At 45.5% G+C, this 143,306-nt stretch overlaps 2 protein-coding genes and 1 long non-coding RNA gene across 7 annotated transcripts in view; 2 read left to right on the top strand and 1 right to left on the bottom strand.

Moving 5' to 3' along the window:
- Positions 1-30,459: 30,459 nt before the first annotated feature.
- On the top strand, positions 30,460-127,996 carry Abcc5 (ATP binding cassette subfamily C member 5). Of its 5 annotated transcripts, none has more exons than XM_059277828.1 (30): positions 30,460-30,577; positions 33,280-33,460; positions 57,235-57,392; positions 57,578-57,733; positions 58,353-58,500; positions 62,949-63,182; positions 63,327-63,500; positions 64,448-64,595; positions 66,365-66,513; positions 67,305-67,412; positions 70,774-71,130; positions 74,491-74,562; positions 84,715-84,839; positions 84,963-85,035; positions 90,524-90,727; positions 91,689-91,832; positions 94,268-94,370; positions 96,594-96,778; positions 97,250-97,396; positions 97,926-98,055; positions 99,598-99,751; positions 99,833-99,961; positions 102,020-102,206; positions 103,852-103,941; positions 106,916-107,105; positions 114,851-115,010; positions 121,171-121,249; positions 122,623-122,736; positions 123,432-123,596; positions 127,496-127,996. In XM_059277828.1, exons 2-30 carry the CDS (start codon positions 33,332-33,334, stop codon positions 127,595-127,597), a joined length of 4,314 nt encoding a protein of 1,437 aa, XP_059133811.1. In that variant the 5' UTR covers positions 30,460-30,577; positions 33,280-33,331; the 3' UTR covers positions 127,598-127,996. The 5 variants fall into 5 exon arrangements, with proteins under 5 accessions (XP_059133811.1, XP_059133815.1, XP_059133814.1 ...); XM_059277829.1 differs by lacking the exon at positions 30,460-30,577 and adding an exon at positions 30,861-30,981; XM_059277832.1 differs by lacking the exons at positions 62,949-63,182; positions 63,327-63,500; positions 64,448-64,595; ... (20 more) ...; positions 123,432-123,596; positions 127,496-127,996 and adding exons at positions 60,665-60,739; positions 61,955-62,942.
- A 5,913-nt stretch (positions 127,997-133,909) lies between these two features.
- LOC131922397 (uncharacterized) lies at positions 133,910-138,878 on the bottom strand. The gene is made up of 4 exons (XR_009382266.1): positions 138,822-138,878; positions 138,091-138,243; positions 137,493-137,662; positions 133,910-135,577 (listed from the first exon to the last, which is right to left on the bottom strand). It is a non-coding gene; the product is annotated as an uncharacterized LOC131922397 (long non-coding RNA).
- A 1,064-nt stretch (positions 138,879-139,942) lies between these two features.
- Positions 139,943-143,306, top strand: part of LOC131922486 (cytochrome P450 2J5-like) — a 15,191-nt gene continuing 11,827 nt past the window's right edge. The window contains exon 1 of the mRNA XM_059277292.1: positions 139,943-140,675. Coding sequence (XP_059133275.1) covers positions 140,394-140,675 — 282 coding nt within the window. The 5' untranslated portion in view covers positions 139,943-140,393. The remainder of the gene's footprint in view (positions 140,676-143,306) is intronic.

The following is a 143,306-nucleotide window of genomic DNA, read 5'->3' as shown; positions in this document are numbered from 1 at the left end:
GGCTGCGTCCATCGATAGCCTGTTCATTGATCTGGGCCTGTGTCCATCGATATGCCTGTTTACTGATCTAGGCTGTGTCCATCTATATGCCTGCTCATTGACCTGGACCCAGCTCTGCCTTTGGTTCCCTGATGCTGCACCCCTGCTCCTACCGTGCAGTGTGACTGTGTGCAGCACAGCGTCTCCAGCTCAGTCAGGTCTGTTATCAATGGAGAGACTCGTGTACTCCTCTGTTTCCCAACTTTGGCTTCTCAGGCCGCCTTGACTCCTGCCTCCTTAATGAATGAGTCATATTTGTAGTTGTTCTCTCTCTCTCTCTCTCTCTCTCTCTCTCTCTCTCTCTCTCTCTCTCTCTCCCTCTCTCTCTCCCGTGTTTATGTGTGTGTGTGTGTGTGTGTGTGTGTGTGTGTGTGTGTGTGGTGTGCAACAGATGATGTGCAATACATGATCTGAGCTAGTATTAGTAATAATTAAGATTGGAATTAAAAAAAAAATCTGGCCGGGTAGTGGTGGTAGCTCATGCCTTTAATCCCAGTACTCGGGAGGCAGAGGCAGGAGGATCTCTGTGAGTTTGAGGACAGCCTGGGCTACAGAGTGAGTTCTAGGAAAGGTGCCAAAGTTACACAGAGAAACCCTGTCTCAAAAAACCTGTGTTTGGCTGGACCCAAGGTGTGAGAGCAGGAGAACTGGCCCTTTTCCTGTTGTCTGCTGCATTGGGTGAGTTAGACAGTGCTGGAGAGCTCGCCTGGGTGGTGAGGATGAGAGAAAAAGCTGGCAGGCTACCAACCCAGCTACCACCCAGGCCCAGAACCAGGACTACAAGGTAGCTCACCCCAACATCCACCTCATCTATGAACTTCTAGAGTGTGTGAAGGGGACAAACTTACAAATCCAGAGCTGCAGGATCTCCATGACCCAGGGCAACAACAGGATATCCAAGGGGAGCCCCAGGGAGGGCCCAGCACAGAGAGGGTAGCAGAAGCCAGAGGCCTGGAACCATCCAATGACTCTGCAATGAACACTTACAAGTAAAGATGGATGGACTAAAGGGTATCAGTGTGACTCACTGGGCCACACTACAGCTTCCAAGCTGAGATTTCGTTTTGTTTGTTTTGGTTTTTGGTTTATTTTTAAATTTTGTTTTGCGGGGAGGTTGCAAGGGCAGAGGGCAGAGGCAGATGGAACGGAGAGATGAATGGGATTGGAATGCATGAAATAAAAACCTACAAAGAATCAATAAAAAATTAAGAAAAAATCTGTGTTTGAGTTGGTTAGGACTATCAAGGAGTGAAACTCTGGCAAATTGCTGCCACTGAAACCACTGTACCTGATGAATTTGCTCTTTAATACATTTTGACGTGGAAAACCACAAACATATTTATCCATCTTTCTGACACAGCACACTCATGACCCTAGGCTGGCTTTAAAGTATAGCTTAAGTCCTATTGCTCTGCCTCCCCAGCATTAGGCTTTACAGGTGGGTGACATCAAAAGTTTGTTTGCTTGTGTGTGTTTGGCTGAGACAGGGTCTCTTTGTGTAGCCCTGGTGATCCTGGAACTCACTCTGTAGACCAGGCTGGCCTTGAACTCACAGAGATCCACTTGCTTCTGCTTCCTAAGTGCAGTGACTAAAGGTGTGTGCCACTATGTCCAGCTATTTGGTTTTTGTTTTTTAAAGACAGAATCTCTTGTAGTATGGACTAGCCTTGAACTCACTAAGAAGCCAAGAACGACCCTGAACTCCTGACCCTCTTGCTTCCACCTCCTAGGTGCTGGGATTAGACACAAGCTCAACCACCACTCCTGGACTTCCAGTCTCCTCCTCCTCCTCCTCCTCCTCCTCCTTCTCCTCTTCTCCTTCTTCTTTTTAAAAAAGATTTATCTTATATGAGTCATCTACCTGCATGTACGACTTTATGCCAGAAGAGGACATCAGATTCCACTATAGATGGTTGTGAACCACCATGTGGTTGCTGGAAATTGAACTCAGGACCTCTGGAAAGCAGTCAGTGCTCTTAACAGCTGAGCCATCTCTCCAGCCCTATTCTACTCTTCTTGACCAAGAATAAAATCTGCTTCACTTCACTGTTCAGTTGGTGCTCAGTCTTGTTCTTAGTACCACAGTTTCAAGGTGGGATGAAGGACTCAGTCTGGAAGCCAAAGCTAGTAACATCATTATGTTCTTTCTAGTGGCCCAGCTTGTAAAAATCTGTGAGTTGAGGAACTGCCAAGATAATAATAGGTGCAGTAATTTATTTAATTAAATTATTAGAACTACCCATCTGAGCCCCATGCTGTGTATACAGTCAATTTTCAACATGTTCTGGATGTGCCTGGAAAACTGGGGGTGGTGAGAGGGTACTTAACAAAGTTCTGAGACTGAAGAACCAAAGATAAAAGAGGAGGAGAGAAGAGAGCTAGCAGAGAAAAATGATTCCAAAAGCAGGATGAAGGGACAGAAATTTAGTCTGCAGACCTGGGGCCAGAGGGAGATGGGTGATTTGGAATCCTGCAGGAATTTGTGACCAGCATTCCAGATCTCTACTGACTGCTGAGCTCCAGCAGGATGTTGCAAGGAAAGAGCAGGTTCCAGCGTGTCCTGTTGACTCAGCATCCAGAAGTGTCTGCAGCCTCGGGATCCTGCCCTGCAGTCAGTGGCTTTGACTCTGGGCAGATCTCTTGCAGCAAATGTGGTAGATTCTGGTGACCTTTTGGGCATCGACAGTCCCCTGACAAGACTAGAGAAGTTTGAGGAAGGGCATGAAAAGGAAAAATTAGAAAATATTGTTTAGGGAACAATTCTGTGACTCTCATTTCTATCTCAGATATTATGACCTGGATTCTTTCTTATATTTCCTTTTATTGTTTTGGTTTTTTCGAGACAGGGTTTCTCTGTGTAGCCCTGGCTGTCCTGGAACTTGAACTATAGACCAGGCTGGCCTCGAACTCAGAGATCTGCCTGCCTCTGCCTCCTGAGTGCTGGGATGAAAGGCGTGCGCCATCACCGCCTGGCTGAGCCATAGCTTTGAGACCACTAGAAGCAAAACAAAACAAAACAGAAAATAGAAGGATAAATGAAAGGAATACAAGATAATGCTTGAGTTGTAGGTGAGCTGCATTTCTAAATGTGGAGTGTCAACAAATCAGCGATCAGTGAAGCCTCCACTAGCCCCAGGCAGCTCATGAGAGATGAGCCTGTAGACAAAGATTTTCAGTGTAATAAGGCCAGTGCCAGGAGTGGAGATCCCGCTTCACACAGAGCATTTGTGTTTCTCCCTTGTCAAGCAGATGCTGTTTCAAATGTGCTTCCTTCCGTTTTGTGCCCTTTTCTTAGCGTGAACAGGAAGGGCAGATCAGCCCAAGTGGTAACACAGACACCATTAGTGATAACATAGGCTTGTGCTAATGCTGTAAGTGCTTGATGACAGATGAGTCATGTTCCAGGCTGTGACAAAGGGCACAAAGAGGCCTTGTGCTGGCACATTATTAATTTCTGAATCTTAAATTAGGGAAGCTGGATTTTGGACGCTAATCTGTATTATAATTCTTTCTAATAGGTTTTGGCCCCTTCTCTCCAGCCCCTCCCCCACCCCTCCCCCACCTCACATGCCTGATAAATTAGGTAATGAGGAGATGTTGTGCAAGAGGACTCTCAAGTTCAATTTTTTTTTTTTTTGTAGTTGCTGTGATCTTTATTGATGGTATTCAAGACAGTAGGGCTTCCTAAGCATCCCCACTTCTTCTGGGGGTCTGGGATAGAAACTGAGGGGATGCTCAGTGTTGGGGGCTGAGTTGGGACAGGAACTCCCCAGCAGCTGAGGACCTGTTTTCCTCTCACGCTTTGCAAGTGTGGTTGGTCATTAGTGTCAACAAATATCCACTTTGTCGTTGAAGGCCGTTGAAGACATCTGTGGTGAACGGTCATCCAGTACAGACAAACCTGTTCACTCCAACAGGAGATGTAGCTGTCTCTGGTATGGAGAGGAGCAGAGACCTCCACACTTTTTAACTGTGGGAAGTTAAAAAGTTTAACCAGGAATTTGTGCAAAGGGGTTTGCTAGGATGAGTCCATCAAGAAAGCATTTTGGGAACAGAATTCTGGGGAGTCAAGGAATCAGGACTCATGGGACAAAGCAAAGAGGTACTCTCATACAGAAGAAAGTACCTTACTTAGAGGTATAGAAACTATTCTTGTTGGGTCTGAAACTGCATAGAAGGCCTGGATTTAAAATGAGGTTGCTTCCAGGCCTTCGAGGTTCAAATTTGGATGGGCATGAGTACTGAGTGGTTTCTGCAAGCATGAGAATAGCCTTATTGGGGTTCTCAGGTGGGCATCTGCCTAGGTGCTTCAGGGGACTACAATGACAGAGACGGTCAGGAATCTCAGGTACAGGTGGAAGAGCAGGAGTGGAGATGGTACCTGTGGTGGTTTGAAAGAAAATGGCCCCCAAAGGGAGCGGCACTATTAGGAGATGTGGTTTTGTTGGAGGAAGTGTGTCACTGTGGAGATGGGCTTTGAGGTCTCATATGTGCTCAAGCCACACCCATTAAGACAGACCACTTTCTCTTGCCTGCAAGTCAAGATTAGGGCACTCGGCTCCTTCTCCAGCACCATGTCTGCCTGCATGCCACCATGTTGCACCATGATGATAATGGACTAAATCTCTGAGAATGTAAACCACCACAATGAAATGTTTTCCTTTATGAGAGTTGCGGTGGTCATGGTGTCTCTTCACAGCAATAGAAACCGTAACTAAGACAGCACTGGACTAAGCTGCCTAGTGAGTCAACTGTGTGGCCCTCCCACTGCTGCCTTCCCATACCAGACCACAGGATTTGACTCACCCATGCTGCCTACGAAGGAAACACTTGTCATCCCTCCCTGCCCAGGTCCCTTCACTTTCTCCATTGAAGCTTTGCTCCCATTCTGCCCTCAGCAAGGCTGGGAGCACGTCCCTAGGAACCACACACAGTTCATCCTTTGCTTCTGCTTGCTTATCCCTTGGAGGTCTAATCTCTAGTGCCTTTGCAAGTAGACAGTCAAGATGCTGGGGAGGGAAAGTAGGCAGTGACACATGTGTTCAATTTTTGGGGATTTGAAAGCAACATGGACCAATCTTGTCAATGATCTATTGCTGTGAAGAGACACCATGGCCACAGCAACTCTTATAAAGGAAAGCATTTAATTGGTGCTCGCTTACAGTTCAGAGGTTTAGACCACTGTCAGCATGGTGGGAAGCATGGCGGCGTACAGGAAGACGTGGTGCCAGAGAAGGTGCTGGGAGTTCTGCAGTCAGATGAGCAGGCAACATGAAGAGAGAGAGACACTGGGCCTGGCTTGGGCTTCTGAAACTTCAGAGCCCACCCCCAGTGACACACTTCCTCCAATAAGGCCACACCTACTTCAACAAGGCCATACCTCCTAATAGTGCTCCCTGGTAACCAAGCATTTAAAATCTATGAGCCTATGGGGGCCATTCTTATCCAAACCACCACAGTACCTAAGGCTTTTTTTTTTAAAAATAACTTTTACAACTTTATTAAAAAAAACAAAACATAAAAATTCCTGCTCTTTAAAAGTCCCAGTAGCTGCCAGGTGGTGGTGGAGCACACCTTTAATCCCAGCACTTGGGAGGCAGAGCCAGGCGGGTCTCTGTGAGTTTGAGGCCAGCCTGGTCTACAAAGTGAGATAGATCCAGGACAAGCACCAAAACTACACAGAGAAACCATGTCTTGAAAAACAAAACAAAACAAAAAAAAGTCCCAGTAGCACTTGAGGAATGATGGGCTTTGGAGATCTTTTTTCCCCTCCAGAGAAGATTTATCTGATGGGTATTTACTGAGTACTAGGTATTGTTCTAGAATTGGAGGTTTATCAGTAAAAGATGTAACTGCTTTCCCCTGGAGCTTGCAATCCAGTCAAGGTTGCCAGCTTTGAGTCTTCAGAGCAGATCGTAGCCATGGCTTCTGAGTGCACTGGAGGTGATTTTCTTCTTCTGGTTGGTGACCAGTTCTGTTCATAGCTGTCTGGAGGGGCCCTGGAAACACCCATTCTCTCTTGTTCCAACGAGCTCGTATTTGAAAGATCACAAAACATTTCTTTTATGCCCAGTTCCATGTTCTCTGCTGCAAAGGAGATGCCAACAACTCGGCCTTCCCAGGCGCTCCTGGGGTCCTTGCTGCCTGCTTGGATACTTCAGCATCCGATTCTGCGTCCTTTTCAGAGATTCACTGTTCCCGACATCCTGGCTTCTCACACAAAACTGTCTCCCAATTCTATTTTAAGGAGCATCCTGAGTAGGTGAAAGTGCCAGGGAAGTGCGCACTTCTGTTCATCAAGGGGAAATGACAAGATCTCCAGGTGGCAGATGCCACCAGAACCAGCTGTCTATACCTCAGACAGCTTTGGCTGCCGACAGCCAGGAGATCTACTCATTCCCTGTCAGATCTGGCCTTTCTCAGGTCATCCCATTTTTGGTTTTTGGTTTCTGTCTCTCTCATCCGATTTCTCTCTTCTACATCTCACCAATATCTGAAGCACTGTAAACTGATCAATATAGACTCTGCTCTTGTAAAAACATTTCCATTAGATTCATTTCTTTATTACGTGTGTGCATGTGCACACGCCCAAGTGCCACAGTGCTCATGTAGAGACCAGAGAACAACTTGCAAAAGTCAGTTCTCTCCTTCCAGCAAGTAGGTCCTGGTGATTAAACTCAAGTTGATCTTCAGGCTTGGTAGCAAGTGCTTTTACCCTCTGTATTAGCTACTTTTCTACTGCTGTGATAAAACACTGTGACCAGGGAAGCTTATAGAAGAAAGTATTTGCTTTGGGACTTAAGGGTTTAGCGGCTTAGAGCTCACAATGGCAGAACAAAGGTATGCCAGCAGGGACAGCTGAGTGCTCACATCTGGTCTGCAAGCAGGAGGCAGAGAAGGGCAGGGGAAATGTGGAAGTCTTTTGAAACCTAAAAGCCCACCCCGAGTGACAAATCTTCTCCAACAAGGCCACACCTCCTAATCTTTCCCAAACAGTTCCACCAACCAGGGAGCAAGTATTCAAACAGAGGAGTCTATGGGACCCTTACTCATCCACACCATCATATCCTTAAGCCATCTCATTAGCCTCTAAACTGATCTTTTCTGAATCAAATCTTTGGTTAGACCCTAATGACTACCCAGTGCTCTTCCTTACAGATTCAGTCTTCTTCTTGACTCTTTTCAGTCTTGATACAGCTCCTGATGAGGAGCTCCTGGAGCCACAGCTTCTTGTAGGTCATATTGATGTAGCCACATTAATCTGTGTTCCACCTTGTAATGGATTGTACAAAATCTAGAGAAACCATGGCAGGAGAGAAACAGGAGGTGGGGTTTCCTTTTAACTTCATCTTCATCTTTATACCCCATCTTAGTTAAGGTTTCTATTGCTGCGACAATCACCATGACCAAAAGCAAGTTGGGGAGGAAAGGGTCATTTCGCTTACACTTCCAAATTGCTGTTCATCACTGAAGGAAGTCAAGGACAGGGACTCAAACAGGGCAGGAACCTGGAGGCAGAGGCTGATGCAGAGGCCACAGAGGAGAGCTGCTTACTGGATTGCTCCCCAGGGTTTGCTCAGCTGCTTTCTTATAAAACCCACTGGCCATCAGCCCAGGCATGGCACCACCCACAATGAGCTGGGCCTTCCCCCATTGATCACTAAATAGAAAAATGTTCTACAGGCTGGCCCACAGCCTGATCTTATGGAGGCAGTTTTTCAGTTGAGGTTCCCTCCTCTCAGATGACTACAGTTTGTGTCAAGTTGACATAAATAGAGACAGCACACCCTGCTTCACTCAGGTCAGCCCTTCTGGTCCCCTCTGGTAACATTACTGAAATGTCACTAACCAAGTCTTGGCTCTGCTCCTCCCTCGGTGTTATCCGGGGAGACCTTGAACTTGTGTTTGAGCTCTGCTGCTATGACAAATACTACAACCTGGTTTTATTTGGCTTACACTTCCAGGTCACACCCCACCATAGGGAGACCTCAGGGCAGGAACCACCAGGCAGGAATCTGGGAGGAACACTGCTTGCTGGCTCTCTCATTAACTTCTTCATACAGCTCAGGACCACTCTCCCAGGGATGGTGCCACCCACACTGGGCTGGACTTTGCTAAATCAATCAATAATCAGAACAGTCCCTCACAGACATGCCCTGACAGACAAACCTGAAAAAGACAATTACTCAATTAAGACTTTCCCCCCAGGTGATTCTAGACCATGTCAAATGGACAGTTACACCCACCTGAGAGACAGAAACGCAAGTATCAGTGTCCACGACCTCGATTTATCCCACCTCCTCCTTGTGTTCCAGCTTTTTCATGCTCAACAGGTAGAATTATCAGAAAGCTTCTCTTTGGAAGGTTAGACAGGCTGAACTTGTCTAACTTAGGAATGTGTCCTAGTTAGCTTTAGCTGTCAACTTAGCACAGCCTAGAGTCATCTGGGAAAAGAAGCCTCAGCTGAAGAGTTCCCTACATCAGCTTGGCCTATGGGCATGTTTGTGGGGTATTGTTTTGATTGTTCATGATGTAGGAGGGCCTGGCCCACTGTGGGCAGTGCCAGCCCTAGGCAGAGCTGTATAAGAAAATTAGAGAAGCCTGAGCTTGCAAATGAGCACCAAGCGGCTCCCCTCCATAACTTCTGCTGTGCTTCCTTGGCTGTGAGTTTCTTAGCTGGAGGGAATTCTGCATCCAAGAGCAGATTGTCTTACCTTCAGGCTCCTGCCTTGACTTCCCTCAGTGACAGACTGGAAGTATAATCCAGATAAAGCTTTCCTCCCCTACGTGTCTTTTGGGCATGGTGTTTGTCATGGCCACAGAAAAGAAACTAGAAAAATGGTGCCACAGCTTTATCCATTGTAAGTGGGAGTCAGAGCCAGTGGAAGCAGAAAAAGAAGTGGGTGCATCCCATCACAATACATTCATCCTAAGATATCTCATGCGGGGTCATTAAGTCCAAGAAGACAGGTCCAGTGCTATCTGGTTATTCTGTTTTGTGAGTTGGTCAAAGAAAAGAGGGTCACTCTAAGATGAATTTTAGGCTCTCTGGCAGCAAGGAGAAACAGTTTCTGTGAACTGAACCTTGAATAGTCATGCAAAGACTTATTTAATAATTGTTACACAAAAGTTGTTTTTGGGTAAAACAAGTTCCCCATACCAATGACCCCGATCTAATCTACCTGTTTTCTGAAGGAAAACATCACACCATTGCAACTTTAATCCTTATTGAGTGCTGTTTACAGAACCTAATAATCCAAGATACCCGGGTGTGCCAGGACACTCTGGTGACCGAAGCCATGAAATGGCTGTAAAGCTCCTTCAGCAAAACTAAAGATAACAGAAAACTGTGGTGATATTTTGTTTGTGCTCTAACAAATAAAATTTGCCTGAAGATCAGAGGACAGAGCCAGCCACCAGATTAAACATAGAGGTCAGGCAGTGTGTGGAGACCTACAGAGGTTTCCTAGTGAGACCTGAGCTTGCTTCACCCAGCAGGGCTGCATAGGGGAAGAATTGATTCCCAGCAAGGGAAAGCTGTTGGTACATGGGAAAGTTGCTTTGGGTGTGGAAATAGCTTAAGGGCAAATAAGGAACCTGGGTTGTGCCTGGGATGCAAGTGAGGGAAACATTGGGCTAATAAACGTCTGTCAAGGGCAAGGCTCCACTGAGAGAGCTCATGGCAGTTTTAACATGCAGCTTCAAAGAATTAAGAAGGGCAGTTGTACCCTCAGTCACCAAATGAAGCTTGATGGCTGCCTGAGCGTTTGGTGAGCGGAACAGAGGAATGTCAGCTCTGATGACATCACAGCTGCTGATGAACCAATGCTCCTGACACCGATGTTCCGTCCTGCAGTCTGGGGAAAGCAGGAAACTAAGGGAATCCCCTAGACTGCTGAAAAGGAGTTTGGGACAAAGGTTTTCGTCATTATTTGGTAAAAGCTGGAATGAAACAGAGCCCAGAGCCACCTGGAATCTGATTGCTATCAGCAAATCGATGGCCCCTTTAAGAGGCGGTTCGTGAGTCTTACTAGCTGAGCAGAAAGGCAGCTTAGTATAGTAATTCCACCTTCACCCGAGGGAAAGCTAATTGAAAGTGCTGCTGTCACTGGGAGTGGAGTTTCAGCAATGTTTGAATTGTTACATTCAGGGAAACAGCAATGAATTTGAGTAAAGGGACCACCCCCTGTCCAGTGACCATCCGCCTCTGGGGACATTTCTGCCAGTTCCGGAGTGTCTGGCAGGGCCTGGTGGGGAAGGTGGCTCAAGGGGAGCAGCCTCGTCCCGAGGTTTCCAGCCCTCTAGCAGCAGCACTTACGGAATCCTGGGGTCAAGGGAGCTGGATACAAAGACTCTAGAGCTGCTGACGAATTAGGCTCTGGTTTCAAACTTTCAGGAGAACTTTAAGACTATTATTAGAACTAATTTTTCTGAGTTTTTGCAAACTTCAGAAGTGAAACAGTTCTGAGTTCACCTACAATGTGAAATATGGTGACTCATGATTCATGTACTGTCTGTCTTGTTGGAAGAAAATGTAAATGTTAGTTATTTAGTGGCGCTCTTACCCTGCAAGGAAATGTCACGAAACACGACAGAATCCACTAACGAGAGTTTTATTAGGATAAGAGAAAAGGACAGACAAGTGCTCAGGCCTGCGGAAGAGACACATGTGTGGAGAAGAAGAAGAAGGAGAGAGGGAAGCTGGGATATGGCACCGGCTTATAAAGGCTGGGTGGTGCACGCGTACACAGGTCGACGTAGCTACTCCACGCATGCGCAGATCACATGGTTGCATTGCGCACTCTTATGCAACCATGCAAAGCCATAGGGTCCTTTGACCCAGAAATGGCTATTTTGACCTGGAACTGGCCAGGTGGAAGTGTCTAGGTCCGCTAGGCATGCGCAAACATGCCCAACCCCAACCGTGGGGGCGTGTTGTGAATCCATCAGTAAATAGTTCTGTTAAGAGATCTCTTTTAGATATTTGCTAAAATTTGTAAAGTAGTCTATAGAGAGTTTGCTTTTGAATGTAAGAATTGCAAATATGTGTAGTAATATTCATACTAGTTGTAAATATGTATAGTAATATTCATAGTAGAATTATGTTAATCTGTTGATATTAATGAACCATGGTTTGTTGAAGCTAAGGGATTCTTTAAGTTTAATGCAGTTACATCAGGAGTTTATTGATTTATTTGATGCATTTGCATCAAGAGTTCATTGATTTGAAAAAGATCTTGGCACAACTAAGGCTGTTATAGACATCTTAGACCCATTCAAAAAGGACATTCCATCTTTATCATCCTCTACTCCTTTACTGGTGGGTGTGGCAGCCCTAGGGATTGCTGTGGTTGTTCCAACTATTGCAAGCTCTTAGTAGGGACCTGAGTCAGAGTTGAGTTAAGCTCTGTACTTCTACCTGCCAGAGGCTGGTAGTCAGGGATGGGCAATGTTCTTGCTAGCTTCCAACCTAATACAGAGTACACTTGGCAGAAAATGTATCTCAAATATGGGTAGGGCTTGTCCAGCCGAACTGAATCAATCTGATATAGTCCAGGGTGGCCTTGAACTCACAGAGATCTCTGCCTCCTGAGTGCTAGGATTAAAGGTGTGTGCCACCACTGCCTGGCCTCTATGTTTAGACTAGTGGCTGGCTCTGTCCTCTGATCCTCAGGCAAATTTTATTTGTTAGAGTACAAAACAACAACAACAACAACAAAACAAAACAAAACACATTTCTCTTTAAGTTTCTGTCGCAGCCTCTCTGCAGCAAACTGCACAGGCTTTCGGGCTCCAAAAGCCACAGGAGTTGGCTGTTTTCACACGTGTGCCACCCCCAGACAACTGGCTCTTTAGTTTCTTCCCTCTCCCGGTGGGTTGTGGCTTTCTCTGGACCCCCCTCCTAGGGCTGCTGCCACACTAGGTAGCTGCCCCATCATCATCTGAATCATCATTGTCAGCAGATTTGGTGAGTCAATTGAGATTTCTTAAAGGGAGGAATTAGTGGAAAAAAAAGACAGAAAGATAGTTTTTTTCCAACATTAAAAAATGGGAAACATTTTTACAATGGAGGGAATTAAGGCTCTGTTTGATAATACACTAGATGGCTTGAAAATGGAACAATTAATGAGAGGATAATTAATGTAGATGGGATTTATGTAATGTCAATTATAAATATATTTGTTTGATTATTTCTGTTTTATCATTAAAAAAGTTGGTCAATATGAGTGCCAAGATAAAAATTTTAGAAAAATTTGTTAAAACAGATCATAGAGATATTCAGACCCAGACAGAGGAATTTATTATAATGCATTATAAGGTTTCAGAAAAACAGCTTAAGGCTTTCAAACAGCCAACGTTAATTTATCCAGTAACCTTACAGGAGCTGTCAAATGATACATATCCCCCCAGACTGTGTATGACCTGAATGGACTCTTGTGCAAATGTTAAATTTGGGTAGATTCAAGAAAGAAAGTGATATTCTCATATGGCATGCACTCACCTTTTGTGAAGCAGATGTTAAACTCGTGGTCAATTTGGAATTATCCCTCAAAACTGGAGGGACTTTGTTACAGCAGTCTTGGAGGCTGATCTCCAATTACAGTGGAGGACCTGGTGGAAGGATGGGGCTAAGACCATTGAACAATAAAGTAGGGTTAGAGGTATTGAAATTTGCCAAGATCAACTACTTGAAGAAGGCGATTATGCTAATGTACAAAGACAATCTTGATATGATGACCAGACCCTGGCTTTATGCTGCACAGAAGCCTTGAATGCTTGGGACAGAATTGAAGAAGTAGGAAAGAAAATTGAGTCATTTACAAAAGTCATACAGGGCCCCAAAGAAACCTTCACTGATTTCTTACAAATATTGACTTCAAGCCGGGTGGTGGTGGTGCACGTCTTTAACCCCAGCACTCGGGAGGCAGAGGCAGGCAGATCTTTGTGAGTTCGAGGCCAGCCTGGTCTACAGAGTGAAATCCAGGAAAGGTGCAAAGCTACACAGAGAAACCCTGTCTTGGGGGAAAAAAAGATTGACTTCAGAAGTAAATAGAATGATACCAAATTCAGTAGCTAGACAAATAATAATTGAATCTCTGGTTTTTAAAATGCTAGTGTACAATGCAAAAGGGTAATTAGGCTGTTAAAGGCAAGATCAGCACCCTTGGAGGAATGGATTCAGGATATAATCGATATTGAATCTCATGACCATGATGATGCTTAGATAGGAGAGGTAATTTCCAGAGGCTTGAAAAATCAAAATGTCAAACATTTCAATTTCAGTAAATAAGGTCACCTAAAAGGGATTGTAGACAGGGCTTTTCTAGAAACAATGATTTTTTTCTAAGAATAATCCCAAATAGGATGCCCCTCCTATGGATTATGCAGAAGGTGTAGCAAAGGTAGACATTAGACAAATGAATGTAGATCAACAAGGGACAGACAAGGTAATCCTTTGCCTTTGCCATCAGGAAATTCCCTGAGGGGTCTCTTGCAGGCCTCCATGACAAATTCGGTTCAGTCCTTTCCTGTCATCATGGAGGAAACTCCTTCCTAGTGCAATTAAAGAACCTAATGCCTATTGTAAGAAACCATACTGCTCTGGATGATAGAATAGCTATAGAAAATAAAACAAAAATTCAGGAGAAACTGTAAGTCAAAATTGATAAAGATTACATTTGGAACCTCCTCAAAGTTAGGGTAAGGGAAGGGTTTTGTTTTGCCTTTTCAGGATAATAAAAACAACCATCTTGAGGAATTTAAAGACCTTTGGACAAATAAAAATCCAAAGAAGAAGGGAGAACTATCTAGAAAAAATGACCAAGAAAAGAAATAATCTGACTTAATGGGATCTCTGAAGTCTCCAAAAAGATGATGGGATCCCAAAATGATGATTCCACATGGACTATGATAAGACAAACACCACCCAAAGATCGGCTTTGGACTACAAACTGCTCAGGACAATTTCAAGGTGGCTAGCTAAGATGATTCCAGTCTTATAGACTACTCTAGCCAGGACTTGAGACAAGCCCTGCACTTTCCCATTATGCAGAAACTAGACAACAAATGATACAGCCAACTCTCCCAGGACTTGACAATTAACCCAAAAGTTTCTTTTCAGGATCCCCTAAAGATGCCTTCACCCCCAGACAGCACACCTTTAATCCCAGCACTCAGGCAGCAGAGGCAGAGGCAGGCGGATCTCTGTGAGTCCAAGGCCAGCCTGGTCTACAAAGCCAGTTCCAGGAAAGGTGCATAGCTACACAGAGAAACTCTGTCGCAAAAAAAGAACACATTCCCAAGAGGTGGGGTTGGTGGTTTTTGGTCGTTCAATAGGTATTGGTGAAATTATTAAGGCCACTCCATGTAGTTAAAAGGGAGGTTTATTTTGTGGGGTAACTTACAAGTGAAGGGATAGTTTACAGGGTCTGGGAAAGGTGTAGCGTAGTCCAGCGGTGTTCTCTGGAGAACTCTGCTCGGTCTACCTCCAGCGTCCAGAGTCCAGGAACCAAGAGAGCTGGCACATCTGGATCTCAAGTCTTCAGGGTCATCTCTTGGCCCCGCCTTGTAGGCATGACAGTTACTGAAGCCTCAATGGGGGTTGGAACTTCCAGATCAAAGCTAGAATGGGTACCCACTACAAATAGATTATGGATATTTGTCATTGTTTAGGGTAGTTGGTTAAAAGTTGTTATTGGCATATAATCAGGAAAAAAGCTAAACAAAGGAGATTAGATTCAGGATTCTTGTCTGAAAAAAAAAGAAGAGATACAGATATGACAGGGGAAAGTGGTAGATTATTGCATCTACTCTGGGAAAAAAAGATGTTGAGGGCTGGAGAGCTGGCTCAGTGGTTAAGAACACTGGCTGCTCTTCCAGAGGACCTGAGTTCAATTCCCAACACCTACATGGAGGCTCAACCCTGTCTGTAATTCTAGTTCCAGGAGTTCCTAGGCTTCTGGCTTCCTAGGGTACTGCGATCATGCATGAGTGTACTCCCACATACATATGCTCATGTATACATACTCCCACATAGATAACATACACATACACAAATTTAAAAAAAAATCTTTAAAAAAATATATTGAAATGATAGGATAAAAAGGTAGATTATTGAATCTACTTTTAAAAAGCAACTACTAGTTTTAAATATTTTACATTGGATTGGACTTTTGTATATTGTTTACAAAATTTTATATATTGATACAAAGTTGAGATTATTTTTGTTAGAACATATTGTACATATATTTCTAATCTTGTTCAAGGTATTATACCTATACAACTCATTTAACAATGTAATGCAAATTGCTAGTCCTTGAAAGTTATTATTAGAAACTATTTAGGATAAGAAAATGCAGATTAGTAATTAGTCACCTATTACAATCAAACCTGTAGTCATATTAGGTATGTTTTCAAGATCAAACAGAAATATATTTTAGATAGACAGGTCATCTTTAAACACTTCAGAGATCTACAGAATATGGCATTTAAGATGTTTTAATAACATAGGTTCTTTTTTTTTTTTATATAACAATGAAACATGTCTGCTCCTGGCAGCACCAATGTACTTCAGAGAAGATGGTGGGCATTGCAGAAACTTCATATGGAGTTTACTTTCTTAGTTGCAAAAGTTAGCCACTATGAAGAAAGTGCCCTTGTATTGACTGCTGACAGTATGCTGTCCAAATGGGACAAGCAGGACACAAAAGAAAGGACTGCTGAACTTTGCCAAGACAAATTAGGACAGCCCTTCAGAAAATCCTGTTTCATAGAAAGTCTGTCAGGGATACTAGGCCTATAGGCTGAAGATGGATTCCCCAACATTACAGAGGAATCTTGGGTGACTGTCCAGGCAGCCAGCTGTTTCTGTCATTTCTCACATTTTTTGGAAGTTGCTTGTTTGCACTTCCTGTTTACTCAGTTAATATTATTTCCCTCTTGGGTCTCTGATGGAGTTGAAGACTAGATAGTTATAGTTATAGTTTTCCTTGTTAACAAATTCTGAAAAGAAACTATAAAGAGGTGTAAAGTATATAAGGTTGAGAGACATTAAAGGATAATTCTGGTGCCAGGCAGTGGTGGCTCACACCTTTAATCCCAGCACTGGGAGGCAGAGGCAGGTGGATCTCTGTCAGTTGGAGGCCAGCCTGGTCTACAAAGTGAGTTCCAGGATAGCCAGGACTGTTACACAGAGAAACCCAGTCTCAAAAAACCAAAAAAAGGATAGTTTTGATAATGCAAATTAAGAAAGAAGGTGAATTAGGTACAACATTTTGGACTCACCAAAATAGAATAGATAACAGAGTATTTTCTCTGAATTTATCAAATGCAAATAGACTAGACATCATTAATGTAATTCTTGACTATATATATTGTATATAGTTTTTCTTACATTAGTTATAACCTTTTATTATTTTAGACAAAAAAGAGAAAATGAGCTGATATTTTGTTTGTATTATAACAAATAAAATTTGCCTGAAGATCAGAGGACAGAGCCAGCCACTAGATTAAATATAGAGGCCAGGCAGTGGTAGCACATATCTTTAATCCTAGCACTCAGGAAGCAGAGATCTGTCTGGATCTCTGTGAGTCCAAAGCCACTCTGGACTAGATGAGATTAATCCAGTTTAAAAGAGAATCAGAGCCAGGCAGTGGTGGCACACACCTTTAATCACAGCACTTGAGATCTCATGGCTTTGCTCCCAGTATTTGGGAAGCACACACGCCATTAATCCCAGCACTAGGAGTTTGAGACAGGAAGTGATATAACTGGGCAGAGAAAGGCATATAAGTGGGGAGGAGACAGGAACTCAGCCCCCTTTCCAGCTGAGGACTCAGAGTTATTCAGTCTGAGGATTCATGGAGACAGGATCTTCCCTTTCGGCTGAGGAACTGGTGAGGTGAGAAGTGACTGTGGCTTGTTTCCTCTGATCTTTCAGCATTTATCCCAATATCTGGCTCTGGGTTTTTATTATAAGACCAATTAGGAATCATACAACAGAAAACAATCACTGTTTTCCACAATTATTTCTTCAAGGTCTAAGTATTTCTAAAAAACAACTATTTCATTCTAATGTTTACCCTAGAAAGAGTGACTCTACTAATTTTTCCTCTACACAATGCCACAATTTCCCCAAACTCACACTCAAGAATATTCCACTAAGCAGTTACTTTTGGAATCATAAGCCACTGGAAAATGCAGATAAGATAATGTAGATGAATTAGAAACAGGTGAAAACCCGGTTGGAAGGCCCATTGGGAAAGTTCCTCATGTAATGTCTCAAAAGGAATGGGCTTGACCTTCTCTGATTTCATTGCACTGTTTAGTCATGTCTCCTCACCCTGGAAAATTAAGCTCCAACTTAAACAAAACTTGAAAAATAAATTTTCTAATATAAAACTTGATATTCTTACCATTTTTAGCCTACAGTTCAGTAGCATTAAGAACACTCATCTTGCCGGGTGGTGATGGCACATGCCTATAATCCCAGCACTTGGGAGTCAGAGGTAGGTGGATCTCTGTGAGTTCAAGGCTAGCCTGGTCTATGGATCGAGTTCCAGGACAGCCAGGGCTACATAGAGAAACACTGTCTGGGGAAACAAAAAACTAAAAACTAAAAAACTCGCTCATTTATTGTTAACTACCACCACCACGCATTGCTAGAACACTATACTTGCCAAATTGAAACTCTAACCTGTTCAACAATAATTCCCTATTCTTCCTCCTGAGTCCTGGACAACCACCTCTGTGATTTTTGACTATTCTAAGTATCTCATATGAGGGAATCATACACTTTCCATCTTTTGTGCTGCCTTATTTCACTCTGCATAATGTCCTTAAGGCTGTTTATGGTGGAACATGTATCCCAATTATCTTCCTTTTAAAGGCTGAATAATGGTCCACTGCATGCATACATATGTGTGCATAGATAGTGTATGGAGAGGTAGATATACACCCACAATTTGTCTATCTAGTTACCTGTCTGTTACCCGCTGAGTTGTTCGCATTTTCCCCCAAGAGATGCATATTATTTAGCCCAGGCTAGCTCCAAATTCAAGTGCTAGGATTACAGATATTTGCTTCCATGCCCACTTGCTGCCATGTTTAACTCTTTTGAGTAATTCTGCTATCAACATCAATGTTCAGCGTCTCTTTGATGACCTTTTTGAGACAGGGTCTCTATGTAGTCTTGGTCATACTGGTTTTTGCTATGTAGACCAGGCTGGCTTCAAACTCACAGAGATTGTCCTGCCTCGGCCTCCCGAGTGCTGAGATTAAAGGTGTGCACTGGCCTGCACAGCCTAAATTATTAATTTATTCATTTTATATGTAGGGGCATTTTGACTGTGTGTAGGTATGGCCTGCTTGTAGGTCTGTGCACCACATGTATGCAGTGTCCCAGAGGTTAGAAGAAGATGTCTGATCCTGAGACTGAGCCTCCATGTGGGTGCTGGGAATTGAACTCAGATTCTCTCGAAGAACAGTCTTAACTCTTAACTGCTGAACCATTTCTCCAGCCCCTCAGTTCTTTTGGGTATATAACTAGTGTTAATGTTGTGAAATGTTGTGAAAAGCTTTGGCAGGTTTGAACCAAGGTGCCCTGGGGTGTGGCGCTGTGGAAAGTCACTCATACAGCAGACATGACATCCACATGGAAAGTTTTATTATTAAAGGGAGAGGAGAGGAGAGGAGAGGAGAGGAGAGGAGAGAGAGAGAGAGAGAGAGAGAGAGAGAGAGAGAGAGAGAGAGAGAGAGAGAGAGAGGTGGCAGGCTACCTTTGGTGATGGGGGGGAGTTTTTTCTTTTTCTTTTTTTTTCCAGACAGGATTTCTCTGTGTAGTTTTGGTACCTGTCCTGGATCTCGCTCTGTAAATCAGAATGGCCTCAAACTCACAGAGATCCGCCTGGCTTTGCCTCCCGAGAGCTGGGATTATAGGTGTGCGCCACCACTGCTGCCTAGCAGAAGAGTTTTTTTCTTAAAGGAGACTTTACATAAGATGACATCCAGGGGGCTGGAAAGATGGCTCAGAGGTTAAGAGCACTGGCTTTTCTTCCAGAGGTGCTGAGTTCAATTCCCAGCAACCACAGGGTGGCTTACAACCATCTGTAATGAGATCTGGTGCCCTCTTCTAGCGTGCAAGCATACAGACAGAACACTGTATACATAATAAATAAAATATTGAAAAAAAAAGATGACGTCTGGATACTGGGTGGGTCCCCAAGGGGTGATTCAGAATACTAAAACTAGAAATGAAATTACTGAGATAGATGGCAGTCTTATTTTTAACTTTTTTTGAGACTTTGTCTTGCTATGTAGACCAGGCTGGCCTTGAATATGCAGCAATCTTCTTTCCCCCATTTCCTGAATGCTGGGATTTTAGGTAGAAGCCACCACACCCAGCTTGTTTTTGGCTTTCTGAAGAACTGCCAAATTCTTTTATACAATATCTGCAGCCTTTACCTTTCTACCAACAGCACACTTGAGTACCAACTTCTCCTCCTCCTCACCAATACTTGTTGTTTGTGGGCCCTTCTTTTCTCTTTTTGAAGCATGGCCCAGGTTGCTGTCAAGCACACAATCTTCCTGCTTTTGCTGGGGTTGTAGGTGTGCACTGTCACCCCAGCTTTTGTGTCTTGACATAGTTGCCATCTTTGAAAGGATGATAAATGGAGCTGTTTACGGCACTGGTTACTGCGTGGAGAGGTCATGGTCATGACAGAGCCCAGTGTTAGTTTTCAGAGCTTTATTAGGAGGGAAAGGCAGGGGTGGGGTGGGTGGGGGACCCAGGCCTGGAGAGAGAGAAAGAATGTGGGGGGAAGAGTAGAGCAGAGCAGAGAGCAGAGAGAGAAGATGGGGTCTGCGCCCGGCTTTTTAAGACACATACACAGTCGCCAGCACACACTGATGTCGCAAGACTCAAGACCCCAAACTGCGTATGTGCAGGAGTGAGGGCAGGATTCTAACATTCCAGACTTTTTGCTTATTATAAAACAGTGAGTGAATAGGAATAAAGGCGTCGTTTCTCCCGGAAAAACTGCTTCCAGCTGACTTGGTGGGCCTCGGTTGGCTCCTTGGGGTGTACTGAAGGGGGCCTTCCAAGGTACATAGGTGTCCTGGGATGGCGGGCTGTTCTGCTGCCCTGGAGCTGTCCATTCCTCCTGGCTTGGCACTCTGGCTGCTTTTGTGTCTGACAGAATGCTGGTGAGACAGAAAAAGCCTGAAGTAGATCCGACCTGCCCAGATGGATTTAAGCTGGTTTCTGGAGCTTGGGAAAAATTTTGAACATGTTAAGAAGCAGCCATGAGAAAACTAGTGACCATGGTAGCATTTAGTACTCTGCTTGTATTGGTTAGTGTTAATGAGAGAGACAGAGAGATTGGAACATGTTTTTAAGCTTTATCGGAGATAGATTGTTTAAGGCACCTGTTTCCTTTACTAGTTTAGCATCCAGGAGACACAGTTGATCAATTGTTGAGAGCATTTAACAGTAACAGATGGTTATATTAAAGACTGTTTTTGTAGAACCCAGACACTTTTGGATCTGGGGGTGTAAATACCTTTTAGCTGTTACAGTTTCTTACTTGATGATCCCTGGACTCCAGTTCTCTGGTGGACCAAAGCAGCCATTAGCTGAGCAGTTAATTAGAAGAGGGAACTGGGAAGAGAAAAGCTTGTGGTGCATGAGAACTTATTTCTGTGGAATTAGGGACATGTCTGTGTACATGAGGAGGAGAAGCACTTCTGACAGGTCTGGAGTGAGGCACATGGAGGGAGCAATGGAATGAAAGCTCCTACCTTAGCTGGAAAATCTTTTCCCATTAAGTAACCCTGAAAGTGCAATTAAATCTGGGGTGGGGGTAAGACTGTCCTCCCTACCCCAACAATGGGGAAATGAGGAGAGGTGAGACCCCAAAACTCCCAGGACTGGGTTAGTGGCTCTGGTGTCCAGAAAGAAAGAAATGGGTCATTCCATGCTGCATTCTGGGTTCCCTACGAGCAAGCCTGTGGCTAAGCCTAGAGGTCTGCTGGAGGTCTTTGTCCCCCTGCCCCTTGGTGCCTGGGTGTAGTCAGCTGACTGGTTGTCTTTCTAGGTGGCACTTTGAATAAGGCTCAACTGATGGCCTAGCAGGGCACACACTAGCCCACGTGGCCTCCCCTCCACCCCCCACCCCCGCACTTAAAACAGGGACCCAGCGGCTTTCGGGAGTCAGTGTGTGGCAGCACTTGGCAATTCTGTTCTCGGGCTTTTTTCATCTCTCCCCTGGTACACCGTAAATGCCACAGCTGAAACTTCTGTCTGTGGGGTCAGGAGCCTTGCTCTCCAGATGCTTATGTTTTAGGCCTATGTCGGGGAGGTCTGGGGAATAAGAGATGGATTTTACTCCGTGTCTTGAATTTTTTTTTTTTTTTTTTTTTATGTCTGCTGGCTTGGGGACAGCTTTAGGAAGACCCACCAGGAGGCAGGCTGTAAACTGATCTCTGGCTAAAGAGCCATCCTGATTACTGTAAACTTATTTGCACGGATCCTAGCCTGCTTTTAGACCCATCTGTGCCTCTCAGGGCAGCTTGAGAATGAGTGGGAGGAGTTAAGCTGAGAGCCCAATACTGGAGAGCGGAAAGTGGAGCACAGAGTGGAGAACAGAAAAGATAAGGTTCTTTGGAGTCAGAGATTCCTTAGGTTTAGGAATGCATGTGGTCAGGAGAAAGAGAGTCAGAAAGGGAGGGGCTTTAGCACTTTAGAGCTTGGGTAAAAGCGTGGGGATAAGGTAACTCTTTTCATTTGCCCATTTGCTGGCAGAAGTTAGATAATTCCCGTGAAATGTCAGGGTTGAAACAACCAAATTTACTGGTATCCGCCCCTATGTCCCATGGCTGCAGCGCTGAGAGAGAAAAATAAAAAATTAAAATAATAAACGGGATCCCCAGGCTCCTATTTCAAGCGTCCTTGAGAATAGGCAGTCTGTGGACCAGCATTAACTGCACAAATTACCCAAACCATCATCATGATAAGGGTAAGGGCTGGGGCATACATACTGGAGGACCCCCTGGGGGGGCCCAGATAGCATCCAATACTTTGTCAAGATTGAATGTGTCGTGGTACACAGCCAAGGACCCCCTGGGGGTCTGGCACAAGGAATACAGCCCAGGCTGCAGACACAGGAAACAGCAGGAGTTGGAAAGGGGGGAAACTCACCAATTTGGTTGGCAGGTGTGGTGTGCGGGTCAGCGGCTGGGCAAACGAAAAAGCGGATCGGGCAGTCGCAGGTCCTTGGTGTAGGTTTCCAGCAACGCTCAGCCTCAGACGCTGAGTGAGTGGAATTTCCTATCCGAGTTACGGCACCAATGAAAAGATGATAAATGGCGCTGGTTGCGGCACTGGTTACTGCTTGGAAAGGTCACGGTCACGACAGAACCCAGTGTTAGTTTTCAGAGCTTTATTAGGAGGGAAAAAGGGGGGAGAGAGGGGAGCCAGGCCTGGAGAGAGAGAAAGATGGTGGCGGGGGAGGGAGCAGAGCAGAGCAGAGAGAGAGAGGATGGGGTCTGTGTCCGGCTTTTTAAGGCGTGTACATAGTCACCAGTGCACACTGATGACACCAGACTCAAGACCCAGAACTGCATATGTGCGGGAGTGAGCGCAGGGTCCTAGCAGTCTTGATGGGTGTTGTGGTTTTGATCTGCATTTCCTTGCTGAGCGGTGTACCTCACCACTACAGTGCTGGTTCAGGACTCCCCACTTCCAGGGTACAGGTGGAATGAGGGAGATGTTGGTGTGAACGGGGATGGCGTAGTTGCTACTTGTGTGGAAGGTGTTTCTCTAAACTCTGCATGGCTGTTCTGTCAAGCATACTGGTAACCACTCCATGGGGGCCTCAGCCTGAAAACTAGTGGTGAAAGTGGCACCCTCCCTGTACAGAGCAGGGACCTTACAAAGGGGTGCCAGACCTGGGACCCCGGGGGTGTTACTGCACAGAGAGAGAGCCAGGGAGGGGATGTAGTGGGAAAGGTACGGCAGTTTTACATTCCTGGGTCAAGGATAAGGGACCTGGGCTGAGGGTGGGGGTGGGGCTGAGGCAGATAGAAAATGGTAGATGACATGAGCTGAGTCAGGGATTTGCCTCCAATTCTTAGTCCGTCCCAGGCCAAACTTTCCCAAGTGTGTCTGCGAACCCAGCCCTGCCTGCTCTGCTCCAGTGTCCTGAAACATTTTCAGCCGTACCACAGACCTCTACGCCTGCACCAAATGTCCCCGAACTATCTTGGTGATGTCATATTTCTTCTCTTCACAGTATTACTAAGGTGCAGGCAGTTACAAATTATTGATAGGGGAAGTAACCAGGTAGGAATATATGGGACCTTAGGGAAGCAACTCGAGTCTTCAAATTAAAGGCGTGCTTGCTATATGCACATCTGTTCTGCCGTTCTCTTCCCACACTGGTGCTTGCATCAGGAATCACGGGGCACTTGTGCTGGCAGAGTGTCCTTCTGTTAGCTTGCAGTGTCCTCTGTTGCCTTTTCTATGGTGTAAAAGAAAAATGCTCTGGACTGCCTGGGAAGGTTCCCTCTTCTGTGACAGGAGCTCCCCCACCCCCACCCCTGCCCTGGCTCTTCTCCCCTAGCATCTTATGTGGTACATTTTGAGAGCACACAATGAAGAATTTCCTTTTTCTTAATGTCAGTCTATGCTCAGAATAACAGGGGTGGATTATTTTCTGGAAAGCAAAGAACACAGGGAAGGAGAGGAAGTCGCCACATCGTGGGGATTAGAGAAGTAGCTAGAAGGACCCCTAAGTAGTTGTTAGGGTTCTAGGAAGAGGGTCCCCTCTTGAAGCAGTGGGTGCAGGATGAAGTAGAGAGCAGAGCGAGCCTCCACGGAGCCAGCCTTTTTCCATGTCCTCCCTTTAGCTCCCCTCCTCTGGGGACTCTTGAGGATGTTTAGCACAGCTTCACTTCTGTTGTGTGATAAACACAAACACCCTTCCCGGAAGCAGCTTAGGAGACGAAAGGGTTTATGTGGCTCACAATTCCAGGACAGTCCATTATTTCTGGCAAACTGAGGCAGGAGGCGGGAACCTAAAGTACCAGGTCCACAGTCAGGAGCAGAGGGAGACACTGCCACTGTCTGCCTTCTCAATTAGCTTCCTTTATCACACTCGGCTCAGGGCTCAGCCCAGGAAATGGTTCTGTCCACATTCATGATGGGTCTTTCTATATCAATTACCAGTGAAGACAGTTCTCTACAGATCCGCCCTTAGGCCAACACAATCCTGATCTAGACAATTCCCCAAGTGATGCTTTCTTCCCAGGTGACTCTAAATTGTGCCAGGTTGACAGAACTAACCAACACATCAGCCTTAGAAGGCTGTACAAAACACACTGAGCGATACAGATGACAGGTGGCATTAGCTAACTGCCAGCAAGCATGTAGCTAACATCCCAGTAGCTGGAGACTGTCCCAGCGGAATGATCCCAGCGGAATGATCTGATCTTACTGGATGGCGATGTCACCTCCAAAAGTAATGGACAAATCAATCTGGAGAGCAGGCAGAACTGGTAGGTGTCTAAAAGGCATGGAGCGTCTGCCATGCTCTCAAGTGGCAGCTACTTTAACCCCTTTCCACTTTTGAAAATAAAGTGGGGGGATATATTCTCTCATTTATTTACTTACTTATTTATTAGTGTGTATGTGATGGGTGGGGGTGTGTACCACAGCGTATGTGGGAAGAACAGAGGACAACTCGGAGGAGTTGGTCCCTTCCTACAGTATAGGTGCTGGGGATCAAACTCAGGTTGTCAGGTTTGATAGCAAGTGCCTTTATCCCCTGAGCTGTCTTGTAGGCCCATGGGGGATTGTTGTTGTTGCTTTTTGAGACAGGGTTTCTCTGTGAAACAGCCCTGGCTGTCCTGGATCTCACTCTGTAGACCAGGCTGGCCTCGAACTCACAGAGATCCACCTGCCTCTGCCTCCCCAGTGCTGGGATTAAAGGCGTGCGCCACCACTGCCCAGCTGTAGTCACTATTCTTGACCTGTGTGTGTGTTTCTGAGTGTGTATACTCAACCATGTGTATGTGGAGGCCAGAAGTGAAAGACTTCCACAGTGAAAATTTCAAAACACTAAAGGAGGAATTAAAGAAGACACTAGAAGATGAAAAGCTTCCCATGCTCATGAATCAGAAGGATTAATTTTGTGAAAAGGGCTATCTTACTAAAAGCAACCTGTAGCTTCCATACAATCTTCATAAAAATTCCAATGCCATTCATCATAGGAAAAAAAAAAAAGCCAGGCATGGTGATACTTGCATTGGGGAATCAGAGATAAGCAGATCTCTGAGTTCAAGGCCAGCCCGGTCTACAGAGCAAGAGTTCCAGGACAGCCAGAGCTACACAGAGAAACCCTGTCTCAAAAAAAAAAAAAAAACCACAAAAAAACAAAGAAAACAACAACAACAACAACAACAAACAAACAAACAAAAGAAATAGGAAAAAAACCCTAAAAATTCATGTGGAAGCACAAAAGACCTAAACTAGCCAAAACAATTCTGAGCAAAAGGAATCATTGCTGGAGGTATCACCACACCTGATTTCAACTTATATAACAGGGCCCTAGTAACAGAAATGCAATATATAGGCACAAAAACACAAGACCAATCAAACAGAATAGAGGACCCACATATAATCAAGCAACTATAGCCACCTGATTTTTGACAGAGGCCAAAAATACAGATTGGTGAAAACAGCCTCTTCAAATGGTGTAGGAAAAACCAGATGCACCAGGGTGAAACTGATCCCGGTATCTCATACTATACTGTTTCCACTAACAGGTAAATGATGGCCATAATCAACTGAGTCTTAAAAAAGGGGTTTTGTTTGTTCATCTTGTTTGGCTTTTTGAGACACAGTCTTATTGTGTAGCCCTGGCTGGCCAGGAACTTACTTAGTAGATGAACTGGCCTCAAACCTGAGTGATCCTCTTGCCTCTGCTCCAACTACAGGAGTCTATCTATACCAGCTAAAAATCCCCAGCTCAAAATCAACCTCGTTCCACGAAGAGGCCTTTCGTTACAAGATTTAGCGGCATAACTTTAGTTCTTGTAGCTGGCAGGAGCATTCAACAGGAGCGCAGAGCAGAGGATGGGTGACGGCAGATGAGGAATTCCAGGGCTCCGCAGGAGAGGCGCCTGTCAACAAGCAGGTCATTGTCACGACGCTCCACATCCACGAATTAGGGTCATACCACCAGCCTCCTCTTTCTAACCCATCAGCAAGTTCCGATGGTTTGAGCTCCAGTCATCTGTCACCTTTTCCCGGATCCCGGTCCTCGCAGCTGGATTCTTCTCTTTTATTCGAGCTACTCCCTCCAGTCTTCCAGACACAGAGAAGTTTTCTAAACTTTAATTTTTCAGTCCCAAATACTAGTCAAGCTTTATTTTTTATAACTTTAAGAAAGTTTTCAAGAGTTTTATTTTTATGTGTACGAGTGTTTTGCCTGCATACTTGTATGCCATGTGGATGCAGTGCCCTTGGTGGCCAGAAGAGGGTGTCAGATCCCCAGAACTGGAGTTACAGACAGCTGTGAGGGGCCCTGTTGGTTCTGGGAATCAAATTTGGTTCCTCTTGAAGAGAAGGCAGAGCTCTTAACTGAGGAAGCCATATCCCCGCCCATACTTTATTATCATTTTACGTATACCCGTGTATGGGTGTGCACAGGCCATACCAGACCAGCGGAAGTCAACCTTACGGAGTTGGTGCTCGCCTTTCCATAGACTGGAGATAGTTAATTCCAGCCCTCGGGCTTATATGGCAAGTGCCTTTATCTGTTGAGCCATCTTGCCTGCCCCACCGGCCACCTTTGAAATGGTTGTCTTTGGTCACTGCACAGAGTTGTAGTGTGGTCTAATACACCACTCGGGCTTTGTTAGTGCTCTGCCTGTCTCCAAAGTCCCTGCCTTCCTAGCTCTCATTGTGTCTTGGAGGGAGCACATACCTTTGTTCCTTTGTTTTGGTTTTTTTTTTAAATTATTTATTTTTATGTTACGTGTTTGGATGTTTTGCTTGCATGTATGTCTGTGCACCATACATGCATGCAGTGCTCAAGAGTGCCAGAAGAGGGCATCAGATCCCCTGGAAAATGGAGATGCCACGTGAGTCCTTCTTCCTCTGGAAGAGCAGTCAGTGCTCTTAATGGCTGAGCCATCTCTCCAGCTCAAACAGACCCAGATTTTTATGTAGGTACTAAGGACCTGAGCTCAGGTTTTCAAGCATTTTTTTACGGACTGAACAATCTCCATAGTCCCCATGGTTTTTTAATTTTTGTTTGATTTTATTTTTTAGAAAGGGTTTCACTAGGTAGCCTCGGATAGCCGGGAACTTGCTCATCTCTAGGTAGACGAGACTGGCCTTGAACTCACAGAGATCATCTACCTCTGCCTTCCAAGTGCTCAGCACTAAAGGCGTGCACCACCATGTCTGTCCTCATCCACAATTTGTAAGAGAAAGGGATAGCCGATATATTTGAAGTATTTCAGGGAAATTTTAGGAGCTTTGCATTTCCTATGAAGGTATGGGATTTGCAGCTTTTGAGGTCTGCAGTATTTAAGGCATTTGTGGAGCTACTAGCATGCTTTAGTGAGATAGGCTCTCACTGCTAATTTAACCTTTGTTTGATTAGTGAGACTGGGTGTCTTTTCAAATTTGAGTGACTATTGTCTTTGCTGTGAACTAGTTACGTTATTTTCCTTTTCTTATCTGGTCATAGAAATTTGCATTAAAAATTTCACTCACAAGAACATAGATGGTAGAGTGCTTGCCTATTACGCACTAAGCCCTGGGCTCAGTCCCAGCACTGTGTAAAATGAGTCATAATGGTACAGTCATAAACCACGGGATGTGGCCATCATCTGTAATTCCAGCAAGAGGCAGATAGAGACAGGAGGACCAAAAGGTCCTTGTTACCTTACCTACATAGCAAGTTCAGCCTCTGAGATCCCCGAGACCCTGCCTCAATAAAACAAAAACCAAACAAAAACCAGTTATAATTGTGGCTTATCTTTTCACTTAATGACATCGTGTATATATTTTAATTTTAACATAGTAAAAAATGACCAGCTTTCTGTTATTGTGACAAATACCTGAGAAAACGTCAACTTAAAGGAGGAAATATTTATTTTGGCTCAGGTTTTAGTCCACGGTGGGCTGGTTTCATTACTGTGGGCTGGCACAAGGCTGATCATCTTGGAGGGATCATTTGAGACAGGAAGTGGACAGGGATAACATACATCCCTCAAAGGCATGCCTACAGAGATCTGTTCCCTCTAACAAGGCTCCAAGTCCTAACATTTCACCAGTTCCCAACAATGCCATGGAACTGTGGATCCATCAATAAAGTCAGAGTCCTCATGATCCCACTTCCTCAAAGCCTCACCTCTGAAAACTACCTAGCATCATGAGCCTTTGGGGGGTACTTTCTATCCATACACAATGCCCATCTCTATCTCTCCCTTTTGTTTATTTTGAGGGGTTCTCCCCTCTTTACAAGTTCATAAAGGTATTTCATGTTTTCTCCAAAAGTTTTAAAATTTAAAACTAATTTAAGGTTTTCTTCACATTTAAGTATTTGATCTGCCTGAAACCTGGTATTGAGCAGAATTTTTCTTCACTATGGATAATCAGTCGCCCCAGTATCCACCTCCTCAGTGCTGGGATAGCAGAAATTTGCCACTACTGTGGGATGGTCTGTATGTCAAATTGCTCTGATTGGTCAATAAATAAAACACTGATTGGCCAGTGGCTAGGCAAGAAGTATAGGCGGGACTAACAGAGAGGAGAAAAGAAAAAACAGGAAGGCTGAGAAAGACACTACCAGCCTCTGCCATGACAAACAGCATATGAAGATGCCGGTAAGCCACGAGCCACGTGGCAAGGTATAGATTTATAGAAATGGATTAATTTAAGATGTAAGAACAGTTAGCAGAAGCCTGCCACAGCCATACAGTTTGTAAGCAATATAAATCTCTGTGTTTACTTGGTTGGGTCTGAGCTGCTGTGGGACTGGCAGGTGAGAGAGATTTGTCCTGACTGTGGGCCAGGCAGGAAAACTCTAGCTACATGCCACTATACCATGATCTTTCTACGTTACAATTTTATTTGTGTATATATGTGTATATTTGTGTGTGTGGTGTATATGTGCAAATGTGAGTGCCCATTCACACCCGGAAGTTAGAGGACAGCTTTGGGTGTCCTGTTGGTTCACTCTCTGTCCTGTTCTCTTAAGCCAGGCTCTCTCACTGAATGTGTCACTGGCCTGGTAGCTAGCAAGTCCAAGCAGTCCTCCTGTCTCTGCTCCACACAGTCCTTGGGTTACAGCGACTGCCCAGTCACACTTGGCTTTTTCCATGGGTGAGGAGGATTTGAACTGACATCTGCAAGCACTCTTAACACTGAGCCATCTCCCCAGCTCCTAGTCTATTAATTCTCTAGAACTGGTCTATTATTCCTTCTGTGTGTCAAGTATACACTGGCAATTACTCCAGCTTTATGACATCATTAGCCTTTTTTTTTTTTTCTTTTTTGTTTTTTCAAGACAGGGTTTCTCTGTTTAACAGTCTTGACTGTCCTGGAATTTGCTTTGCTGGCCTCGAACTCACTGAGATCCGCTTGCCTTTGCCTCCCACGTGCTGGGATTAAAGGCATGCGCCACCACTAACCGGCTAAGTTTCTTAAATAGATAACCATAAACAAGCCCCAGGTACTTTAAAGGCAGGGAGGGACTCAACAGAGCAGTCCTTACATTAGGATACTGAAATAGATAAAGAAGAAAAATAAAATGACAAATGCCTTGGGGACCTCAATTTCATTTATAAGAACAAATCGATTAGTTAGCATATCATTTTTACATCCCTTGTCACTTTGGAAATTGTGATCCTGGCATTTTATTACTTAGAAGCCAGGCAGCTGTGATGGACGGGTGAGAGAAAAGATCGAAAGATACCATCCATGTAGAATGCGGTGGACTCATGCACCAGCAAATGTGACATGATGAGTGACACCATCGCTAATAGTTGGGGCTGGACACAAGCAGGCGACAGTGACCTTCACAATGTTTTCTGGCACGTGGAACGGCCGCGGATATTTGGAAGTGCCTTACTTTGAATTTCCGGCTACCCGGGAGTACATCGCCACCAGCCTTCCTGAACTGCCCGCCCAGCCCCCGGTACTCAGGACTTCGGAGAAGATTCCAGACCGGGTATCAGAAGCCGGGGAGGGATGGGGGCAGCACGGGATGCGCACGGGGACGGTGCTAGCCTGCACCCCATCCCCGGCACCAGCGGTGCTTCTGGGAAACGTAGTCCTTTGCGGTACGCGGCGCCGGGGGCTGTCGGATAAGGGACTACGATTCCCTTCGGTCTTGCGCAAGCTTTGTGCAGCGCGCTTGCGCGGTGTGGGGGACGATGCTGCTATAGAGGCTTGTTTTGCTCTGGGTCCGATGTTGGCGTGCGTGCCCGGGCGGTCTGCTCTCCCTTGGGGAGGCTGGGGTGCAGGTAGGTGACGGCTCTCGCCTTCCCCATGCAGTGTCCGCGCTGTCACGGCCTCACTCCCTTGGGTTTCCCCGGGCGTGGTGGGCGGTGGGAAGCCACGGGCCGGAGAAGCGGGGCCTGCGTCGCCCCGGTGTCGCGCGGTCCCCGGCTTGGGTGGCGACCTCGCGGGCTGTGCCGGGGCCCCGGTGTTAGGAGGCGGGAGGGGAGGTCTGAGGGGCGGTCGCGGCCGGTCTGCTCTCGGCGCGGCCACCAGGGGGAGCTGCGTTCGCTCTGGGTGGGTCGTGGCGCCTGTGCTCGCCAGGCCCGGGCTGGCGTGGGAACGCCCTAGGGCCGGGGTGGTGGAGCTGGCCAGAGAGGAGCCCCAACATCCCCCGGGACTGGAGGCCCGACTGCCAGCCACCTTCGATGTAAGTCATTATCTTCGTTTCTTTCCTTTTTTTTTTTTTTTTTGCGAACTGGTATGTGGATGTTCGTGACATCAGCACGCACCGCGGATCCGCGGCAGAGCCGGGATGGGAGCCCGGGGCTCCTGTCATCGGTGCCCTTTCCGCTGCTGGCCCGCAGAGCCGTTAGTGGGCTTGTGTTGGTCACATCTGGGTCATGTGTTTTCGCACAGACGTGGAAGTCTCGATGCAGAGGGGCGCAGGGAGGATCGGGGAAGTTTTGAGTTCCGAGGGGAGACATGGGTAGGTTTTACTGAGGTCTCTGGAGTGAGTGAAAGGTGAGGGAGCTGGGAGGCACAGGTGGGTTCTGGGGGGCGTGGTGAGTGTAGCACAGGGCCTGAAGGAGCTTCCTGGGGCCCTGGAAACCTACTGATGGATGTGGTGATAACACCGCTTGGGAACACCAGCCTGGCTGGTTCCAGTTCTCTAGTCCTACGCAACGCCCCTCCCCCCTGCAGAACCGTCGCGTCCCTATGCAGGGCAAATGGCTACACTTTTATCACTGGGAAGAGAATTTTTAAAAGGCTGGTCAGGTGACCCCAACCTGTCAGTTTTGAGTTGGGGCACTGATGTGCGAGTCCCCACTTCATTTATTCTCTTTTATCCCTTTATAAAGCGCTGGCTTAGACTGAAACATACCGGTCGGTTTTCCCAGTCCTCTGATACTTGGGGCCGTAGCTTTGGGTTTGACTTTGCTGGAAACTGTACAGAACCTCTGGCTTATATGCTTTATCACTGAGCTCAAGTTAGCATTAATTTAAAAAAAAAAAGACTTCCGGTCAACTGCAAGGGAAAAGTCAGAAAACGAGGAAGTGAAAAGTGTGTTAGGCTGGACAGGGAGCCTGGTGTAGACATCCTTCCTTAGTTGCTTGCTTCATATCCAGGCCTTGTTTCTTTCCCAGACCTGTCAATCACCTTCCTACTGCTCCGCTGGCTCCTGTGCCTTGTGCTTATCAGATCCCAGACACACGGAAGATGGTGTCCTCCTTGTGTTCATTGTGAAGAAACAGTAACTTTATGGCTACTCAGGTGTTTGCATACTCTCAGAGCGGTGCTTCTTTTTTTTTTTTTTAAGGCAATGGGAGTGTTCAAGATAATGGGGCACTGTTCCCCATACCCTTCGTTATAGAAACTGACTTTGTCTGGAAGGATAGGGGAGTCAGGATAGGTCACTACAGTCCCTATTTTATCTCACCAACCACTCGGAAAACAGTCATTTTTTGTCAGAACAGGGTCATTGCTACCACAGTCTTTGTATACACTCTACAGGTTCTGCTTCATAATCTATGGCAGAGAAATCTGCCTCATATAGGTTCTTAGATGTGGGAGACACTTTGCCTGCTCTTCTTGGTGTGTTTGGTGTTGTGAATGGGTTCCCGTGGCCTCCTCCCTCTCCACCTCCCCTAACCCCCTCTTGCCTATTTTTAAAGTGTCACTAATCTTCCTCTTCCAGATGCCAGGTCTGTTTATAGCTTAGCCTTCGTGAGGCCTCTGGAACACCGCCACTGTTTTTGCTTAGTAAACTGGTTTTGTTTATAGTGTATGTCGTCATTGACTAGGTGCTGTCCCCCTCCATCCCCAGACAGGGTTTCTCTGTATAGCCCTGGCTGTCTTGAACTCGAGCTATCGACTGGGCTGGCCTCGAACTCACAGAGATCCACCTGCCTCTGCCTCTCGAGTGTTGGGATTAAAGGCGTGCGCCACTATGCCTGGCTAGGTAATTTTTCTTGATGCTAGAATACTATCCTTTTTCCTTTAAAAAGCGAAGTGATATTTTGCTGTGGATATCGCTCTGTATAAATAAAACACTGATTGGCCAGTAGCCAGGCAGGAAGTATAGGTGGGACTAACAGAGAGGAGAATAGAGAGAACAGGAAGGCAGAGAGGAGGAGACGCCAGCCTGCCTTCCAGGGAGCATCGTGTAAAGGCAGCAGGTAAAGCCAAGGAACACATGGCGACATATAGATTAACTGAAATGGGCTGAGTATAAGAGTAAGAGCTAGACAATGATAGGCCTGAGCTAATGGCTGAGCAGTTTAAATAATATAAGAGTCGATGTGTTTATTTTATAAGTGGGCTCCGGGACTGGCGGGGCTTCGTGGGAGCTGGAGAGAAATTCTCCAGCTACAATATTTAGAGTCATTTATGGCTGTAGTGATAAGAAAGTGTCAATACTTTGTCCCTTCTTCCTGTTGTAAAGGACTTTGGCATATGCTTAAGCATTAGGAAATCATGTCTGCTTTTGTAAATTTTTAATTTCAGAAATTCTGAAGTGAACGGAAGAGGCTGAGCTCTGGTACCCCATTTGGTGAAGATGAAGGATATTGACATGGGAAAGGAGTACATCATCCCCAGTCCTGGGTACAGAAGTGTCAGGGAGAGAAGCAGTGGGTCTGGGCCGCTCAGAGACGGCGAGGAATCCAGGTTCCAGAGATCAAGACCGGTTAGTGCCTCCCTCCCTCCCCACAGTCCGTTTCTCACCTGCTTGTTGGACTACACCATGTCTCCTTTTTCCCTATGATACATATTTTATAATTTTATTTTTCTGTATTAGCTTGAGGCCAATGTTCAGAATTTATGATTCCTTAGACCCGGAGTGTAGCTCAGTGGTAGAGGGTGTGCTTAGCATGCCTGAGGCCCTGGGTTCGGTCCCCAGCACCGTAAGAAAGAGCTGGTTCAGTTAACGGAATGAGAAGTTTGTCACGTGCCACTCATCTGTCTGTTTCTTCTTTAGTGATACTGTGTGTGTGTGTGTGTGTGTGTGTGTGTGTGTGTGTGTGTGTGTGAGAGAGAGAGACAGAGACAGAGACAGAGACAGACAGAGACAGACAGAGAGACAGACAGACAGGGTCACACTGTGCAGCCTGGCTAGCCTGGAACTCTCTATGTAGACCCTCTGTAGAGATCTGCCGTCTTCTGTATCACCATGCCTGTTTCCCCTCTTTTTCATTGACTCCATTTTCATACCTGTTGAAAATCCCTTGATTAAGAAGAGGCGTGGGGATGTAGCTCAGTGGTGGAGCTCTTGCCTGCGAGTAGAAAGCCCTGGCTGGGTTCAGCCCCCATTACTGAAAGAAGGAAGAGACACATAGGCTGGTGTAGGGAGGGTAAAGCCTAGGACAGTGGGAATATGAGCCATCCCGCTGCTTTCATGGGCTTCGTTTGTTTCTCTTCCTGTTTTTGTGTTTTTCCTGTTTTTGTGTTTTGTGCTTAAAATAGGATTGTTTTGCCAGGCATGGTGTCGAATGCCTTCAATCCCAGCACTCGGAGGTAGAAGCATGAGGCTCCCATAAGTTTGAGACCAGCCTGGTCTACATGACAAGTTTCAAGCCAGCCGGGGCTACAGAGAGAGATCCTGTGTCCTAGATAGGGTGACTCTTGCTGGGATGAAATACCATGACCCAAGCAAGTTGGGGAGGAAAGTGTGTATTTTCTGGAGTTGCAGAAGCCAGTAGAGCGGAAGGTGTCTAGGTTTAGGAAGATGAGGTTTCTGTTCAGGCCTTTGCCGGGTGAACACTTGGGGCTGTGGCCTTTGGAGTTGACACTGGTGTCTCATTAGTCTGAAGTGGTTTGGCTCTTCTGTGGATGAAGACTGTTGCTTACTCCTCAGTGTTTTCTTGCTGATGGGTCTTCTCTGTCCCCACTGTGGTATAGAATCCCTTATCATTCAGTACCTAGTGTTTCTTGATACCTTTTTTTTTTGGTTTTTCGAGACAGGGTTTCTCTGTGTAGCTTTGTGCCTGTCCTAGATCTTGCTCTGTAGACCAGGCTGGCCTTGAACTCATAGAGATCCACCTGCCTCTGCCTCCCAAGTGCTGGGATTAAAGGCGTGCGCCACCACCGCCCGGCCTTTCCCAGCCTTTCCTTGTGTTCTTACCCACATTGGGGGTGGTTGTTGTTTTCATGACGCTTCTGATACCTCATTGTGGTTTTCATTTGCATTTCCCTAATGGCTACTGGCTTTGAACTAAAACAGAGATTTTAAAGTCTCATTTTGTTTTGACTCTAGCACTGAGGATTGACCCTAGTTTTCTTGTATGCTAGGGTGTTTCTTCAGCCTCCACTTGCAGACTTCGAACTTACCTCCCAGGTATCTGGCCAGTGCTACCAGGCTTTATTGTCTTATCTGTCCACCTGACTGCATCCAACTTTTGATCTTCCTGCCTTAGCCTCCCGAAGAATGAAATTAGAAGTGTGTGACACCACCTTGCTCTGACAATTCACTTTTATTTTCCTTTTTGTTTTTTGAGAGAGGGTCTCATGTAGCCAAGGCCAGCCTTGAACTCACACTATAGCTGAGGCTGGTCTTTAAACTCCTGATACTCCTGCCTCTATTTCCTTAGTGCTAGGATTTCAGGCATGTGGCCAACACACCCAGCTGAAAAGAGATTTGGGCAGTGTGCGTTTTCTTGCTACAACGTCATCATGTGCATCAGGTCTGCATCGGTCTTTAGAGAGCAGTTCTGGGTAAGAGCTCTTAGATGCTGGTCTGCCTGCACTCGTCAGAAGTGAGAAACAGTCTCTCTGCACAGCAAAAGACAGACGGATTTGGTTTTCTTAATTTGAAAAGAAGGTATTATTGGCCACTGCTGACTTTCCATCTCCAGTTAACATGTAATCATCCCACAGTGCTAAACATGTGTCAGATGCAAAGGACTGGAAACATCCTTTCTAATATACTTTTACACAGTTCTTGGTATTGTGTGTGATCAGATTTTTTTTAATAGTCTGGGAAAATTATGTTAATTAGTTACATTTAAATATCTATAGTTTATTACAAATGCTTGGAGATAATAAGGGTAAAAATACAACATTTGTGCCCTTTAGAACTACAGAGGTAGTACAGAGGTAGTTTACTACCCACAACGTGAGGTTTAACAGACATCCTCTACTCTCAAGTACCAGCAGTGTCTGCTGTGACTGTTAGCTCCTTGAGTCTAATGAGTGTTGTTGGTATTATTTGAGCTTAGCTGTAGACTTCTCTCTGGACCAATGCTTGAACCTTGTCACCAGGCCGAAGCTCGGTTCTTCCAGCACAACCTTTTTTTTTTTTTCCTTCATATATGTACATGGAGAGTGTAAGTCCAGGAGCTCTTAAGAGTTTTGGTTTTGGTGGTATTGATGTTTGGCCTGTGGCACTGCACACATTAGGCAACCACTCTACACCTCCTTTGTCCCGACTTTTAAATTTTTTTTATTTTTATCATGTGATGTTTTATTTATTTATTTGGTGATTTGAATGAGAATGGCCCCCATAGGTTCATATGTTTGAATACTTGGTCTCCGGTTGGTGGAACTGTTTGGGAAGGATTAGGAGGTATGGCCTTGTTGGAGGAGGTGTGTCCCTGGGGGTGGGCCAGTTAGCGCTTTCTCATTCTGCCTGTGGTTGTTGTCTCAAGGTGTAAGCTCTCAGCAACTGCTTCAGCACCATGCAGTCTGCTGCCATGGAGACAGAAGAGTTAGTTCTAAGAAGCTGTACCCAGGTCCTGGATATCATTGCACATATGGCCTGAGCGAGATAAAGCTTTGCTGAACTTTGGTTGTGTGGTGGCTCAGATTAAAGTTCTGTTGACTTGTTTTTCATAAGCTCGTTGAACTGAGAAAAGATAAGAATGGAAAATAACCACAAGTCAGCTAGCGTCTATATGCCATTATGATTGTGCTGTCTTTTCTCATTGGTGGAACTGTCCGCCAAGCCAGAGTAGTCTACATTATCTAGGAAGGGAACAGAGTCAGGATTCTGAAAATCCAGGGCTCTTCATTTAGCACTGAGGCAGTTCTTTGCATTGGCTATAGTTTTCATAGTTAGCTGTTCAGGGTAATTTTGGTGAGTTCAAGTTGTTATTAAATAAATCTAATTTCTTACAGAAATTATTCTGAGACATTATCAGGAAAGAAGTAGGGGCTCATTGTAGACATGTGTGAAGTGTGTAAGATTTTATATATATATATATATGTGTGTGTGTATGTATGTATGTGTATATATATATATATATATATATATATATATATATATATATCCTCTCTACCCAGAGACAATAGAAAAAGTTCATATGACATTATAGTTGTAGAGAATTCGACCCTGAAAGCTTTTACAGATGAAAGGCATGTGATGTTGTTTCTGCTTTTGTGTTCTCAGAGTGGAGGACATTGCCTGTGAGTCAGCTCAGTTTAGGAAGGACAGCAGGATATATGTCTCTGCATTCTTTTTCTCTGGGTTGGTCCTCAGGAGCTTAGTGCCCTTTCTAGAGTGTAAGAACCCGCCCCCACCCTCTTTCCTCCTGGTAAGCTCTGTAAGGCTCAGGGCTTGCTGGGAATGAATGACGCAGTAGCTGGCCTTTGCATCAGAGACCGCTGTCAGTGCTGGCCCCAGCCTCCCCAGGGCAGATGGCCACAGTGCTGCTGCTGCTGCTGAGGGCTGCTGCTGGTGCTGCTGGTGAGGGCTGCTGCTGCTGCTGCTGCTGCTGCTGCTGGTGAGGGCTGCTTGCAAGTTGGTTGTGTCGACAGCCGCAGCTCACTGATTCCCGCAGGAAAAGAAAACTGTTGGAAGGAGCTTGCTGTAGTTTTTGTTGTTTCTTTTCTTTTCCTTTTTTTAAAAACAGAGTCTCACTGTGTAAGCTTAGATGGCCTGGAACTTACTCTGTAGACCAGACTGGTCTCAAACTCAGAGAGATGTGGCCTGTGCCTCTGGAGTGCTAGGAGGGAAAGGTGTGTGCCACCACACTGGCACAGCTTCCGTTTCGAAAGTAGTTTAAGCACCAATGTCTACTAAGGTACCTTGGAATTGCAAATGGCCAGTGGACTTTTTCAATAAAGTCTTGGTTCTGTGTTAGGTAGCTCCTGCTCATGCAGCCTTCCGTTTGATCACAAATGAACAGGTCAGTTGTAAGATAAACGGTGTCTGGAAGTCTCTGCAGTGGCTGATGCTGTGGGTTTAAACACAGTGGCGTGCAGTCTTTCGGTACACTGAAGTCCACTGATAGTAGGATTGGCCTTGTCTGACCCTTCCTTCCTCCCTTTTGAAAGATGGAATTAGCTACTTAGCTGTTACCAGGCTTTCATTATTCAAGACTCTTTTTTGGCTGGGCATGGGCCTCTGATCCTCACACTTGGAAGGCTAAGGTTGAAGGATAAATGAAAACATACTTCAAACACCGATTGTTTTCTGCATTTGTCATTCCAAGAATCAACTTGATCTTGGCAGAAATGATAGACAAACACGGTTGCCTAAAGCAAGACTGATTTACAGATGTGTGCACTTTACAAGGTACACAGTGTAAAGGCCAGACTCCTTCTGTGGGTGTGGCTCACCAGGATTTATCAGCAGCCTGAGGAGGGTGGTGCGGTCTCCTCCATGTTGTATTTCTGGAGTTGGATGACTCAGACCAGAGCTGTCCGCTTCTCTGACTTTAGTCTCACCTGCCTACTGTTTGGCCCAGTGTGTGGGTCCTTTAAAGGAGCCTGGAACAGTCAATCAAACCCAACAGTATTGACCATGGTATGTAACCTTGGCCTTAAGATATGTTTGTTTCTGGAGCAAATATTGCAAAAGGGTTTATATGCTGTTCTGTGCCAGAGAAATACTTATATTTGGTTTTGATAAGTAGGTAGGCAATCTGGATGCTGATAAAGGCTGAAGTCACGTGACCATTAAGAACTGGTGGCTGGGGCAATAGTTGTTTGGGTAAAGTGCTTGCCTTGCAAGTGTCTCAGAACCCATGTGAAAAGTCAGATACATCAACAGCAAGGGAGACAGGTTGGGGAATCCCTGGAGCTGATTGTTAAATCCCAGATCCCAGTAAGAGACCCTATCTCAAAAAATAAAATAATGGGTCCTGAGGTACCTGGGATTGACCCCTGGCTTCTACATGAAGGAAGTTCTTTTTTAGTGTTGTTGCTGTTTTCCAAAGCTCAAAACTGAAAACTTGAAGGCGTTTTCATCAAGACCAACATTTACAAGTTTTAGTATCTCAGTCAGTAGTTTTCAAGTCAGCTACATATTAAAGTCACTTGCGTGTTAAAGTAATAGGGCCCTATTCTAGATACAGCAACCAGTCTCTGCAGCATGCGGGTGCTGGTGGAGCTTTAAAGCTTCCAGGTGTAGCTGTACTGGGAACCCCCAAACCTCATGGAGTAATAAAGGCAGTTCTCAACCCTTATGTCAGCAGTTTTCAACCTGTAGGTTGCGACGCCTTCCACAAGGGTCGCATATCAGATATCCTGCATATCAGATATTATGTTATTATGAACATTACAGTTCAAAACAGGAGCAAAATTACAGTTGTGAAGCAGCAACGGAAATAATTTTGTGGTTGGTTGGGGGTCACCACAGCATGGGGAACTGTGTTAAAGGGCTGCAGCATGAGGAAGGTTGAGAACCACTGCCTTAAGCATTGAGCTCCAAGTAGTTCCTCATCCTGTGATTCATTTTCAGTTTAATCATTTGACACTTAATCATGGCATTAATGAAGTTAAACTCAGACCTCCTAGTGTGATAGGAACTTCGAATGAATTGCTTTGAATCAAGCTTATGCAACAACTTAAGATCTTCCTCATTATGGGGTAATACTTGGTAACAGCCTGCAGAAAAATACCTATTTTACCACGTGGATCCCATGCTTCATTCTTGGGCTTCACGTATTTGCTCTTACTTATGACTTGCACTGATAGGGGAGCATGGGGGTGTGAGCTGACATGGTTTCGTTTGCCCAGTGTGGCGTGCTGGTCAGGAAAGTATTAGATTGTTCAAGGGGGGACCGATTTCTGGTCATTGCAGGGCAAGCACATTGTTCCTCTGTCGGAAAATTGGCAGCCTAAAGTGAGATGGGCAGCCCAGATAAGCTGTGGCTGTGCACGTGATTGCATGTGATAGGCGCATGGATTATTACAAACATAAGACGGCATTGATGCCCACAAGGGGGAGACGTCTTTTGTGCCAGCAGCTCTGCGTGCTGTGGATCGACTGCTTCTTGTTCTTTTCCAGTTAAGCACAGGAGTGCAGCTTTTTGACCTTTGGCGGTATTTTGGCAGAATCCAGACTTTGACTCTTGTCCCTTTTTAGCACTACAGTGTCTCTACTCCCTCATCATCATCACCTTAGTAGAAGGATGTTCAGTGCGTACAAGTCGTAGAGCAGAAACAACCAGCAGCAGCCTCTCCTGGTCCAGTCTTGGGCACCTCCCCGACAGAGCAGCACCTTGTCCCCTCTGGAGAAGTCACTGCTACATTGCCTGTCCGTGCCGTTAGGTATCTGGCCACTGAGAACCAGGAAAAACTTTAAAAAGTTACTTTAGAAGCTGAAGATGTATTCAGTTGTTAGACTGCTTATGTACGTGTGAAGTCCTGAGTTCTGTTCTCAGCACTGCATAAACCCAGGTGTGGTGGTCATGCTTTCAATCCTAGCACAGGAGGCAGACACAGGAAGATCAGAGGTTCAAGGTCATACCTGGCTGCATATAGTCAAGGCCATCTTTGGATACCTGAGACCCCATTTAAAAAAATTATGCTCGGTGGTGGAGCACATACCTTTAATCTCAGCACTTGGGAGGCAGAGGCAGGTGGATCTCTGAGTTTGAGGTCAGCCTGGTCTACAGAGCAAGTTCCAGGACAGCCAGAGCTATGCAATGAAACCCTGTCATGAAAAACAAACACAAAACAAGACGAAACAAAAAATTACTTCTGAGAAGGGTTTAAAACATTGTTGTAGATGTAACAGTCTTATTAAATAAGAAACACAAAGCCAAATGCAGAGTTAAAAGCCCCAGAGGTCAGAGCAGTAGCTAAGAGCTGAGACTAAAAAACCTTTCTTACCCTTCACTGCCGCTGTTGTCCTTTCCCTCCAAAAGAGACCTACTTCCTGTGTGTCTGTCTTTTTATTGACTTTCTGTTCTGCCTTCTCATTGGTTGTAAACCCAACCACATGACTGCCTTGTCACTGCCTGTCTGTACAGACCTCCAGGTCTCTATGGTTGGTACTGAAATTAAAGGCATGTGTCTCCATGCTGGTGGTGTCCTTGAACACACAGAGATCTGTCTGTTATGTGATCAGGATTAAGGGCATGTGCTACCACTGCCAGACTTCTGCTATGGCTTGCTATTAGCTCTGACCCCCAGGCAACTTTATTTATTAACATACAAATAAAATCACATTTCAGTACAAATAAAATATCACCATATATTGTAACACCTTCCCTTCGATTAGTGTGTACTGTGTACTTGGCTAACTGTGTATCAATCCACAGTTACCTTAGTGCTGCTAGGAGTGTGGCCTGAGGAGTTTTTACTGTGGGGCTGCCCTGTGCAGTATAGGATGTCCATCAACTTCCCTGGGCCTCTGTCCAGTACAGCTAGCAGCACGTTTTACTGGTGACAGCTACCTATGTCTCCAAAAAAAAAAAAAACCAACAAAACAACCAAACCCAAACAACAATAAAAACCAAACCCCCACAACGAAACACCCTCACTTGAGAACCGTTTTATTGCCCAATGTAGTAGCCACTAGTCACTTGTGGCCTTTGAGCATTTGAAACATTTCCAGTCTAAACTGAGCTATGCCCTGTGAATAAAATACCAAACTTAACCACAAAACAGGAATACCTCATTTAAAAAATTCCTGATAATTTTTATAGCGATCCTATGTTAAAAAGATGATACTGTTTATGTTGTATTAAGTAAAATGTATTAAAATGTTACCGTTACTTTAAAGGTGGTGAGAATTTTGAATTGCATGGGCGTTTGTACATTGCGGCTCGGGTTGCGTCTGACAGCACCGAGCCTCAGTGACTGATGATGTGCTGAAACTTAGCTGTTATTCTTGCATCACATTCTTTATACTGTTGGGTTAAATGATTTTTTTCCTGGCTAGGTGTGGTAGTAGCGTATGCCTTAAATACAGCACGCAGGAGACAGAGGCAGGGGGATTTTTGTGAGTTCAGGGCCAGCCTGGTCTACAGAGTGAGTTCCAGGACAGCCAGGGCTACACAGAGAAACCTCTGTTTGGGCAGGGTGGGCTTGCGGGTGGTGGTGGCTTCCTTTGGAAATGTTTCTCTATACAGTGAAATTGTGGAGACATCCAGAAGATGCTAACTGTTTTCCATATTCTTCCAAAGGCAGAGAACACTTACTTGTTCTCACAGTGTATTCTTGTTTATATCTGTTATTGGATCTCTTTCCCTTTATGAAGGCAGGTAGTAGTATCTTACAGTTCGATTTAATGTTTCTTGATGTGTGTCTGTTTCTTCTCTCTTCTATCCCTGACTCCTAGGATGCTACTTGTAGATAGTAGGCCCTCATTAGCCTCCTGAATGAGTAGATTAGAAAGTACTAATTTAGATATTATATTAGTTATCTACTTCTCTTTCTAACTTTAGTTAGTGCTTCCTTCCTTTAGTGCTAATTTTAATTTAATAAGATTTTCTTTTTATATCTAATCCCATCCATCTTACCTTTGATAAGTTTTTGACTTTTGGCGTTAAGTGGAAGCTATTCCCATCCAGCATAAGCTGCTACTTAATTTTCTCCCATTTATTTAATCATTTAAATGTAACTTTTTGTGCTCAATTCCAAATGGATTAATGTCCTGTGTGAAACCTTTTAATTCATCCTCAGTTGAGTGTTGACTGTCCCTGCAATATTCACTGACTCACACTTCACTACCCTGCCATGTTGTTTATGCTTTCATAGAGTAGCCACATTGCTTGAATTAGTAAGGTCTATTCTCTTGCTTCATTTCTGTTTCAGTCCATTCAACCTTAGACTGTAGAGAATTCACCACAGCTAAAGAGTCTTCTTCTGTAGTAACAGTAGGTACATGTCTAAATCTTTAGTGATGAAGTTGACAGATGTGTGTAGTGGAGAGCTGTTCTGTCTATGACCTTGCAGCACTGCCCCTAGAGGGTGGGTAGCAGGTAACTGCTTCACCTGCCTATGACCTTGAAGTACATGCCCCTGTGGTGTGGTCTCTTGGTCATCCTTAAGACTTGAGATGCTCTGGGTGGTGATGGCAGCGGCGGCAGTGGCAGCACATGTCTTTAATCCCAGTACTCGGGAGGCAGAGCCAGGCAGATCTCTGTGAGTTCGAGGCCAGCCTGGTCTACAGAGCGGGATCCAGGACAGGCACCAAAACAACACAGAGAAACCCTGTCTCGACTCCCCACTCCCCCCTCAAAAAAGACTTGAGGTGCACGTAGGCATCACTCTCTTTGCTCCCTCGTGGAAACTGGAAGCGGGACTGATCCAGGTGGCTGGAACAGCATTCCAGAACCCGTGTTAATTCTGCTCTGTACAGTGAGTTTTTCCCCTTAATAAATTCTTTTGCCCATTAAACAGGCTCTGTGGATTTCTCATTATAGGTATGTGATTGTAACGGTTCTACTCCTTAGTCTGGCAATCCTACTGATGGAGTGTATCCTGTGTAATCAAGAAAGAGAAAAACGAATAATTGTTTATTACATAATACTGTTTTCTTGGTTTGGGTTTCTATTGCTATGATTTAAAAAGACCACCATGACCAAAATCAACTTGGGGAGGAAAGGATTTATTTCAGTTTGCCCTTATAGTTCATCATCCAGGGAAGTCAGGGCAGGATGCAGAGGCCGTTACAGAGTGCTGCTGACAGGCTTGCTCAGCCTGCTTTCTTAGACCATCAAGGACCACCAGCCCAGGGGTGGCACCACCTGCTGTGGGCTGGGTCCACCATATCAGTCATCAGTCAAGAAAATGTTCCACAGGCTTACTCACAGGGCAGTCTGGTGGAGGCATTTTCTCATTTGAAATGACTTCCAGAGTGACTCTGGTTGACATAAAAGCTAGCCAGCACAACCGTTGATCATAAGTAACACATTAAGAGGCTCTAAGCAGGTCTTGTTAGTAAACATGAGTTTTGCAACTCTGTGGATTCAGTGTCCCGGGTTTTGGCACCAAAAATGTAGGTAAATTGCACGTTTTACAACTCTGTGGGTTTGGTGTCCTGGGTTTCGGCACCAAAAATGTAAGTAAATTGGTTGCAAAACGTGAGTTGCAACAACTCTGGGGAAAGGTGTCCTGACTACCTAGGGAGTCAGGCAACACCTTGAGCTGCTTAGGACAGCTCTGATGACTGGAACTACGAAGAAGCAGTTCAGCCCTGGAGGGCGATGTATCCTGAACACCTCAAGCTGCTCAGAACAACAGCTCTGCCCTGAAGGTGTCCCGGACACCTTATTAGCTAGCACTCTCTCTCTCTCTGAGAAGATCTCAGCAAAGATCTTCTGTTCAGCTTCTCCTTGCTCTGCTGTTTCAGCTCTCCTTATTTTGTCCACTGGGGGACATCTCAGCAAGGATCTTCTCTACACTAGTGAATGAAGATCTTCACACCCAAAAAACTCTTTTGAGAAAGAGATTTATTTGGGAAGGAGGAGTCCAGGAGAGTAGCTGCCTCTACCAGGGTGGAGAGAACAGCCCCTTTTTCTAACTGACTAGGCAGGGTGGTTTACACAGGAAGTCTTGGGGATAGAGTCAACCCCAGGCCCAGGGTTCTACTATCTTGGTCTGTGATTGGTTGTTTTCACAAGTCAGTTGACCAGGGGCAGAGATAGCTCTGATCTGACTGAGCCAAACTGTGTTTCTTTCTACCCTGATCTGAGCCATCTTTCCATAGTTCTGGGCTCCAGAGTCAGGGTGGGTTTCTTTAGCCAGCCCCTTTTCCCTACGTTCCTTCTTTTTTGTTTAGTAACAAGTAACTAGGGGTTGGAAAGGGGGTGAAGTTATTGTTAGACTGCTTCCTGCTGAATTAGGGCATCGAGGTTCTTGGGACAGTCTTGATCTTCTTCCTCAGGATGTAACCGGGTTCTGCAGATCTCTGGCTTTGAATCTTGATCTTCTTCCTCAGGATGTAACCAGGTTCTACAGATCTCTGGCTTTGTCAATAGGGCCTGGTAATCCTGTAATATTAACTGGTTCAGAGTTTTGTTAGACATATTTTGGATCTTTTGTTGAAGAAATCTAACCAAGAAGTTTATGGGGCAGGGTGCAATTAGTAGGGCTAGGAAAAGAAAGAAAAGAGGGCATAAGAAAGATGGCATGCAGAGATCCACAGCCAAGCCCCAAGTGGAGCTCCAGGAGTCCAATCAGTGAGAGAGAGGAGGAATCATATGAGCAAGAGATATGGAGACCCTGATTGGAAAAAGCACAGGGACAAATAGCCAAACTAGTGGAAACACATGAACTGTGAACCAATAGCTGAGGAGCCCCCATGGAACTGGACCAGGCCCTCTGGATAAGTGAGACAGTTGATTAGCTTGAACTGTTTAGGAGGCCCCCAGGCAGTGGAACCGGGACCTGTCCTTGGTGCATGAGCTGGCTTTTTGGAACCTAGGGCCTATGCTGAGACACTTTGCTCAGCCTTGGTGTAGGGAGGAGGAGACTGGACCTGCCTCAACTGAATCCACCAGGCTGGGCTGACTCCCCAGGGAAGACCTTGCCTTGGCGGTGGTGGGATTGAGGGGGAAGGCTGAGGGGTGGGAAAAGGGAGGACAGGGGAATCTGTGGCTGATATGTAAAATTAAATTAATTATAAAATAAAAATATTTTTAAAAAAGAGAAAAGTAGCATCCATTTCTATATCTGATTATTAGTGCTCCACTGTCTGGGGGCATCAAGCTGTTTCTGAATTTGAAGATCCATTTGGAGTTGTTGGATCTTATCTTTAACTAACCCTGATTGATTGACATAAAAGCATTGCCATATACATTAGATGCTGACCATGCTGTTTGTGAGGCCACTTTTGACATTTCAATAACAGGTGCCAAATTCTGTGTGCCAACTCGAATATCCAGGTAGCCTTCCAGGGACTGTTACTAGAAGCACCCTGTGTTTCACATACGGTAGTGGGTACTCTGGGTGAGTGAGGGGCTAAAGGTGATAAGCTAAAGGAAGGAGGAAATAGTTGAGGTAATGATTTGCTAAGTGTAGATAGAGTTTTCCTGCCTTGCCCACAGTCAGGACAAATTTCTGTCATCCGCCAGTTCCACAGCCGCTCAGACCCAACCAAGTAAACACAGAGACTTCTATTGCTTACAAACTATATGGCCGTGGCAGGCTAACTGTTCGTATAGCTTAAATTAATCCATTTCTATTAATCTATACCTTGCCACGTGGCTCGTGGCTTACCGGCGTCTTCACGTGCTGTTTGTCATGGCGGTGGCTGGCAGTGAGTCCCTCCGCCTTCTTGTTCTTTCTTTTCTCCTCTCTGTTAGTCCCGCCTATACTTCCTGCCTAGCCACTGGCCAATCAGTGTTTTATTTATTGACCAATTAGAGCAATTTGACATACAGACCATCCCACAGCACTTCCCCTTTTCTTTTTTAAAAAGGAAGATTTTAACTTTTACACATCTCCAAAGCCAGCTTGGTATATTTGGGAATTTGGGCGTAGCTTCTCTTACTACTTCCTGCTGGAGGGGGAGCGCTGTATCTTATGGGGACACAAAAAAAATTTAAGGATCATGGAGTAGTCCATGAGGCTGTATCGTCTGAGCCAGTTGCCTCGAAATGATTCTGGATGTTGGATCATCTGGGCCATGGTGTCATCAGAGACCTTTCAGGTGGTCTTGGCTGGTCAAACCTGATGTATCTTAATCTGGGACAAATCCATAGCCTCTGGCTTTCTGTGAAAACAAAAGCAGAGCCTCCTTTCCAAAGCAACATATCTTTACATCCAAATTTTGAAGTCAAGATACCTTTAAAATATACATTTTGATTTTGGCATTACTCAACAGCTTTTACAATCAAATGTTTTTCTTCAGTTACAAATATCAAAGACAACATAATCTAGATTCTCTGTGTGGTAGCCATCTTTATGTGGCTTATTTTTTATATTACCTTGAGCCTACTGCTTTAAGCTGTAGCATTTTAAGATTGAAACAGCGTTGTGGCTGCTGGCTTCGCCCACTTCAGCTTCCCAACATGGCGGTGGTACGTTTTCCGCCAGTTCTGGGAGCCATCAACTCTCAGAAATAGTGGGTCTATGCTTCTATCAAAGCAGCGTGTAGCCTAGAAACTTCTTTTTTTTTGTTTTGTACTAGCAAAGACTAAATCCACCATGCAGCTTAATGTGCCACTTGCAGAGGCCTCATTCCCGCCATACTGCAGGTTGGGCACGCATGCCAGGAACCCGCCATAGTAGCTCAAACACACAGGATGCTGCTAGCTTGAAAGAGACAACTAGGAACTGATTTTAGCTCCATTTTAGAATCTTTTTACTCAGGTTTTAGGTGGAAACTCTTGCGAACACGTTGGGCGCCATTTGTAGCTAGAGTTTTCCTGCCTTGCCCACAGTCAGGACAAATTTCTGTCACCCGCCAGTCCCACAGCCGCTCAGACCCAACCAAGCAAACACAGAGACTTCTATTGCTTACAAACTGTATGGCCGTGGCAGGCTAACTGTTCTTATAGCTTAAATTAATGCATTTCTATAAATCTATACCTTGCCACGTGGCTCGTGGCTTACCAGCATCTTCACATGCTGCTGCTTGTCATGGTGGCGGCTGGCAGTGACAAACCCCCCCACCCCCCCCACCCCCCCACCCCCCCCACCCCCCCACCCCCCCACCCCCCCACCCCCCCCACCCCCCCACCCCCCCCACCCCCGCCTTCCTGTTCTCTCAATTCTCCTCTCTGTTAGTCCCACCTATACTTCCTGCCTGGCCACTGGCCAATCTGTTTTATTTATTGACCAATTAGAGCAATTTGACATACAGACCATCCCACAGCAGCTAAGTATTTTCATAACCTTAATTGCTTTCAACATTGTGCAATAGGTTCACATACAAGTAAACATGAGTATTGGAGCTCACACTGTAGCCAGTAATGTGCTGAGGGCTGGTGGCATAATCAACATTTCAGTCAGTATCTGTCTTCTAAAATGTGTTCAAAGTCTCTGCACTGTACTGTAACTTGAATCTTAAAAGGTCCTATAAGAAAAAACCCAGAGCTAGATATTGAGATGAAAGCTGAAAGATCAGAGAAGCAGAACAGCCAGGCATTAACTTACCTCTACAAAATCCTCAGCCTCAAGAGAGCAAGTTCCTGTTTCCTCATGCCTTATATACCTTTCTGTGTCCTGCCATATGACTTCCTGGGATTAAAGGTGTATGTCACCACTGCCTGCTTCTGTTTCTCTCATGTAGCCCAGTGTGGCCTTGAACTCACAGATATCCAGACGGATCTCTGCTTCCTGAGAGATTAAAGGTGTGTGCCACTACTGCCTGACCTCTATGTTTAATTTAGTGGCTGGCTCTGTCCTCTGATCCCCAGGTAAGCTTCACTGGGATACACAATATATCACCACACTTTACCCTGGCCTCCAGTTATGGAAAAGTCCTTTAAATCCACAAGGGAAAAATAGTTTTATTATAGTAAGGAAACTCTGTTCTCTGAATGTTTTGTTATTTTCCTTTTCTTTCTTTCTTCCTTTCTCTCTCTGTCTCTCTCTCTCTTCTTTCTTTCTTTCTTTCTTTCTTTCTTTCTTTCTTTCTTTCTTTCTTTCTTTCTTTCTTTCTTTCTTTCTTTCTTTCTTTTTTAATGTTAGCATTCCAAAGTTCCTGCTAGAATCTAAACATCTGATGCTTCTTGTTTGGAAATCTACCTCTGAAATTCCAGGTGTCTGATACAGCAGGACCATGTGTCCTTTAAAAGAGTGGATCTTGTACCACATTCTCAAATCCCAACACAGGCAGTGCATAATAACACAACAGGGCTGGCCCTTTGGAAACCTATTTATGAAAGAGTAACAAATGGGGTAACAGTGGCAAATTTTGATTTTTAGATAAAAAAAATCTTTTGTATTCCTTTACTATGGGACTCCTTATTCATGTTTTGTTATTACATAGAATATTGAGGATTAGTGTCATCTCAGCCAGTGTATGGTGTCATGCCTTTGTCAGGACAGGGTTGTGTGTACATTCTAAAATCTTAGCCATCTTCTCGGGACTCATGCCGTTATGACACTTAGAAAACCTGCAGAGACAGCCTTGCCTGCCAACTCTCATTTGAATTTTTCTAAGTTTCTTTGAGTTTAGTATCTGCCTGTACAGGAAATAACATATCTCTGGAAGAAATGGAACATCATCATTAAATGTGATCCAGAAGCAAGGCCAATGCAATCAGCATTGTTTTTTAATTGTTGGATCCTTTGATTTTCTATTAATAGGTTAAGAAATTTTTTTAGGCATTTATACCTAATCTTAATTTTTTTTTAGACGAAGAAAATGAAATTATAAAAAAGAAAAAAGAAAAAAAAAAAGAAAATGAAATTAATGGGTTGTACATATCAGAATTGTCATGTTTTCTTCCTGTCATCTGGAACAGTCTCAAACATCAGAGATGCTCAGGAACTTGTAGTTACAAGAATGAGGTAAAAGATTCGATGGCTCCAGTTTTTCCTTAGTACTGCTGGATGATATACTGTGCTAATAGTTTTATGTCAACAAGCTAGAGAGTCATTTTGGAAGAGGGAGCCTGAACTGAGAAAATGCCTCCACCAGATTGTTCTTTGGGCAAGCCTATGGACCATTTTCTTGATTAATGATGGATGTGGGAGTGCCCAGCTCACAGAGGGCAGTGCCCTGACTGTGCTGGTTGGTCCTGGGTGTTTACAAAAGCAGGCTGAGCAAATCATGAGGAGCAAGACCGTAAGCAGCACTCCTTTATGGCCTCTGCCTCAGTTTTTGCCTCCAGGTTTCTGTCTTGAGTTCCTGTCATGAATTCCCTAGATGACGGACCACAAGCTTTGTGGTAGTTTGAATGAGGATGGCCCTATAGGCTTATACATTTGAATGTTTGGCTCCCAGTTGGTGGACTGTTTAGGAAGATTAGAAAGTATGGCCTTATTAGAAGAGGTATGTGGTGGTTTAAAAGAAAATGGTTTTGAGTAGGTGTGGTTTTGTTGGAGGAAGTGTGTCAGTGGGGGTGGGCTTTGAGGTCTCATATGTTCAAACCAGGCCCAGGGGCTCTCTCTTCCTGCTGCCTGCGCATCTGGATATAGAACTCTGAGCTCCTTCTCCAGCACCATGCCTGTCTGCCTGTGTGCTACCATGCTTCACGCCATGTTGATAATGGACTAAACTTCTGAACTGTAAGCCAACCCCAATTAAATACATTCCCTTTTAAGAGTTGCCACTGTGGTCATGGTATCTCTTCACAGCAATAGAAATCCTGACTAAGACAAGCTGTATCACTGTGGATGGACTTTGAGGTTTCAAAAGTCTCTGTAGCCAGTTTCACTCTCTCTCTCTGCCTGCTGTCTGTGGATCAGTGCGTGAGTTCTCAGCTACTACCCCAGTGCCGTGTCTGCCTGCTGTCTGTGGATCAGGTGTGAGTTCTCAGCTACTACCCCAGTGCTGTGTCTGCCTGCTGTCTGTAAATCAGGTTGAGTTCTCAGCTACTACCCCAGCACTGTGTGTGCCTGCTGTCTGTGTATCAGGTGTGAGTTCTCAGCTACTACCCCAGCACTGTGTCTGCCTGCTGTCTGTAGATCAGGTGTGAGTTCTCAGCTACTGCACCAGCGCTGTGTCTGCCTGCTGTCTGTGGATCAGTGCGTGAGTTCTCAACTACTGCCCCAGTGCTGTGTCTGCCTGCTGTCTGTGGATCAGTGCGTGAGTTCTCAACTACTGTCCCAGTGCTGTGTCTGCCTGCTGTCTATGGATCAGTGCGTGAGTTCTCAACTACTGCCCCAGCGCTGTCTGCCTGCTTGCTGCTTTGTTCTTTGCCATGATGATAATGGACTCACTCTTTGAACCTCTAAGCAAGCCCCCAATTAAATGCTTTCTTTCATAAGCTGCCTTGGTCATGGTGTCTTTTCACAGCAGTAGAACAGTGACTGAGACAAGCTGTAAGCTGAAATAAACCTGTTTCTCTCCAACCTTTTTTTGATCAATATTATAACACAGCAATAGAAACCCTAAGTAAGACAGAATTTGATACCAGAAATGGACTATTACTGTGACGCGCTGACCATATTGTTTTTGGGAAGGATTATGGAAGGACTTTGGAACTTCGGGCTGGGAAAGCCATTGAGTTCTCAGAGCTCAGTGGGTTGTTCTGTGGGAGTTTGGAAGATAATGTTGAGAGCAATGCAGGCAATGGAGGCCTGACTTGTGAAGCTTTAGAGGAACATTTGAGAATCCCTTAGAGACTCTGTTGAAGCCATAGTATACTTTGAGTTTTCAGAGTCTGTGGTTCTGATCAGCTGGGGCTAAAGAATCTGCTGTGATTAATGAGTCCAAAACCATTAAAATGAAATTCTTGCTTTGCTGGGACAGTCAGTTCTGGTCAGCTGGAGCTGAGAAATTAGTGGTAAATAGAAGAGCCCAGCATCATTGAGGTGAGATCTGGGATTCTTTCCTCAAGGTCAGTACATAGAAGGTGTGGTTCAGAGGGGCCGTGGCTGCATCTTAGGCTAGAAGCAAAATTTGGTAATATATAGAGTCTCCTGGGTGGTGCTGCTTTTGAAGGCATGGAGGGGTCACGGAGAGCAGCTGATGCTTGGCACTTTGTGGCCCTAAAGAGAGTTTGGGAGAGGCTATTGGTGAAGGTATGGCCTCAGCTGAGTAGAAGACCCAGGACTGAAAGGGTCATGGAGACTTGGTACCATGTGACAGAGTCAGAGTCCCAGAGAACAGCCCAGAGAGGCCATTGGTGAAGATGTTGCCCAGTCACATCAGGAGACCCCAGAAGTTTGGAGATGCCAGTTCTGTGGAATGACCACCAAGGACAGCAGCAGCTGAGGGGTGGAGCCCAGAAGATCGTGAGACCCAGATGTCGGACCCTGAGCTTCTCGGTGCTGGACTTGGGTTCTGCTTTGCTGTGGTTGTGACTGTTCTGGCTCTTCCCTCTTGGAATAAGAAAGTATGTAACTTACTTTTGATTTTAAAGCAGCTCACAGTTGTGAGACTTTAGATATTTTTAAAGAGACCGAATTTTTGGAGTGTTTGAATTTGTAAAGATTGTGGGACCTTTAAAGTTTGGAATATGTTTTATATTGTGATATTGATATTTATATGACGTCTTGGACAACAAGAAAAGAGCAGTTATGGTTTGACAGTGATTTGCATGTCAAGTTGACAGGGGTCAGTTTGCTGGCTAGTTTTATGTAAACTTGACATAAACTAGAGTCATTTGGGAAGAGAGAACCACAACTGAGTATATTCCCTTGTGGGCAGGACTGTGGACAAGCTTATGGACCACCCTATGGGGCCTTTTCTTAATTAATGGTTGATGTGAGAGGGCCCATATCACTGTGGGTGGTACCAGGCCTGGGCTGGTGGTCGTGGATGCTATAAGAAAGCAGGCTGAGCAAGCTATGGGGAGCAAGCCAGTGATCAGCACCCTTATGGCCTCTGCTTCAGTTCCTGTCCTGACTTCCCTGGATGATGGTCTACAAGCTGTAAGCTGAAATAAACCCTTTTCTCCTCAGTTTGCTTTTGGGCAGTGTTTTATCACAGCAACAGAAACCCTGACTAAGACATACAAAGTCTCTCTTTCCGATGCTGTACTGTCAAAGGATGTTTATAAAACTTGCTGACTCTGGCACTGAGTTTCCCAGCAAAGGCAAAAACTATTCTGAAAAAGTGAGAGCTGTTGCATTATCCAACCTGTGTGGGTACATGCTTATGTGTGTCCGTACTTTCGGAGCTGGGTGCACATGTGTAGTAAAAACCCGGAGCCAGATATCGGGGTAAAGGCTGAAAGATTAGAGGAAATAAGCCACAGCCACTTCTCACCTCGACAACTCCTCAACCGAAGGGGAAAATCCTGTCTCCATGAATCCTCAGACTGAATGCCCCTGAGTCTTCAGCCAAAAGGGGGCCAAACTCCTGACTCTCCCGCCTTATATTCTGTTCTCCACCCAGCCATACCACTTCTGCTCTACCTTCCTAGTGCTGGGATTAAAGGCATGTGACTCCCAAGTACTGGGATTAAAGGCCTGGCTCTGTTTCTCTTTCAGACTGGATTAATCTCATATAGTCCAAGGCGGCCTTGAACTCACAGAGATCTGTCTGCCTCTGCCTCCCAAGTGCTAGGATTACAGGTGTGTGCCACCACTGCCTGGCCTCTATGGCTAACTCCGGCTGCCTCTGCCCTCTGATCTTCAGACAAGCTTTATTTGTTAGAGTATACACAAAATATCACCATATACATGTGCGTGTGGAGGCCAGGGATCAAAACTGACCGTCTTCCTTAGTTACCTTTCACTTTATGTCTTGAGACGATCTCTCACTGGGACCTGGGGCTTGCTGATTTGCTGGTTGATTACCTAGCAAGCTTCCAAGGATCTACCCGTCTTTGCCTCCCCAGCCTGAGAACACAAGCATATGCATCACCAAACCTGAATGTTTATGTAGATGCTGGGGATCAGACTCAGATGTTCCTGCTTTCATGGATAGCATTTTACCAACTGAACTACAGCCTCAGTCTCTAAAATATCCTCTTAACAGTTTCCAAATGGAAATGTGACTTAGATGATAAAGGGTAAATGTCAAGAGAAAAGTGCAGCAGTTCACCATCTTCTGAGATAGGAATGTGAAAAGTTAAAATCACATACTCATAAATGGAAAGATACTTGAGAAAAAAGTTGTAAAGTCTCTAGCAGTGATAGTGATTTGCAATCGATTGCTACAAAAGAGAAAACCTTTTAAAACTCCAGATAGGTGAAATGTGACTTTGCTATAAAATGACCCAGTTTTTCTCATGAGTAGATGTGTGTTGCAAAGAACACGTGCCTGGCATGCTTGAGCATTGGGCTCAGTCCCTAGCACCTCGTAAACCAGGCACAGTGGATCACTCCTGTAATCCCAGCACTGGGGAGGTGGAGGCAGGAGGATCAAAAGTTCAATTCATGCTCAGCTATATAGAGGCTTCAAGGCCAACTTGGGATACACAAGACCTCATTTCAAAAGGAAAGAAAAAAATGCACAAAGCAGCAGAAGGAAAGAATACTGTTATTATAACCCAAATTTTTCCAGTCAGTATGTTGTAGAAATTTGTTTTCTTTCCTAATAGAGATACCTACATAAGTGTCCTTGACTTTTGTCTCTTGGTTCCACAAAGTCTAAACTATTTTTTCTCTGGTCCTTTGCAGAAAATCAACCCCTACCTTAGAACAAAGTCTTACAGCAGTCCCGAGTCCAGTCCCAAGTCCAGTGTGTGCTCTTCTTTAGCTGTAGCCCATACATTTGGATGTATTGCAAATTCTTATCATTTAGCTCAGAATGTTTTCAGTTTCCAGTTGATAATGTCTCACTTAATTCATTGTTTGGAGATGTGTCACTTCTGAGTGTGTGGGGATTTTCTTGTAGTCTTCGTTCAAAACTCTAAATTACAATGTGATAAAGACTGATAGGAAAGGAGGTGCCTGGTCTTACTGCAAGTCGATATGCTGTGGCCGGCTGATGTACATGGGAGGCCTGCCCGTTCCTGAAGAGAAAGGAGGAGGAGTGGATGTGGGGGGAGGGGCTGGGAGGAGAGGAGAGAGGGAAGAGAACTGTGATTGGGCTGGCAAAATTAATTAATTAGTTACTCAAAAAAAGACTGCACACACTGTATGATGCCAGACTTTAATAATGTCAAGGTTTGTCTTATGTACCATGTGACAGGTACTCAGTATGCCTGTGAAGTGCTGTTCTAATGCCCTTTGTCTCCTGCCGTGTCTCTGCCTGTGACTTTGTATCCCTCCTGTGCAGAGTCCCAGGCATGCCAGGAGTCCTAGAGTAGCTTTCTGCGTTCTGAACCCATTAGCCTTTTGTGGTTTTTCTTCCCTGTGGTTATATGCAGCTTGAAAGAACCTTTATCACACCTGCCTCCAGCACTCCTCTTTCCATTGTTCCACGTTTTTAGACTCTAACCACTAAATTGTTCATGAAGATTTCATGTAGGATTGAAGTGTTGACTCTTTTGCTGTTGTGTGCTATTATTTTCTTGAAATCTAGTCTACCTTCCCAGAACTGTGAGGCTTCCTGATGCTGGACATTTAACTATCTGAAGTAGATAATTAGTCTATGAATTAAAGCTATTAGATTTGATCAGCTCAGGCTTCCAAGTTACTCCTATGCACAAAACATTTTCAGTTCTAATGTTTGAGCTGCCTCTGTGTTTTTCTGAAAAGAGGCGGCATACAGTTAGAGACTGCTTTGTACGAGGCATGATGTGCTAGGTTCTATACCACTTTGTCCTGATTGGGGATCTGTTATTTGTCACTGTCTTATCATAATTGCTGGAGATACTCATGACAGTGTAAGTTTCACTGCTTAGAGAGAAAAAGAAAACAAGCTTCTACAAGGAAAGCATAAACTCTGCCCAGTGGAGGAATGAGAACAGATGTGTCAGCTGATGTTTGTCGGTTTATTGGCTGTGCGTGAATCTACTGATATTCCACGTATTGTCTGCTGCCCCACGGCCCCTCAGTCAGTGCCCTGCTGGCCACTCAGGCCACGGCCTGGCGAGGCTCCCAGTTCCACGGCCCCAGCTCTGCCACAGCTGCGATATGTAGGTTTAAATTAAGTCTCTATCATTCTATTTATCAATAAGACTCAGATGTCAAAGGCTGGGGTGAAAACCTGCTAGCTCAGAGAGGCTGAGTAGCAACCAGCTGACCTTGCTTTTTGGCAGAAGATACCAGAACCAAGAGAGCTCAAACTCTAGTCCCCACCCTTTCCTTCCTGTGCATTTTCTCTGGTCAGCTAATCACTGGCTCCGCCCCCTGATTCAAGGTATAACATTATTGGGCAGCCTCGGGAGTGTCAGTGCAATCAAAATATCCCACAACATCAGCCTTTTGGTCCATTCTCCTTCCCTGTCACAGTCCCACCTTGAATGAAGCAAGCTTTTGTTAGTGTAATTAGCTAGCACATAGAAGCTGTGTAGTTGGTACGTGTGGCTATATCAGTTGGATTTCTATAAAGGAGCAGAACTGAGAGAGAGAGAGAGAGAGAGAGAGAGAGAGAAAGAGAAAGTATGTGTGTTAAAGGGGATTTACTGAGAGTGGCTTATAGCCTCTGGTCTCCCTGGTCCAACAATGTCTGTCTCTCAGTGGAAAGACCAAGGATCCAGTAGTTCAGGCCACCAGACTGGGTGACTTAGCTGATCCTCAGTCTACCTTAAGATGCTGAAGAAGTAGATTCTGATATCGGAGAAGGAAGGCCTCAGCAACAGGATGCTGAACTTAACAGTGAGAGTGAGAGCAAGCAGGCAAATAGCAGCCCTTTTATGTGGGCTGCCACCAGAAGGTGTGGCCCAGATTTAGGGTGGGTCTGCCCGTCTTAAGTGATCCAATCAAGAAAATCCTTCATGATGTGCCCAGATAATTGGGTTCATTTCAAACACAGTCAGGTTGACAATCACATCCTCCCGAGTGCATTAGCCATCACAGTGACTATATATTTAGGACTGAGAATATTGGAATTTCTTGGCTGGGCAACCAGCTGCACACCTGTGCCATGCTCTCCTGTTGCTGATGAGAGAGGGAAACAGGACGTCCTGGCTCTTAGGCTTAATTGGGACTGACTTTGAAATTTTGGAGTAGAAAATTTGCAATACAATTTGCAGTTATTGATGGAAGGATTGACTCTCAGTGTATGTTGGTAAACAGATCAAAGATTGGATTTTTAAAAATCATTTATTTTATGTGTGGTGTTAGGGAATTATTTGGGGCCTTTTGTGTTCTAGCCCCCCATACCCACCCCATGCTAGGGATCGAACCCAGGGTCTCATGTATTCTAGGGAAGCATTCTACCATGAACTACATCCCTAGCCCATGATAAAAGATATGAATGATAAAAATAGAAAATCTTGAATGTATAAAAGAATGAACCAAATGTAACGTGGATTTCAGTTAATGTGCCAGCGTCTGCTTGTCATTGGAATAATTGCACCATCCAATGGAAGATGCTAATACAGGAGGGGATGGAGGGGATGGGAGACACGTGCACTCTATACTTTCTGCTCAGGTCTACAGACCTAAGAATACTCAAAAACTGTGCATGTGCGTGTGCGTGTGTGTGTGTGTGTGTGTGATCAGATGCTCTTTAATGAGTTCCTAGCATGCAGAGTTAGTTTCTAACCCATGTCCTGGGTGTTTCCAGTGCTGATGGAGTGATTGACTACTGGTGTATTCTGAGCTGTGGTCAGCTGGATTTGCATCCTTCTGTATATACTAATTTTCATTAACTGTTCTGCCCACCAACAGTTGGAATGCCAAGATGCCCTGGAAACAGCAGCCCGTGTTGAGGGCCTTTCTCTGGACGTCTCTGTGCATTCTCACCTCCGAATTCTGGATGAGGAACATGCCAAGGGAAAATACCACCATGGCTTGAGCGCCCTGAAGCCCTTCCGGACCACTTCCAAGTAAGGCTTGGTGACAAGTGATCCATCCACAGAGCACTAAAAGCGATTTTGAAGTCTGGGGCTAAAGTGAGGACAGCTAGGGAGGCCTGATATTTGTCAGGAGCTGTTTACCAAAGACTGTCGTTCACACACGCTCAGCCTCTCAGTATGTGCTGACCCTTGTGGTCGGATTTTTCTCTCCTTAGGCACCAGCACCCAGTGGACAATGCTGGACTTTTCTCCTACATGACCTTTTCCTGGCTCTCTCCTCTGGCCCGTGTGGTTCACAAGAAGGGGGAGCTGTTAATGGAGGATGTGTGGTCTTTGTCCAAGTATGAGTCTTCTGATGTGAACTGCAGAAGGTAGGCGTCTCTGGTCCACCCTGTCTGCTGGATGCTAGGCCTGAGCTAGGTGGGTGGGCCAGCATGTGGAGTCAAGCGCCATGCCCTTTAAGGCACTCCGCCAAGGGTGGGTAGCCTGTGGACTCTTTTCCCTTTGCCATATCTCTATTTCCCTCTAATTGTGTTTTAACCAAGGGCTTTCTCTCTCTCTCAGCCCCGCTTCTCCTCCTGAGCCTGCAGGGAGAGTTTGTTGCTGCCTTATGACAGAGTACATTTTTGGTGGTAGTCTGATTAAAACCTAGTTTGTAGCATCGCATTTTATCACAGGATCCTTCAGAAAGGCTTGGGATCCCTTGAAAAAGGAAGTTTTTATCCGTGCACTTTATTCAGGGAGAGACCCTTGCGGAGTGGCGGGAAAGGCTCCTGCTCTCCTTGTTTCTCTACTTCAGATACTCCCTGTTGGGAGTGAATATACACAGGCCAGGAGGGAGTTTTTCCTCTACAAGATGGAGGCTATATGCATAACTGTAAAGAAGAGATTTGTGTATGCAACGACTGAGCCTGTGATGGCAGGAGGGGGTCTAGGGTATGTTCTTTCCCCTGGGGAGATGTGTAACACAGGACCTGTGCCCTTGTTAAGACTAGAGAGACTGTGGCAAGAAGAGCTGAATGAAGTTGGGCCGGAAGCCGCCTCCCTGCGCAGGGTTGTGTGGACCTTTTGTCGCACCAGGCTCATCCTGTCCATCATGTGCCTGATGATCACGCAGTTGGCTGGCTTCAGTGGACCAGTAAGTTCTAACTATCCTTTCTGAACATCTCCAGGGGCCCGGCCATGGCCAGCGCTAACCCTGCTCTGTTGCAGGGGTTATGATTGTCTTTGGGCTAGTTAGCAGCCTTAGAGACACTTCTAGGGCTACTGAAGAGGGTCAGTGGATTTGGGAGTGAATGGTGGGCTGTCAGCTAGGAGGATGAGGACACAGTGCTGCAGGAGAAGAAACCATTGGCTTGTTTTCCTGGGGCTGGGTGAATCTGAGCTGGTCTGGTCCTGCATAGGACCTGCTTGTTGGTTCTGAGCTGACATGAAGCAATGGTCTCGGATAGGACAGAGATGTCTTGTCAGTGCTGTGGGTGAGTGAGTGATCTGAGTGTTCTGTGGCATGGGCTAGCAAGTCTGTGTTGGTGACATACCAGACGCCTGTGTTTAATGACTAATGAATGATCCTGAAGAAGCTAGGAACCTATCGGGGTTTTCCAAAGTCGGTTCTAGTTTTGCGTAGAGTGTTAACTATGGCGAGCACCGGGTGGCAGCTGTGGTTTCCCTGGCCGATGTGGAGGCAGCGTAGTGGCGAAGGGGGCTTTGGACAGGAGTTTTCAGGGCACCGTTCTCAGATCTGCTGTGCTGCCTGACACTTGAGATTCTGACTGAATTCATTCTCTGCATATTTGCCTTGAGGCATCGGAGCAGTAGTACTGTTTAGACTGTGCGTTTTCCGGGTGTGGGTAAGCTGGAGGTGCGTGGTGGGGTAAGTATGTGTCTAAGAGGCATGGTGACTAGGTAAAACTAATTTACACTTTTGAGGTATTTTGTTCTTTTGTTGTTGTTGTTGTTGTTGTTCTTTTTTAATGTATGATCCTTTAAAAAATAAAAAATTTTGGTATTAGGTTTCTTAATTGACCAACTAACACTTTATGTAATTTTTAAACCAAAGAGACCATGTAACTGAAATGTCATGTTCTTAGTCAGAATGGCGAATGTTTCATAGAACTAGCGCCCCCCAAGAAGAGCTTCTGTCATTGTCTCCCTACAGGGCTGGTGGCTGCTCTGACCCGTCACAGAGTTCTCTCATCTAGGTAGAAGAGTATGCAGCATTTCTCAATAAAAATCGTAATGGGCTTTCTTAATTCCCCTTTTCTTGAACAAATGCCATGGATTTCAGGGATTAAATTTTTACTCCAAAAAAAGTGATTACAGAATGCATGGTCACTCCCTCGAGCGTCTGTTAATGTCTTCATCTCTCACTTCTGATGCAGCACACTGGGGTGCTGACCTAGAGAACTTTCTAGAAGGCCGTGGAAAGCTGAATGCCTTTCATAATTGGAACACATGGACACCTCACTCGGCCCTTTGGGGAGGAGCCTTTGAAGGTCAATGGGCCTGAGAAAGCTGTGGGCTTGTCCATTGTCTCTTTTTGTGAAAATGATGAAAAGGTGTAAACAATATAGACTTCATTTTGGAACCCTAATTTTGATAAGTTCTTTTTTGACTGGAAATTGGAGGACCAGGCTGGTTTTGAAAAATGGAATTAGCAGCAGTGGTGAGCAAACCTCCTGTAAGTGGACATGGGTCCTTTTGAGGAATAGCCCATGCTAGATTTTTGCACATTTTCTGATTGAGCATGATTTTCAGATTGGCTTGTTACCTTCTTACCAAAATCTTACCCTAAATTATAGGCTCTAAACATGGACCATCCTCTTAAGTCTCACTGAGCCTTGGTAGTCATATACAGAACAAGTGCAACACAATCAAGTTGTGTTTGTGTGTGTGTGTTTTTAAACCTGATCAGTTGGTGCTGACCTCAAAATAGCCCTGTGTAGGGTACCTCAGGATGGTGATAATGTTAGCACACTACCAGACTTTCTAAAGGTACAGGCTTTACTAGAAATGAAGACTCAAATCACTCCATTTACAGAGATCCTTCAGGGGCCTTCTTAGACTAAGATAGTTCTAAAAGGCCAGGCCTGACCTAGGGTTTGTGTCCAACGAGTTAGCACCTGCCGTAGACCTCCGAGAGAAGGCCGCCCTGTGCAGTCCATCTCTCAGTGCTAGCTCTGCTCCAGGCCTTGTGGGAGAGGTAAGTTCCCACCCTCCAGCCTCTCCAGCCGATGCTGTCAGGGTCTGGCCTTGGGGGGCGTGTCTCTGTAGTGGGACCAGTGACAGAAGCTGTTCTTTAGAATTTTCAGGATGGCTGTATTCTGCGGTCAGAATGAGAGAGTCAAGCTGGGCAGAATCTCTCGCCAAGAGCTCAGGTAAGGTAATGTTTATTCACTGGGAATGCTTTCCACAGCAAGACAGCTATGCTGACAATTTCCAGTTTCCTTCCAGTAAACTTAGACTTAAATGATAAACTTTCGACTGTTTTAAAAACACTGAGTTTGTTTGGATTTCTTATTAGAGCCCTGCTTTTCTTTCTCCCATACAAGCTCATTTGAAATGCCATTGCTTTCTAAAGCCTGTATTGGACGTTTCTTTGCCCTTCTCTCTTCCCCTTGAAAGTTTTGCATAGTGTAAATATGCCTATGTCTTTCCACCTCCCCTTCCTCTCCCTTCTGGGAGGGGCTGACTGCTTATCCAGTGCTGAAAAGGGGCACCTAAAGGTGTAGGAAGGAAGGAGTCCTTCCAGACAACACCTGCTGGCCTTCCTTGGAGACGCTCCACACTGCCGCTGTGTGGGGGAAAGTCCTTCACGGCAGGCATCCTGCTGAGTTGCTTCACCAGAGGAGGCGGAGGGCCTTTGGCCTTGTGACCCAGTTCCACATTTTGGATGCATACTGGAAAAGAAGCCAATCTTCCTGCTATTAAATCTGTGCAGTGAGGACCAAACATTGAACCTCAGAGTTCTGAGGGAGGTAGAGGTGGATTACAGCAGTTCTCAGAATCTGAAACCCCCTTTTTGATCAGGTTGTTTATTTACTGGGGCTAACTGAACCTAACTGTGGGGCTGTCCTAGAACCTAGTAGACAATTTGGTATTAAGTTACTTTCAGAAGAACTGAAAGGATGAACTCCCCCAGAATCTGAGTTCTGGAATTCAGTTTTAGGTACTTCAGGATGATACGTCTGGCTTCTGTCCTGTGTCATTTAGTAGCTTACAGCCCAGCCAGGACTCCTTGCTGTAGGAACCAGGGTAGAGGGGTGCATGGGTTTAATTTCTTTTATTTTTTTCCTTTAGGGTGGGCATTGGTTTGGCTTTCTTTTGTTTGATTGGTTTGATTTTTGCCAACATCAGTTTTAGCTAGCAGGACTTGGAAAGACTCGGAAGGATGCCAACACCCCTGCCCCAGCCGACCTAGAATTTTGTGCTCCGCCTGGAGCAGTGTGTTGCCTCTCAGCTGAGCATGCCAACGGCACCTGCAGTTTTATGCAGGGTACCTCGCTAGGGAATTTTTAGTTGTGTTTTTTTTTTCTTAATCTTCTTTCTTTAGCAGCAAGGTCTTTATTGCTAGAGAATCTGCTTGATTGCAGCTTCAGGATTCCCACCTGATGAACGCTGCCGGCCTGATGTACTTCTTCAGACTCTGGACGCACATGTGGCTCTGTTGTGTATTTCTACCGTGTATAGTTACAAGTTGGAGAGGCCAGCCGGCCCGTTTGATGGCTATCCCTGTATGACTCTGTATGTTCCCACTCTGTTCCTCATGCCCCACTACTGTACAGTGTTTGTGAGATGCTCTTTAAAGATGGTATCTTTATATATATATATATATATATTTCATTTTCAATAAAAGTGCGTTGCTTCCCACTTCTGGTATTTAATGCTGTCGCTGAATGTGCCTGTGTGAGTGTGTGCCCCGGCGTTACAGGACCTCACAGCTGGAGGTGGCACTCGTGGTTCTTGGGGGCTGGCTGTCTTCCCTCCCTGCAGGTGGTGTTAGACATATGCTACCTGAGGTAACATGTTTTTGTTTTTGAGAGGGTGTGGGCGTGGGGAGGGCCGGAGGGAGGGTCCTGGAGTTGGCTTTATTTGCTCTCTTCTGTCCTATTAAACTGCCCGTGTTTGTTTTCAGGGATGTTTTGCACTTCTCACTCTTCCCCGTACAACTGTAGGTACACTGTTCCTTCTTATCAAATAAGCACGTGTGTAAGGAAACAGAGAAAGGTCTTGATTTCCTTTAAAGAAATGTAGCCATGTGTGAAGACTCTGGAGTAAGGTCAATATATACCTTTGGATGACCATGTGTCTAGAATTAATTTCAGCTCATGAACAGGTTTATGTTACATTAGAAAGAGTAATGGTCGCGATGGCGCCTTCAGGAGAAAAGCAAATGGCCCCTCTGTCCTGCACCTGTGGGCAGGTTGCCGGTATCATTCGGTCCAACAACACAGTTCTTTCTTGGCTTACACGCTGATCACTGTGCCGCCGTGGAGCAGCCTGCTCTTTCTAACCTAACATAGCACTGTGGCTTTGTGTGAGGTCACTGTGGGGGACGTTGACAGTGGCCTATGTTTCTCCCTGTAGGCCTTCATGGTGAAACAACTCTTGGAGTACACCCAGGCAACAGAGTCTAACCTACAGTACAGCTTGCTGTTAGTCCTAGGCCTCTTTCTGACAGAAGTTGTACGCTCCTGGTCACTGGCGCTGACTTGGGCGTTGAACTATCGAACTGGTGTCCGATTGCGGGGGGCTATCCTGACCATGGCATTCAAGAAGATCCTGAAGTTAAAGAACATTAAAGAAAAGTCTCTGGGTGAGGTGAGTTCAGAACCTGTGCCTTGTGCCCAGAGCAAGCTCTCAGCTGGAGAACTTTTCCTTGGTCCCCGCTCTGTCCTTGACCTTTCTCCTGGATACAGTGACCTGTGTCCTGCAGGGCCCCTCACTGTTGGTCATCTCTTGCAGCTCATCAATATCTGCTCCAATGACGGGCAGAGGATGTTTGAGGCAGCCGCTGTGGGCAGCTTGCTGGCCGGAGGACCTGTTGTTGCCATCTTGGGCATGATTTATAACGTGATCATTCTAGGCCCAACAGCCTTCCTGGGATCGGCCGTTTTTATCCTCTTTTACCCGGCGATGGTGAGTGAGCCTCTCAGCGGTCACCTGGTCGCTTCTTCACGGGGGACAGAGTACTTGTACTGAGTTACAGAGAGCACATCCTCCGGGACTTTCCTCAAAGAAGGCACCGCGTGGGAAAAGTCCCGTGCTCGATGGCGCTCAGTTCCTCTAGGCAGGATTTTGGCTGGAGAGGAAATAGGTGTCATTTACACAAAAGGCAGGCGTTGTGTGCAAGCAGAGAGAGTTTAGGTGAAGCAGAAGGTTCCAGGTGAACCTGGCCTGTTCTTCGAATCTTAGATGGTCTTTTAATAAAAAAAAAAAAAAAAAAAAAAAACCCAGAGCCAGATATCACAGTGAAAGCTGAAAGATCAGAGAAGCAGAACAGCCAGCCACTAGTTCTTACCTCTACGACATCCTCAGCCTGAAGAGAATGAGTTCCTATTTCCTCACGCCTTATACACCTTTCTCTGCCCTGCCATATTACTGCCTGGGATTAAAGGCGTGTGTGTTTCCCAAGCAAAGGCATGAGATTTCAAGTGTTAGGATTAAAGATGTGTACCATTATGTCTAATCTAGTGGCTGGCTCTGTCCTCTGATCCTCAGGCAAGTTTATTAGGGTACACAATATATCACCACACTGGCTCTAGGTAACACAGGAGCAATCAAATGAATTTACACTGATCCGCTGATGCTGACGTGACTGTCCTGATTCCACCACCGTGTCACTCAGTATCTGTGAGATCAGCTTGTTAATTGCCTTCATCGTTCTACAAGGAGATGAGAATTAAATATTTTGTAACCCAGGAAGTCCCTTTAATTAAAAAACAGCACAACTGTGTGAAATCTGGTCTTTCCCAGGAGCAGGATTATCTGCCTGTCAGCTTAGGCTGTGGTGAGGCAGAGCCAGCCTCTGCTTCAGGCGGGGCAGGTGCCAACGCCGGTTTGACAGGAACTGCTTTTCCTTCCAGATGTTTGTGTCACGGCTTACGGCGTATTTCAGGAGAAAGTGTGTAGCTGCCACAGACGACCGTGTCCAGAAGATGAATGAAGTTCTCACCTACATTAAATTCATTAAAATGTATGCCTGGGTCAAAGCATTTTCTCAGAGTGTTCAAAGTGAGTGCAAAGATCTCCCTGCGTGTATAGTAGAGGGATTTTGGATTCTGTGGGTCTGCTCATTCATGTACTTTGCTCCCTGAGCACATTAGAAACTAGACGTCTGATGTCTAGTATCTTTATATAGAATCTTCTATGTTTAAAGAGATCTTAGGGATTTGAGCCTGGGAAACTGACCTTTGCCCAAGCTGTCGTGGCCAGCTAGGATACTAGGTACCAGTCTAGCTGTAATAATCCTCTCTTACGCAGTACTTGATGGTTGGCCTGGCTGAGAAGCTGTTGCAGAACCAGTGTCACGATGATTGCCCAGAGCCCTGCTCTTCAGGCTCCTCTGTTCTGTGGTTCATAGGTGCCAGAGGTGTGTGACCCCGAGGGGTGACCCGGGCTTTAAGATGCCTGGACTCTGTGCCTACCTCTGTTACTTACTAGGGGCTTGTTTTGTTAGCTTTTAAAATGATTGGTACAGTTACAAGGTTCTCCGTGCCAGCTCCACTCACATTTTTAAGTCCAGGACAAGCATGGCATGTGAAGGATGTGCATAGTACAAGCCTGTCGAGATAACTAGCCTGACACCAGCATTTGAACACGTCTGAACACGAGTGGGAAAGCTGGGCCTTAGAAAGAGTGGTATTGAAGAAGAAGAAGCTTAAAGTCACCTCAGACTTTAAAAAAAAAAAAAAGAATATATATATATATATCTTTAATTTCAGTTAAAAAAAAAAAGGGCTATTAATGGTCTTAATGACATAGTAACTGGCTATAAGTGCTGTAACCAGTTAATAGCTTTTTGTTGTTTGTTTGTTTGTTTGTTTGTTTGTTTGTTTGTTTGAGACAAGGTTTCTCCGTGTAGTTTTGGTGCCTGTCCTGGATTTCTCTGTGTAGACCAGGCTGGCCTTGAACTCACAGAGATCTGCCTGGCTCTGCCTCCCAAATGCTGAGATTAAAGACGTGAGTTAAGCCGGGCGGTGGTGGTGCACGACTTTAATCCCAGCACTGGGAGGCAGAGGCAGGCGGATCTATGTGAGTTCGAGGCCAGCCCGGTCTCCAAAGCGAGTTCCAGGAAAGGCGCAAAGCTACACAGAGAAACCCTGTCTTGAAAAACAACAACAACAACAACAAAAAGGCGTGCGTTACCGCCACCCAGCTCCAGTTAATAACATTTTAAGTAAAATAAAAAATAGCCTGTCGATACCAAGGCAGTTGGTTTGGTTTCATTGGTTAAACTTCCAGGAGCTTTTCTGGACTCTGATTTTGTAAGGTTGTTAGGCATCCCAGAGCAAATAGTAAGCCAAGAAAACTGCCGGTTGTAGATGCAAGTCAAGTGTTTGTTTCATGGAGACCCAGTAGGCTGAGATGACCAGAGGGCAGTGGACCAGTGCGCTGATGGAGCTGCATTCCTTTAGACCCTTCTGTGACTCAGTCCATTCACACCTCAGCCGTAATGACGGAATGGATAGTCCAGGGTTGGGGCTGTGCGGTGCTCGCCTCACACATGTGGCCCTAGGTGAACCTACAGACCTGACAAAAGAAGATGCATTGTTTTTGCATCATAGGTATTAGAGGGTCACTTAAAAAGCTGTGTGTATCCTAGCACCATGGCCCTTGGGAGGCTGGGGAGAAAGTCTTCATTTCAGGACAGCCTAGGCTACATAGCAAGACCCTGTCTTTAAACAAAATTGTAGTTGAAACCTGACTCTTGTTTGCTGATGGAATAACAATACCCCCAAGTGTGTTTCGACTGGCTTTGAAGGTGGATTGCTTTTCCATAGGAATCCGAGAGGAGGAGCGTCGGATATTGGAAAAAGCAGGATACTTTCAGAGCATCACTGTTGGAGTGGCCCCCATTGTGGTGGTGATTGCCAGCGTGGTGACATTCTCTGTCCACATGAGCCTGGGCTTCCACCTGACAGCAGCACAGGTGAGGAGACGTGTGCACAGGTCTTCTGCTCTCTTGCTACTTCAGTTGGGACTGCTACCAAGAATTACATATTTTTCTTCATTCATGTATTTAAGTTGAGAAGTGGAAGAATAAGGAGCTACCCCTTATACAGAAATAATTTGGCTTATTTTCAGTTAGCCTGGGTTTGGGTTCAATTTTGGAACTACAGAAGAACCTGTATTTCATGTTTATTAAGGATTTTAGATGGAAGTCTCATTGAAAACAGAACAGAAACCCTACCCTTAAAATAAAAATGTGGACTGGAGAAATGGCTTAGAGGTTAAGAGCATGCACAGAGGACTCTTGCAGAGGACTGGAGTTCAGTTCCCAGCACCCACAATGGACTGTTTACAACCCCCTGTAACTCCAGTTCCAGGAGTTCTGACACCTCTGGGCTCTGAAGACACCCTGTTCATGTGCACATACTCATGCACATATACACATAATTAAAAAATAGAACTTTAAAATATTCAGTTGAGGCTGAGTAGATGGCTCAGTGGGTGTAGGCACTTGCCACCAAGCCTAATGACCTGAGTCCAGTCACTGGAACCACTTGGGGGAAGGAGAGAACCAACTTCTCTAAGTTGTCCTCTGACCTCCACACACTCCACACATGAATGCATCCACACAGAAAACAAGTTACTTTAGTGTAACCGATTGCACTAACGTTTGACACTTCCAGCCTTCCTGCCTCCCGGAAGGAGACTGGTGCCACCTTGTCTAGTGTCCAGCCTCACGAGGCTCGCTCTCACCTCTTTTTGTATTTTAAGGCCTTCACAGTGGTGACTGTCTTCAATTCCATGACTTTTGCTTTAAAAGTAACACCATTCTCTGTGAAGTCCCTCTCTGAAGCGTCAGTTGCTGTTGACAGATTTAAGGTAAGTGGTTCCTGTCCCTCTCCCATATCAGGAGCTGTCCTCGGCACAGTTCACGGCGTCCTGTATTCCAGGAGTCCACATAGGCCAGCTGCACTTGACCCTGGTTTTCCTTAGGAGCTGGTAGAGACAACTGAATTAAGGGATGAGAGTAATGCCCTTTAAAATTAATGTGCATTTTTCTCTCTCCTGATTGGCCTGGTTCTGGGCGGTGCTCCCTTTCCAGAGGGAACCCTTCTGCCAGGTCCAACATGGATATATATCATTTACTCAGCCTTTAAGTGGCTTAAACGTCAACCAGCACAGCCAGGTGGCTGTCGGGTTCCCCCAACCCCTTCCTCCTTCCTGCTGCCACTTTGATTGGTTGCTTTGCTGAGTCCTTTTGATATTTCTTTTTCCTACCCAGTGATTGCCACTACATGAGGCAGGGAATGCAGTGACATGGAGATAGTCATAAAACTAGATCATGTTGAGAAGTACAGTTAAGTAAGTATCAGCTCTTTTCCTTGCGTGGTTAGTTGATGAGACCTTTTTGTGTTCTTTGTAACTTCCAAATAATGCAACTGTGTAACACCAAAGAATAATGCAACCGTGTAACACCAGAGAATAAAGCAACCTCGTAACCTAAGAGGGCGGGAGGAGGGAAGTAGGGTATCAGTTTGAAAGTGGTTAACACTTAATTCCTAAAAAAGGAAAAGCACTGTGTGGCTGGGATTCACTGACAGGACCTCACTCCTGATGATCTTCCTTGGCTAGTGAGGTGAATCCCGGAGCGTGGAAGCTCCAGGGCTTGAAGAACTGACTGTCACTCCCGTGAGAGGCTCAGGGGAAACAGTGGGCATCCCTATAAAGGATGGAGAGTAGTCTGTGGAATTCATTTCAGCTGCTTCCTTTTACAGTTCATCAGGTGACTTGCGTTCGGTCAAGAAAACTGTTCCTCCCAAGTGTCTCCCTTTCTCTGTGTTCCTCCTCCCCCTGGCTGCTCCACACAAGAGCCAGAGTCCTGTAAGATTGATCTCATGACAGTCAGGCTTTGATCCACTGAGGCCACAATGTCCAGTCAGGGAAGAAGGCGAATATTCTGACCGTTTGTTTCTGTATCCTTGGTAGTGGATGGATTTTGTTGAGTTCTGGATAAAAAAATAAGGACAAAAAGTAGTTTCGTGACCCTTTTGTTTTTGAAGTTTCTCCTCTTAAGTGAGAGCATGTCTTATCAGGTGGCGTAGGCATATTTATACTGGAAAAGGGGTTATTTTGTGTGTAACAGTGTGTTGTCCAGTAGCCGGCAGCCCTGTGAGGACTCCCACCACCCCACCACGACACCTTATGACTTGAGTCTTCTGATGAGCAAAGTGAGCGGCTTTTCCTCCTTGGTTTGTAGAGAGCTTTGTTTTGAGACAGGCTGGCCACTCACTCACAGTACTCCTGCCTCAGCCTCTCTGACTGGTGTACCCCTCACTGAGGGGCTAGGAAGTGGCGTCAGTGGTCAGCACCCTCGTGGAGAGTGTGGTTGGTAGTTTCTGTGCTCTGAGACTGCTGTGTACATGTCAGCTGGTCCGCTCTCAGGTGTTGACTCAGCACGTCAGGGCTGTGGGAAGTGGGATGGAGGGACAGGGAAGGCTGTGTACACTAACAGGCACCAGCATCTCTCTTAATGGTTTATAGAGGCCTGTCTTTATCCCTGGCTCTTCAGGGAAGGAGATGGTGGACATTCTATCCACATGTAGTTTTGCTCTGTGAAGGTGTCAGAATAGTTGATGTTATTCTCAGCCCAGTTTCTAGGAGGGCTTTGGATATGCGAATTCCACAGCTATTCACAGACGGGGTGTCTCCTACACTCTGGCCACACTGAAGGTTCTCTGGGAAATGTGGAAAGTTGGCAGTTGGGATGGTTAGGACCCATGGAGGTTTACAGGAAGAGACTGTGCTCTCAGCTCTCAAAGGTGGTGGCAGGAGGGTCAGGTTCCGGGTCATTCTCAGGTGCTTAGGGAGCTTGAGGCCAGCTTGGGCTACATAAGACCCTTCCTTTTTTTAAGATTTATTTATTTTTAATTATTTTGTTTTTAGATTATAATTACATAATTTCCTCCATCCCTTCCCTTCTTCCAAACCCTCACATATATCTTTTGTTGCTCACTTTCAAATTTATGGCTTGTTCTTTTCATTAATTGTTGTCATATACATATATGTATATCTGTATGTATGTGTATGCATATATATATGTTGCTACATACATAAATACAACCTGCTCAGCCTGTATAATGTTACTTATGTGTGTTTTCAGAGCTGACCATTTGGTACTGGATAACTAGTTGGGATGCTCTTTCCTGGGGAGGACTTTACTCAGCTCTCAGAATTCTTAGTTGCCTGTAGTTCTTTGCATAGGGTTGAGGCCTCATGGGCTCCCCGACCCCTATCCGTGTTAGCCTGTCTAATGCTGTCCTCGTTCAGTTCAGTGGGACCCTTGCTTCACCCTTCTCCTTAAAAGCAGATACTGGGATCAGGAGACAGGGGAAAATTGCATACTCCGTTTAATAGTGCTTGCAAACTTTAAGTTGGGGTATTTAGTGACTAAGCAGAGTCCTCGTCCTGCAGACCACCTTCTCTCTAAAGATCTTCTAATGTTTTAAATTAGTTTTTAAAAACCATTTTGAAAATCCCTCTGTGATGGCACTCTGTAGCAATCCTTGGTTTAAGAGGGGTCCAAGTATAGCTAAAGTCAGAATTTCAGACCTGACTTCAGACACGCTTCCTTGTTAATGTTCCGTTTCCTTCCCTTTGAAATAACTTAGTAGGAGCAGCAAGAAGAGTCTTCTCCTCCCACAGAGCGGTTCTCAGGGAGGTGCCTTCTCTTCCGCGCAGGCCCTTAGCCTAGGTCTTCTTGTCTAAGCCTAGAAGTTAAGCTGATGCCAGTCTAAGTTCAGTCTCTCTCAGTACCAGGTCATGGGTGAGGGCAGGATGCAGTCATGAGCTCCACAGAAGTTGTCTGGAAGGACAATGGTGTTTAAAGGGTCAGCGTACCCCTTGGGTTTCCTAGCCATTATTCAGGAACCTATGAGGGATTGTATGAGGGACTCCATATCCCCTTCAGTTATTAAATGTCCTTTGGTCCACATGAGAATAGCAGAAAAAGCAGGGGTACCTCAGTGTGTGACTTAGCTTAGAGGGTTGGGTCAGTGGACGAGGCCCTGAGACCCCTTGTCCGTCCTGAGGTGAGGCTACACTAATGAGCTACCTTTTGCTCTTCAGCTTCCTTCCACTGTATAGCCTGATGTGTTTTGCTACGTGAGTGTGCGCCATAAGCTTGTCTCCCTGGTCTTGATCCAGTGTCTCATCTTTGCACCTCTCTCACAACTCCTATCAGAGTTTGTTTCTAATGGAAGAGGTTCACATGATAAAGAGCAAACCGGCCAGTCCTCACATCAAGATAGAGATGAGAAATGCCACCTTGGCATGGGACTCCTCCCACTCCAGTATACAGAACTCGCCCGAGCTGACCCCCAAAATGAAAAAAGACAAGAGGGCTACCAGGGGCAAGAAAGAGAAGTCGAGGCAGCTGCAGCACACTGAGCACCAGGCGGTGCTGGCCGAGCAGAAAGGACACCTCCTTCTAGACAGTGACGAGCGGCCCAGTCCGGAAGAGGAAGAAGGCAAGCAAATCCACACAGGGAGCCCGCGCCTGCAGAGGACACTGTACAGCATTGACTTGGAGATCGAAGAGGTGAGCTACCTGTCTGTACTCACCCCCACTCTGCAGGACCTTCCCTGCCTGTGTGCCCCCCCATCTCCTGCTTCACCCCCCCCCCCCGCAGGCTCCTCCCGCTAAGCAGAGTACTCTGACTGTGAATGGTTTTGTGTCAAGAGCAGATAATGAGCAACAGAATGGCTGATGGTCTCATGAGATGCTCGTTTTGCTAACGAGGAGCTGTGCTCAGGTGGATTTTCCAAGACCCTGCTCTGTGCTGACTGCTGGCTGCTGGCTGCTGTATGTGAGCTGTTCCCATTACAGCCACTGCTGTGACCGTGGCTTCCTGTGACCACCAGGTTGTGCATCACAGAGAATTTGGCGTATAAGGGTGTTCTCAGTGCGGCCTTTTTTTTTTTAAATTTTGCATGTTTGTCTGTAGGTGTTTATACATGAGCACAGGAGCCAGTGGAGGCCAGAAGACAGGGCCAGTTTCCCTGGAGCTAGAGTTACAGTGGTTGTGAGCCACCTGGTGTGGGTGCTGAGGACTGAACTCGGGTCCTCTGGAACAGCTGCAGATGCTCTTAACCACTGAGCCACCTCTCCAGTCCCCTCACTGTTGCTCTTGACAACTCTATTGTGATTTTTTTTTTTTTTAATATAAGTGAAGGATGAAGTATATAATAAAGCTCGGCTAGTACAGACCTGGACTCTCGGGGTATGACTAGAACATTGATTTCCGGTTGAGGGCTTAATGAAGATTAATCAGACTGTGACTGCAAACTAGCCCCATGTTTAGAGGAATGTATCATCTGGGGGCCCCAGATGGACGTTCTTACGTTCATTCAATAGCCTTCTTCTTTTAAGTGCCAACCTTACACCAAGTACAGTTGAGGGATTGAGAATGCAGCAGGAAAAGCTGTGCAGTCACAGCTCCCTCTCTGGAGTTTACAATCTAGTGGACAGATCAAGCCAGCAAGTGAGGATGCTGTGATACAGGGACTGTGCAAAGGACGGTAGAGGAGCAGGCACAGGGACTGTGCAAAGGATGGTAGAGGAGCAGGCACAGGGACTGCTGTGCTTGCATTTCCAACAGCTTTCCTAAGGAGAGAGTCTGAAGGATGCTTTAGCTGGGCATGGCAGTACATGCCAGTAGTCCCAGCTTGGGACGCTGAGGTAGAATCACTATGCGTTGAGACCAGCCTGACACATGGTGATGTACCCTGTCTAAAAAGGTGATGGGAGTGGGCATAGCGGAAGCATGGAGGCCCCCCATCTGGAGTGTGCTGGTTGCTGAGCAGGAGGAGTCTGGAAGATGATGGCAGGAATGAAGATGGAGAGCGGTGGGGCTGGAGCCTCCCATGACACTCTGACTTCTCCCTCAGAGCATGACGGGAAGGTGGTGGAGGATTTGCAACAGTAGCTGTGACTTACACATGCCCTGCTGGGTTCAGAAGAGTGTGCAAAGAGACAAGGGAGGGAACGGGGAGAGCCCTAAGGGGCTGCTCCTCTGGTGCGGGAGAAAGGTGAGGAAGTCTCTAGCTAGGGTGGTGAGAAATGCTCGTCTGCACTGCTGGAAGGAGGCTCTGATGCAGCGGATAGCATCGGCCGAGACTGGAGGCGCCTCGGGCAGGGCCGGAGGTGGACTAAGGAGACGGCAGAACACTTCCTGCTCTTAGCAGGCATGAGCAAGACAGCCCTTGGTGGTCACCTGAAACTGTCAGTGTAGTTTGTCACTTACAGGTCATTGTCGGTGTCTGTTTCACTCTTAGCAACAAGCTTCTTATTTGATAACTTACTGATTGCTGGGGCAGTTCCACTGGATCACCAGTCAGCTCTTTTAGGTAATGACTTCTCGCACTCATCTGAAATTTACTCTTTCGTTTTGTAATGTAATACTCGAGTCAGTGAGTCACTAACCTTCCTCCAGTGCTTAGAGCCCAGTGAGGGACACAGAGACACAGTGTTGCTTTGGAACACTAGGACACACATTAACAGTGTGAGTAGAGTTAACATTCTGGTCATATACTGCCCTACCCTCTCTCCTTCTCTTGGGGACTCGATCACCATCACACAGGACTGCCAAACAAGGAGCGCTCATTAAAAGTCAATTATTACTGGGCGGTGGTGGTGCATGCTTTAATCCCACACTCCAGAGGCAGAGGCAGGCAGATCTCTGTGAGTTTGAAGCCAGCCTGGTCCACAGAACAGAATGGCGAGGTCTATAGAGATGGCTCAGTGGTCAGGAACACCAGCTGCTCTTGCAGAGGACCTAGGTTCAATGCCCTCCAACCACAGGTGGCCCACAACTGACTGTATGTAATTCCAGTTCCAGGGGATCTGACACCCTCTCCTGGTGTCTGCAGACACCAGGCACACAAGTGGTATATAGACATACATGAAGGCAAAACATGCATTTAAAAATCAATTGTCTGAAAATTTACAACATTACTGATTGGGAACTTATCATCTTACCTTCCTATACAGTTGGCTCTCTATCTGTTGATTACAAATCTATACATTCAAACCAACCACAGTTAGAAATATTTGGGAAACAGTTATATATACTGAGCACATGCAACTTTTTTTTCCTCATCATTATTTCTTAAACAATATATAGCAATTGTTTCCATTGTATTATATGTATCATATGTAATCTGGAGATGATTTGAAGGTGCTAGGAGGGTTGTGCAAGCCTCATGCATACAGGCACACAAGGGGTGTCTAGACATGCAGACCCTGGGCATCTACACACTGTGGCATCCCTTGGGGCTTGACACTGGTTGTCTGAGGAAACTACCTAGAAACTCACAGGCTTTCGTCTCTACTTTTCCAGGGGATTGATAGCATATATGTTCCTCATGTTTTTAAAAAATATTTTACAGAAAAGCTTGATGTATAAAAATACTGTATTTTGAGTCAGGTGTGGTGGCACACACCTTTAGTCCCAGCACTCAGGAGGCAGAGGCAGGTGAAGCTTTGAGTGTGAGGACAGCCTGGTCTACAGATTAAGTTCTAGGACAGCCAGAGCTAGAGAGAAACCCTGCCTTGAAAAAAACAAAGCAAAACAAACAAATAAAACAATGAATCAAAATTATATCTTAATGGGATATAATATATGTAGTTCTTACTGAACATAAATTATGGAGAATAATTACAATAAAATAATTTTAAAGAGTCCTGCCTTGGGAAAACAACAATTAAAAAAAAAAAAAACTTGGATTACTTAAGGTTGGTGAAAGGCTAAGACTTTCTGAAGGTGAATGGTGTATCATGATGTGTGTGGCAGTTAATCTTCCCAAAGGCTTCGCCGTCCTGGGATCGACGGGCTGGTTGGCGGCTGTGGGACGAGTGGCTGGTGGTCTCTTGATGTCCCTCTCTCTGTGCTTTGTCCAGGGCAAACTGGTTGGAATCTGTGGCAGTGTGGGAAGTGGAAAAACTTCTCTCATTTCAGCCATCTTAGGCCAGGTAAGAGTTTCATTTCCTTGGTATTTTCTACTTCTTTCTCAGGCTCTGCTTAGGAGACATCTCAGGAAAAAGAAACTCAGCTGCTGAAGAGTCAGTAGCAGTGGAAATAGAGAGATGGTGGTCTGTGCTGTGCCCCTAATTTAGCCACCTTTGTCAGCCTCGTGTCTGCAAGGGTACAGTAGATACCCAATGAGTGGCTGAGATGTGGCACCTGGTCCCTGGGCCTTTTCTTATTCAGGAAGTAGCTGTCGGGTGCTGTGGGTGTGCTAGGGATGGAAGCAGCAGAGAGGAGAGATGGGTAAGCCCCGCCCGCTGCAGCAGAGTGTTTAAGTGAGCCGCCAGGATTGGATTCAGAAGCCCACTCCCCCTTGATCTTCAGCCTGAACTCTGCAATTGTTACTCCTTTGGGGAGTTTATGCCCAGAGAGAGGCTCAGTCATCTAGACACACAGGTACATCATGAGAGAGCCAGTGAAAAATGTAGAGAGGTCTCCCAGGTGCCCTCAGCACTGAGAGAGGGAGAATGGGTAAGCCTAGGTTCTCTGAGTGTGTGCAACCCAATAATCAGAGAAAAACAGGTACCTGAATGCCTTTAAAGAAGATTTAACCAGCTTACTTCAACGCAGATGAGGATAGGCATGCGGTTGTTACTACCTCCTGACAGGTGAGGTCTTCTGAAACAGTCATCTGTGCTGAAGACAGTGAGACCTCTATATTGGGGATAATTTCCTTGTCTTATGTGGTACCAACCATCATAGTGAGCTGTAGTCCTAGAGCACGGGACTGTGTTCTGCTTTATTAGACACTCTGGTCCTTAGGCCCAGCTATGGGTCTTAGTAAAAAAGAAAAAGCCTGGTAGGTGGTTTCTCATAATCAGCCAGGTTTGGGGACCTGTGATGAGGCTGGGGCTCGTGGGAGTAGGAAAGGTCATTTTCAAAGTGCTACTTAACACTTGCAAGGTGCTGCATTTTCGTGGGGGGACTGGGCAGTGGATAAGCTTAAACCAAGTGGGTTTGGGCTTTTGTGGATCAAATCCTGGCAGCCTGTCTGACATGGAGGCCGGTAGTGCCGGTGAGCCCCTCTGCCTACCCTTTCTTTACAGTTTAACTCTTAGCTGACAGAGTTGCTGCGAGCAGCCAGGAGAGGTAGATTTCCTAACATTTTTGTGCATAGCAGATTGCTTGTCAGTTTGTAGACAGGTATGCCTGCATACGCACACTACATGCGGTGGTGTTCACCAGGACAAGCTTATTGGTCAGACACTCCATGCACGGATTAATGAGACAGCTTCACAGCTTCAGCATCCTTAACTCAAAACAGAAGTCTACTGTTGGTATCAAAAGAAACCATGATAAAACTGCTGAATCCATTCATATCCAGCTGTGATAGAAAACACATCAAAGCCGTGGCTCATCATGTAGCATCTTCATGTTGGAAGGAAGATTCATAATCATTATTTGGATGCTGTTCACATCAGTTGATATCTAACCTGGAATTCTCCTTCCTCTCTGGCCCTCACTTCACAGAAGGAGCTGGTCTAGTCAACATCTTGGATGAATCATATAGATAAGTTAGCCACCTTCACCTTGAGGTGGGCTCTAGCTGTAAATTTTTATGACACTCTCCCCAGGGAACTTCAAAAAAGGGCCTTCTTGCTTGTTGTATTAGTTAGGGTTCTCTAGAGGAACAGAACTGATAGAGTGAATATGTATGTATATATATTCATAATATATATGTGTATGTATGTATGTATTTATGAATATAAAAGATTTGTTAGAATGGCTTACAGGCTGTGTTCCTTCTGGCTAGTTCAACAATGGCTGTCTCCCAGTGGAAATGTCAAGAATCTAGGAGTTCTTCATTCCACCAGGCTGGATGTCTCAATGGTCTTCGTGTACATTGGAATCCTGAAGTGGGTTTTAATACCAGCAAAGTAATGCCTCAGTAGCAGGATAAGTGAACTTGCTAATAGTGAGGGCAAGCAGGCAAAATGTAAAAGTTTCCTTATTCCATATCCTTTTACATGGGCTACCACCAGAAGGTGGAGGCCAGATCTAGGGTGGGTCTCCAGCCCTCAAGTGATCTAGATATAGATTGAGTCTCTCCACATCAAATGATCCAGTCAAGAATCCCTTCCAGCTGCTTGGGTTCTGGTTGATTCCAGTGTAGTCGAGCTGACAACCAAGATTACCCCCTGCAAGTCCACCCGCGTCAGCCCAACACGGGCACACCTCCTCATGTCATGCTTACTTGCCACAGAAAAACCAATAACTAGGTCATAATTTTGATACCATGCTGTAACTATCCCATGAACAACCTCCAACTATAGATTTTAAAATAGGTGGAAATATCCTTTGAGGAATGCTTGGTCTCTTAGTATCTCATAACATAGTGTGATAATTGCTGATACTGTCTCAGTCAATGTTACATTACATGGTAAAGAAATAAAACACAAGTATCCTTTAATGTAGATGTATACATGCACTAATACATTCTTAATAAGACAGAAACACTTATGCCAATTGTAGTCTAAGTTTTAGCAACTGGTCATGTGGCCTTAGATAGTATTTATGACTACCTTCTCTACTACCCACTCTCTACTTCCTCCACCCTCAGACGGCACCTCAGCAGGTCTTGACTTTTCCTGGAGGTGTGATCCATACCTTCATTTCTGATGAGTCTGTGCCCTTTCTCATCCTGCCTGGACTGGGCTGTGTTTTCCATAGATTTTAAACATGGGACATGGTAACAAGAGACACCCTAAAGGATCTTCTGCACTCTGGACATAATCCTCTTTGCCTCCATTGTGAAGAGGCAATCCAGTTTCCTTCTGGTAATCTGGACCAGTCACTCCTCCTAACACTGTTAATCCTTTGGTGGCCTGCTGGCTTAAGCTTGCCAGAAGTACACAGTGACTGGGCGTGGGGGAGTCTGAGCATCCAGTCCAGTAGAATGTTTATTGTGTCTCGAGGCAGGAATGCTCATCCATCTGGAACCAAAATTTCCAGGCCAACCGAACTGAAGGTCTCGGAAACAGAATCAGAAATTTACTTAGTGGGTCACTAGGCATGATAGGTGGAACCACTCCCTTTTCAGCCCCTTGCTTCCTGGTCCTGTGAGTCCTGGTTGCAGGAAAATCGTACCATATGTTGGATGCTGATTCAAAGCTTAAACCTGCTTCTAGAGAACCTTATCCAGGTCTTCGGCCTCTTGCCACCTAATTGGTGCTGTGTCTTCAGAAGGCCGTTTGACCGTTCTGTCAGGCCAGCTGCTTTAGGATGGTAGGGGACATGGTGACACCGGTCGATTCCATGACCTGGGCCCACTGCCCTACTCCCAGCTGTGGGGTGAGTCCCTCCATCAGAAGTGGTGCTGTGTGGAGTATGTGGTGGTAGATACGCATCGTGTCGTCCATGGATAGTGGTTTGCCAGAGCATTATGTGCAGGAAAGGCAAATCTGCATCCAGGATAAGTTTCTGTTCTGTTAATGACAAAGTGTTGCCCTTTCCTCAAAGGAAGAGGTCCAGTGTAGTCAAACTGCTACCAGGTCCCTGGCTGGTCACCCCAGGGAATGGTGCCATATTGGGGGTGCTCAGTGTTGGTCTCTCTTGCTGGCAGATCTGGTACTCACCTGCAGCTGTAGGCAGGTCAGCCTTGCTAGGCGGAAAGCCATGATGTTCATTAGGGCCACACCTCCTAATCCTTCCCAAACAGTTCCACCAACTAGGGACCAAGTATTCACACATATGAACCTATGGGGGCCATTCTCATTCAAACCACCACATATAGCCTCCATTGCTGCTGCTGTGTCCACTTGGTTCATGGACCCATTAGGCAGTGACAAGGATGGCTGGGAAAAAGCTGACTGTTGACAGGACAGGTTGTCCTATCACTTAATTATTGAACTCCTCCTCTGCTGATACCATGTTTTGGTTAGCATTTACATGAGACGTACGTATCATCTTTTTTTTCATTTGGAGAGATCTGTCCACATACTTCTTCCCCAAATATTTTTCTTAACATTTTCCAATTATGCTCTTTCCAAGTCCCTGACCAGCCAGCCAGCCCATTGGATATAGCTCATGAATAGAAAATTAAACTTCTGGCCATTTCTCCTTTAAAGCAAAATGTACAACCATGTGTACTGCCTGAAGTCCTGTCCACAGTAAAGATTTCCCTTCACCGGAGTCTGTGTACTGCCTGAAGTCCTGTCCACAGTGAAGATTTCCCTTCACTGGAGTCTGTTGGGGTTGTTGGAGAAAGAGGTGGTAATGCTGCAGCTGTCCACTTCTGAGTGGTGCTTGCCTAATGTGCAGACCCATCAGTACACCATCTTCTCTTCCTATGTCAACCAATCATGAGGCACAGCCCATGAAGCTCTAGGTGCATACTTGGGAGCAGGTGGCATTGTAACAAGAATAGAAACCAGAGGCAATTGGGTAACTTCTTCATGTAACTCGGTTGTGCTTTTAGGACCCACTCAGGCCCAATCATGTATATTCCCCTTCCATTGGATAATGGATTGCTGCTGTGCATGTCCTACTTCATAGCTTGGTGGGTCCGATAATACCCTGCTCATAATGGAGCATAGTAATGTGGTAGTCCATTGTCAATTGTTCATTTTCTACTAAGGCCTAATAGCAGGCCAACGACTGTCTCTCCAAGGGAGACGTTACCTACAGGTGATGGTAGAGCCTTACTCCAAAATACCAAGGGGCTCCTCTGTGATTCACCTTCAGGGACCTCCCAAAGGCTCTAAACAGCATCCCTGTCAGTCACTGACACCTCAGGTACCATCTGGTCATCGGATCACGTGGTCCATGCAGTAGGGCAGCCTGCACAGCAGCCTGGACCATTTGAAGAGCCTTCTCCTGTTCCAGGACACTCAAAGCTAGCAGCTTACTGAGTCATTTGCTATACCAGCCAGAGTAACGTCCACGTGAGGAATGTGCTGTCCCCAAATCCAAATAGGTCCACTGTCTTAGTTACTTTTCTGTTGCTGTAAAGAGACAGCATGACCCAGACAACTCACAGAAGACAATTTATTGGGGCTCACAACAGTTTCAGAGGATGAGTCCATGACCATCATGGTAGGGAGCATGGCAGTGGGTGGACAGGTATGGTGGTGGAGCAGCAGCTGAGAGCTTATGTCCTGATCTACAAACATGAGGCAGGGAGAGCTAGCTGGGAATGTCCTGGGCCTTTGAAACCCCAAAGCCTGCCTCTAGTGACTCCACCTCCAACAAGCCTGCCTCCAGGGACTCCACCTCCAACAAGCCTGCCTCCAGGGACTCCACCTCCAACAAGCCTGCCTCCAGTGACGTCACCTCCAACAAGCCTGCCTCCAGTGACATCACCTCCAACAAGCCTGCCTCCAGGGACTCCACCTCCAACAAGCCTGCCTCCAGGAGGGACTCCACCTCCAACAAGCCTGCCTCCAGGGACTCCACCTCCAACAAGCCTGCCTCCAGTGACATCACCTCCAACAAGCCTGCCTCCAGGGACTCCACCTCCAACAAGCCTGCCTCCAGGGACTCCACCTCCAACAAGCCTGCCTCCAGTGACATCACCTCCAACAAGCCTGCCTCCAGGGACTCCACCTCCAACAAGCCTGCCTCCAGGGACTCCACCTCCAACAAGCCTGCCTCCAGTGACATCACCTCCAACAAGCCTGCCTTCAGGAATACATCACCTCTAACAAGTCCACACCTTCTAATTCTTCCCAAACAGTTTCACTAACTGGAACCAAGTCTTCCAACATGTGGGCCTGTTGGGGTCATTCTCATCCAAAACACCACACCCACTAAGCATTGTGCTTTTTTCTTAGTGGTGGGAGGAGCCAGGTGCAATACCTTGTCCTTCATCCAGAAGGAATATCTCTGCGTGCTCCACATGACTGTACTCCTAGAAGTTTCACTGAGGTAGAAGGCCTTTGAATTTGGTTAGATTTATTTCCCATCTTCTGATGTGCATATGTGTTTCCAGTAAGTCCACAGTGTTTGCTCCCTCCTGCTCACTTGGTCCAACCAGCATAATGTCATCAGTACAGCGGACCAATGTGATATTTTCTGGAAGAGACAGATGATCAAAATCCCTTCAAACTAGGTTATGACACCAGACTGGAGAGTTAATCTACCCTTAAGGTAAAACTGTGAAGTATATCAGTTGCCAACTGAAAGCAAGTTGCTTCTGGTGGTCCTATGGACAGGTACAGAGAAAAGGGTGTTTGCTGGACAAGTAGCTACATACAAGTACCAGGAGATGTGCTGATCTGCTCAGGTAAGGACGCCGCATCTGGTCCAGCAGCAGCAATCGGGGGCACTGCTTAAGTTTTCATTAAGTCAGCAGCCATTCCCCATGACCAGCTGTTTGCTGCATGACGCAGACAGGAATGCTAAAGGGAGATGTGGGAGCCCCTCCCCTGCGTCCTCAGTTCTAACGGTGGCTCTTTTCTGTCATTCCTCCACGGGGGCAGTGTTGGTTTGGGTTCACTGTTCCTGGCTGAGGCAACTCCAATATGTGCCGTTTGACCTTTCCAACCAGAATAGCTGTCACTCCATTGGTCATAGAAAATTATGGGGATTCTGCCAATTTCTAATTGTACCTATCCCAACCACACATTGTAGGACTGGGAAATAACTACAAGATGAGTTTGGGGATCCACTAGTCCTACTGTAACCCTGATACTAGCCAAGATTCCATCAGTCCCCAACCTCCAAAGCCCTTACTTAAACTGGATGGCCACAATGTTTCTTGTGGTCTTTCAGAATCAGTGTCAGTCAGAACCGGTTTCCAGTACGCCTGCAGAGTCTGACGATTTCTTTCCCCCCAGTGTATGGTTTGCCTTGGAAAAGACCACAGGTCCCTCTGGGGAAAGATGGGAGAAAGTCTGACAGCAAAACTCTTGGGTATTTCATCAAGGTCCTTCCTCAAGGATCTTGACCAATTAAAGACCTGACTGTTCTTCATTCTCAGGGTCCTGGGTTTGCAAACCGGCTCAAATTTGGACCATGGAAATTGGTCCATGGACTGAGATTACCTATTGCTATGATCAAATGTAGGCTTTATTTGTTTGGGGGATTTTTCTGCTTATGCAGATCAGACAAAAACATAATGATATCTATGTCTTTCTTGGAGACTGAGGAATCCATACGAATAGTGCCACAATAAAAGTCACTTTGCCTGTGCTGCCCATTACAGGTCAGGCTATTGTGCACATTGCTTTGCTTGGGCTGCCATTATGGTAACTACAGTCACCTTACCTCCGGTGATTCAGTGTTGCCAGGTGGCCCCTGTTACTCCTGGCCCAGTCAGCCCGTTGCATTCATCTCATCCATTTGAACTGCAGCCTCTCCAATCCTAAAATGTGCCACAAAGAAACCAGTGGTAAGAAAGCTCTTCAAGTGTGCAGATGCCCCCGTAAGCAGGGGCACCGTGAGCCCGCTGACCTAGACCGCTCCATGGGTAGAAAGAAAGGCTTATTGGGAGTCAAACTGCCAAGGCTGTGGGGGTAGGTGACAGAGAGAAGGGCAAAATGCCTGAAAAGCAGATTTTCTATGACAGCAGGGTGGGAGTCTTTTTGCTGATACAGGCTGTCAGATTGATATGACCTTGGGCTAGATGCCCTCATCTGAGGTAGCTGACCTTGGAGGGCAGATTAAGGAAGGTTCCTGTTGATTTAAGGGAAATTCCTCTGTTTACCTGGCCAAAGTCTGTTGGACATTGTCACCTGTCACCAGCACAGCTGTGGGGGCACTTTGGACCTAACACCCCCCTCAGCATTTTGTATCTATAGCATTAGAGCTGGGCATGCCTTCTGGGCCTTCCCATTGTGGAGGATTAGGTTTTACACAGCATAGAACTCCAGCATTGCAATTTCCTGAGCCTTCACATCCCTTCATCAGCAGTAAGTGAAGGGATGTCAGGCATCTCTGCGTCTCTAGCTCCTTTTCAACAGGCCATCTTACAACAAATGCTTCAGGCAACCAATTGAATGAACTTTTGGCATCCTTTTTAAACTCCCTTATCAAACCTAGAATAAACGCTACCTGATCTAGTTTTATGTTCCACCATTATCCCACACCCTTAAAAATCCATTCCCACATGTATTCCCCAGACTTCTGAATGAATGAATTAACAAATTCATCATACTCTTCAGTAGTGTAGTGCACCTCCTCATGGACTACATTTTCTACCTCCTCTATACTTCTCTGATACCTCCTTCAGAGAAGGTCGCTGGGCATTCTGCAGACAATGAAGGATTAATTCCCCAGGCAGAGGTGGGAAGTCCAGTTCTGCAGTAGAGGTGGGGATGCATCCTCTGCTGAGGGTGGAGAGACTGCTTCCTCAGGTGAGACAAATCCTTCAGAACCTGAGGATTCAAAGTTCTCAGCCTAAGTAGGGTCCCTCTACACATCTCTATCCAAGTTACGGGATCCCATTCCTTACCAGTCAGTGCCCTTTAACTATGGGTAGCCTCCAACTCTGAGGCTTGGATTTCATTATAATTTAGTCAATCTTATAATAAAGGTTATGGTTTGATTTCTCACAACTCTGGCTTCTGATTCTCTTCCAGGGTGCACTTAGAAACCTTTAGACTGTTGGTTCGAATCTGGAGCCAGTCGGTTGTTTGAGAGTTCATTCTTTTCCATTGCACCATCTTGAGATGCTAGAAGTCGGTTAATTCTATCACTGAGGCCATTCTCTTCCTTGTCAGTTTACCCAGAGATACTAGAAGTTGGTTAATTCTATCACTGAGGCCATTCTCTTGTCAGTTTACCCAGAGATGCTAGAAGTCGGTTAATTCTATCACTGAGGCCATTCTCTTCCTTGTCAGTTTACCCAGAGATGCTAGAAGTCGGTTAATTCTATCACTGAGGCCATTTTCTTCCTTGTCAGTTTACCCAGAGATGCTAGAAGTCGGTTAATTCTATCACTGAGGCCATTCTCTTCCTTGTCAGTTTACCCAGAGATGCTAGAAGCAAACGACCAGCATCATGATTTTCCTAACTTCCCCCACAAATTATCAAGAGGGTTGTATGTTGGTTCACTGAATTCCTTGCTCCTCACAGTAGGTGAATCCGGATAACCAGATGTATTTATCTTGATAAGCTCTTCAACTAGTTCACGGCATAGATCGTTAGTGCTTTCTATACTTCTAGGGGAGGCTTCAATACCTGGAGTGGTTGGAAAGCCTACTCCAGGCACTTAAAAATTCATCCTTATAGTTCTGTTTCTCTAGAATCATTCATGGTACCACAGTCTGTATCAGTTTTGGTTCTCTAGAAGAACAGAACTGAGAGAATAGATATATACAACAGACAGTAAAGAAGTATATATATATATATATATATATATATATATATATATATATATATATATATATATATATATATATATACAACAGCTAACCAGGTACCATTTAACGATTGATTTATTCATTTGTTCACATAGTGACATTTCTCAGGTATGTATGCCAGTGACATGTACACACACATACACACATGGGATTTATTAGAGTAGCTTACAGACTGAGATCTTATTAGTTCAACAATGATTGTCCCCAAAAGAAAGGCCAAGAATCTGGTGATTATTCAGTCCAGAAGGCTGGATGTCCCAGCTCGTTTTCTGTCTGTTTAGAATCTCAGAGAAATAGGTTCTAATACCAGTGAAGGAGTGTCCCAGCAATGGGAGATATGGACTTCCCAACAAGAGTGCAGGCAAAAAGTCAAAGCTGCATTCTTCATGTCCATTCATGTGGGCTGCCCAGCTTGAGTGCCCAGCATGGGGTGGGTCCTCCCGTAGCAAATGTTCCAATCAAGAAAATCCCTCACAGGTGTGCCCAGCTGCTTGCGTGTTAGTTATTCCAGATGTGGTCAAGTTGACAACCAAGATTAGCCAGCGCAATTGTACTTTTGTAGTGAATAACTTAGTATGAAACGGCCATGGGTTGCTATCTCACGTAAGTAAGGATGATTGTTTCCTTGTTGCTGTAGCTTTCTTTAGAACAGTGTGTGGTCTTGGAGGTAAGTTGAAAGAAATCCTGAAGTGGCCAAAGCTTTAGAACCTTTAGTCACCATTGAGAGTGTGAAGTACTGTCCGTTGGCTTAGGGCAGTGTTTGGACTCACTACTGGATGCTGTCTGTCTCCCTAGATGACACTTCTGGAGGGCAGCATTGCAATCAGTGGGACCTTTGCTTATGTGGCCCAGCAGGCTTGGATTCTCAATGCCACTCTGAGAGACAACATTCTCTTTGGCAAGGAATTTGATGAAGACAGGTAAGACAGACATGTTTGGTTTCTGTCATCTTTCCTTTGGCTGTATGTGACAGAAAGCAGTCCCCACTGGTGGGCTTTGTTTGTAACCAAGTCCCTGATTCTCTGTCACTTTGTGTCCTTCAGATACAACTCAGTGCTGAATAGCTGCTGCCTGCGGCCTGACTTGGCCATTCTCCCCAACAGCGACCTGACTGAGGTACAAGCCTTCTGCCCCTGACAGGCCACCATAGCAGGGAGGGCTTTGGAAAACTTTGCAAGGACATGCCAGAATCCCTTCCTAGGAGGGCATCTCCCAGGAAAGAACTACACAGAGGGTTTTGCTTTCATGATCCTATGTTAGTAAAGCATTTGTTGATCAGCACAAAAATATCAATACTGCCTGTTTTAGGTATTTACTTACCTAAATACTAATGAATATACCTAAATAAATGCAAATCTTAAGCATATCCCATTCAGATTCCAAATAGTTTTGTTTTTACTCTGTTTAAATATTTTTTAGCAGGGCATGGTGATACATGCCTTTAATGTTAGAACTTGGGAAGCAGAGGCAGGTAGAAGCCAGCCTGGTCTACATAGCAAGTTCCACGACTGTATTGTGAGACCCTGTAGATATAACAGTCTTATTAAATAAGAAACACAGAGCCAAATGCAGAGTTAAAAGCCCAAGAGGTCAGAGCAGAGCTAAGAGCTGAGACTTAAAACTGCCTTCTTGATCTTTCTGCCGCTGCCGTCCTTCCCCTCAGAAAGAGGTCTACTTCTTGTGTGTCTGTCTTTTTATTGACTTTCTGTTCTGCCTTCTCATTGGTTGTAAACCCAACCACATGACCTCCTTGTCACTGCCTGTCTATATAGACCTCTATGGTTGGTATTGAGATTAAAGGCGTGTGTCCCCATGCTGGCTGTGTCCTTGAAAACACAGAGATCTGTCTGTCATGTGATCAGGATTAAGGGCATGTGCTACCACTGCCAGACTTCTGCTATGGCTTGCTATTAGCTCTGACCCCCAGGTAACTTTATTTATTAACATACAAATAATATCACATTTCAGTACAAATAAAATATCACCATAAGACCCCTTTGAGAAGCAGGGTGGTGGAAAGACTTGAGTAAATTTTTTTTTTTTTTTTTTTTTTTTTTTTTTTTTTTTTGGTTTTTCGAGACAGGGTTTCTCTGTGTAGTTTTGCGCCTCTCCTGGAACTCACTTGGTAGCCCAGGCTGGCCTTGAACTCACAGAGATCCGCCTGGCTCTGTCTCCCGAGTGCTGGGATTAAAGGCATGCGCCACCACCGCCCGGCTGAGTAAATATTTTTTAAACTGCAAGTCAAGCAAGTACATGTTGAGCTTCTTTCCCATGGTCCATCTGCCTTCCACTAGATAAGTGGAATCCACTTCGAATAAATCTCTCTCTTCTGTCCTGAGCAGGCTCTGTGTCTGCCTCTTTGGTGAGCTGACTTCAGTTAAACCCTCAAACTAGATTTGGTAGTGATTTAATTAATTCCTAAGTTCTCAAATCTTGGTCTCCAGATCAGGGGCATCAGCATCACTTGGGAGCTTGTTAGAAATGCACATTGTTATGTTATATTCCTGAGCAATCTGTTTTAATAAGCTCTGCAGATAATTCTGATACATACCAAGTTTGAGAACCTCTGATTGATAGCATGTTTTGCTTTTATTTTTTTTCCCTAAAAATGACATTTAAAAAACAATAGAAAATCAAGTGCCATTTGATGATTGAATTACTCATTTGTTCACATAGCGGCATTTGTCAGGTGTAGATGGACATTCCCACCAGCAACTTCCAAATACCTGGCAGCCACTTCCCAAATTACCACATAGAGGCTTATATTAATTATAAATGTTCGGCCAATACCTCAGGCTTATTACTAGCTAACTCTTACACTTAAATTATCCCATAATTCTTATCTATGTTTAGTCACCTTTTCTCAGGATGGCATTCTCATCTTGCTTCTCTGCGTTTGCCAGCAACTCCTCTGACTCCACCCTTCCTCATCCCATCATACTTAGTTTGACTTTCCCTCCTAACTGTATCCTGTTCAGCTATTGGCCAGTCAGCATGTTTATTGAACCAGTCACAGTGACATATATTCACACAGTGTAAAGGAATATTCCACAGCATTTTCCTCTTTTTGTCTAAATAAAAAACAGGTGGTTTTAACTTTAACATAGTAAGATTATATACAACAAAAACATTTATCATATAACAATTATAGTTGCAATATCTAGTCTATTTGTGTTTGGCAAAATTAGAGAAAATACTCCATTTTCTATCCTATCCTGGTGAGTCCAAAGTGTTGTACCTAATTTACTTTCTATCCTAACTTGCATTACCAACCCAAAACTATCTTTTTATGTCTCTCAACCTTATATACTTTACACCTCTTTTGTGAGTGTCTTTTCTGAATTTGGTGACAAGGAAAACTTAAACTATCTAGTCTTCAACTCCATCAGAGACCTGAGAAGGATATAATATCCTGAGTAAACAGGAAGTGTAGAGCAAACAACTTCCAAAACTAAGAAATGACAGAAACAGCTGGATGCCTGGACAATCACTCAAAGTTCCTCTGTAATGTTGGGGCATCCATCCCTGGCCTACAGGCCGAGAATATCTGACAGACTTATCTGTGAAGCAGGATTTTTGAAGGACTGCCCTACCCCATCTTGGCAAAATTTGGTAGTCGCTTTTTTGTGTGTCCTACTGGTCCAGTTTGAACAGTAACTGTCAGCAATTGAGGTAAGGGCGGTTTGTTTGCCCACATGGCTAGCTTTTGCCATAAAGAAAGCAAACTCCTTATGGAGTTTCTTCAATGCCCATCATCTTTCCTGGAGTGTATTGGTGATACCAGGAACAGACGTGTCTCACTGTCATGAAAAGACTAAGTTATTAAAACACTTTAAATGCCATATTCTGTAGGTCTTTGAAGTGTTTGAAGATTACCTACCTATCTGAAATATATCTTTGTATACCTAGAAAATCTAACATGACTATAAGTTTGACTATTAATCTGTATTTCTTAATTATACATTATATTTTTAAATGAACTGTATAAGCACAATACTCCAAACAAGAGTAGAAACATAGATACAGTAGATTTTAACAAAAATAACCTCAAATTTGTATCAATATACAAAAGTATCTTAAACAAGAGTAGAAACCTATATACAGTAGATTTTAACAAAAATAACCTCAAATTTGTATCAATATACAAAAATATCTTAAACAAGAGTAGAAACATATATACAGTATAGCAAAAATAACCTCAAATTTGTATCAATATACAAAAATTCATACCAATGTAAAATATTTAGACTAGTAGTTGCTTTTTTGGTTTAAGAGTGTATTCAATAATCTACCCTTTTATCCTGTCATTTCTATATCATACCCCCCACTCTTTTTAGAAAGAGATTTTTGAATCTAATCTCCTTAGTTCAGGTTTTTTCTGACCATTACCAGCAACAACTTGTAACCAACCCCTCTTAATGATAATAAACATCCATAATCCATCTTTTGGGGATATAAGTTCTCTAGACTACTTCTTGCTGATTGGGGGCGCTGGTGATCTCTGGGGGACCCTGAAAAAGTTTAGAATTATGATCAAATCTTGACTGGAGTATTCTGTGAGGCTGGATCATCTCAGCCAGCAGCCTTGAAGCTGTTGTGGATGCAGAATTCTGAGGAGACTGTAACAGGCACTCTGAGATGCTGGATCACCTAGGCCATCTGTTCTCACTGGTGTCTGGTCCCCTTGCTCTGAAAATACAAACTTTTAAAGGTAACATACATATCTGCATTAATACAAGTATAAACTGTGCATTGTACATAAATCAGCTGAAAATGATTTTTTTTGTTTTATGTTTGAGCAGGTAAAATATACATCACATGTCTTGTAGTTCTTTTTGGTTTATATTTTATGCCTGTAGTCAGGATTTCAGGGGGTCTTCCTTGATCAAACCTGATTTTCTTTAACTTTTAACAAATCCACAGCCTTTTATTTTCTATGTAAATAAAAGCAGAACTGCTTTTCCAAAGTACCATGTCTTTTGACTTCCATTTTGAAGTCAAGACATTTTCAAAATATATAGGTTGGTTTAATCCAGCAGCATGTATAATCAAAAGTCTCTTAGCAGCTATTGATTCTTCCTCAGCAGTCAAAAAATTCAGACAACACAATAACATACAGTATCCAGATATACAGTATCCAGATACAGTATCCAAAATACACAGTATCTGTGTATTTTCCATCTTTAGGTGGCTTTTTTCTTTCATGTTACTTTACTCCCCCTTTAAGGACTTTATTATTTTAAAACTGTAGTTTTAAATCTATAACTGTATATGCTGTTTCTTTTCTTTCTCCCAAGCACACTAAACCATTTAGATTTTTTTTTTGTCTGAATCAGTCTTTACTGCATATCTTTATCTTTTGCTGACCACATGAGTCTTTAAACTGCTAAGTGGCGTGGCTTGGACCAAAGCAGTGGCTTTGGCGGCTGGCTCCACCCAGCTCCTTGGTCTGTGAGAGCTTAGCTTCATGGCAGAGGACTGGCAAGAGCCACACTTGCCACCCTAACTCGAGTTTCTGGGTTCATATTGCCACCGAGTAGTGTGCCACTCGCTACTTATAAGCTCCATCTAAGAATTTGGTAGCAGGACTTCCCAAAGGAGCCATGTGTGCCACCAGCACAAGCCAGGAAGCCATGTCTTAAAGGAGCCGTGCCTCTGTTCACTGCCAGCAAACAGAGCCCACCCAAGAAAATGCTACTACCAAGAAGCCATGCTTTACTCTGTTCTTTTGTGTGTTTAGAATCCCTTTTTTAAAGCTTTCTCGGGTTTTATGTGGAATTTTTTTGTCAAACGTTTGGGTGCCATACGTAGATAGATGTTTCTGTCCTGCCAGCAACTCCCAAAGACCCGGCAGCTGCTTCCCCAATTACCTCACAGAGGCTTATATTAATTATAAATGCTCGGCCAATACCCCAGGCTTATTACTAGCTAACTCTTACACTTAAATTAACCCATAATTCTTATCTATGTTTAGCTATGTGGCTTAGTATCTTTTCTCAGTATGACATTCTTATCTGTCAGGTGTGTGTGCCAGTGACGTGTTCAGTAGTTGCCTGGTATTGGGACTAAAAGATTAAGACAGTAGTTTGTATATAGAAGAAGCTTATAGTTAAGGGGGTAAGAGACCCAGATAAATTGGCACAAAATTAAACCCTTCTGTGGGTATGAGGAGTTTCCCAGAAGAGATGGTACCACAGTCAAGCAGGCACAGTGCAGAAAAACAAATGATGTCATGTAGGTTCATAAAGTACACGTTGTTTTAAATCTCAGGGTGTGGGGGGTTGTATGTGACTATTTAGATTCTTTCAGGGTTCTTAAAGAGTTTTAGGCAAGGATGAAGAATGGTCAACTTCTTGTTTTAGAAAACTCTTTCCGTGGAAGAGAGTGACCTGGGCAGTGTCAAAGCCACATGTAGGTCTGATTGGTACTTAGATGGTTGTGGGCTGAGACTCCCCCAGTCCCTAAGGAGGATCACACTGGCACTTTATATAGGCAGGGAGTTCAAGAGTCATTTTGGTTAAGGAAGAGAAAAGATGACTGGGATGACTATTAAGCACTGTTCTGGATTTAAGATAGAGGCTTCCCTTTGCTTTGGGGTTCATAGATTGGAGAGCGAGGAGCCAACCTGAGTGGTGGACAGCGCCAGAGAATCAGCCTTGCCCGCGCCTTGTATAGTGACAGGAGCATCTACATCCTGGATGACCCCCTCAGTGCCTTGGATGCCCATGTGGGCAACCACATCTTCAACAGTGCCATCCGGAAGCACCTCAAGTCTAAGACGGTTCTGTTTGTTACACACCAGTTACAGGTACAGCACATCCTCTCCTAGGCTGCTCACGTACGCTTGGTACAGGGTGGGCTTGGGCCAGGTGTCTCTGAGACAATTAGCAGTTCCTAGGGTTTGCCGTTTTCATCTCCTCAGCAAAGAGCCTTCTGAGCAAGGTACCAGCACTCCAGTTGGCCATCCGACTCGGGGGTCCTTGAAACATGCTGGTTCTGCATGCAGACCAGCAAGTAGAAGGGCTGAGAAGAGCATCTGGTGTAGAGTCTGGGTCGAGTTAGTCTGGTAGAAAGCATCGTGGTAGCGTCGGTAGGTGACAAGCACAGCCCGCGCTTGACCTCTGACAGTCTGTGAAGACAGTCATCGCAGAGATCTGCTCGACACGGTTGCTGTCTGAGTTGTCAAGTTCAGTCTGGGGCCCAGGTTCCCTTTCTGCTTTAGAAAACCTGTAAATTCTGTGTCCTTCTGCATGTAGTGTGCACAAGGATTTGAATTAATTGTTAGTTTATATGAGACAGAATCTCACGGTATACCCCTGATCTGGCTTTCGGTTTGTAGACCAGGCCGGCCTCAGCCATGTCTTCCTCCTGGCACAAAGGCCTGTGCCACCATACTCAGCCAGGATTTGAAATTTAATGGGAAGTTTGTGCAGCTCCATCCTCAGAACACATAAGAAATACTATCTGGGCCTGTGTACAGGGTGCAGTAAACTAAAAAGCAGAGGCTGTCAGCCTTGAGACTGATCACACTGAGGACTGGTGACTCTGTGTGGTGGTGGTGGGGGAGTGGTCTGCTCTGTGCAGTCAGGTCTTGGTCCACTCTATGCCAGTAGTATCTCTCCCCCTTATTTTGACGATCTGAAGTATCCTCAAGTTGTCAAGTGGCAGCCAAACCATCTCTGGTTGAGACATAGCAAGTGAAGATTGGGTGTTTGAATGTATTTGCATAAATATCAGCAATTCCGTGTTGTCCTGGCCCTTGTCTCCAGTACCTCGTTGATTGTGATGAAGTGATCTTCATGAGAGAGGGCTGTATCACAGAAAGAGGTACCCATGAGGAGCTGATGAACTTGAATGGAGATTACGCTACTATTTTTAATAACCTGTTGCTGGGAGAGACACCCCCTGTTGAGGTAAGGTTTGCTGGGTTTATATGTCTCGTTTCTACACAGGGAGACATGACACCCACTCGGGAAGAGCTCAGTTGAACTCTGTGTGCCGTGGTGTCCTATGACCAGACTTCTGTGCTGTGTTCACCTGTGGGAGAGCAGGAGGAGGGGTGAGAATTAGAGAGACTGTATGCTAGTGTGTGGTCTCAGCGAGGCTCCTTAAACCTTGACTAGAGCAGTGTGAGACTCTCTCTGCATGTACCAGTGATCAAGGTGTCGGGAAGGGAATTAAATGCTGCATACATTTGGATATGACCCATGGTATCTTGGATCCTGATTTGACACTTAGATGCTCTGCTTACTGGGCTAAGTCCTTTAGATACCATTCCATTAGACGTTTTATTTGAATTGTGCGGCCGGATATGTTTTTGTCTCCCTTAGAGAGGAGGAAGCTGAGGCCCAGCTGAGTTGAGCAGCTTACTGATAAGGATGGTTTGATCCCAGGTTTCTTTGTATTTGTGCCCACCCACCTCCTGTGCAGCACCCAGAGGCCAGCTTTCCATGCCTTCACGTAGGCTCCAAGCTAGGGCAAACGACACGTGTAGAGCAGTCCCTGAGGCCATGCTTCCTTCCTGACAGCGTCCCTGTTTCGTGGGGTCCTGAGAGTGACTCAGGCTGGGGTTTAAGCTGTCATGTTGCTTGCCAGGTTATTTTGAGACTGACACAGAATGAAAGGATGTTCCTGGGACCCTCTCTTGTGGCTTACCTCAGTGTTTCGCTTTTGTGATTTCACATACGTACAGTGCAGCCAACTGTCCATAACTGATTTGTTAGGCCGTTTGGTAGACTTCTAGCCGTCCTGGGATCACCAGTGACATCTGTAGAGACAGTCTGATCCAGATTTAAGTTTTATGATCTGCTATGACTTCCAGGAAGCTTTGGACTCCCCAAATGTTGCCTCATTGCTGTAGAGTTGGAGGGGGAAATCAGAAGAGAAACTAATTATCCAAGGAGCAAGAGACAGATACTGGACAGCTAGGATGTTAGCTGGGAAGCATGCTTTCTGAGTGTCATTTAAGAGGCAGCAGGATGGCAGTGGATAATGGAACTGGCTTCGTAAGCCTGGCCACCTGAGTTCAATTCCCAGAACCCACCAAGTTGTCCCCTGACCTCCACATGTGCACCATGGTATGTGGACCCTGACACACACATCGTACTGGTTGCTTACAGTTGTTGTGTTGTGTAATCTGCTTTCCCCAGGAAGTGTTCCACAGATGCTAATATCTTTTTAAACAGTGCATTTACTCATGCCATGCAGTAAATATATTCAGAACCCTGTCTGCTTATCCAGATACAGCTCTAGCTAGATTTCATAGTTTTAAATTTTCACTGTGTCTTTAGAAAGTCTAACTGGTAAACCTGAAGATATGACATATCATGTAAAATTGAATTCAGTGACGTGTATGGAGGAAATTTTCTGAAGATGCAGCAGGAACTTGGCAAGGGGCATTAAATAGGGTTTTTTGTTGGTGGTGTTTTTCTGTGCCCTGCTCTGGGTAGTTATGGCAGTAGGCACTGAGTAGAGAGTTACCCTGTGTGGAACTCGCCTTGTCTTGTTAGGTACTGTAGGGCAGGCCGGTGCTTTGGTGATCTCACAGGTAATTCTAACCAGATACTGCAGCATGCTGAAAGAGTACTGAGGGAACTGAGCTTTATTGCAGAGGAATGTGAATTGCCTTCAAAAGGCATAGTATTTGAACCCATCTGAATAGGGACACCTGTGACTGAGATTGGAACAAGGAGGGGACTTAGCTTGGACAGAGGTTAAGGAATGGTGTGAGGTCAGTCAAGTGTGGCTGGAGAGTAGGAGCCATGAGAAGTAGTGAAATGAGAGAGGAACTGACAGCCGTGGGTCGGGGCCAAAACGCAGAGATCCCGCACAAGCAAGCAGAGAAGTTTGGGGTTCTTCTGTGGTGGCAGAGGGAAATGGTGGTATCTCTGGATCTGAGTGAGTATGTGGCAGGTCACAGGTAGGAACGGAAGTGACTTCAGTGCTACTTAATCACGGGCAAATTGAAGAATAATATAGTACGCCTGCCTGGGTTTGCAGGCCAGGTCTTGAACGGCTTAGTGGAGAATAAGTCAGTGGACTAACAAGGTAGGAACCTGAATCCGAAAAGAGTGAAGGGGTTGAGATGGTACAAGAAATTAGTGTAGATTATTGTAGGTGGCTTTCTTAAGAAAGTAGGTGTGCCAGGCATGGTGTCTGGCCTGGGATCCTGAGTAGACCAGGGTCAGTGTGGGCTAGACACAGAAACCTGGTGTCAAAAGTAAATAAGAACTTGGGTGTACCTTTTATTTATATTACTAGCTCAGTGAATGATTCTCTAGTATATCTCCTGTAGACATTGATCTGAATGAACGTTGTATGACTGGAGTTTTTTTTTTAATGTTATTAGATTAATTCAAAAAAGGAAGCTAGTGGGTCACAGAAGAAATCACAAGACAAGGGCCCCAAACCAGGCTCAGTGAAGAAGGAGAAGGCAGTGAAGTCAGAGGAAGGTAAGGACATTTGTGAGAGTTCTGTTTGTCATTTATCAGGAGTAATGCCGTGTGGAGATGGATGGTGTTTGATGCCATTGTGTGTCACACTTGTAGAATAACGAAGTTCCAAGGTAATATTAAGTGAGGGCCCTGGGTGTGCCTCAACAAGGGAAGTCAGATAACCTTTGATCCTTTGCCTTTTCTGCAGACAAAGGGTGGAGTCAGTTGTGGGTAATTAGAGCTGAGTCATTCTGAGTGGGCCTTCCTTCCTTCTAGTCACCTCTGTCCTTGAACTGAAATCCCAGTTAAAGCTGGCTGTCCAGTGTGCCTCCTCCTCAGTGTGCGCCAGGCCGGGAAGCTTGCTGCCTGGTCCTGGTGCTGTTTGCAGAGCTCTGGAGGAGTCACAGGCAACACTTCTGCTGGGACTTCCTCGCCTGGGTCTTGAGAGTCTCAGAAGTTATTTGCTGTAACGTAGGCATTTTCATGTTTGTGAATTAGCATGTGTCTCCTTTGAGATCAGAAGGACAGGCAGTTTGTCCAGTGATCTCTTTGTTGAGTCACCTCCTACCTAGTAACTGGAATCTTTTAGGATAAAAGCCTGGCTTCTGGTAGCCCCAGTAAACTGTTGAGCCCCCAGTTCCGAGTACACCAAGTCACAATGAAAACAAAGAAAGGACATTTATTCAGCATGGCTACCTTGAGAAGAGGCACTGAGTTGTGGGAGGCCAGCTGGGAGACCAGTTCCCACATTTTCCCCCAGGGTACTCTTGAGGAGAGGGGATAAGAGATTTAGATAGAGGGATAGAGGGGAGGGAAACACACAGAAACACAGGATAGCCTCGGGAGGGCCTGGATCCACCAGTCCCTCCTGTCTCTTCTAAAGGGCTACATATAGGAATGCCAAGGGGTGGAGCAAAAGACCTCCTCCCAGCACAGCCAAGTGCAGACCCTTCGAATCACCTGATAACCACACATGTGGTCAAGCAATCCTCTACTGCAGCCCTGCTGGCTAAGCTCAGATCTCCCCAGGAAACCTTTATGGGCCTCCACACTGAGTGATGCCAAGTCCACCCCCAGGGTCCTGACATGAGCTTTCAGGTTAAACAGAGGGAGAATGGAACAAGTGGTCTGCAATTCCAGGCAGTGGTTCTTGCCCATCCTTGTCCTGGTTCTTGAGGGGAGCAGTCTGGTTTTTACAAGATGGTCATTTCTGTTCCGTGGCGCAGCCCTGGATGTACGGATAACTACCCTCTCGGGTGGGGAACTGTTTGTCTTGTGAGGTTTTGTTCTTCCTGGACAAAGGTCTAGGATCATTCAGAGCTTCACCAGTCTGACCAAGAATAATCTTAACAAAGAGGCTTTTTATTTAGATACTAGATGACTAGGGCTGCTCCTGGGACTCAGAATTCCCAGGATGTAGCATCAAGTCACAAAGAGTCAGGGGTTTATAAGGCAAAGAAACATGAGGTCACATTACATCCATGTGCAGGCATACATCCTGCAATCGGAAGGTTATATTTTGTTTAAGTGCAGCATAAGCCCTTAGCAAGCATATGTCTTCAGGTGTCCTGGTACTCTTGAACAAGCACCTTTATTTACAGAAGCAGAGCAGTGGTTAACATTATGACTATTTTCTTACATAAACTATCTTTCATAAACAACGGTTCCATTAAAATTGTACAAGACAAGAGTGATGGCCCTTAACATTCTAGGAAGCATCTGTCCTTGGCCCAGTGCGGCTTTTATATTAGAGGTAATTTTGTTTTATAGACTTCTTGAGCATAGTAATTTAAACTTAAAACATAATGTTAGCCATCAGTGAAGGTTTAGGCCAGTGGCCTAATCTTTGTGCCTTCAGCCTTGAGGGGTTATGAAATTGGCTCTGCCATTGCATTTAGTACATGTTTCTATGTTTCATCAGCCTGTCCCCCAGACTGTGACCCTGTCCTCAGTGAGGTTCTGAAAGACAGGGACCTCTGTAACCTCATCTTGTAGATGGTGCTGAAGAAATGTTCAATAAATGGGTGTTAGGATAGAGAGGAGGTAATTATTTTTTTCGAAACAGGGTTTCTCTGTGTAGCCCTGGCTGTCCTGGAACTCGCTCTGTAGATCAGGCTGGCCTTGAACTCACAGAGATCTGCCTGGCTCTGCCTCCCGAGTGCTGGGATTAAAGGCGTGCGCCACCGCCACCCGACCAGTTGTACTCCCTTCTAAGGTCATATTTCTTTTCGTCTTTCCCAGGGCAGCTCGTGCAGGTGGAGGAGAAAGGGCAGGGCTCGGTGCCTTGGTCCGTCTATGGCGTCTACATCCAGGCAGCAGGGGGGCCCTTGGCTTTCCTGGTCATCATGGTCCTTTTCATGCTGAACGTGGGCAGCACTGCCTTCAGCACCTGGTGGCTGAGCTACTGGATCAAGCAAGGAAGTGGGGTGAGATGTCCGTTACTGGGAGTTCTGTGTCTGATAATGTGGCCTTGCCTCCCTCGTCCCTGACTGCTCCGAGGGAACTCCTGTGCTTTCCACTAAAAAGAAGCATCAGAAACGTCATGAGATAGCCCAGCAAAGTGCGTAGCTTTGTTTTGCATATCAGTTAAGAGATAATTTAAAGGAGAGAAGGCAGTGAGCAGGGACGTTCCCAGATGAGGATGCGTAATGTAGTCTGACAGAATGGAAAAGTCCCTGGCCACCCCAGCGCTGTCCGACTAGTCAGTACGTAGAACCGTGGTGGACAGTAAGTCGGTTCTTTGTGTTCACCCACTAGTAAGAAGAGAAGTGGGTAGCAAGGTTGCCTTGTGTTGGCCGTGACAGGGTCTGAGGTCATTCCTCGAGTTTCTGTCCTGGAGCTGAAAGTGACCTAGGTGTCTCAGGAATCTCACCCTGTGGTACCTTATCTCCCAACAGAACACCACGGTATTTCAAGGGAACAGGAGCTCCGTGAGTGACAGCATGAGGGACAACCCCTTCATGCAGTACTATGCCAGCATCTACGCCCTCTCCATGGCAGTCATGCTGCTCTTGAAAGCTATTCGAGGAGTTGTGTTTGTCAAGGTATACCAGTGGGTGGGCTGTGGTGTACCCCTCCCCAGATCGTGGGAAAGGCTTGGTGTGGCATATGTGTGCAGTGGGTGGGCTGTGGTGTACCCCTCCCCAGATCATGGGAAAGGCTTGGTGTGGCATATGTGTGCAGTGGGTGGGCTGTGGTGTACCCCTCCCCAGATCATGGGAAAGGCTTGGTGTGGCATATGTGTGCAGTGGGTGGGCTGTGGTGTACCCCTCCCCAGATCATGGGAAAGGCTTGGTGTGGCATATGTATGCAGTGGGTGGGCTGTGGTGTACCCCTCCCCAGATCATGGGAAAGGCTTGGTGTGGCATATGTATGCAGTGTGTGGGCTGATGAAATGACTTGGATCTCATGGTCCCGGGCTTTTTGTTAGTTGCCCGTGTCTGCTGACCATTTGTACTTACCCCAGCACTGGGAATGGATGTCCTGCAGGGTGGTCACCTGCAGGAGTAGGAATTGACCCTTCCTTGAGTAACCAGGTCTCTGTGCCCTGATCATTTTGTCTCTGCTCTCCAGGGCACACTGAGAGCATCCTCCCGGCTCCATGACGAGCTTTTCCGAAGGATCCTTAGGAGCCCCATGAAGTTTTTTGACACTACCCCAACAGGAAGGATTCTCAACAGATTTTCTAAAGACATGGATGAAGGTATCTCTCACTGGTCCTTTCTTTTATGCTCTGGAGTCCAGCCAGTGCTCACTGCCTCTAGCCTTTCTGGGTACCACCCCACACCCATCCCACTCCCCACCCCCCAAAATAAACGTACAGCTTTGTCTCTCCTGAGACTGAGAACAGAGTCTGGCATTTGCATCAAGAATATTTTGAGCAGGGCGGTGGTGGCGCATGCCTTTAATCTCAGTACTCGGGAGGTGAATCTCTGTGAATGTGAGGCCAGCCTGGGCTACAAAGTGAGATCTAGGACAGGCTCCAAAGCTACACAGAGAAACCCTGTCTCAAAAAAGCCAAAAAAAAAAAAAAAAAAAAAAAAGAAAAAAGAAAAGAAAAAAGAATATTTTGAATTCTCATTCTGCCTATCTGACCTGAAGGTAAAGTCAGAGGGTCAAGGTGTGTGCTGCACCAGAACTCCAAGTTCTCCATCATCCAGAATATAGTATGGCCTCCTGACCTTTGCTGAGGACGCTAGTGTGGCAAACAGCAGTGGGTGTTTTATGTGCCTTGTCTTCATCCACACAACAACTGTTGATTTACCTGTCCAGTACCCAAGAAGGTTATATCCAGAAAGGCTGAGTGATTTGCCCAGGACCAAACTGCTATTGGGTGACCAAGTTGGGAGATGCGCTCAGTATCTTTTCACTTTAAAGTTACTGTTTTATCTACCGCATGGTGGTCAACTCCACGGGAGGAGCTTCGGTAGGCCAGTGGAAGGCCGTGGCCAGAAGTAAAAGGACCTGTAAGCAGACTCAATACCAGAACTGGTGCATAATATGTTTCTACTTCTGCACACATGCAGGCACACGGTGTACATTTGCACAGACACATGTACATTCTGACATGCACACCTGTACAAACACACACATGAGCACATACATGTACATACATGCACAGACGCACAGACGCACAGACACGCACACACACAAGCAGACAAGAGAGCTACAGCTCTCAGTTTAGTCCTTGACTGGAGTCTGTGGCAAAAGGGTTTTGAGTTTGAGGCTCTCTTGGCTTTATACTGAGACCCTTTCTCAAAAAGAAGGGAAGAAAAGCAGCAGTGCTCCTGACATGGCTGTGTCCTCACGAAAGTGCCTCTGCCCAAAGAACGGGGTACAGGGGAGTAGCCAGAAAGACCTGGCGCTGTTGCTGTTGAAGGTTCTGCACACGTCTGATGCTTACATATGTTTAAACTTTTCTTGTGTTGGTAAGAACATAGATGACCTGGTTTTCCTCTTGTCATGTTGGTTTCCAAGCATTTTACATACACGTATAATCCTTTGTAGAGGGATTGTTTAGCAGGAGGAGGAACAGCTGAGGAGAACAGGACGATGGAGGAGAAGACCACTCAAACACAAACGATGGCCACTGAGTTTATTCTTCTTGGCTAAAACTGTTCAAGTTTTCTCACAGACCTCGGGGATTTTGTGGAGCCTTATTATCTATTTTTAAAACTATTTAGCTCCGTCTTCTGTGTTTGTGGGTCCCAAGAGTCTGAAACTTGTTCTCTCGTGGTCTCCTCAGTGGACGTGCGCCTGCCGTTCCAGGCCGAGATGTTCATCCAGAATGTGATCCTGGTGTTCTTCTGTGTCGGAATGATCGCAGGAATCTTCCCGTGGTTCCTGGTGGCAGTAGGGCCTCTTCTCATCCTCTTCTCAGTCCTCCACATCGTCTCCAGGTAAACAGGACGCATGCATCGCCAGGGACAAGGCCGTGGCCGCCAGTGTCCTACAGTGACACAGAACCCATTCCCTCACAGGGTCCTGATTCGCGAGCTGAAACGCCTGGACAACATCACACAGTCTCCTTTCCTCTCGCACATCACGTCCAGCATACAGGGCCTTGCCACTATCCACGCCTACAACAAAGGACAGGAGTTTCTACACAGGTGAGTGTTGGTGGGGGCCTCAGGCTTTGGAGGGGAGCTGGCGTCTCAACTGTTACAGTTGCCGTTAGAGGCCGTTCCAGGCCAGAGCTTGGGGTCAGAAAACTCATCCCAAAAGGTATTATTGATGCAACCAAACTGTCTCTGATTAAAACTCAGCCACTTGGTAAGACCTTTTCTGAGAAAATGAGACAACAGAAACACAGACCAGAGCAAGTGTGGATCTATGACATGCTGCCCTTTGAGAATGTGTGTGCACATTTAGATATCTCTGAAAGCATATGGAAAGGAATAGGAGGAATTTGGAAGGAGGAACTGGGGACCCAGAGATTGGTAAGAAAAAGACTGACTTTTTTGTAGTGAACCTTCTAAAACTTGTATAGCACTTGTTATACAAGGGTGAAGATTGGGTTGAGATCCCCTGAACCCCTGTAATTGCCAAATGAGCATGGCATGGCAGCCACCTGGAATGTGAGCCTTAAAAGGCTAAGACAGAAGATCCCAGAGTAAGCTGGTAAGGTAGACTAGCCATGTCTGAACGCTCTAGGTTTGATTGAGAGACCCTGCCTCAGTAAATAAGGTGAAAGAATGATCAAGGAAGATTCCTCAAGCCTCCACAGGCTCACATGTACACACATGTGCCCTCACACATACCCACTCTGTACACAGACACATGAAAAACACTTAAAATTCCCTCTCTCTCTCTCTCTCTCTTTCTCTCTCTCTCTCTCTCTCTCTCTCTCTCTCTCTCTCTCGTGAGTGTGTGTGTGTGCACACACACACGCACGCACATGTGTATATTGCCTACTAAAGAAAAAATTAAGTCATTTCTCATGAAAATGGTAGAGGAAAACAGGTTAGAAAAAATGACTCTAAATGACTCAGAAAGAGCCTTCCTAACTGAAGATAATGACGTGTACAGTGTTTTCATGGGGAGGAGTGGTACCGTGTTAACGTCTGAAATTCTACATTTTTTTCTTCTTTTTTTTCCTCATTGTATTTTTTCTGAAGTTTTTATATTTTACTATAAGGAAGAAAGTTGTTTTTTTTTGTTTTGTTTGTTTTTTAAGCAACGCCCATGTGCCTAGCAGAACTTCCTGTGTGGAGCTCTGCTTCCCCGTGGTGCCGGCCCTCCTCGCGATTGCAGTGAAGTGTGTCCTTGGCGGACGGTCACTGCCTGCCTCTCTCCTGCTGAACTTCAGTCATTGCTTCTGGCTCTGTAGCCTTGGGAAGCAATTCCCCTCTGCAGGAGTGTGTCTGCACACTCAGCATTGATCCTGCAGTCGCCCTGAGAGTTTCTTTTTCCTAGTCTTGGACTATGTCTGCTGCTCGCCTTTAAAGCCTCCTGCTTTGAGGAAATGACCCCTGACCTGAACTTCCTCTAAAGTTCAGCACAAGCCTTTGGATTTGGCCTCTTTGCCCATGTTTCTCAGTGGTAGAGTTTTCTCTCTCAAGTCTTCAGGGTTTGTTGTTGTTGTTGTTGTTGTTGTTGTTTTGGATGTTATTTACGCGCGCGCGCGCGCGCGCGCGCGTGTGTGTGTGTGTGTGTGTGTGTGTGTGTTTGAATGAGTTTATGTATACCCTATGCATAGCAGGACTCCCAGGAGGCCAGAGAGGGCATCAGGTCCTCTGGAACTGTATGTAGTTTCATATTGTTGTGAGCTGCCTTACGGGTATTGAGAACCAAACCCAGTTCCTCAGCGAGAACAGCTGCGGAGCCATCTCTCCAGGCCCTAGGTTTTTACTTTTTTAAGTCACGGTCTTTACTGTGTGTGCTGGTCTGGAACTCCCTCTTTAGACCAGGCCGACCGCGAACTCACAGAGATCCACCTGCTTCCACTTTTCTAAGTGCTGGGATTAGAGGCAGCACCACCACACCGCCCTCCCTAACATCTCTAGTGTGGGTTTCAGGTTTCTCAAAGGGTAACTCACATCAGAACACCCGCACCCTCTCGTGTGAGCCCTGTTTGCCCTGCACTCTGGTCCTCGGCAGGTTTGACGTCAGCCCGTGAGTCGGATCTTATGGTCTTCCCTCGCCCATGGCCGTTCTCCTCCTCACAGGTATCAGGAGCTGCTGGATGACAACCAGGCTCCTTTTTTCTTGTTCACTTGTGCGATGAGGTGGCTGGCAGTGCGGCTGGACCTCATCAGCATCGCCCTGATCACCACCACTGGGCTGATGATTGTCCTCATGCATGGGCAGATCCCCTCGGCCTACGCGGGCCTCGCCATCTCCTATGCTGTGCAGGTCAGTGTCTGGCCTGGAGGTGTTTGACACTGGGGAAGGGTTTGGGGAGGAGTGCTGTTGATAGACTCCAAAATTAAAATAATCTGCTGTGTATAGTAAAGAAATACATGCATTTGTTGGTTTTGAGGCAGGGTTTCTCGGTGTAGTCCTGGCTGTCCTGGAACTCAGTATGCAGACTGAGCAGGCCTCGAACTCAGAGATCAGCCTGCCTCGGTTTCTTGAGTGCTGGGTTAAAGGTGTGTGCCACCATATCTGGCAGAAATATATGCCTTCAATTCCAGCAGTTGGTAGGCAGAGACAAGTGGATCTCTATGATTTGAGGCCAGCTGGTCTACATAGCAAGTTCCAGGACAGCCAAGTAGGACCCTGTTTAAAGGGGGGGGGGGGCAGGGGATACATGCTATCTTCATAAAGAAACATTTAAAAGTGACTTTGTAGTTACCGATGTGTCCACCACCATCTCATCTCTGGCATCTGCTAGTTTTCTGAGTGTTATATACCATTCCCCATTTGCTGCTTACATCTATTTCTGTTTTGGACTTTTGCTTTTCCCAATATTATATGCATAAGCTTTCTCAACCTTAGGGATGATTAACGCTCAAATAGCTCAAGATAAATTTGAGAATTTGACCACTGACTATTTAAAGATGTTTTGACGTCAGTCAACACAAGTAATTTCTATTAAAGTTTAAAAGTGGTATTGGAGTTGTTGTTTTTTTTAATTTTTAATTTTTATGTACGTTGGTATTTTGCCTGCATGTGTTTCTGTATGCAATGTTGGATCCCCAGGAATAGGAGTTATAGACAGTTGTGAGCTGCCATGTGGGTGCTGGGAATCAAACCCAGGTCCTCTGGAAGAGCAGCCAGTGCTCTTAACCACTGAGTCATCTCTCCAGCCCTGGAGCTGTACCTTTTAGTCTATCATAGTAGAATGTTGGGGCTCTGCTTCCTCATACTGTGGGGGATGGAACTGGGAGGAGTGACTGTGCATGAAGCAATGGTGACCATAAGTGGATAATTTATTAGGATAGAGTTTCGGCACAGAGGTGTTTATCACACTACTGTACTCTTGTGTGGTTTTGGCTTCTTTTCCATATTGTAAAGATAAAAATAAGGCAGCAGATGAGCTCCAGAGTGCTGGGTCTCCCTGGATGCCCTGGTGTCTGCCTAGCCCTGCTAGCTGCCAGTGTGTCATGTAGTCAGCAGTCTGAGGTGCATGGGGCTGTGTATTTTCTTTCCTCACGGTGTTGTCTCTTATGGCACTTTCCAGAAGCATTTTCAGTAGTTGCTCACAGGTTGGAATCTCCATTTGTTCTGGTTGCCACAAACTGACTGAGGTAAAGTAGGTGGTTCAGAAGTTACACAGCTTCAGACCTGTGTTACTGGAAACAAAGTAGCTGGCTAGAAGGCCTTTGGGTCCAAGAATACAGTGACCCAAGAGTATGGTGCGCCTGTTTGCGCTAAGTACTGTATTTGATGAGGTGGTGGGTGTGGTGTTAAATGGAAGAAAACCCTTGGGCCCTGAAACCTCGTGCTGCATGAGCTCTGGAGGTTTGTGTGTCAGCCCTGCAGGGGTAGGTAGTTCCCTCTCGCTGCCTGCCCTGTGCTGATACACAGTCTTTTGGTTTTTGTTTCCCATTTTCAGTTAACAGGACTGTTCCAGTTTACAGTTAGACTGGCGTCTGAGACAGAAGCCCGATTCACTTCCGTGGAAAGGATCAACCACTACATAAAGGTGAGGTTGCTGCAGCCTTTCTGGTCATGGATGTCTGTCATGGATGGCGGGTAAGGCAGAGTCTTACCTCCTCCACCTGTCTCATCTCCACTTAAGAGCATCAGCGTCTCAACAGTATGTCTGGAATAGAACAGGGAATATCCTAAAAGTTCCCAAATAGAATGATAAATTCTGTTTAGTTGAAAACTCATGTTCCCTGGCTGATTTCTGTAGTTAACAGGGACACATTCAGAAATATTGTATGGTTTTAAACAGTGTAAGGAAAATGTTATGTTAGCTTAACTGAAAGACAAGATAATAACAATAATAATAATGATGATAATAATGGACAGTGGTGGTGCACACCTTCAATCCCAGCACTCAGGAGGCAGAGGCAGGTGGATCTCTGAGTTTAAGGCCAGTCTGGTCTACAGAGAGAGTTCTAGGCCAGCCAGGGCTACACAGAGAAACCCTGTCTCTAAAACTCAAAGGAAAAAGTACACCATTTTTTATATTTATTTTTGAGATTGTATTTTAATTACAAAATTTCTCCCTCCCTATTCTCCCCCCATACACCTCTCCCATTCTCCCTCAAGCTCATGGTATCTTTTTTCATCAGTTGTAATTGCCTGCATATATGTATTTGTATGTACATATATATTCCCAAATAGAACCTGTTGGGTTCATATAATGTTAGTTGTGTGTGTGTTTTTAGGACTGACTGTTGGGCACTGGAAACCCAGTTGGTGTGCTCTTCCCTAGGGAGGGCCACCTCGCATTACCACCTTCCCTCCATGGCCTCTAGTCCTTGGTGGAGGGCTGAGGCCTCCTGGGCTTTCCCTGTGCAGTTAGGCATGTTCTTGGTGTTGCCCTTGTTCAGCTCATGTTTGGGGCGTCATATAGGTGAGACTTCATGGGCATAGCTTCTGATGTTTCTGGAGACACAGCCTCACAGCAAAGCCTCAAATCCTCTCTGGCTCTCAGTTTCTGCCTCCCCCTCCACAGTGTTCCCCAGGGCTTAGGTGTGGGCGTGTTTTGTAGATGTGCCCACTGGGACTGGTCCTCAGGGAGGGGGCATTCAGGTCAGTTTCAGCTCAGGGGCCTCTGGGCCCTGTTTCTGAAGTGCAAACCAAACATCATTTTACTTAGTCTGGTCTCGTTGTCCTTCACCAAGGTGGAGGGTCCCTTGCCAAGCATTTGGCAGAGATTAGCCCACAGTGAAGGAAACATTTCACGTTCTAAATAACTGATATTCAGGCAGTTTTGAAGAACTCTTCTACTTGAAAACTTCATGTTCCAACAGAGATGTGTGTCTTCACTGATTTGAAAATGAACTTTGTTAGTTATCAGAAGATACTGTTTACTTACTATTCTTCTGATACAGGGTCTTTCTGTGTAGCTCAGGCTAGCCCAGAAGTCATGATGCTCCTGCCTCAGCCTCCCCAGTGTGGGCTCTACAGGCTTACACCACCACACCTGGCTTACTTATGAGATTTTTTTTTAACATTTATTTATTTATCTATTTATTGATTTGTGTTTGTATATATGTGTGGGGGTACACATGCCACAGTGCACATGTAGAGGTCAGAGGGTAACCTGTGGGAATTGGTTCTCTCTTTCTGCTGTATGGGTTCCAGGGATCCGATCAGATTGTCAAGCTTGGCAGCAAACAACTTTACCTGCCAAACCGTCTTGCCAGCCACTGTCAGACATTTCATCTTTTTCTGTTATTTTCTCTATTTATTTATTGAGACAGGTATTCATTTGTTCACATATGTATGTATGTATTTATCGAGACAGAGTTTTTCTCTGTGTAGCCCTGGTTGTCCTGGAACTCTGTAGACGAGGCTTGAACTCATAGATCTGCCTGCCTCTGCCTCCAAGTGCTAAGATTAAAGGTGTGGGCCACCACCGCCCGGCTTTAGCAGATGTTTCTCAAATGTAACAAGTGACTGTTCTCATACAGAGTTCAGATAGCTGTGCGCTGTGTCTGGTAAGAGCTGTTCTTTATGTTTGGCTGGTGCTTTGACCAGTGCTGTGGTCTCCGGAGAGCATCTGTGTATAACATAGCATTGAGTAAGTATTGCTCTTGGGGAGTCCTTTGCTGGAGAGAACAGGATGATAGACAGCAGTGGGCAGTGAACCCTGCTCAAACCAGTGATGGTTTTGGATTGTCTTCCTGATGCCACTCCACAGCACAGCCCAGATGCCTGCCCCAACACAGCAACACTGTCCTTCCAGCTGGAGTGTCAGACTCCATAGCCACACCCCTAACTCCCCCCCCCCAACAAGCACACGCACACACCCCAAATACTGATTTGGTGCTCTTCACCTTAAAGGTATAAAACCAATGAGTACTTGCCAGAGAATTTTTTAAGACGTCAGGGATGACCACTAGGACACAATCACACAGAAGTTATAACACAGCTTTTGAGTCAGGAATGGCCTTCCAGGGCCAAACCAGTTCTGCACAGTTTGAAAGTGAGGGACAGAGAGGTGAAATGGCCTATACAGGTCATACTGTGTGGTTGGCATCTCTAGGTCACCCTGCTGTGGGTGGCAAGCTGGAACTGCAGTCTGTATTTCTTAGATTGGCCAGTATATTAAGATGTTCAATAAATGTTAATTACCTTACTTCAGTTTGAGTTCAGACTAGTGGTAGTCAGTTCATGGAATTCTGTTTCATGTGGAATATTTTCAATGAATTCCCATGAAAATGTGTCAGAGAGTGGGAAGGCCTCGCGTTCCACCCTCAGGTTTTCCCTCGGTCCATGCAGTGTTGTGCAAGCAGGCACTTGGAGACCACGGCTTGGTAGCCAGGTGCTGTGTCTCCATCTTGGTTGTTGGGGTGTGAGCATTTACTGTCAACATATTCTTTCAGACAGGGGTCTTTTAGACATGGTGGCAGCTGCCTTGGCTGCTCTGCTTGCCCTGTTTTCCTCTCTGTTCAGCTTTGCTGCGCCACAGGAATCTGAAGCGCTCCCTCTTTCCTCAGACCCTGTCTTTGGAAGCACCTGCCAGAATCAAGAACAAGGCTCCTCCCCCTGACTGGCCTCAGGAGGGAGAAGTCACCTTCGAGAACGCAGAGATGAGATACCGGGAAAATCTTCCTCTGGTCCTCAAGAAAGTGTCCTTCACCATCAAGCCCAAGGAGAAGATTGGCATTGTGGGACGGACAGGGTCAGGTAAGGACGGCACTGGTCTCTGAAGTGATCTAGATTTAATCTTTGGTCAGCGCATAGCAGCTTGTCAAAGATCACTTTCATCTGTACAAACCAAACCCCTGAGACACAAGTCATTATTGTCTTAGGCCCCTCTGAAACCAAGATCGAAGTTTGCTTTTAGCCTTGCTCTTGGGACAGACAGTCCTTTCTCATCACGTTCTCAGAACAGAATACTTGGAGCGCATGGCACAGTACAGTGGAAGAAAGCACCCTGAACCAGTACCACAGATAAGCACTGATGACATGTGGTTGTCTCGGGTTAGTGATTTCCTAGAACCACATGTGTAAGTGTGGTCATTTTGTACACTGGTTTTGTGGCTTTTATTTATTTATTTATTTTATTAAGACCCATCAGTGTCTTGCCTTGTTACTTAATGATTGTTATGTAGTATAACACCCCATTCTATTTAATGGAAGGACCATAATTTATATTTAACTATCCCAAATTTGTAGCGAATTGAACCATTTCTGATTGTTCTTGAGTAGTACTGAAGTCAGAACATGTGAAGAGTCCTCAGGCCTTTGTAAGACGTCACTGTGGCCCCCATTTGTCAGAAGCATGGGCGGCCGTAGATAAGGGGCTTGTGTTCCCTTCAAGGCAGAAATGGTTTTCTCGATTTGGAGCCAAGCCTGGTGGCACATACCTGAAATCTTAGCACTAAGAAACCTGAGGCAGGAGGATTACTGCAAGTTAAAAGCAGGCTTGGGCTGTAAAGACCCTGTCTCAACAGAAGTAAAATAAATTGGCTTTCTTGTTTAGCATTTTACATCACTTTTATTCTTAGACATGTGTTACTTTGTGTTCTGGCAGCATTTCCTCTTTATACCACGGCCAGGGGAGTACAAGCAGGTCTTCTGGTTGTAGCAGTCATTCGGTTCTAGGAGACCGGTCTTTCCACCTTGGCCAGGTTCTCCAGTGTTTCAGGAGATAACCGTGAAGAGTACTGCACTAGGTTTCTAGTAGAGACTGAAGTAATGCCAGGCCTAAGTGCAGGTCTATGTTTCCAGATACCAGGGAGATCAAAGAAGAGGGATTTTGAATTCAAGGTCAGCCCAGATAAGGGCTAGCTCAAAGTAAAGCATTTTTCAAAGGGCTGGAGCTGCACTTTAGTGGCAGATGCTTACCCTATAAGTAAGAGGCATAAATTCAGTACCCGGTTCCCCGTCTACCCTACAGACAAGCTGAAGTAATTCTCTATTACCTTTCCTTCCAAATGACACTCAAAGATAGTCTTCTCTAACCTGTTTGTTTCCAGGCTCCATGCTTCCTGGCTTCACACCATGTCTGGGATGATCTTAACTCTGAGAGAAAAGTCAATCTAGAATTACAGTGTTCTGCCTGTTACTCAGCACTGAACTTACCATTTCATCCACCAGCCTGCTGCTCTGTCTTAGTTTTTCTTTTTCTTTTTTTTTAAGTTTTATAAAATCTTTATAGACAAATAATTCACATAGTATACAATTTGCCTGTTTTCACAATTTGATAGACTTTAGTCCAGCATCCTCATAGGCCCGTGACACCATCACCACTTTCTATTTTGGAACATTGCTGAGATGTGAGCCAAACTTCTGCTAATCACTTCACCTCCACAAGCTCCTACTTTAACTGGAGGGCCAAAATATTTCTTGTTGTCTTCTGGAATCCTTGTCAATTTGAACCAGTATCTAATAGACTCCAGAAAGTTTGTTTCCTTTCCCACAATGTACAGTTACCATTGTAAAAGGCTGTAGGTCTCTCTGGGCGAGGATGGGAGAAAGGCTAACAGTCAGCCTCTAGGCCCTTCCTCAGAGGGACCTGGCCGTCCCTTCATTCACTGGATTCTGGGTCTTCAAACTGGCTCACGTCTGGATTGATTCACAGGCTGAGATTCCTTATTGCTTTGATGCAGTATAGCTTTTCTTCCATTTGTTCAAGACTTTTCTGCCTCTACAGATCAGACAAAAATGCAGTAGACTTCTTATCTATTTCATATTTAGAAACACCATGATTGATCAGCCGAAGGTCCATACAAATCATACCACCATAAAAATCACTTTGCTTGTGCTGCCCATTACTGGGCCAGGCCATTATGGACTGGCTTTGTCTGTGCTGCCTATTAAGATAACTGCACTGCCCTTGTCTCTGGCAGTCTGTGCTGCTACCTGGCCTCTGTTATGTAGGGGCCCAATGCCCCATCTCCAACCCTAAGGTCTGCTACAGGGAAAGAAGAATGATGAAATCTTTAGATGTACAGGTGGTTAGATTGGGGTTGATGAGGTGACATGAATGTCTTAGTCAGGGTTTCTATTGCTTCGATGAAACACCATGACCATAAAGCAAGTTGGGGAGGAAAGGGTTTATTTGGCTTACACTTCCACATTACTGTTCACCACTGAAGGAAGTCAGGACAGGAACTCAAACAGGACAGGATCCTGGACACAGGAGCTGATGCAGAGGCCATGGGAGGTGGGGGGAGCTGCTTACTGGCTTACTTTCCCTGGCTTGCTCAGTCTGCTTTCTTATAGAACCAAGGACCACTGGCCCAGGGATAGCACCACCCACCATGGTCTGGGTCCTCCCCCATTGATCACTAACTAAGAAAATGCCTTACAGCTGGATCTCATGGAGGCATTTCCTCAACTGAGGCTCCTTTTTCACTGATGACTCTAGCTTGTGTCAAGTTGACACACAAAACCAGCCAGTGCACATGAAGATAAAAAAGAGACTGGCCTCTACAGAAGCACCTTATCATTTGTCAGACGGTCTCTTGGCAGGAGTGGAGATCGTGTGCCCAGATGTGGAGGGCTTGGCGTTCCATAGGCAGAAAAGGGAAATTTGGGGGTGGAAGATTCCCTCTGCAGCTGTTTTCCTTGGTCTCGATGTTGTAAATACCAATGGAAGTATTTGATGATCTCATCAGAAACTTCCTCTATCCTCAACTGCCTGTAGATGTTATCATCTGCACACTGCTTTCTGGAGTGTCTTGGCTCACCTGAGGTTTCTGGGTTATTAGCCCTCTATTCCAGACCCAGAGGGCATCAAAGGGAAAGGAGGATGCTGTGTTTATTTTCTGTTTCCTGCTGAGTGGGGACAAAGTTGGGTTGTTGGGGTCTGTCTTCAAGATCTGTGGAGGGATAGGTTGGGTAGCAGAAGGAGAGTTTCAGCTTGTTGGCTGTGGTGGCTTATGCAATTGCCCTCATTCCCTCCTGAGAAACCTTTGGAAATAGTCAATTAGACAAGGGGCTGAGATAAGAGAGTAAAATGAGATCAGAGTTAGAGGACCCTGTGGGGGACCTAGCCAGGGTAGCCAGCATCCTAATGTGGAACTAGTAATGTCAATGATTTTTTTGTTTGTTTGTTTTTGTTTTTCGAGACAGGGTTTCTCTGTGTAGCTTTGCGCCTCTCCTGGAACTCACTTGGTAGCCCAGGCTGGCCCCGAACTCACAGAAATCCGCCTGGCTCTGCCTCCCGAGTGCTGGGATTAAAGGCGTGCGCCACCACCGCCCAGCAATGTCAATGATTTTATCCAGGAGGAACTTCATTAAAAAGTTTAAACAGCAGGGCAAAATGTTGTATATGAGGATAATAAGGAAGGAAGGAGCGATGGAGGGAGGGAGCCGGAGTGAGAGGGAACTAAAAGCCCATCCATAGGAGGAGGCTCGTACTGAATCTTTTGTCTGGTCCCTAGGTCTTTGGACCTCATCTGGAAGCAGTTTGGATTTGTTGGTACAGAAACATCATTGTTTTTGGAGGAGGGCACAGATCCCATCCTTAGCAATAGTCAGATCTAGTCCTCTTTAATTTTAGAGTATGGCAGCAGCCAAAGAATCAAGTTGATCCTGAAGGATGTTAAGTGGATCTGGAATGAGCTAGTGAGACAGAAAGTTAATTAATGAAAGAAGCCCTTAGCCCAGCTGTTTTTAGTTGTGAATCCTTGAATTATTTTTCAGGAGTTGCTCAGTCCATGAGGCTGGATGTCTCAGCTGGTCTTCAGTATAGTCTGTAATCCCAAAGAAGTAGGCTCTAATGCCAGTGAAGGAATGGACTTGCTAGCAAGGCAAAAGACAGCTTCCTTCTTCCATGTCATTATATACTGTATAATATATAGGGTTCCAGCAGAAGGTATGGCCTAGACTAGATCTGGATTAAAGGTGTGTCTCCCTACCTCAAAGATCCAGATTAGAAGTGGATCTTCTGACTTTAAGCAAAAACCCTCACAGATATACCCTCCATTTTTGGATTTTAGTTAATTCCAGATGTAGTCAAGTTGACAACCAGGTTTAGCCATCACAGTCCCAGAAAAATGTCCCGAGTAGCAAGAAGAGGGCTGAGTTGGCTGGTTCATTAGTCTACTTTCAGAGGCCATTAGACTTCTGTTAAGGGTTTGGAGGCTGAAACCATTCTCTCTTGTGGTTGGCAGAAGGGGTGATGTAGAAGGAGCAACAGTAGAGAGCCTCAGAGGAGGCTTGATCTAAGCCATGATAAAACTTAATAGACAGCCATGTGATGGAAGTCTGCATCCTTGGAGTGTGTATTGTGAGGGAGGTAGCTAGATTTGGTTTGTTCTTGTTTTTCCAACTTTTTGAGTTGCATCATTAAGCCATTTATTTGTGTAGTTTCTGATTTTTTGTTTTTTTGTTTTGTTTTGTTTTGTTACACAGGGTTTCTCTGTGTAACTTTGCGCCTTTTCCTGGAACTCACTTTGTAGACCAGACTGGCCTCGAACTCACAGAGATCCGCCTGACTGCCTCCCGAGTGCTGGGATTAAAGGCATGTGCCACCACTGCCTGGCTAGTTTCTGATTTTTTAATGTAGGCACTTAGAGCTGTAAATTTCCCTTGTAGTGTGTCCCAGAAGTTTTATTGTGTTGTATTTTCATTTACATTTAGTTTAGGAATTTTAGTTCTTCCATGACTTCTCTGACCTTCTAAGTATTGAAATCACCTACTATTAATGGACAGTGTTTATCTGTCTCTTTAAATCCAGTAGTAGATTTTTTTTTTCCTAATGAAATTGGGTGCTCCAGTGTTTGGTGCACGTTTAGGATATTGATGTCATCTTGGTTAAATTTTCCATGGTTAGAATGAAGTGTCCCTTTGTCCTCTTCTGATTAGTTTTAGTTTTAAGTCTATTTTGTCAGATATTAAGATAGCAATGACAGCTGGACAGTGGTGGCGCATGCCTTTATTCCCAGCACTGGGGAGGCAGAGACAGGTGAATCTCTGAGTTCAAGGACAGCCTGGTCTGCAGAGTTGAGTTCCGGTACAATCAGGACTCCACAAAGAAACCCTGTCTCTAAACACAAACAAACAAAAAAAGATAGGAATGCCTTCTTGCTTCCTGGTCCCATTTGATTGGAGTGCTTTTGTTCATCCTTTTACTCTAAGGCAGTGCCTCTCTTTAAAGCTAAGATGTGTTTCTAATAGGCTGCAGATAGATGGATTTTGTTCCTGCAGGGGTATTTTAGGGTCCTGGAGAAGTCCCACAAAAGACCACCATTCATGTATGCAGTCAGTTAGAGTGTTGATTATTCCAGCATGCTGGGACCAATCATTCCTACACAAAGGCAAAATGATGACAACCCTAGGAGAGACTTGCAGACTCCTTTTAAGATTAGCTAAGGGGAGCTCCTAGGGCAGTTAGGTCATCTCAGATATGATTGACTTAAGCAAGTGGCAGTCATACTGGTATGTTCTAATTGGCTAGGGCTAGTCAGGGGCTGGTTAAGGCTACAGTTTTTCCATTTGGGGACAGGCCTGGACCAGTCGCAGACTTTGTCCTTATTTGGTTATTACCTTGAGCTGTTGTGGAGGCTGGCTGGCCTAGTATGCACTGACTGTGGAGGCTGGCTCAGGCCTGGTACATGTTATCTCCCTCGTCCCTGCTGTTGGGGCATTAAAGTTTGATTGTCCTTGGTTTATGGCTTCCTCAGTAACTGCTTGCTCGGTCTCAGGAAAGTGAAACTGAGGCCTGATCTCTGACAGAAGATTGATCAGCCTCTTATGGCATCTTCTTGGTCCTCTCAGGGAACAGATCTATTATTTGATCTAGATCCTCTATTTTATCTTTGAGATATTCTGATGTTCTGTCTTCTGCCTGATTCATTCTATTTGTAAGGGTTTCCTTTGCATTTTCCAGTTGGGCTTTTGGGATTTTCAGTTCCATCCTTGTTGTGGATTGGGTCCTCTTCAGTGTTTCTATTTGCTAATTGAATTCCATTCTCTAGTTTTAAATTGTCTCTGTCATTTACAGCAGCCCTGTTTGTGTTTTCTTGGTCTTCACTCGGGCATTTATCAAGCCCTTTCCCTTCAATTCCGTTCTTCGACAAGGTTATAACGGCTCCTGTGAGTCTGTGTCCTGTAGTTCACTGGGAATTCTCACTGGCAAGCATTTCTGCAGAACTGGTGCATTTTGGAGAGAAGACACAGACTTGATTTTTTCATATCATTGGTGTTCCTGTGATGAGATCTGGCCACATGAACATCCTTTATTATTTTGGTAGTTCTGAATTTGTTGCAGATGACACAGGCTTGGGGAGAAGAGATGATGTGGAGCTGGGTTGGATCTGGAGGTTGGAAATGGCTGGGGTGGGATGAAATCAGGTAGGCAGAGGAGACTGGCATTGACACAGGACATGCTTCCTGTCCCCAGCCAGGAGTGTGGGGTGGATAGGTCTGGGGAAAGGTTGAATATGACGTGGGAGAGTCCTGTGGTTTGGGGAAGGAGGATCCTGACCCCAGACTAGGCTGCTGCACTGGTGTGGGACCCAGGCTAGATCTGCAGGGTTGCAGAAAAGATGTGGCTGAGGTGGTCAGGGGAGCTCACCAGGCTAGACCCTGGAGGAAGATGTGGGAAGTCTGTGTGTAGAGTTGGGTAGTGGAGGTGGTGTATTTAAATAGTTCACACTGTGGACTCCTAGCTCCATTCCTCTAGGAGAGCCTTCAGTAACTGTAGGTATCGGCAAGTTGCATAGTCTATTCAGATACTTAAAAAATACATCCTTGGGGCTGGAGATGGCTCAGTGGTTAAGAGCACCAGCTGCTCTTCCAATGGACCTGGGTTCGATTCCCAGCACCCACATAGCAACTCATAACTCACCTTCACATAGACATACGTGTAGGCAAAACATGAATGTACATGAAAGAAAAATAATGAATAAATTATTAGAAGAAATCCATCCTTATGATTCTGTTTCTCTAGAGCCACTCCTGATATCACAACATGCATTAGCCAGGGTTCTCTAGTGGAATAGAGTTGGTAGAGTGGGCATCTATGTACACGAGGTTTGTTAAGAGCGGTATTAGCTGTGGTCTGGCTGGTCCAACAATGGCTGCAGTGCAGGAAGGCCAAGAATCTGGGAGTTCTTCTGTCTGCAAGGCTCAGATGGCTGTCTGTCTACATGGAACCCCCTAAAAAGTAGGCTCTGACACAGGCGAAGGGGTATCTTAGCTGCTGGATAGATGAACTTGCCATCGAGAGGGAAGGCAAGAAGCAAAAGCTTCCTTCTTCCATGTCCTTTTATGTGGGCTGCCACCAGAGGGTGTGGCCCAGATTTAGGGTGGGTCTCGCCTCAAAGGATCCAATCCAGAAAACCCCTCACTTGGGTGCCCAGCTGTTTAGGTTCTAGTTGACTGCAGATGTTCTTGACATTAGCCATCACACTGAGCTAGTTCTGTCTTCCAGAAGTTACTCACAGAGCTGCTGTTTGCTTGTTCTGACTCACCAGGGAAGTCCTCTCTGGGGATGGCCCTCTTCCGTCTGGTGGAGTTATCCGGAGGCTGCATCAAGATCGATGGAGTGCGAATCAGTGACATCGGCCTGGCCGACCTCCGGAGCAAACTCTCCATCATCCCTCAGGAGCCAGTACTGTTCAGTGGCACTGTCAGGTGAGAACCTGACCTCTGAGAGGACTGGAGGATCCAGAGCCATCACCCGATGGAAATCCCATTCCTTGGGTCCAGTGCTTCTCATGATTCTATGGTTTCTGTTGCAGTGATGAACCAGCTTCTGCTGTACGTGCTGCTTAATTAACTGCCACAGCAAGGCTCTGCCCCAGGGGTCCAGAGGTCAGAGAGATTGTGGCTCAGATTTCTGTCCCATGAACTTTTAACAGGTTACCACTCTTAAGCCTGTTTTCTCACCCCTAAAATGGGGATACTTTGAAGGCCTGTTGTGGTGTAGACTGGATAAATTCCTAAGCGTACTGTGAGTTCCAAGCCTAGTCAGTGACACGAGCTCAAATGGTATGCCGCCATCGTTCTCTGTGTCCCGCTGTCATGCCACCTCTGCCCTGCGGGCCGAGGGCTGCTAGGACGGTGCCTTCTGGAACTGCTACCACTCATCACCCGCCCGCTCTTTCATTTTCAACTAACTCTATTTTTTATTTTCCTGTCTTTCCGGTGCCGGGGAACGGAACCTAACTCCAGTGAGAGTGGTAGAGAGGGAATGTCACTCACTGGAGGACCAAGCCAGGACAGCTCCTGAAAGGCTTTGGTCCTGAGTCCAGTTTGCATGCTCATTTTATATGCTATAACCTCGGGGTGAGGCCAGCAGTCTAGCAAACAGAAGCTTGCATGGCAGTTAGCTTCGGGGCTGTTGGTTTTCAAAGGCGTCCGTTACAGTTGACAGGTGTAAGCTTTTGTGGTCAGGTTCTGAGGGCAGCGACCCATGGTCTCAGCTGTTTCTCCAGGTCATTCTGTTCAGGTAGGAAGTGAAGCCATGCTTGGCAATGGGCAGTACAAGCGGTGCTTCAAGTGAATAAGTCAGTGAGCCCGTATCTGAGAGTTGATCTTGTCCACCTCATGCTGCTTAAGCCCAGGACTGTGCAAGGCTACCACTCGACCCGTGAGCAGTGCTTCTCTTCTTCGTTCTTCCCTTGGCAGGCACAGAGTTTGATGTATTTGAGATGTTTCCATCTTTGATGCTTAGTCTCAAATTACATTCTTTCTGAAATTAGGAAGAAAATCATCTTTTCTATCTTTATCCTTAAACTGCCACCTAAAATTTAGGGATTCCCATGATTTGTGTCCATTTCTAATCAAATTGCCTTTCTTTGGAAGTAAAAACTATATAGAAGAGCTAGATGGTGCTTCTTATTTTACAATCATCCAAAAGTAATGTTGCATTTCCTATTTTAAAAAAAAGGTAACAACTTAATTTTGGACTTGCCTTTGAAACTAGATGTCTTGTTCTTCAGAATAGCATTGAACTCATTCAAGGTGTGCTTTGTACCTTGAATGAAGGTATGCAGATCATACCTTCATCTGATCAGGCTGCTGTAATAAAATACCATATCCCGGGAAGCTTAATTCACAGAAATTTCTCATAGTTCTGGCATCCGAGAAGTCCAAGATAGGTGTGTCATAAGGGCCATCTTCCTTGTCCTGCCCTGTCTTCCCGTGGACTTAATGTGCACATGCAGGAGAGCAGTGTGAATCTTCCTCTTAAAAGGACGATAATCCTGTCATCAAAGCCCCATCCTCATGACCTAATCTTTCTCTTCTCTTCTTTCTTTCTTTGTCTTTTCTTTTTTCAAAAGATAGCATCTCACTTTGAAGTGTTGACTGGCCTGGAACTGGTTTTGTAAACCGGGCTATCCTCAGACTCAGAGATAAGGTGCGTGCCACCATGCCTCATACTTAATGAAAGTCCTCATCAATTCCTGTAGGTCACTTCACATTGAAGGTGTGATAGATTAAACAAAATCTGTAGGCATGCAGACATTTACTGTAGGCGATAAATAAGTTGAATTCTCAACACTACTCTAAGGGTGCTTATTTTAGCATTTTCTCCTACTGAATTTGGATGTCATGTCCTGGAGCTCTTGATTATACTGAATCAACTTGGGTACTTGGTAACAAGTTCATATAAGTGACACCAAAGGAGATGAAGGTTGTCTTACTTCACTGCCATGGTTGGAGTTTGGGGCTTAGGTCTTTTTCAGAACTAGGTATTTTATTGGGGGCTAGATTTAGAGGCTTCTGCCCACCACTGTGGAATCATCCCAAATACTTTTAACTCAGCTATCACCTATAGGTCTTGGCAGATGTCCCAGAAGAAAATTTCCCTGAAGATCCAGTGGATTCTCAGCCAAAATGTTAGTAAAGGACCATTGCAACTTGACCCTCCACCCAGTGCAGAGCACCCTTCCTTCGTACCAGAAAGCTGGCCCCACGCCTAGGACAGAATTAAAGGTATCCTTTTGATACCAGAGGTGGCTTTCCTGCCACAGGAAAGAGGTCTGAACATTACTGTTAGTGCAGAGGGAATGGCAGGCAAAATTGAGATGTATCATAAACAGAAGATACACCTGGCCTGAGAGAAGACTGGGGTGTGGGTCTTAGGGAGATGGGAGTGGAGCAAGAAGTATGCTACTCAGGTGTCTCTAGGGTTTGTGCACACATCACAGTGGATCCTTCTGAGGATGTAGAACAGGGAATGAGTGTGGCCCTGACACTGGTCTCTGCTGCTGCTGGTTCCCTGCAGCTCTGTGAGATCAAACCATACAGTGTTCATTTTGAATAGTCTGTGAGCATGAGTTCTGTGATGTATGTGGTTTTTAATAAAGTGGTTTTTTTTTTTTTTTTTTTTGGTTTTTCGAGACAGGGTTTCTCTGTGTAGTTTTGCGCCTTTTCCTGGAACTCACTTGGTAGCCCAGGCTGGCCTCGAACTCCCAGAGATCCACCTGCCTCTGCCTCCCGAGTGCTGGGACTAAAGGCGTGCGCCACCACCGCCCAGCCAAAGTTTTTTTAATACATGTTCTGATCAGTTTCCACTCCCTCATCTCCTGCCAAATTCTCCCCACCTCCTTATCCTTCCAACTTCACACCTTGTTTTTCTCTCTCTCTAAGAAAACAAATGGACAATAAAAAGATAAGAATAAAGCAAAACAAACTAATAAAGAAGGAAAAAAGCAGACACACACACATACACACATGCACAAAACCCATAAAAATACATAATTAGAACCTATAATATACAGGCAAAAGACATGTAAGATTTAAAAAAAAAACCCAAAGTACTATGAGACAAAAAAGTCTCCAAAAATAACTTTGAGTTCATTTTGTGTTGGTCATCTACTGCTGGGCATGGGGCCTGCCTTTGAGTGTGGTTTGTGTGCTGGTTGAGATTCCCTTGGAGAAACTTTGTCAATTGGAGATGGCTTCTTGGTTGGGGCTGGGAGTTTATGTCTGTTTCCCCATCTCAGCAATAGGACCCCATCTGGCCTGAACCTTTACAGGCCCTGTGCATGCTGCCACTGTGAATTCATATGTGCATCAGTCCTGTTGTGTCTGGAAGACAGTTTCCTTGGTGTCTTCCAACCCCACTGACTCTTACAATCTTTCTGCCAGCTTTTCTGCATAAGTCCCTGAACCCTGATGGGAGGAATTTGATGAAGGCATCAGATTTAGGGTTGAATGTTCCAAGCTCTCTCACTCTCTGCACATTCATTATCTAGACTATTAGTTCCCATCTACTGCAGGAGGAAGCTTCTCTGATGATGGCTGAGTGAGACATGGATCTATGGATATAGCAGAATGTCTTTAGGAGTCATTTCATTGTAATCTTTTTAGCAGAACATTAGTAATTGGATTCTGCCTAGGTCCATGGTCTTTCTAGTCTCAAGTTCTCAGCCATCTGAGCAGTGTCAGGCATGGGTCCTATCTCATGGAGGGGGCCTTAAATCCAAGCAGAAAGTGGTTGGTTACTCCCACAATGTTTGTGCCACTAGCACAAACTACCAAAAGCATATCATGCAAACAGGTCACCACAGGGTTTGTAGCTAGGTGGTTGTTTACCTTTCTCCTCTGGTAGTGTGCAGAGAATGTTCTAGTACCATGGACCCTAGTCAGCGAGGGCAAAGGCTCTACTTTGCCACCAGCTCGACTCCTGTGTTCAATGAGATATCTAAGTGTTCTTCCCTATCTCTCTGATTAGTTTTGGCTTTTAGCCTGTTTTGTCAGATACTAAAGTGGCTACACCTGCTTTCAACTTGGCTCTTTTGGCTTAGAATATCTTTTGCTGTCTTTATGCCCTGAGGTGATGTCTGTGATGTTAAAGTTTGTTTCTTGTTGGCAGCAGAAGGATAGATCCTGTTTTCTAATTCGTTCTGTTAGTCTATTTCTTTTTATTAGTGAATTGATGCCATTAATATTGAGAGTTATTAATGATAGTGTTCATTAATTCCTGTTATTTTGTTGTGGTATGGGTCCCCCGGTTTTGATTTGCTGGTCTGGGATTGTCTATTATTTGTGTTTTCTTGGGTGTGGTTAACCTCTTAGGGTTGAAGTTTTCCTTCTAGTGCCTTCTGTAGATCTGGGTTGATAGATACTGCTTGAATCTGGCTTTATTGTGGGATGTTTTTCTTCGTTCTTTCTTCATCTTGTGATTAATAGTGTTGCGGCTGGCATCTGTGCTCTTTTAGAGTTTAGAACATCCATTCCGGCTCTTCTAGCTTTTAGTGTCTCCATTGAGAAGTTGAGTGTTTTTCTAATATGTTTATATGTTATTTGTTTTTTCCCCTTACAGCTTTTAATATTCTTCATTCTCTATGTTTAATGTTTGATTAGTATGTGTCGTGGGGACTTTCTTGTCTGGTCCTGTCTATTTGGTGGTCTGTATGCTCCTTAGACTTTTAGAGGCACCTCCTTCCTTAGGTTAGGGGAATTTTGTTCTATGATTTTGTTGAAAATATTTTTGTTCCTCTGACCTGGGTTTTCTCTCCTTCCTCTATTCCTGTTATTTATAGTTGAGGTTATTTCGGTGTCCCAGATTTCGAATTTTCTTGTTCTGTACCTGCATTCAGCGTTACCTTCTATCAGGTCTTCAATGCCTGAGAGTCATCTCTTGTGCTCTCTGGGAGGCTTGCCTCTGAAGTTTTTGTTTGACTTCCTAAATTTCTAGAATTATCCCATTGTGGGCTTTCTTTAATTGGTCTATTTCTTTGTTAAATTCTACTTTCATATCTTGAATTGTTTTTATTGTCCCATTCAAGCATTTGTGTCTGCACAGACTTCACTGAGGGATTTTTTCATATCCTCTTTCAGGTCCTTGCGCATATTCCCAGTTACTATTTTGAAGACTTTGTCTTAGGCTTCAGCTGTATTACGTGTCTCAGGACTTAGTGTATTAGGGTCACTGCATTCTGGTGGAGACGTACTGTCCTGGCTGTTAATGACTGAGTTTTGTGCTGATGTGTAGGCATCTGGGGTTGGGATAATTAAGGTGAAATTAGATGTTGATATCTGGTCTTGTCTTTGTTGGGTGTTCCTGTTCTTGGTTTCTGTTGCCATCTCTGGATCGTAGGAAAGTGTAGTGGCTGTGGGTTTCCTGGTGCAGTGTTTCTTCAGGTCAGTGGGTGTCAGAGAGGACTGGCTTGAGCTAAGAGGGCCTCGGGAAAGAGCTGGATGGTTCTTTTTCACACCTAGCTGTGTGGTCCTCAGAGAGTCGGAGATGTGGAGAGGGGAGGTGGGCACAAAATTCCCGTTCTCAGCTAAGGAGCCCCTGGGAGACCACGCTCCAGTGGAGGCTGTACTTGTAAGAGTATGTAGGCAACACCAGTTGTACGTGATGGACCTAAAGGACACAAGTGGCTGGGTTGTGAGTGGGGCATGGACCTGGGAGGAGCTGGGGTGAAGAGGTGGATATGATCAAACAAGATACATTATATGAGATTCTCAAAGAACTAATAAAAAGTGAGGGGAAAAGAAGGCATTTTTCTACATTTGTACATAAAGACATATCTGAAGGGTATCATGTTTCTAGGTGTCATTGGAGGTTTTATACCATCATCATACTGGTGTTTCTTTGTGTTTTCATATCTGTATTTATACATTCTTTTACAGCTAACTTATACTCTTTGCATAGTAAAAATAATAGACTTTAAATTGGGTTTATAGAGCAGGGAGCCCAGTCTCAGGTGTTGTCCTGTGACCTGTGGAGTTGAAATCCAGTTTTCTGTGCGCGCTTGTTTAGCCACAGACAGCCGTTGGAATGTGGTTTGTTCAACACTGGCCTCTGAGCAGTTTCTCTTGTACCTCTCCCTAGATCAAATCTGGACCCCTTCAACCAGTACACGGAAGACCAGATCTGGGATGCTCTGGAGAGGACGCACATGAAGGAATGTGTAAGTGGAACTGAGGGAGGACTGGCCGTGCTGGAGTCTCAGGGCTGGCTGTGGGAGCACTGCTCGCTCTGTTCTGCTCCCACTTCTCCAGCAGCCATGCCTCTCCCACTCCAGGAGGTCTGGAGAAGAGTACTTCCAAGCAGGAGTCTACAGGCGTTCCAGGTGCATCCCAAAGTCAGTGTCTTATCCGCAGAGCTGCTCAGCTGGTGGAGGTGCATGCCACCAAACCTAACCCTTGAGTTCAAGGCCAAGGATCCACGGGGAGGAAGAAGAGAACCAACTCCGTCCACACTTGCAGAATGACACACACACACACACACACACACACACACACACACACACACACACTAAAGTTGGTCTCTCAGCCCCACCTCCCACATTGCTCATTGCCATATTGGCCCTGTACTCTCCATTGACTAAGAATATATTAATGATTGCTAATCAGAACTTAATTTCTATCAGTTATAATAGTATAACATCTGCTGGGTGTGGTGGCGCACACCGTTGATCCCAGCACTGGAGAGGCAGAGGCAGGCGGATCTCTGAGTTCAAGGTCAACCTTGGTCTACAGAGTGAGTTCCAGGACAGCCAAGGCTACACAGAGAAACCCTGTCTCAAAAAATGAAAAAACCCAACCAAACAAAAATAGTATAGCATCCACATATACACAAAAGACCTGTAATTTATTGCTGATTCTGTAACCTGCAATGTACCATAGATCATGGATGTCATGGAGCAACCCAGCAGACCCTTGCCAGCAGCCAGTCTGCAGATGGGCACCACTGATCTTGAGTGGGGCAGGGTAGCCTGAGTTCAGTGTCTACTGCCCTGATCAGTTAGCTGAGCCTTGCTTCCATCTTCCATCAAGTAGCCTCAATTCATAGGAGGAATAGGTTCCATGATGTTTAGAAAAAGAAAAGGCTACCAGCGTGGGCCAGGCTTTGGGTTCAGGAGTGGGACCCCATCTCCTGCAAAACGGTACTTTTAGAACCAAACATAAGGGCCCACCATCCAACGGGATCTTGAATTTCTGGGATAGTTTCATGGAATGAAACTAACAGAATCATATATTGCAAAATGAACTGCCTTAGAAAATATAGATCCTGGTGCATGTGTGACCACATGAATCTTTCAGATGACCAATGTAATTCTTTTTCATCTCCTTCAGAATAAGTTCTTTCCTTGTAAGGGTGGGACCATTTAAGATAGGGTCTCACCGTGTAGTTAGTCTATGCTGGCTTGAACTTACACTCTTCCTGCCTTACTCCCAAGTGCTAGGTCATAGATGTGAGCCGCCACCCCTGGCTAGGTACCCTGGATTTCTGCATGGTGTGGTTTGTAGCCTCACACTTCTAACCTCTGTCTCTTTCTAGATTGCCCAGCTACCTCTGAAACTTGAATCTGAAGTGATGGAGAATGGGGACAACTTCTCAGTTGGGGAGCGGCAGCTGTTGTGCATAGCCAGGGCCCTGCTGCGGCACTGTAAGGTGAGGTGCACAGCAGGTGGCATGAGGTGCTGAAGAGCTGGAGCCCTGGGGCGCAGCCCTGCCTCGGGGCCCTGACTCTGAGCACAGTGGTGCTTCCTAACCCGCGGTGTCTAAGTGACTCTTAACACCACTTGGCATACTGGTTTGAGGGATCATCTTCAAGCTTTTGCATGCGTGTGTGTGTGTGTGTGTGTGTGTGTGTGTGTTGTATGTTGAGCACATTCTCCATCACAGCCCCTTTGTGTATTTTCAACTTCTCCCAAGCCTTTGGAATTGAAGGACAACTTTGTTTCTGCCTAATGAATACATACAGAACTACAGACCCCTAATGAATACATACAGACTACAGAATAAAGGCTGCAGGAGACGTCACCAGGTGGAACCCCTCCTGGACCCTCATTTTACAAACAGGACAGGATATCTAGAAAAGCTGACCTACACATGAAGGCCACAGAGAAAGTGGGAGTGTTTGATCAGACCCTGTCACACGTGTCTGTTCCGTTTGTAGAAACTGAGCAAAACCTGAGTTATGTGAATTCTAAGCAAAGGGCATTTTCACAAATATGTGTGAACCTACTAATTAGTAATGGTACATGGTATCGGATTTAAATACTGAAATGCACTTTAGGAAACTGAGATTAACAACAGTGCTTAAGGAAGTCATTGGATCTGTTTGCCCTCTGCTTCCCTGGCAGATTCTGATTTTAGACGAAGCTACAGCTGCTATGGACACAGAGACGGATTTACTGATTCAAGAGACCATCCGGGAAGCGTTTGCAGACTGCACCATGCTGACCATTGCCCATCGCCTGCACACAGTTCTGGGCTCCGATAGGATTATGGTGCTGGCCCAGGGACAGGTAGTAGGCTCCTCAGGAGCTTCAGCTTGATGTGGGGCCTTGTCTGGGAAGAAAAGAGGCTCCTGCCATGGAGGGGCACCTGTCATCATCACGTGTCTGGGCATTCAGTTAGCAGCCATAGAACTTCATTTTGGCTCTTGCTGATCAGACAGGTGCCTCCTGCCTCAGGTGATGCCTTGATGACTTACTGTCCTGTGGCTTCTAAGAGTAACATAGGCCAGAGAGCACGTGCTCTTCAGTGACTTAGTCACACGCACAAGAATTCCTCAGAGCCACCCAAAACAGCAAACAGCCTTGGTTTGCTTTTTGTTACCATGTGGTGGTGCCAAACTTCTCCTCCAGTTCCTCCACTTTCCCATGGTCTGGTCCTAGCCCAGCCTTCTTCATGTCACACTCGGATGCCATTGCCTGTGTATCCTCTGTGTGGTTTCCTCTTTGTCTTTACACATCTGCCAGCTTAAAAGCTGCCTGTCCCTAGAGAGGACATGACTTAAATGTCAAAGCTTCCACAACCCCCCCGGGGCCTTATCCATCTGTCCATTGTAGACTTTTCACCCCACTTGTATGGTACTCTGCAGAGCCCCTGTAAGCTCTCCAAGGAAGGGACTCGGTCTCACTCGACTTCGGGTCCCCATTAGTGCTCACTGTTGTAGTTCTTTGCACAAGAGCTAGTTGCTAAGTACAGTTATGTGGATGATTACCTCTTTGTGTAAGTGTGAAATAAGCCATGTGTGGTGGGAACTTGGCTTCTTACATAATAATATACATAGTATAAAATACAGTAATAATAGCACCACAATATCTGCTTTGACGGAGTGTTTAGTCTGTGACATGCTCAGTGCTCAGTGAGTTGTGTCTCATCTTCAGTGGTCAGTTAGTTCTTCCTCACAATGAGAAGTCCAAGGCTGCACCAAACTCAGACCAGTGACTCCCTCTGATGCCGCACTGTCCCGTGGTTTGTGGGACATGTCAAGAGAAGCATTGATAGGATGCCGCACTGTCCCGTGGTTTGTGGGACATGTCAAGAGAAGCATTGATAGGATGCCGCACTGTCCCGTGGTTTGTGGGACATGTCAAGAGAAGCATTGATAGGATGCCGCACTGTCCCGTGGTTTGTGGGACATGTCAAGAGAAGCATTGATAGGATGCCGCACTGTCCCGTGGTTTGTGGGACATGTCAAGAGAAGCATTGATAGGATGCCGCACTGTCCCGTGGTTTGTGGGACATGTCAAGAGAAGCATTGATAGGATGCCGCACTGTCCCGTGGTTTGTGGGACATGTCAAGAGAAGCATTGATAGGATGCCGCACTGTCCCGTGGTTTGTGGGACATGTCAAGAGAAGCATTGATAGGATGCCGCACTGTCCCGTGGTTTGTGGGACATGTCGAGAGAAGCATTGATAGGATGCCGCACTGTCCCGTGGTTTGTGGGACATGTCGAGAGAAGCATTGATAGGATGCCGCACTGTCCCGTGGTTTGTGGGACATGTCGAGAGAAGCATTGATAGAGCAGGTCCTGCCTAATCTTGAAAGCTGAGTTGAGAAAGTTTAAAGTTAAATTATTTTTTCCTTATATTGAAATCATTTTAACATTAATATTCTGTGATTATTTGTCTTAGTTAAGGTTACTATTGCTGTGATGAAGAACCATGACCAAAAGCAAGTTGGGGAGGAAAGGGTTTATTTGGCTTACACTTCTACATCATAGTTCATCATTGGAGGAAGTCAGGACAGGAACTCACACCGGGCAGGAACCTGAGGCAGGAGCTGATGCCGAGGCCATGGAGGGTGCTGCTCACTGGCTTGCTCCACATGGCTTGCTCAGCCTGCTTTCTTATAGAACCCAGGACCACCAGCCAGGGATGGCACCACCCACAATGCTGGGCCCATCAATCACTGTTTAAGAAAATGCTCTACAGGCTTGCCTACAGACTGATCTTACGGAGGCTTCTTCTCAACTGAGGTTCCCTCCTCCCAGATGACTCTTGTGTCATCAAACTGCCAAGGACACTATCCTTGTTTGAATTATTCTTGTACTAAGATTCCCCCATACGTTGATATGAAGAGCTATCACTGTGTGTGTAGATATTAAATAGAATACACCTTTTTTAAAAGGTAGACAAGAAAACCTGGGAAATTCCATTTTAAAGGCTCTGATCCAGACTGTTTTGTCTCCTGGAGAAGCTTGTTACTATTTTAGAGTTTGTTTTGTTTTGTTAAAGCCTTAGTTGGCCCTGGAACTCACTCTCTAGACCAGGCTTGTTTAAACTCACAGAGATTCCTGCCTCTGCCTCAAGAGTGCTGGGATTAAAGTGAGTACCACCATGTCTGGTCCTAGAGTGATTGGTTGGTTTTTGTTTTTGTTTCTTCAAGACTGGGTTTCTCTGTGTAACAGCCCTGGCTATCCTGGAACTCAGTTGTAGACCAGGCTAGCCTCGCCTGCCTCTGCCTCCCAAGTGCTGGGATTAAAGGCCTGCACTACCACCGCCCGGCAAGTGATTGGTTCTTTAAGAGGGACTCCGGGCCAGGGAGGCATGGCAGTTGGTAGGTGTTTGCCCAGCATTCACAAGCGTCTGAGTTTGCCGAATACAGCGGGCATGTTGGCACAGACCCCAGAACTTCAGAGGTAGAAAGAAGAGGTAGAAGTTCAGGTTCGGCTACACATTGAATCTGACTCAACTGCCTGGACTAAGAGAGACTCTGTCTCAAAAAATCAAAGGAACTCTGTCCTTCTCTTCCCTGGATTGTTTCCTCTGACCCTACAGAGGTCAAGTTCCTGAGCTTTGGTCTCCTTGCTGGAAAGCAGTCAGCTCTTTTAGTCTTAAGGATGGAGCCCAGACTGAGCAATGAGATGTGGACACTAACCATTGCACCCAGCACAGACATTCAGCAAAAGTTGGTGCTGTGTGCCATTCACATAATACGTGGGTTCTTACTTCTGCCAAATGATGCATTTTAAGAGTATGCAAGTGTAAAGGCAAAACCGAGATTGCAGGTCATTGATACACCTTTGCCACCGCGGCCAGCAGCACCCCGAGAGGAGACCAGCACTGTGACACATTGTCTGTCCCAGCAGCTTTCTCACACATTCACACAGACTCCCAACAGGTGAGATACTTCTGCCCTAGACGTAGACATACCCAGGAGAGGAGGAGTTCCTCAGCATCAGGGGCGGTGGGTGCACGGCCGGCCTGCAGCTCAGCCATGCCAGGCTCTGCAGTCGCCCGCAACCAGTGCTTGTCTTTCGTCTCCAGGAACAGCATGCCATCTCTGGTACCCAGCCCACCTCAGCACCATGTCTAAATGATAGACCCCTTCTCCTGTGCTCCTCCCCATTAACATGCTGGCCTCTGCTAGGGGCACTGGCAGGGATCCCCTGCCACCTCTCAGGCCATGGCTGTGTCCCGTGCCTTCATTCCAGGCAGAAGAGATGGGCAAAGCTAACATAGGTTTATAGCTGCCGTAACAAGAGGCGGGCCCTGCTGGTGATGGGCTCGTTCACATGAAGTACAACTCTGCTGTCCAAAGTCCGCCATAGGAGTGGACACGGGATGTGTTGACCCCTTGCTTGCTTTTCCTATACATCCTGGGTTCTTCCTCTCTGACTGGAGTCAGATCAGCTTGCCTCACCTTGAGCTGTAGTCCCCGACCCCGGTACTTTATATTATAGAACCAGAGAACCATCCAGATGGATTTCTTTAGTCCCACAGATGAGAGCATTGGGTTGTATGTGAGGAAGCGTACACCATTCTCTCCACGCTTCCCCTCCCTCCCAGGTACTGCAGGCCGGCTCAGTGGTTCTCTGCTCCGCCCCAGGGCTTTGAGGCCTGCCGCCATTGCTCAGCACCAGTCCATGAGACCCTCCCCCAGCCACACCCTGACATGTCTCCTCTTTGCAGGTGGTGGAGTTTGACACCCCATCGGTCCTTCTGTCCAACGACAGTTCGAGGTTCTATGCTATGTTCGCGGCCGCGGAGAACAAGGTGGCTGTCAAGGGTTGACTCCTCCCTCGGTGAAGTCTCTTCCTCTGAACATTGCCATTCTCCTCCTGGTTTGGACCCCTCATCCTGTCCTGCTGAAACTTGGCCTTTCCCAGTTTTATCTCTCACACAACAGTTCAGGATTAGCTGTGTGTTTCACTTTTAGGGAAAATCATATTTTGATTATTGTATTTATTCCCTATTCACGTAAATGAAATTTAGTTTTTGTTCTTAATTGCACTCTTAAGAGGTTCAGGGAACCATTACTATAAATGTATCAGTGGCCTATAATGAAGCTTTATATGTGTAGCTATGTCGATATATAATTCTGTACATAGCCTATATTTACAGGGAAAATGTACGCGGTTTATTTTCTATTAAAAGCGAGCACTGTCTTACAGCAGTGCACATTCATTTCTATCGTTTTGTACAGCTGACTGCACTAGAGGTCTCGTTTGCTCTTAGCTGTAGGAAAGGCAGCGTTTCCTTCTCTAGCTGGTCGTTTCACGGTGCTGGGCTTTCGAGGTGTCCGGAGGACACGTGGCAGCAGCGGTCCCTCCAGGCCTGCTCCTCGGGCTCCGCAGTGGGAACCCAGTGCAGCTGGGCCGTGGGAGGCCTTGCAGAGCACCGTGAATTCTCAGGGCTCCTGCTTTCCTGTCCTGGTGTCTCTTACGTTTCTGTTAGAGCAGTGGGGCAAAGCCCACCCCTTCCCCTCTCAGGAATGAGAACCCCGGCGTTCCTCGGAGAGGAGAGTCTCTTTCCGCCTTCCTTCTCCTGCTGTTATTTCTAAACCAGATCCAGACTGCTCCCAGCGTCCCATGCTTCAGGTTCCTAACGCTGGCCACCACAGAGCTCGGGCTCTTCGGCCAGCTGGTTCCCAGCCCTGGGGTCCACTGCTGCTGTTGTAGGTGGCATTTTCTTTTGCCTGATCCCACACCTCCAGAGTTCAGTGACAGGGCTCAGGATTGTGGGGTCCGTCCTTCCTCATGTCAGTCTCCTCTGCAGAGTCTGCGGCCCTCAGCAGCTCTTGCTAGCCAGTGGCTTCACTGGTGTAGAAGTCTTTTGTACTGTAAAGAGACCTACCTCAGGTTGCTGATTGCTGTGTGGTTTGGTGTGCTCCTGCAGACCCCCTGTGTTCTGGGGCCGTAGCTCGGGTGGGTGTGGTTGCCTCTGTCATCAGTCCACTGGTCAGCGTTGCATGTCGTGACCAACTAGACATTCGGTCGCCTTAGCATGTTTGCTAAACACCTTATGAAAGCAAAGATCTGAAAAAGTGAATAAAATTATTTTGGATTTGTAAAACTCTGGTTGTATAAAATAGTTCTCTGGGAAGGGAGTGAGGTGTTTCTGAATGGTTCTGTAGAACTAGAGCCCTGGATCCCAGCACCTGATGGTGAAATTACATCTGCAAAGGGTTGTTTGCAAGGGGCCGTGGGACCCAAATACTCCCAGCCGTGTGTGAAGGGCCTTAAGTCTCTCTCTGTAGCCTGTTCCTCAGTGTGGCCACCAAGTGAAGCATCACGCTGCTGTAAGAGGTCAGAGAGTGGGAAGAGTGAGCAGGCGGGGAGGTGTGTGTTTAAAGTCAAGTAACTGTTGAGGGCGTATAGCAGCTGAAGTGAGGTAACTGACTTTTCATCCACTTCATTCAGACCAACCCAATGAGAGGTGGTTTCCTTTCAGAAGGATACTCATCCTAAAGCTTTTGTATTGTATTGAATACAGTAAAAAAAACATATTTAAATTGTTAGTTTAATATTGATTCTGCCACCAACCAATAGAAATTATCTCTTAGACCTAGCCCAATTGCTTTTTAAAATAAATTACTATTAGGAAAGTGTGGTGGCACACACCTTTGATCCCAGCACTTGAGAGGCAGAGGCAGGTCGAGCTCTGTGAGTTTGAGACCATGGCCTACATAGCCTGGTCTACATAGTGAATTCCATGCTAGCCAAGGCTACATTGTGAGACCCTGTACTGAGTCTTCCTTTGTCCTGCCAGACAGCTCTGAAATAATGCCACAGAGATTTATTATTATTATTTATGAAAGCTTGGCCAATAGCTTAGCTTTGTTTCTAACTAGCTCTTATAACTTAAATTAACCCATTCTATTAATTTATATGCTGTACCGAGGCTCGTTTACCTCACCTACGTACTGTCCACCCTGATTTCCTGCTTCTTCCTTGTCTCCCATGACTCTGCCCTTCTTCCCAGCATCCTCTGTGCCTGCCTAGCTATTGGCCATTCAGCTTTTTATTAAACCAATCTGAGTGACATATCTTTATACATTGTAATCAAATATCTCACATTTCCCCCTTTATGTCTAAATGAAAAGGAAAGAGTTTTAACTCTAACATAGAAAAACTACATACACTAAGAACAATTATCAAGTAAGGATTACATTTACAATATCCAGTCCATTTGTATTTGGCAGATTCAAAGAAAATACTCCATTATTTATCCTATCTTGGTGAATCCAAAGTTTTGTACCTAATTTACTTATATCATAACTAATGAAAAGTATAACTATAACTATCTAGTCTTCAACCTCATCAAAGACCCCAGAAGGATATAATATTACCTGAACAAGCCACTTCCAAATCTATAGAAACAACAGACATCTGGCTGCCTGGACAGTCACCCAAGGTTCCTCTGCAATGTTGGGGCATCCATCTTCTGCCTGCAGGCCTAGAATATCTGGCAGACTTTTCTTTTTTTCTTTTTCTTTATTTTTAGGTTTTTTGAGACAGGGTTTCTCTGTGTAGCTTTGGAGCCTATTCTGGATCTCGCTCTGTAGACCAGGCTGGCCTTGAACTCACAGAGATCCACCTGCCTCTGCCTCCTGAGTGCTGGGATTAAAGGTGTGCACCACCACCACCCAGCTGGCAGACTTTTCTATGAAGCAGGAGTTTTGAAGGACTGTCTCACCTTGTTTTGGCAAAGTTTAGTCTTTCCCTTTGTGTCTTGCTTGTCTATTTTGTACAGCATACTATCAACAGTCAAGGCAAGAACAGTTTCTTTGTCCAGTGGCTAACATTGCCACAATGAAAGCAAACTCCATGTGGAGTTTCTTTGATGCCCATCATCTTCTCTGAAGTAAATTGGTGCTATGAGGAGCAGATGTGTCTGTCATGAAAAGCCTTAGGTTATTAAACATCTTAAATGCCATATTCTATAGGTCTTTGAAGTGTCTGAAGACCATCTATCTATCTAAAATATATCTGTTTAACTTTGAAAGCATACCTAATATAACTACAAGTTTGATTATTATAGGTGACTACTAATCTGCATTTCTTAATTATACATTGCATTTTTAAATGAGCTGCATAAGCAGAATACCCCGAATGAGTAGAAACATACACTCAGTATAGCAAAAAATTAATTTAAATTTGTATTAATATACCAAAATCCATACCAATGTAAAATATTTGAGGTTAATAGTTGTCTTTTTATCCTATATTATATTTCTGTATCTCCCCTAAACAATGACAAACATCCATAACCCATCAAATAACCAAAACCTATCCACCCCATCTCTTGGGAATGTAGGCGTTGTGTTCTCTAGACTGCTTCCTACTGTCTGGGGGCACTGGCATCTTTAGGGGACCCTGAGAAAGTTAGGATAATGGTCAAGTCTTGGCTAGAATAGTCTGTGAGGCTGGACCATCTCAGCCAGCAAGACCTTGTCTTTTAAAAAATTAAGTAAATAAATAAATAAATAAGTATCCTATGGGGGCTCTGCTGAACCTCTTAGCCCACCCAGCTTTGCTCCTTCCTATGGACATGTTCACTCACCACCACTACCCCTTACAGCGCATACCCATCTCAGCTGACACAAGTCAGCTCCAGTACCTGGAGGTGCACTCACTCCTGGGAACCCTGCTGGCCATACCAGCCTGGAAATCAGGTAGACGGTCTTCACTCTCCTTCCTGTCCTCAGTCTCAACTCCAGCCCTGTAACAGATGGCTTGCTGGGATTTATCCTTCCTCTCTGCCTCCACTCCCTGGGGACTCCACCATACTTCTCGGTGGACCCAGCTTTCCTCCTGTGGACCCTATCAGCACCTCCTTCAAGTCAACTGTCAAAGCTAGAAACACTATCTACCTGGGAACCTAGTGGCCACACCAGGATAGACATTGAGTAGGTGATCTTTACTCTTTTTCCTGTTCTCCATTGCAGATTCCCCAGTCTCATCCCTAGCCTTTGTAGCAGACCACTGTCAGGGGCCTGCCCCCGCTCTCTGACTTCACTCCCTGGGGACTCCATCAAACCTTGCAATGGACCCACCTTTCCTCCTTCCTGAGCACCTTCTCAGGCCCCCCATCTAGTCCATCCCCATTCCTTTGTGTCAGCCCCCAATACCTAGAAACACATTCTACCCAGGACCCCAGGTGGCCAGACATGGTGGGGACTCAAAAGCAACCCACAGCCACCATACTTTCCTGAGATCCAAAAAGTGCAGCAGAAACCAAGGAATGGAATACCCACCCGACAAAGACAAGAACAGATATCAACACTTAGAATCACAGTCATCCAAAACCTAGCAGAAAAACACCATCATTAACACCCAAGACAATATGGCTCCACTGACCTAGCAAGCGTACCACAGTAGTCCATGAGAAATTCGATATAACTGAACCACAAGACAAAGACTTCAAAAATAGCTATTATGAATATGTTCATGGACCTTAAAAAGGATATGAGTAAATACCTTAATGAAGTCTGTGAATGAAATGAAGAGTTCAAGACATGAAAGTAACAATAAAATCACTAAACTGAGATTATCATGAACTTAGATAACATTATTAATGAAAAATCTGGAATGTCAAACAAAAACCTCAGAGGCAAGCCTCACCAACAGAACATAAAAGATGGAAGAGAGAATCTCAGGCATTGAAGACAAGATAGAAGAAATGGATATGGCAATCAAAAAATGTTGAACCTAAAAAAATCCAGGAAATCGGGGACACTGTGAAAGGCCAAATCTATGAATAATAGTAATAGGGAAAAAGTCAGAGTCACAGAAAATATTTTCAACAGAATCATAGAAGAAAATGTCCCTAACCTAAAGAAGGGAGGACGTGCCTATCAGAGTACAGGAAGCATACAGAACACCAAATAGACAGAACCAGACAAGAAATTCTCCACGACACATAATCATCAAACACTAAACATGCAGAGCAAACAACATTAAAAGCTGCAAGGTGGAAAAACAAATAGCATAAAAAGACAGACCCCTTAGAATAACACCTGACTCCTCAATGGAGACTAAAAGCCAGAGAGACCTGGACAGGTGTTCTGCAAACTAATCAGAGACCATGGATGCCAGCCCAGAATACTCTACCAACAAAATTTTCAATCACGGTGGGTAAAGAGGAACGTCCTATGATAAACCCAAATTTAATCAGTATTTATCTACCAGTCCACTCTATGATATGGTGCTAGAAGGAAAAATTCAACCTGAAGAGATTATTCACACCCAAGAAAACACAGCAGTAAAAGTAACTAATCCCAGACCAGCAAATAAAAAGGGGGAAAACCACCACAACAACAGAATAACAGAATCAACAAACTCATTGATGATTCTCAACCTCAGTGGTCTCAATTCCCCAATAAAAAGACACAGACTAACAGACTGGATTAGAAAACAGGATCCATCCTTCTGCTACATACAAGAAATACTAATTTCTATTAAAGATAGACATCAGGGGAGCAGGATGGGAAAAGATATTCTAAGTAAATGGACCTAAGAAGCAAGCAGGTGTAGCTACTTTAATGTCTGACAAAATATTCTTCAAAGCAAAACTAATCAGAAGAGCTGGGGAAGGACACTACATACTCATCAAAGGAAAAGTCAACCACTAGGATATTGTAATTCTAACATCTATGCACCAAACACAAGGATGCCCCAGTTCATAAAAGAAACACATTGACCATTATATAGTGATAGTGGGAAATTTCAATACCCCATTCTCTACAGTAGGTAGGTCATCCAGTAAAAACTAAACAGAAATGCTGTAGTTAAAATGATGATATAAATCAAATGCACCTAGCAGATATTTACAGAACATTTCACCCAAACATAAAAGAATGTATCTTCTCAGTAGTTTATGGAACTTTTTCCAAAATTGACCACTTTGATTGGACAAAAATCAAGCTTACAAACTCATGGAAACTGAACAACTCACTGCTGATTGAAAAAATAGTCTAGACAGAAATTAAGAAATTAAAAACTTTTAGAATTGAAACCCAAACCTATGGGACACAATGAAATCAGTTCTAAAAGGCAAGTTCATATAGCACTAAGTTCCTACATAAAAGAAATTGGAGCCGGGTGGTGGTGGCACATCCTTTTAATCCCATACAGAGGCAGGTGGATCTCTGAGGTTGAGGTCAGCCTGGTCTACAGAGCAAGTTCCAGGACAGCTTATAAGGACATACTTCAAAAAAATCTGTGGTCCACCAAATTGGAAAACCTGAAAGAAATAGATAAATTTATTGATGCATACCATCTGACAATATTAAATCAATATCAGATAAACAATTTAAATAGACCATTAACCTCTAGTGAAATAGAAGCAGTAATTAAAAGTTTCCCAACCACAAAAAGCCCAGGTCCAGATAGATTTAGCACAGAATTCTACCAGACGTTTAAAGGAGTATTCATGCCAACACTACTCAAAATATTCTGCAAAACAAACAGAAGCTGGGTGTGGTGGCTCACAATGTTAATCCCAGCACTCGGGAGGCAGAGGCAGGGGGATCTCTGAGTTGGAGACCAGCCTGGTATAGTTGAACTTTTTGGTTGGGACCATCAGCTCCCCAAAAATGACAAGTAGACTTATTAAATATGAAATCTTGGCCAATAGCTTAGGTTTGATTCTAACTAGCTCCTATAACAATTTATCCCATATTTTTTAATCTACATTCTTTTCCGTGGCTTGGTTACCTTTACTCTGTACTGCTCATGCTGTTTCTTCTGTGTCTCCACCTTCTTCCCAGTGTTCTCTCTGCCTGGAAATCCTGCCTAGGTATTGGCCGTTCAGCTTTTTATTAAACCAATCAGAGTGACACATCTTCAGTGTACAAAAAGATTATTCCACAACAACCTGGTTTACAGAGTGAGTTCCAGGACAGCCATGGCTGTAGCTAGAGTTTTCCTGCCTGGCCCACAGTCAGGACAAATCTCGGTCACCCACCAGTCCCACAGCCGCTCAGACCCAACCAAGTAAACACAGAGACTTATATTGGTTACAAACTGTATGGCCATGGCAGGCTCTTGCTAACTGTTCTTACAGCTTAAATTAATCCATTTCTATAAATCTATACCTTGCCACGTGGCTCGTGGCTTACCGGCATCTTCACATGCTGTTTGTCATTGTGGCGGCTGGCAGTGTCTCTCTGACTCAGCCTTCCACTTCCCAGCTTTATTCTCCTCCTTTTCCCGACTATACTTCCTGCCTAGCAACTGGCCAATCAGTGATTTATTTATTGACTAATCAGCAACACACTTGACATACAAACCATCCCACAGCACATGGCTACACAGAGAAACACTGTCTCAAAAAACAAAAACCAAAACAAAAAAAGAAACAGAAGGAACATTGGCTACCTCATTTTACAAGGCTAGTTACCCTGATACCTACCAAACAAAGACCCAAACCTTCAAAGAAAAAAAAATACCGGCCAGTTTCCTTTGTGAACACAGATGAAAAATTTCTCAATAAAATACTTGCAAACTGAATACAAGAACACATCAAAAGCTGGGCGGTGGTGGCACACACCTTTAATCTCAGCACTTGAAAGGCAGAGGCAGGCAGATCTCTTGAGTTCAAGGCTAGCCTAGTCTACAGAGCTAGTTCCAGGACAGCCAGGGCTACACAGAGAAACCCTGTCCTGGCGGGAGGTGTGTCATCCACTGTGATCAAATGGGCTTCATTCCAGAGATGCAAGGATGGTTCAACATACATAAATTGATCAATGTAATCCACCATGTAAATAGACTGAAAGACAAAATCCACATGATCATTTCATTAGATGCAGAAAAGGCCTCTGACAAAAATCCAACACCATTTCATGATAAATGTTGTGGAGCGTCTGGGGATCCAAGGGACATAACTCAACATAATAAAAGCAGTTTACAGCAAGCCCACAGGCAACATCAACCTAAATGGAGAGAAAGTCAAAGCATTTCCCGAAGGATGTACACTCTCTCCACATCTACTCAATATAGTACCTGAAGTCTTAGCTAGAACATATGACAACTGGAGGCAATCGAGGGATTACACATAGGAAAGGAAGAAGTCAAAGCATCTTTATTTGCAAATGGTAGGATTTTATACATAAGTGACCCAAAAATTCCACCAGGAAACTCCTACAGCTGATAAACACTTGCAGATACAGCTGATAAACACTTTCAGAAAGAATACAAAATTAACTCACAAAAATCAGTAACCTCCTATATACAAATGGCAAACAGATGAGAAAAAAATCAGAGAAGCAATACCTTTCACAATAGCCTCAGTATGTGTGTGTGTGTGTATGTATGTATGTGTATACACTATATATGTGTTTGTATGTGTGTGTGTGTGTGAATAACTAACCAAGCAAGTGAAAGATTTGTATAATCAAATCTTTAAGACACTGAAGAAAGAAACTGAAGAGGATAACAGAAGATGGAAAGATCTCCCATGCTCATGGATTGGATTGTAAAAATGACCGTCCTACCAAAAGCAATCTACAGATTCAGGGCAATTCCTATCAAAATTACAATTACAATTACAGAAATTCAAAGGACAATTTTCAACTTTGTATGGAAACACACACACACACACACACACATACACACTCACAAACAAGATAGCTAAACTATCCTGAATAATAAAATTACTGCTGGAGGCATTGCCACCCTCAATCTCAAGTTGTACTAGAGTTCTATAGTAATAAAAACAGCATAGTATTGATATAAAAAACATACACATTGATCAATAGAATATAATCAAAGCCCCAGACATAAATGGGCACTTGATTTTTTACTAAGAAGCCAGAAATACACACTAGGAAATAAACAGCATCTTCAACAAATGGTGCTGGCCAAACTGGATGGCTACATGTAGAAGACAAGTACATCCGTATTTATCACTCTGCACAAACTCAACTTCAGATGGATGAAGGACCTCAGCATAAGGCCAGATACCCAGACTCTGATAGACGAGAAGTTGAGTTGATGCCTACTAAATCCTTCATCCCTACTGACTAGTGTTCATGGTCCTGGAAGACACATTGTATGTTATCAGAGAACAAAGGTAAACACCAACCCAGCTACAAACCCTTTGACCTACAATGGCAACCTGCTTTAGTGATAAACTGGTGAAATACTGGCACAATGTTGTGAGGTTAACCATCCACCATCTGGTTGGATTTAAAGCCCACTCCATGAGATGGAACCTATCCCTGGCAGGGTTTGGGTGACCAAGAACCTGAGACTAGATAGCCTAGGGATCTAGGGGGAAGCCAAATGTGTTGCTAAGGGAACGTAGCAGTAAAATGCCTCCTAATGACATTCTGCTAGACTCGTGGATCTGTGTCTCATTCGGCCCTCATCAGAGACCCTTCCTCCTGCAGTAGAAGGGAAAAAATACAGGGGCCAACAACTGCGTATTACACAGAGTGAGAGACCTTGGAGCAGCCAGTCCTAACTGGGATACCTCCATCAAATCTCTCCCTGGGAATCCTATAGAAGTGGAGGCAGAAAGAGCTAAGAGCCGGTGGGGATGGAAGAAGCCAAGCAAACAGGATAGGTGCACAGATGAACTCGGAGATGTTGGTGTTGTGCACATGGCCTGGACAGGTGTAACCCAGATGGGGTCCTAGTGCGGGGAGAGGAATTAGGCACAACCCCCAGCCCCCGTCACTTACCAGAGGCTATCTCCAGTTGACATCTGCTCACAAAGGAATAATTAGCTTTCTCCAACAGAGTATCCCTGGGTACACAAACCACACTTAAAGGCAGGCCCCATGCTCAGCAGTAGATGGCCAACACAAAACAAAGTCAGTGGTATTTTTGGAGAGTCTTTATCTGTACAGTACTGTGGGACAAAGGTAAACAATACTCTGTCTGGGCTTTTCTTTTTTTAGCCTTAGAGATCTTTTGCTTATATATATGATTTCTGGTTTTGTGTTTTTATGGGATTTCTGTGTGTGAAAGTCTGTGTGTCTCTCTCTGTGTTTCTTGTGATTTTTCTTTGGCTCTTTTTCCCCTGTTTGTTTATTTTGTCCTAGTCTGGGTTTGTTGTATTATTTGTTGTTGCTTGTTTGTTTTCAAATGAGAAAAAGAAAAGGTGTGGAGTTGGGTGGGTGGGGAAGTGGGGAGGATCTAGGAGGAGTTGGGGGGTGGGAATCCAGGATCAGAATATATTGTATGAAAAATCTGTTTTTAATAAAAATTGAAAGTATAAAAAATAAAAATATATAAAAATAAATAAGTTATTGCTGTCTTGAAATTTTGAGGACTTACCTCTATGGCTCAAAAGTTAAAAATTCAGGGGCTGGAGAGATGGCTCAGAGGTTAAGAACACTGACTGTTCTTCCTGAGGTCCTAAGTTCAATTCCCAGCATCCACATGGTGGCTCAAAACCATCTGTAATGAGATCTGGCTCCCTCTTCTGGGCTACTTAGGGAGACCCTATTTCAAGAAGGGAAAATCAAAATTGTAACATTTGTTTTCTTTTCTTTTCTTCCCCCACCCCCACTCCGGGGGCAGTTCTTGGTTTGGGTTAGGTTTGGTTTTTCAAGACAGGGTTTCTCTGTGTGGCCCTAGCTGTCCTAGAACTCATTCTGTAGATCAGGCTGGCCTTGCACTCACAGAAATCCTCCTGCCTCTGCCTTTGCCTCCTGAGTGCCACCACCGCCCAGCTAACTGTCACATTTCAAGCGCTCATTTTACAGATGGCCTGTGACTCTGGTGTCCCATGATGCAGGTGTGGGGCCTCCCTACTACCGCAAAAGCGCTGCCGTGTCGACAGCACTGGTCTAGACCAAAACCACGGTCGCCGTGCACTGTGTTCACCTTCGGGTGTCAGAGGGGCCCCTTCCTGTTCCACTTGCCGCTACGGTGTACACCAACTTTCTTCTGATTCCTTCTCGTCTCTCGGTCCCCCTCCCTCACTCCTCCTGCTTCACTCCACAAAAGAAAGTGCTTTCCTGGCTTCTGTATCTGTATCCCTTCCTCCCCAGTACAGAACAGACCTGTAGATGTGAGTGTGGCTTGCTTGGTACCGCCCCTCACCCGCTGCCGAGGGACCCCACTGCGCATGTCCCACGTACCAGGCGCCTCAACAGTATTCTTTGCTTTAGTAGTGCCGCTGACCTCGCCTTCCTGACTGGCAGCCTCAGCTCATTTCCAACTCTCTGGACCCTTCTTCAGAAGGAAGGGTGCATGTGTGGTGGGGGTGGAGGTATTACTAGGTGTCACGAATGCCAGAAAAAATGTTGTACTGCTGAGCTAATCCATAACACTCTGCTCCAGATTCAATCACTTCCCGGAGCTGCATGCTTTTACTAGACTCTTTCCTCTGCCCTTTCTCTGCCCTGACTAAGGTCTCCTCCCTTCCCTTTTCATGTTACAGTTACAGCCTCTGAACTGCCTCGGTTCCCTGAACCATCAGATAAACTGCAAGGAAAAAAAAAAAAAAAGCTGGTTGGTCAAGTATTTCACCCTCACAAAAATGTCATTTACTTGTTTGGGGTTTTTGAGACAGAGTTTCTCTGTGTAAGTAACAGCTTTGGCTATCCTGGAACTCACTCTAGCCCGGAACTCATAGGGATCCACCTGCTTCTGCCTCCTGAGTGCTGGGATTAAAGGTGTGTGCCATCACCCAAAATCTTAAGGGACAGCAGCCTAGTATATTAGGTAATAGAACCCAAGAGGGAGAAAAAAAAAAAGCAGAGAAGAGCATTTGGAATGTTGGGACCAGAAAGGAAAATCTTAGACTGGGCAGGAAACACCCACTGACAAAATAGCTACTGACTGCTATTTTTAAGCCCAGTCCAGTTCTGCCGGTTAGTGAGTGGTTCCAGCTTTTCTTTCTTGGATGGCTTTATATTTGAGTTGTTTGTTTTTTGCATATTTGTTTTGAGACAATGTCCTGCTGTATAGTTTGACTAGCCAGGAGCCTGCTCTGTAGACCAGGCTGGCCTTAAACTCATAGAGATCTGCCTGCCTCAGCCCCTGAGTACTGGGATTAAAGGCATACAGCACCATTCCTGGCTAAACTTGATATTTTCAAGGCAATTTCTACTCTGTTTCTGGTGCAGTGGGCTGCCAGTGTGACAGTGGCCCCATGCTCTCAGCAGTTAGCCATGAGCCATAATGGAATGGAGGCTCTGTCATGTAGCCACCTTCCCAACCTCTAAACTTGAAGTTCTCAGCGGATCCTCTGGACTGGTTTGTAGATCTGGGAAGGGAGTGAAATGTTGAGCAAGACGTGTCTCAGCCAGACCCGGAGATTGTATGCCGGGGGTTCTGCTGGCCAATTTGTGTGAACCCTGTGTGGTAAACCCTGTCCTGGGCATTTTGGGGCTGAGCGACTGAAGTTTCTCAACCGTTTCACAAGTGTGACTTATATGACATAAAACTTAATAAAGACGCCGTTTCAGGCCCTACTTCCAACAGACATCAAAGCACACGGAAGCCATGCCGGAGCAGCCAAACCCCGAGGTCCAGCCTGTTCTTTCATCCTGTGATCTCAGCTTCAGTAACCAGGAGCCAGTGCTCGACTAGGTGTTGGCCACAGTTTCGTCCACCTCTAAGTCTGACCGATGTTAGTGTATATGACCTGCAAAGCCTGGATCTTGCTGAGGTCACTTTCAGGTCCCAGGAAGGAGAAAGGGGGACAGATCCCCTTTTTCCATGCAATGTTCTCTGTACCCAGAATCTCCCTCTGGCCTGGGCAGAGCACGACCCTTGGCTCAGGCGAGCTCCCTTCCTCCCCCTCAGGTGGGCTCGCCTGGGGAGAGCTTGGCTGGCTGCTGCCCAGATTGAGAACAGGGTCCCCACAGCTCTGGTACAGCGTCTTCCTGAAGGGGAGCCCCATCGCCCAGGTGAGACAGGCCCAGTACCATCCAGGTAGGCCTGTGGACACAGAATACTTGGGGTGAATATGCTGACTTTGCATAGAACAATTGGTTTCACGGTTTGGGGACACAGCTCTGGCCCATTTTTATGGCCTCGACAGAACCTAGCAAGCCACTGCCCTGGAGTCATTCTGACCTCTGCTGAGAACAGTGTGCTTTGGGCCCTAGCCCTCACCCCATCCCTCTGGGCTTCCCCTCAGTCCTCAGGACCCTCAGCTGCCTGACTTCTCATTCCACCACTTTCTGCTCTCATAGTTTCCCAGTACTTGGACCCCTAGTATGTTCTTTCTCTCCACCCCCTCCAAAAAAAAATATTTATTGAGAAATATTTATTGAACATCCGATAAATGGCAGGCACTGTTTAGCACTGGAGACAAAAACACCTCTGTGCCTATCCTTTCCCACATGAGTGGAGAACCCAGGGCTGGGTCAGCCATGTACCATTTATACTGGCATTTGTATTTTGTTAGGCAAAGCAATGTTTGGCTGAAAGAAAGGACACCTTGCCAGGTGGTGGTAGCACATGCCTTTAACCCCAGCACTCGGGAGCAGAGGCAGATGAATCTGAGTTTGAGGTCAGCCTGGTCTATAGAGTGAGTTACAGGACAGCCAGGGCTACACAGAGAAACCCTGTTTTGAGAGAGAGAGAGAGAGAGAGAGAGAGAGAGAGAGAGAGAGAGAGAGAGAGAGAGAGAGAGAGGAATTATACTTTGGAAAGATGTACACTTCCCCCATTCCTACATGATGGCATCCTGTGCCAAGACCACCATACCTAGTCCTGTCCATTTTCAGAATCTGATTCCAGACCAGAAGAGGGTTTCAGATCCCCCAGAGCCAGAGTTAGGGGCAGCTGTGAGCTGCCCAATATGGGTGCTGGGAATTGAACTCAGATCCCCTGGGAAAGTACTGTAACTGCTAAGCCGTCTCTCCAGCCCCCAAGCCCAGGAATTCTTCAACAGCAGAAAGCACTGTGGGTAGGATTGGCTATTGTTAAGGAGGATGCTGGTGACTCCTCTCCATGCCTTCAGACATGAATTTTGTTTTGAGCCCTGAGCTCATATACTTTGATGCATAGCCTGATGGAGAAGCCTTTTGTTGTTTTGGGTCCCTTCTTTTCAATAGTGAGTTTGAAATTCCACTGAAACACCCTGTAGAGTCTCAGCACTGAATTCACAGCAGGCTGGCAGCTTCACGGCATGCTCCCACACTCTGCAGCTGGACACTCGGTGTTGGTGTGGTAGTGTTTATGAGTGTGTTTGAGAGGCAAAGAAAGCACTGGCCGTAAAGTCCACAGACCAGTATTGGTCTGAGTTTGTCCTTTCCTAAGTTAGGAGTCCATAGGTCTCCAAACCTTCTCCAGAAATAGCGTCTCTCCTCTGGAGACTTTACGTCATAGCCAGAGGAGTCAGGCCCCTTGGATTTGTTCTTAGAACTCATAAGAAGCACAGGGGTGCATTATACAAATGAAGCCCAAAGAAGGAATAACTCCTCTTTGTGTGTGTGAAGGCCAGTAGAGGGATCTCTGCCTACCCCTCTGCCTTTGTACCACCTCTATTGATCCCCTTCCCACTTGGTGGGGGGGGGGGCGCGGCTTGGGGGCCTCTACAGTGAGAGACAGTCTGTAGAGGGAAGAGACTCTGTTGCCATGGTTGAGGCTGTACTTCCATATCCACTGTTATCTTGTGCCATGGAAAGGGCTCTTGGTTGACCGAGTCTGTAGGCAGAGAGGAAGGAGTGGTCATCCCCAGGACCCTGCACCTCCTGGCACTGGACAAGAGATTCTGGATGCAGCTGCTCACAGGAGGGTTGTCTAGTGGCAGCAGCCTGGGAGAGTCTTCTATGGCTGGATTGGAACCTTACAAGCGTGGTAGACTCTTGGCTCCTCTACGTCATCAGGAGTTCCCTTTACCAGTGCTGGTTCAGGGCCTCCTCTGCCCCAGCTGGAGGCAGCCATGAAGAGAGAACACTGAATTAGAGACAGAAGACCTGGGTTTGAATTACAGCCTCCCCTCCTCTTGCAAGTGGCATCACCTTGCTGAGTCTAAGTAGATGCGAAACATCCTTCCCAGTACTTCAGGTAGAAATAGTTTGGAAATATATGTGGATGCCTCAAAAAGGGCTCTTGTTTTACTGCAGGTTTTTAGAGTAATGGCATAGGAGGAAGTCTGAGTTTTGTCCATTCTTGTTGCAGAATTCTAAAAAGAAAATAGGCCCACGGCCTGGGTAGCAATGACAGCTAAGAGTCCACCACAGGCTTGGTAGAACTTGCTGGCAGCTGTACCTGCATCAGCCCCCTGCTACATGGGGAGTCTTTTAAAAGAGAACCTTGGGGCCACTGCTTAGTCACTGAGGCTGAGTAATAAAGGCTTTTGTTCCTGGGGCCTCCATGTCCCTGTTGCCTGCCATCTCTGGAATATGGAGGCCCAGCGTGCTGGGTGTGTCTCTGTTTTAGAAACTGAGTCCAGCCCTCAGCAGCCAAAACACTGTGACCTTTGGCCGAGGGAAGGAGGAAGCCTGCCACAGGTCAACACACTTGGGAGGGTTGGGCAGACTTGTTTCCCAGCAGCCAGAACACTGTAACCCTTGGCTAGGCAAGGA

Source organism: Peromyscus eremicus, chromosome 12, assembly GCF_949786415.1.
Source record: "Peromyscus eremicus chromosome 12, PerEre_H2_v1, whole genome shotgun sequence".
Taxonomy (NCBI): domain Eukaryota; kingdom Metazoa; phylum Chordata; class Mammalia; order Rodentia; family Cricetidae; genus Peromyscus; species Peromyscus eremicus.
The sequence above is the reverse complement of the archived record's forward strand: the minus strand, read 5'-3'. Positions and strand labels throughout refer to the sequence as shown.

What these genes read in the sequence shown, in the direction of transcription:
- Abcc5 (XM_059277828.1), top strand. Translation starts at nt 33,332, where the DNA reads ATGAAGGATATTGACATGGGAAAGGAGTACATCATCCCCAGTCCTGGG. An exon ending in TGGCTGGCTTCAGTGGACCA is followed by an intron (nt 58,501 to 62,948) that starts GTAAGTTCTAAC and finishes TTCTCCCTGTAG; the next exon opens with GCCTTCATGGTGAAACAACT. An exon ending in TCCACCTGACAGCAGCACAG is followed by an intron (nt 66,514 to 67,304) that starts GTGAGGAGACGT and finishes TTGTATTTTAAG; the next exon opens with GCCTTCACAGTGGTGACTGT.